Source organism: Dipteris shenzhenensis, chromosome 16, assembly GCF_047967505.1.
Source record: "Dipteris shenzhenensis isolate YYH24624 ecotype China chromosome 16, Dip_SZ_1.0, whole genome shotgun sequence".
Classification (NCBI taxonomy): Eukaryota; Viridiplantae; Streptophyta; class Polypodiopsida; order Gleicheniales; family Dipteridaceae; genus Dipteris; species Dipteris shenzhenensis.
The window spans coordinates 49,097,625-49,241,803 of record NC_141611.1 but is presented as its reverse complement, the minus strand read 5'-3'; the positions used below and the strand labels follow the sequence as shown (position 1 = coordinate 49,241,803).

Here is a 144,179-nt window from a genome sequence, read left to right as displayed (position 1 = left end):
ATTGGGCCCTTACTCATGGCCTCCTTAAGTTGCTGAAAAGACTCCTATTGCTCCACACCCCATTGAAAAGAAACTCCTTTTCTTGTGAACAAGTTCATGGGATGCACTATCTCTATAAAATCATCACAGAAGCATTGATAATACCTGATTTTTCCTAGAATTCTATGAACACCAGTGACACTCTCAGGACTTGGCAATGCAATGATTGCTTGAACCTTGTCAGGATCCATTTGCAAGCCTTCTTCAGACACAATATGCCCCAACAAGACTACTTTTGTTTGAGCCAAATGACACTTGCTAGGATTTAGACACCCTTTTGCTTCATCAATCCTAGCTAAGGCCATCTTTAACTTCTCCCTATGATCTATGCACTGAGAATAAATGCAAAAATCATCCAAAAACACCCTTATGAACTTTCCCAAGTAAGGCTCAAGCACTTGACTCATGAACCTTTGAAATGTAGCTAGTAAATTGGTCAACCCAAAAGGCATCACTTTGTAAGAAAAAACTCCCCAAGGTGTGACAAATGATGTTTTCTTTTCATCTTCCTCCCGAATACAAATTTGAAAGTACCCAGAATACCCATCACATACAGAATACATCTCATGCCCTACTACTTGGTCTAGTATTTCATCTTGGAATGGCAAAGGAAAATGATCCCTCTTAGTGCATGCATTCAAAGGACAAAAGTCCACACAAACCCGCCACTTATTTTCTTTCTTTGGTGTGACAACTACAGGAGATATCCATTCTGAATCATCAACAAGAAAGATGAATCCCGCCTCAAGTAGTTGTGTTACCTCTTTCTTTAGTGCCTTAGCTTGGATCACTTCCAATTGCCTTAATCGTTGCACAACTAGCTTGCTTTCTAGCTTCAAGTCAATCTGTGCTCCACAAGAGAGACTGGTCGAATAGCTTGTTGCAAAGAGATATGGAAAATCATCTAACATATCCAAGTACTAGAGCTTCTGACTACCTGATTGAGAATCACCAAGAAGCTCTTCATTGTATTGGCGGCGTTTAGTGTGCTCCACATCGTCCACATGAAGTGTCTCTATAGGATCTTCTTGCACCACCACCTTGTTCCCTCGTGACTCATCCCGATCAGCACTAAGACAAAGACCAAAGGCCACTCCTTCCACGTCACCCTCTAAGCTGGACTCCTCAGAGCTACGCCCTGTCTCTTCTTCTTCATCGGTTAAGTCAGAGCTCGAACTCTCTAATGTTGAAGACTCCTCCTTGACAACTTCCTTTTTGCGGCTTCTAATGTTGTAGCGCACTTTCTTATCATTTCCTTGCAAAATCAATTCTCCAATATCCCACTTTTGAACAGCCTTCACCTTGCGTAGCCAAGGCCTTCCCAAAATCAATGGATAGGCACATGCATTTGGCTTGGTAGGGATCACCTGAAAAGTAGTCGGCACAGAAATTCCACACACATCCACTTCTAGATTCTTCACAACTCCCAAGGTCTTTACCCTAGCGTTGTCAACCAATTTGATGTGATAAGGAGAGGTAGTACTAGAGTATTTTAAATTAGCATCTATCATGGTCTTCTCACTCGACATTAATCAATGCACCTCCATCAATGTAAACATTAGAAATCACTTGACCATCAATGATCTTACATCAACCACAGGTAGATCATCACGAACCTCTATATCTACCTTCTGAACAATAGGAATGGTACTTTTCTTCTTTTTCTTCTTTGACACTCTTCTGCTTGCTAGCTTTCCCCATTCCTTTTGTAGTTTCGGAGATAAAGCAAGTAATTAACCAAAGGTGATATGAGCTTCCTTTTCTTTGAGGTCAAACAACAAGTCATAGCTTCCAATGCCTTGTCCTAAAGGAAAGTCTGACTAGCTAATTCTCCTTCTAGATGCCCTCTTTTTCTTAATACGGTGTTCCTCTTCTTTATGTTCCTCATCTACTTCTTCCTTGCTTTCTTCTTCTTCTTTTGCTTTACCACGCCCCCATTTAGCCATCATTACCTCTCTTTCCTCATCCCTTGAAGAAGCTTCTAATAAGGATACTTGTTTTTCTTCTTTCTTTCTCAATCTAGAACACTCGAGGCGATAGTGACCTTTTTCATTACATTCATAGCAAGTGACCCCACTCTTATCTCAAGGCCTATCTTCACTCTTTGGTGCTCTAGGTTGTCGTGCATTAACCAAATGCAATTTCAAATCAGCAAACTCTGCCATCAGTTGGGAGATATTATGATCTCACTCAGAGGACTTTGGTACCTGAGGAGTGCCCATTACCTCCACCTTAGAAGTTGAAGCTGTTGAAGACACAAAAGAGGATTCGATCTTTAGAGAAGCTTCTTTCTTGGTTGCAATGTGAAGTGCCTCCACGTATGTTGTTGGATCTTTACTCAATACGTTTGAGCAAAGACGAGGCTCCAAAGCCATAATAAATTTGCTCATCTTTAAGTGCTCCATCCCTACGAGACTTTGAGGGGTCGACGATGCAGGTGCCATAGCTCGCAAAGCTGCCCTTTCATACTTTGTCCATAAAGTTTCGTATCGGATTGACAACACAGAGACCATCTCACCCTCTCCTTGATAGAACCGGTCCAACTGCAACATCAAAGCATTTGGTGACTCCACTGCCCCAAATCTCTACTTCATTGCAGCCACCACTTGGTCCTAGTCCTCCTTGGTAGAGTTTGTCAGCAAGGCCTCATGCTAACTCAAGGCTACACCTTCAAGAAAATCAGGCAAAATCTCTACCCGATCCTTCATGGACCATCCAGAAAGCCAGCATCCTCGAACAAAATCCTGAAAATAAGACTCTGGGTCTTCGCCTTGGGTCCCTCGAAACACTGAAATCTTCACCATGATGAAACACAAAAAGGAAACACCAAGATTCAAGTAATATCCCAAACAAGATCCAAACAAGATCCCAAAGAGCCTTAGTATACCAAGACCAACTTATTATGCACAACCACTTGTTGAAAACCCTCCACAATGTGATCCTCAACAAAATCTTCAAAAATAAGTGACCAACCAGCACCATGAAAACATTATGTATACATGCATTCAAGAATCACTCTTCTCACAATTGGAAGTGCACATAACAACTTCAAGATATTGTACTCTTCATCATTTGCATAGCAAAAGAAGTTGAAAGCATTGAGAATCACCACTCCACTGTTATAGTCAAAAACTACCCAAAGACAACTCTTCTTCACACCAAGCTGCCAGTGCATGAAACAATCCCCAATCTATCATTGTCCCTTCTGACGGCATTGCCGATTCACCAACATATTCAAGAGTGCAAACATAAAGGATATGATCATGATGACTGTGCGAATAGCTTGAGCATCAGCTTCACAATCTTCTAGTTCTCTTAAACGGGCTACAATCTCTTCTAACGGAGTTCCTCTAGGCATCTTCTTTATCACATCAGAAAACACATGCCTATACTAGGCATCAAATGCTACAAAGCATATGATAAAGCTAACTATTATATGTAAAAGAAAATTAATGATGTATTTACTTGCTCTCCAAGTCACGTTGGAATGCATAGTCTGTGGAATCACCATATTACAATTGGGATATCTGCATACACCACCAATAGAGCATGCAGTTGCAAAGCAAATGGCATGGTACTTGTGTTTGCATGGTAGCATTACCAGCATCAAAGTCTCCTCTACATTGAATGCCTTTTTGCAGCCAACATAGTTTCTTGAATGAATTAGGTTGTCTGCACGACTAGTAACCACAGAAGGAGCAGATGGGAAAAGGCAAGCTTGGCAGCCTACTTGCACTTGGTGGACCATCTCCAAAAGTAATGCATGTTGCCCTTCCAACTCCTTCATGAGGTGAGACTGAAGCTCCACATCATCCTCAAACTCCCATCCATCAAATAATTCTCAAGCCCACACAGCATTTGATTATAGAGATGAAGATTCCAGGGAAATGGATTCGAGGTTTGAAACTAGAAAATGCAAGACACTATTTACAAAAAGAAAGTATGTGAGTGTGAAGAGGCGAAGAATCATGGCATTAATTCCAGAACCAAAGAGACATGTAATGTTATCTGAGGAGAATATGGAAAGGATGCTTAAGCGAGTTTGTTGCAAGAGACTTTGCATTAGAAAAGTTGGGAAAGATGATTGTGCAGCCATACGCCTTAGTATTTAGAGTAAGACAGTGCCTAATAGACATAACTATCTTCTTCAAGAGTTTTCATGCTTTCTTCATCAAAGCACTGATTAAGATTTGGGCACAAGACACTGTAAACCTAGATTGAAACCCATGGTTAATGGGAGACCCATTTGCAATCGAGGATATCAACGGTTAACTGGACTATCACATGGCACATACTGGGTAGAGGTGAAAGAAAAAGTGGTTCATACAATTCATGGAAATACCGACAAGCTTAAATGCCATGGAAGCACTATAAATGCAACCGCAACATTAAAGCAAGTTCTTGAAGACCATGCATTACCACAGCCCTAGGTTGAAATAAATTAGGTCTACCTATATGTGCAAAAATGTACATATGCCAATAAGTGTGTGTGTAACAATCTAGTGCAAACTATATGTGCAAAAACGTGCATATGCCAGTGAGTGCTCATGATATAATTTAAAGCTAATTATGGAAGACTTGGGGCTCCCAAATCTTCATTATTGTCAGGGATGGCTTGCATGTTGATGTAGTAGTGCTTCAATCAGCTCCCATTTATTGTTGTGGTGAATTGAACTCCAGCAGCACAACACTAATGGGATTCATCTTTTTTACTTGATAAGGTCCTTAAACTAGGTATTTCTTCATCATTGAGTTGAGAACTGGCAAAGAAGAATGGGTATTCTTTCTTATGGTCACCAGGTTGGAAAAGCACACTCCCGATGGCATACTTGGAGCCATTAGTATGAAAATGAAAATCAATAACCCAATTGGGAGATATAAGGATGGTGTTGTGATTAGGCACTAGTTTAGAAGCTCAAAGGCTTGGTCGCACTCTTCTATCCGTAATAATTCGATTGACAATTTGTAAAGTGGTCTGGCTATCATGGTATACTACAAGATAAATCTTCTATAGTGGCCGGCATGTCCCATAAATCTTCTATAGTAGCTAGCATGTCCCATAAATCTTCTATAGTGGTCGGATTGAGATTAATGCTATGATTCAATTAATGGAATAGGGAACACATGGGAAAACACACGAGCACAACAAAGAAAATCAAAGGGCAGATGAGTTCAAGCCATTGTAGAACAAGACCGGGGGGTGGTTCTTTGGTAGACACTGGATGGCTAGAACTGAAAGATGTTCAGCAATATGTGGAAGAAGGCATGTTTCCTTGAGGGTTAACTCCACAACAAAAGTAGAGATTGGTAAGGAAGGCTTGTCCCTATACTATTATCGATGACATTCTTTATAAATTGGAAAAAGATAAGGTGCTCCGTCAGGTGGTCCATCCCATGGAGACTAGGAGAATCCTAGAAATGTGTCATGAATGCTCTGGTCATTTTGCTTCAACAAGCACAGCTAGGAGAATTCTTAATGCAAGTTACTTTTGGCCACGTCTCCATAAGGATGTATATGAATGGTGTCAAAGTTGTAAAGTATGCCAAAAGTTTGGAAGGCGACAGTTGATTCCTGGGCCCTTGAAGCCTATTCTAGCATATGGACCATTTGAGAGGTGGGGGTTGGACTTTGTAGGACCACTCCCTCGCTCATCTCAAGGCAAGCATTATTTATTGGTGGCCACAGATTATGCGACTCGGTGGGCAGAGGCCAAGGCCACAGTCAATAGCAAGGCAAGCACAGTTGCAAAATTTCTCTTTGATCAAATTTGTTCGCGCTTTGGTTGTCCTTTGGAAATTCTCACTGATGGAGGAACCTCTTTTAGAAATGAACTGTGGTGCATAAGGTAAAGATAAATCATAGCATGTCCATGCTATACTATCCCCAATGTCATGGCTTGGCTGAGAAAACAAATGGATTGTTGTGCAATTCAATGGGAAAGCTTGTAGACACCAAGAAAAGGCATTGGGATAGGCACTTGGCAGAAGTCTTATGAGCTTACAGAACCACACACAAGCTAGCTATTGAGTTTACACCATTCCAACTAGTGTATGGAATAGAAGCCATTTTGCCCATTGAATTGGAGATACATAGTCTTCGCACTGCTATTGCAAGAATACAAGGACAGGAGGATGCCTATGCTCAATGCTTGGTATAGCTAGAAGCCTTGGATGAATGCAAATTACAGGCCTTACAAAACTTGCAAGCTTCTCCAAAAAGGTGCAAGGCCTGTTTTGACACTATATTATGCAAGAAGAAAGATATTGCAGAAGGAGATTTGGTCATGAGATTTGATAGCCATCTAGACAAGCGGCTAGACAAAAAGTTTATTGGCCGATGGGAGGAACCATATCGAGTCAAAAAGAAGTTCGTGAATGGAACCTATCAGCTTGAGGATGTTGATGGCATGGTGATACCCGGATGCACCAATGAGTATCGCCTTAAGTTCTTCTATGCTCGACCACCTTGAGGGCTAGCAGACCCTCTCCATCACTAGAGAGGATCTGCTGGGGGGGAAAGATGTGACACCAAAAATTGATCTTTTTTATTTGGCATTGATATTGTTTTCTTCTATGTTTGATAAGAGTTTGAGTATCAAGTGATAGCCTAGCGGCTCTCACTTATTTCTATTTTCTAAGATATTGTATGGGATTGAGAGGATGAGTGGAATGGATCATTGTCAAAACCATACGTATGAATTATAAATACCTTGGTATGGGGTGAGAGTTATTTGTGTATGGGATATCATGGGGTTTTTAGAAAATAGGAAGAGTGAGTCATATAAAGAGGTGGGCTCATGTCCATGTGTTCCAATAATATAAGAGAGGCCACATGCCAAGCGTGTGGAAGGCATGTGGAGGCGTGTGAAGTCAAGAGGAATCCTTCTAGAATTCCCATGTGGAATAAGGAGGATGTGGACATATGGAAAAGAGGGGGTCCCTATGGGCTCCATGTGGGGAGACTCTTAACGTTCTCAATATTTTAAGAGTCTTGAGCATCTTTTGATGGGACACATGGCAAGAGTAGCCAAAAAGGACATGCATGGTAACATATGGGCTTAGGTGATTGATGGGCAAAGGAATCTATAGGCAGCAATTGTAAATGGGTGAAGGAGGGTGACAAAATCTCTATAAAAGGAGCCCTCCTCTCCCTTGTTCATCATCTCTCCCACCATTAGGCCTCATGTTGATGTAGCTCTAGTCTCCTCAAGCCTCTTCCATGAGCCTTCTCTCCCTCTTGTAGATATTATCTTATGTAGAGTTGAGTCCATCTCTCTATGAGTAGTCTTGGAGCTTCCGCTCTCTCTTGTATGTATGAAACCTTTCCTCCTCGCTTGTCTTTCTAGTATATTAAGTGTATTTGAGTGGAGTCTTAATCTCATGGCAATGAAAGTAACTTCTTATCATTTTCCTTGAGTCTCCATTCCTTCTCTACCTCTGAATCATCATTCCTTGAGCCCTCTCCGCCAAACATCCAACTTAGTGGGGGGTCATTGTTTTCTTAAGTGAGGTTAGTGATTTTTTTGTATATAGGTATCTTGCATGAACCATAACTTATGCATTGCTCAACCGAATTTGGCAAACTTTGTCTTCAAGTTGTAGTACAAATTCCAAACTTGAACATGAGACCAAAAAATTATGGAATAATGATCTGTAACAAGACCAATAAAGCATTACAAGTGCTATTTTACATGTGAAGCATGTATAGGAAGTGGCAATTTATTCAAAAACATCAAATTTTTATTATGTAGATACATGGAACGAAGTAATCATTCAAAAGTACACTATGTGAGCTTCTCCTCAACCCAAGGACACACCTAAATGAGAAATGAGGTATGGGGGACTATTTGCATGGCTATCTTAAAACATTGATAGTTATTGATATTGGCATCTAGGTTCAACCTAGAATGGAAGAAGTTAAAAATGTGCAATTTGTTTCTCATGCACTTACTTGTTATATGGCTCATAAGCATGCCAAAGGTCATTGCATTTCATAATACATAGCATCAAACACAATAGCACACCCTTTGGCCTATTTGTGTTTTGAAGCATTTTAGTCCACATTTCACTTGTTTGGGATATCCAATTCTGCTAATGCATATCACCAAAGGTGGAAACCCGGTGGCTGAAAATTTTTCTATTGCTATAAATTTTAAATTTTCACACCTCCCACCCATCGAATCTTGGAATATTAAGTACCTGCCCCTGCCTTGCAACCTGCATGCACCTCAACATGACCTTGCGTAGACTTTGGTTTGCCATTGTTGTCTTTCAGGTAAGTTGTCTTTTTTTCTTTACTTGCCTCACAAGCTAGCTTCTCTCTATTGTAGAGAGTCTATTCTGGCAATTCACTAACCACCATCACCATGGTGTCAATCGAAACATGCAGCTCACCATGGCTTGCAACAGAACTAGACAGAGGTTGCAAGATAGGAAACATGCAACTCGCCATGGCTTGCAAGAGAACTAGATAGAGGTTGCAAGATAGGAGAGTTGAAAATCTTGGTCAAGGCACAAGAAACAAATTTCGGGTCGAGGAAAGTAATGGCACGGTATCGAAACAACAACCAAAGACACTTTTACAATGTTTGTGAAGGGATAAACAATGAGCTGTGGTGTCACGATTGGCGGGAGGATTTGAGGCAGCAACATCAAGCCATTCAGGGAAAATTTGGACCTCCAAACTCCTCTCAACCTCCTCTCCTCTCCATCGCTTTCTCCCCACTCCTAGGTGGGCTGAACTGCATGGCCTAGCCTGTGAGATTAGACCTTATCTTAGAGTTCTTTATGAGTTGATCTCACTTAGTTTGATCTCTAGGAAGCTTCTCTCTAGTCATCATTTTGCTCCAAGTCAAAGTTTCTGCTACTATAGACTAGTTTCTACATAGTTAAAGAATCAACCATAACTTTTCAAGGTTAACTCACATCACTTCAAGTAAAAATATGGCTTATTATTTAGACGAGTAACCTGACCCATCTATGACAGGCTAGAGACCCACTCCGTTGGGTCTCAAGATTGTGATCATAGATTGCATTTAATAAAATTTAAGGTTTCATTTATAAATCTAAAACTTTGAGGAATTTTAAGATAATTTGCGAAAAAGATATATGTACATACCAACACGCACACACACACACACAAATAATTAAGAATTTTCTCAAGTGTTTCATTAAACCAAACTTCTAAAAACACACACACACACAAAACACTATATATTAAAATATTAATAAATATCTATCTATGATGGGTTAGAGACTCAGTCCAATGGGTCTCAAGGTTTGGATCCTAGGGTGCCTTTAATTTCAAGGGAAAAAAGTACAGCTTTTATTTAAAAATATCAATATATGAATGCTTTTAAATGAAATTTCAAACTGGATATTTAGAACAGATTGTGGCAAGCAACGATTGCATGAAAATTCATGATAGTTGCGTAAGTTAGAGACGTAGTCATGAACCTTCCATTCCATGTGAGTTAGGAGGTCTGAAAGATCACATGTAACGATGAGGGGACAACGGAAAATGTTTGAGCTGCATTTTGTGAAGGTTGCACGTAGTCTATTGAGCCATTTCGTGACAGTTAGACAATAAAGCAAAACTCTTGGGTATTCGGACATGGATCCAAGAGCATATTGAACAAGGAGCAATAATTAGCATTCATGCAATGTGGAGCTCTGAACGTTAATCATACACTGTCGTCAGCTCAGCATGTATGTGAATCCATTCTAAAGTTTCGTCCATATAGGCTCAAGACATAGTTACTCCTCTATGATAAGACAAGAACTGAAGTATGTTACATATTACAGTGAGCTTGCCCATAATAGGGGTTTGTTCTTAGTCCCCATTGTGTCTCAATATCTCAACATAGGAGAGCTGGGCGGTGACTACACCACTAGCTACCAAAGTTATGTTGAAAGCTAGAAATGTAGTGCTAATGTAGCCACAGCATATGATCTCGCTAGCTCCTACTCTCATACTCCTATTATCCCAACCCTATAGTGCCTGAGCTATCGAGGTTGTGTTGCTAAGTTAGACAATCAAATAAGCTGAAAGGATTAAGCGTGTGGATGGAAGAGAAACTCACAAAAACTCAGCTAAAGACTAAGACCTTGGAGCTTGCAAAGGTAAAGATGGCCAGAAAATAAGGAAAATGGGCTATCTTTCAAGATGGCAAGGCTTTGATAAGAGACTTCAAAGCCAAGATCAAAGACCCTCAGTCTATAACTAATGTATGATTCACTTTTCTTTCTATCACAGTTTCCTTTTGTTCATCTTTATTAGTTGAACAAGTTGTATATGATGGAAGAAATATAAAACCCTCTTTCTTTTTGAAAAAAATACTAGTTTTGAGTCTTCACAAGCTTTAGCTTGCCCCTAAAGTTCATAGAGTAACAACCCTACCAACACCTCGGGAGATGCATGCCTGAGAGGTGATGCTCTCTAACCTGAGAAATGGCCTACGGAAATTGAAAGGGGTGCACAACTTAGATTAACTAGTTACAAAGAGGGCGACATGAGCTATGTTGGTGTCTCCTAAAACAAGGGAGAAACAACTTGGGTGCACAATGTTATAGATCTTTTCGCTCAAAAAAATCTTGGCTCCACAACAGCGGTTGAACATAGAGCGGAAGCAATGCATGATCATCCCGATCTAAGAAGTATGTGGGCTTCAATAGAACACAAGAAAAGGAGAGACAGTCTAAGTGCGAAAGTCATTGCTAGAGTGATGACATTTTGGCATTAAAAAATGAGAGTTTCTCTAAATAGAAATGACATCTGTAAAAAGCAGATGGGTTGCAAGGTGTTTGATGAGCACATAGTACACATGCCTGATACAAAGGTAAGTGGTTGTCTTAAACTAGGCCGGTGGTTGTTTGTGATTGAGGTTTGGGATAGTTTACTTGTTTCATTTCTAAACCAAGATTGCTTGGACTTAATGTGATTGTCCTAAACTATCCCGGTGGTTGGAACATCATGCAACCATGGGTGGTTCATCTCAAACACCAGTTATGTGATTATCATAAATCAGCGTGGTTGAACAAAAATTAACAACAATATATTTTGTAATAGAAATGTATTGTTATTGTCCTAAACTAGCCCGGTGATTGGCCTTTATGTATATGAGTTTGATTTTATACTTAAAGGGTGTAAATGAAAGTCCTTTCCATGTTTTTTTGTTAGCTTAAATGTATCTTGATGAGAACATAATAATTATATCAATGATCCAAACTCCAAGAACTTTATTTCAATTTTTCCACTCCACTTTATTAGTCATGACGAGAATATAATAATTTTATCAATCCTATTTCCCATCACTTTATTCAAAAAAATTCACATCCTTGCAAAAGCACTTACTTTCTCTCATCCTCTTCTCCTCCTCTTTTTGCTTCTTCTTTTTTCTTTTGGGGAAAATTTCACTTACTCTATTAGGCGTGATGAGAATATATTTATTTCAAAGTTTTCATTGGACACTTTATTAGTCATGCGAGGATAAATTTATTTTGAAAATTTCACTGCAGTTTATTAGTCGTGAAGAGGATATATTAATTATATCAATCCTATCCTACCCCCCCCTCTCTCCCCCTCTACTCTACCTCTGCTAGAGTTGTTCTCTCCCTCCAAGCTAAAGAAAATGGAATCAAAACACATTGAACACATCATAAGAAGATGTTTGTAATAGATTACGGACTTGAATCACATTTACAAGAGGTCCTTTAGAGGGATGTATATTATCACACTATATCCAAAGGTGAGTGTCCCTATGCAATAGCCATGGTAAGGGGAAACATGATGGATGTGGTGCTGCTATTAAGCAAGCTCTATTCAAACACCAACTAGCATGCCCTCAAGAAAAGCTCAATGATGCCCATGATGCTATAACATGGCTCACAACCAACCTCTCAATAGGGGCACAATCAACATATAGTAAACAAAGCCTTAGGAATAGTGTCATGAATAGTGTTCCATTAAGTGAAAGTGAATGAAGTGTAAAGGAGAGATAGACAATTTTGAGGCAATTAAAGGAACTTTTAATTTGCAAAGTGAGAGTGCTCTCAACGGAAGCAAGAATGAAAGAAGGAGAGAGAGAGAGAGACAGAGAGAGAGAGACAGAGAGCCACAAGTTTTGGTGGGTGCAGAACCACCCTAATCTTCTTTTTCATTCATTTATATATGTGTTTGAGTATTGTACATAACCGGGGTAAAGGCACAGTGACCTTTAACCCCCACAACCTCCTACTTAAAGGACAATGTGCCTTTAAGGGAGAACAACCAGTGAGCATACTATCCAATGCCCATCAATACACGACAATACTCAAACCGCTGACTAGGTAGACTCTTCGTCAGCATATCTGCAGGGTTATCATCTGTATGAACCTTGACAAGCTCTATGCGCTTGTCCTCAAGTACATCCCTGATGAAATGGTACCTGACCTCAATGTGTTTGGTCTTTGCATGAAAGACGGATTCTGTGCTAGCTGAATAGCACTAATGGAATCCCTATGCAATGTCGGTACACCTGTATGAATCCCCAAATCTCCCACTAGCCGATCAAGCCATATAGCCTCCTTGCAACCCTCTATGGCTGCAACATACTCAGCCTCTGTGGTAGACAAAGCAATGCACTTCTGTGCACGAGACATCCACGACACTGCGCCACCTGCAAAGTTGAACACATAACCAGAAGTGGATCTCCTACTATCCACATGCCCTGCATAGTCTGAATCTGTGTACCCAAGTACACGCATGTCTTCTTTACCAAAGCAGATGCACATCTCCTTAGTACCCTTCATGTACCTCATGATGCACTTAACTGCCTCCCAATGCCTCTTTCCTGAATTAGCCATATACCGGCTAACAACTCCCACTGCAAATGCAATGTCTGGTCTAGTAGCTATCATAGCATACATAAGACTCCCAACCGCTGATGCATAAGGAACCTTGGCCATCATGGCCCTTTCCTCATCTGATTTGGGACTATCTGTATGACTCAGTTTCACATATGGAGGCAATGGAGTACTCACTGCCTTCCCCCCCTCCATATTGAAACGCTGCAATACTTTTGTAACATACTCTTTTTGTGAAAGCCAAAGGAGTTTCCTACTCCGATCATGCGTGATGCGCATACCAAGAATATGACCTTTAAATCCCAAATCCTTCATATCAAAGGCCTCATGCAACTTGGCCTTTAATGCATCTAGCTCATAAGTATTCTTGCTAGCCAATAGCATATCATCCACATATAGTGCCAAGATTATCAGGCTATTATCCTTAGCCCTTTTAGTGTAGAGGCAGTGATCAATTTCACTCCTTCTAAAACCTTGGGACCGAATGAAAGCATCAAACTTCTGATACCATTCTCTAGGCGCTTGCTTAAGACCATAGAGACTCTTCTTCAGCTTGCAAACTAAATGCTCTTTGCCCTTTTCTTCAAAGCCTTCCGGCTGCACCATGTAAATTTCCTCATGCAAATCCCCATGCAAGAAAGCTGTCTTGACATCCATCTACATAAGCTCCATATCCTCTAATGCCACTAGTCCAAGCATGCATCTAAGTGTGGTCATCTTCACAACCGGAGAGAATATTTCATCAAAGTCCACACCCTTCTCTTGCTTGAACCCATTAGCAACCAAACGGGCCTTGTACCTAGGCACATCATCACCTGTGACCTTCATTTTGTAGACCCATTTACATGGTAATGCTTTCTTTCCATGTGGCAAAGAAACCAAGTCCCAAGTCTTATTCTTCATAAGTGAACTCATCTCTGATTGCATAGCATACTCCCACTTGCATTGATCCTCACGCATCATAGCCTCTCTATAGCAAGAAGGCTCCCCGCAATCAGTAAGCATCACATAGTCTACCCCTGGAACAAACTTATCAGGCGGTCTAGACACTCTAGATGATCTTCTCAAGGGCATTTCAGCTTGCTGTCCCACCTGCATATCAACCACATTTGGCTCATCATTTCCACCAATAGATGATCCATCATCTACCCTTGATTGTATACCTGTGGGAGTACTTGGTGGTACCATTTCTTGCACATTTGGTGCATGGACAGCTTGTTGTCTATCAACATACACAGGTGGATTCACATCCTGGAAAGTGATTCTCCTCATTTCCACATCCCTCATGGGTGCCTTATGCATCTTCTTCTCATTGAAGACCACATCATGGCTACGTATGATCTTCTTTACTTCTGGATCCCAGAGACGATAGCCCATCTCTCCACTTTTACCATAACCCAGAAAGATGCATTTCCTACACTTAGGATCTAGCTTCTTTCGAGGCTCTTTTGGCACATGTGCATATGCCTCACACCCAAATATACGCAAATGAGAGTAAGAGGGCTTCTTGCCACTCCATGCCTCTTCAAGAATACCACCATCCAAACTCTTACTAGGTGATCTATTGATCACATGCACTGCAGTCTTCATTGCCTCAGCCCAAAAACCACCAGAAAGACTTGCATTGGAAAGCATGCATTGCAACCTTTCTTGAATGGTATGGTTCATCTTTTTTGCAACTGGATTTTGCTCTCGAGTACGAGGGGATGTGAGCTCCCTCTTAATCCCACGTGTATCACAGAAATGCTGAAAGTCATGAATGAGAGAGATACTCTCCACCATTGTCAGTCCGTAGGCATTTAAGAGTTCTACCTGACTGATTCTCAACCAAGGCCAGCCATTTCTGAAATGGATGGAACACATCACTCTTCCGAGCTATAGCATAAGCCCACACTTTCCTAGTTGCATCATCAATGAATGTCACATAGTATTCAGCCCCACCTAATGACCGTGTAGGCATGGGACCACATACATCTGAATGCACCAAATCAAGCATTTCAAACTCTTTCTTTCCCCTTCTTTTATGGGCTGATTTAGTCTGCTTCCCATAGAGACAATGCTCACAAAATTCAAAATCAGAGAAACTCAAATGCGGTACATAACCCAAATGGCATAAGAGTTTCATTCCATTCTTGCTCATGTGCCCCAACCTGCAATGCCACAAAGAAGTGCTTGGTTGCTCGGTTATTGCAACAACATGATCAAATACCCCTGATACATGTAAGGGATACAAAGTCCCACACTTGGCACCCCTGGCCAAAAGCATAGAGCCCTTCTAAATTTTCCAACTCTGAAAGCCAAAAGTGGTGTGAAAACCAGCATCATCTAGCTGACCCACTGAAATAAGACTCTTGGTCAGCTTAGGCACATGTCTCACATGTTTTAAAACAAATGCAAACCCATTTGCAAAAGAAAACTTTATGTCACCTGCTCCCACTATGTCACATGCATAGTCATTTCCAAGATGCACACAACCTGTCTTTCCACTGTTATAAGTGGATAACCATTCCTATGGGGAGTAACATGGAATGAAGCACCAGAATCCAAAATCCAATCCTGGGAATATGCATCATCTGAAGTGGTAAGCAACTTTGCAGATAAACTAGACATGAAGAGAACGTCATTGTCACTATCATGTGTGACTGCATTGATCTCCTCGATCTTCACTTTTCCTTTGTCCTCCCTTGGACTCTCTTCCTTTTGATTTGCACCCCAATTTGCATTCTTTTTCTTATTTTTTTGCTCTCTTTTTAGCTTGTAGCAATCCTTTTTCATATGGCCCTTCTTGCCACAGTGGTAACACTCAATGTTTCGTGCCCTGGATTTGCTACGAGACTTCCCTCTTTCTTGGGACTTCCCCCTAAACTGTGATCTGCCCCTTTGCACATTTAAGGCTACATCCTGCTTGTTGCCATCCATAGACTTCCATCTAATCTCCTCGGCCAACAAACTACCCACAACATCATCAAATTTCAGTACTCCACCAAGTGCAGAGTTACTGACAGCTGTACGGAAGGTATCCCATGAGGATGGCAATGAACATAAGAGAAATATTGCCTTAGTCTCCGCCTCGTCTCCACATCAAAATTCATTTTCTGAGCCTGAAGCTAGTTGAAAATAATATTGAATTCATTCAAGTGAGAAGCAATGGAGACCCCTTCTTTCATCTGCAGCTCAAACAACCTCTTCATGAGGTAAACTTTATTAGAGGCAGTTTCCTTCTCATAAGTGGCACACAGTTTCTTCCACAAATCTTTCGTAGTCTGCTCATTTTACTACTGTGAAATAAACTGACTCTGCAAGATGAAGTCTAATAGTAGACTTTGCTAATGCATCCAACTCATTCCAATCATCCTCAGACATATTTGCAGGCTTAGCTTCAATCCCTGCCAAGGGTTTAATCTGCTTCTTTTGAATAAGCACATCCCTTATTTGTTCTTTCCACAAAGAAAAGTTTGTCCCATCAAACTTTTTAATGCTGAAAAACTCCTTTCAGACATGGAAGAGGATGCCATGATGCAAATGAAACAAAATCCCAAATGCTAGTGCCTGCAAGAGAGAATCACACCAAATACCAGGTGCACCCAAATGTGTATGCCACAATAGAGTGAAATATCACCAAAAACTCAAAGCTCAAAGCATCAAAAGATGCACCTGACTCATGTGCATATACTATGCATCCATATGAGCAAATTTGGCCCAAAAGAAAATGCTAATAAGTGCCAAATGACTCAAGCATAAACACCGTCCACTGGCATATGCATCAATAATATCTCATCCAAGAGAGCATAGCACTATCAGTGCATCACTGCAATGTGTCAAAGTTGTCCCTCAGCATAAAATAGCATCCATGTGCAAAGCGTCCATAAAAAATAGCATCCCACAAGGCAATTTGGGCCTATCAGTGCATCCAATAAGGACTGCAATGCATCCAAATGGCCTATAAATCATCCATTGTAACCCAATGCATACCACGAATGAGTGCACACTGCTCAAACTGCAACCAGAGTGATCTGCATAAGGCATACTCAAGAAATCATGGTCCCACGGTAATGAGCACTACTGAAAAGAGAACCTGAGATGCCTCAAAACATGGGCGCCATTGCATAATCGGACTCAGCAAGAAAATCTGCAAATATCTCTCTTCTGCCGGAACTCCAAAATCCCAACCGATGAGTGAGAAATGGGAGTCAACACTTAGCCACTGCCATGTGGCATAAATCTAAGGTTTCAAAACCTTAGAATGAAAAAATGCATAACAGAGAGACGAAATCGAATACACAGAGATCTATAACTCTGAAAATCCTCCACCGAATCGCACAAGAACTGACAGGTAGGGGTTTTTGGGCGTCCGGAACGCAATGGGACAGACAGTTTTAGAAACCGTGGTCTCAATCACTGGGTCCAATACACGGACTGAAAAAAGTTTTTGGAAACAGAGCTATTTGTAAACTCCACCAGAGTGCGAATGATGAGCAACATAGAATTTTTAGGACCTCCTGAGTCCACCGGAAATGGTTGCTCCAAACTTGAGTTCCAACACCTGGGAAAAAAACGCAGAAACTGACACATTGAGTCAGAAATCCAATGAAATGATCCCAGATTCAAGAATGAAGGTGTTTCCAAGCTCCTGAAGTGAAGTGGACACCAAAAGCAAGCAATAGTTGCCTCTACAAGTTAATACGGAGTCTCTGTCATCGAACGGAACAGGGAAAAGCTCAAAAAACGACTTTTTCTTTGAAATCACTTAACAGGCTCTCAAAACCACTTTGCAAAGCCAAAGTGACTTTTCCAAAGGTTCCTCCAAGGTCTCTGCACACTCGAATGCAAGTAAAGTCACCCATAAAGCTTCCCACAGAGCTTCTTCTTCCTCCCACAGAGCTACTGAGCTTTAAGCATTCACGCACGCTCAGCTAGATCACCCGGGCTCTGATACCAGTAGAGAGTGCTCTCAACGGAAGCAAGAACGGAAGAAGAAGAGAGAGAGACAGAGAGACAGAGAGCCACAAGTTTTGGTGGGTGCAGAACCATCCTAATCTTCTTTTTCATTCATTTATATATGTGTTTGAGTATTGTACATAACCGGGGTAAAGGCACAGTGACCTTTAACCCCCACACAAAGTATATGGGGCTTCTCAAACCAAATGCTTAAAACAAGAAACCTTTCTTGTTTCTGTAGTGCATGCATCACAGCAAATCATAACAATTGTGAGGACATTGCAACTATGAAGAGATGGAAGATAGTTCAAGTTCTCCCTCTATGTGAAGATGGATTAGTCATCATGCTCTTGGAGATTGCCTTTGAGAAATAGACCGTACATCCACTCAATTTCTCTACTATCGCTTGAACATGCCAAAACTTCATAGTTCCTCTTCTATTAGGAAAGTACTACCTTTTCTGTTTTAATACATCATGAACATGAGTTGGCAAGCTCAAAACCTTGACTCCACCATTTGCACTAGTCTAAGTGTTTGGGTATAAATCTAAAACATATGATCTCTTCCATGACTTCTTTAAGAATTGTGCTTGCAAATTACCTTCATGAATACCTAGCACCTTTTCAATCATGCTTCATTGATGTGAATCTTCTGGATTCGATAAACAATGTATCCATCCTTCACGTTCGCTTCATCTATTAGCTTGATGAAGTTGGAGAGAGAATCTAAATTGGGCTTTCAAAGATTGTTTGAGGCAATATATCTCACAATTTGAAGATTAGGGGAGGAACAATTGTGTGAGAAGCTCTCACATGTCATGATTTCAAGACTGGGGGAGGAAATATATATGAGACGCTATTTGAGAGTGAAAAGATGGAGAAGCGGGATGACACATTTGGGAGGGGATCCATTGTTAGAGGGGATAGAGGTTGCATGAGGAGTAAAATAGAGAAAGGTTGAGAGGTAACGATGAAGGGAGTTGGAAATGGTGAAGGACTAAATAGACAAAGGAGTCATAAAAGGGGAATGAAATGGAATAATGGAGGCTTAAGTATAGTGAAGGCCATCGTGGTGGTCTACTGTTATGAGATAATGGAGCAACAATGCGAGAAGCAAAATGCATAAAATAAACAATACATAAAGCTCACACAATGGAAGAGACAAAGAGACACTGATATACGTGGTTCACCTGTTATAGGCTACATCCACAGAGAAACAGCTAGCCCTACATCTTTCTTATCTAGCCAGTGAGAAGATACAAGATACAAGCAATATAGCCACTTGTCTCTTGCTATGTGAGCCACACCATTTTCTTATAATTTTGACCACACAACTTGTAAGCAACTCATGCATCAATTTTCATGTATTTTTGGCTTTGGGGATGCTGCCCCTGAAGCCTCGCCAAGGGGGATGTTGCCAGCCCCCCTTGGAAACCCCTAGTGACTTCCTAAGGGGGGCATTTCCCCCCCCCCCTACCCCCCTTCATGGAATCCGTATAAGCACGTCTGGGTCCAAATCATAGACAAAAAACAATCTCTGAAAAAATGATCAGGCTCCACATACAACAATCTCCCACTTGGAGACTAATCATAGTAACTCTACTATTACTACACTCAATGAAATTCTTTGGATCTGGTTGTCCCTGGTATTGTTCCCCATTCTTGAAGATGAATCGAAATCATGACAAGAGCTAAATTTCTCCCTAGTTACCACCTTAGTCAACATGTCAGTAGGATTCTGGCTAGTGTGTATCTTTTTCGCTTCAACTGTCCAACCTCTAAAATAGATCAAATGAGATGATATTTGATATATATATGTTTAGTTCTTAAACAGAAGGATGAATTCTATGCAATGTGAATAGAACTTTGGCTATCATTGTACAAGCTACAATTTTCTAACTTTTTTCTAAGCTCCTCCATAAACATCTGCAACAAAAATCATATCTTTCCTAGCCTTTGTAACTGCACCATATTTTGGTTCTAATGTAGAAAGTGCAACAACCTTTTGCAACTTTGAAGCCCAGCTTACTATTGTTTCACCTATAGTAAAAGCATACCCGGTAGTGCTCCTTCCTCCATCTTTATCAGCTACCATATCTAAATCAACATATCCTTGTAGAGAAATGTTTGAACCTTTAAAACATACTGCATGAGTAGTTGCACCTCGCAAATATCTGAGAATCTACTTTACATTTATCCAATGTCCTTTACCTAGATTATTCATAAACCTGCTCACAAAACTCCCACTCCATGTGCAATATCGGACCTAGTTCATGCCATTGCATACATCAAGCTACCAATTGTTGATGCATATGGACTCTTTATTAGAACATGAAGTCAAGTGTGAGGGTGTCCTACAGTTGTGTGGGTGTGAATGCGTCTAGAGTCCTACAGTTAGGTGAGCTAGGTGTGTGAGGTGGAGGTCTAGTGACCTCACCCATGATGTCAAAAGAGAAGGTTGCCCAGCCTATATATGAGGCCCTATGTACTTGCTAAAGAATGAATCATTCCATATTGTGCTTCGTGCCCTTGTGATTGTTGTCTCACTCTCTATTCTCTCCACCATGCTCCAACAATTGGTATTAGAGCAGTTGTTTTCAAGGCAATGCTGCATTATGTATATAGGGATTCTCTACCTGATGATAGTAGAGTTTCAAGGTCAGCCTCATCATAGGTAATATGGGCTCAACATTTGCTAGCTGTAGTAGATCGGTACAGGTTGCAACGACTAAGGTTGCTCTGTGAAGCAAAACTATGTGAGCAAGTGTGGAAACTATGGCCACCACTCTTGCCTTGGCAGAGCAGCATAATTCAAAAGATGTGAAAGCGGTGTGTTTAAGGTCTGCGTTGCCTTGCCCCACGCTGCTCTGTGCATTGCTTCTCCTCTGTGCACTGCTCTGCCCATTATCTCCTGCCCATGCCCTCGAGATGGCTGCTACCTGCAGCTGAAGCTCGTCCTATCCATCTACCCAGTATATTGGTTCCAATGCCGGGATAGAAGTTCCCTGCATGTAGACACTTGGGGATTTCATCAAATTTTTGTAATTTCATCACTATTTTTCACTTCATTTGGGAATTTTGCCCCTCTTGGGCCCAATTGCTCAAACTTGCGATTCTTCTCCGACATTTGGTGACTGTCACTCTATTTACTTTGAGAGTCATGGGTTGATTGCCCCATGTAGCTGCACCCATGGTCGACATCGACATATCTTCCATTTCATTAATGAAGGGCTAAGGATTTTTAGGGAAGAATTTTCTTATGTTGTTCGGGGAGGGGTGGATTTTGAGTCTTGCATTTGTACACGGTCTTTAGCCTCTCCATTACAATAATTAGTTGTACAAATATCCTCTTTCCAAATTTTTCTCAACGAGGCTCATAACCACTTAGGAATGGCTTAGTGGTTATCCTCACCATATGTAATCCTTTGGCCTCTAAGGCTCTCAATAGTTGCTGAGTTTTTATAAATGTAATTTCTTTTGTTCAATTTTAGCTCCATGAGGCTCTTAGCAATTTTTTGACTTTCTGGTTTTTACAAATTATGTTTGATTATCGATGTAATCTCTTTTGTTCAATTTTTGCTCGATGAAGATCTTAGCAATTACTGAGTTGTCATAAATTGTCTTTGGATGTAATATCTTTGTTCAACTTTTTCTCTAGCAGTGGCTGAGCTATTATACTCGTCGGGTGTAATATCTTTTAAGTTTCCACTTTACTGGGTGCAGTCATTGCATAATTAGTGCACAAAGAAACACATTTTCCTTGGTTTTAGGAGTAATTGGAAGTAGCACTTAAATGGTACCAAGAAACAGTGTGGTGTTTGCAAGAAAATACATTTTCCTTCATTTAGGATTACCTACAACCCACACTAAAATAGAACTTAGGAGAATGCAAGGCATCACCTATATATGGATACTTTGCGAAATTTGGCACTTCCTGCAAGAAGTAATTTTTAGAGTTTGTCATCACAGATGGCTATCATGAAGTACCCGTGTGGAAACACATCTAACTTCAAGATAGCTCCAGCACTTCCAATTGCTTGGCTATAAAAATTTGGGACTTGTCATGTTCACTAAAGTGATAACAAGGTGGCAACTCTTTGGATTCTCCATCATAAACCAAGCATGATCAATGAATTTCTCATGAATAGGGGGTACGACCATTTTTTGAGCAAAATCTTCCGAGCATCTGAGCGAAGGAAAAAGAAAAGCTTCCAACTATGTAAAAATGTGGCAAAAATGGATCAAAAGAAAACATAGTTTCACTTAGAAACATGCAAAGTATTCTAGTAATGACTATTTTATACACAAATCTTTACATGAATCTTTGGGAATGGTGAGTAACATAATGGGATGGCTTTTAAAGAAACCCACATGTAGAGTAGACTTCTCTATGAAAATTCCCTTATGATCCTTCTTACAACTTTTACTTAATAGGGGGTGACATTGAAAAACCTCTCTCAACCTATCTTCATGAAAGAAAAGAAACCTCATTGAAGCAAGCCATCGAGGTAGTTTCGTTAGCAAAACCCATTTGAAGTAGGTCTTCCAAGGTAGTTTCACTAGCGAAACTACCTTGGATAACACTTTTAAAAGTGACATAACTTTTACATCCAATGTCCAAATATAGTCATTCAACCACTCAAATTGATTGGAAAGCCCCATTTGAACACATCCATGGGGTTATATTTTGGAAAATCTTGCATATATAGCCCCATTTGAGCACATCTATGGGGTTATATTTTGGAAAATCTTGCATATATAGTATCAAATATTACATGTATTTTATGAGAGTGATATCTAAGCCAAAGTTAATGCTTAATTATAGTAATTTAAACTTCTTTAGAAACATATCCATAAATATCTTGTTATTTATGCTATAAAAACACTAGAAAGCTCTTATCATAATGATATAAATGTGTTTAATAAGTAATTATATATGTATAATATAGTAATTTAAACTTCATTAGAAACATATCCATAAATATCTTGTTATTTATGCTATAAAAACACTAGAAAGCTCTTTTCATATTGATCTAAATGTGTTTAATAGGTAATTATATATGTATAATATTATTACATTGAGAGTGATTATGAGGGATGTTTCTTAAAGGAATTATTTTTCAACACTTTTTGAAGGTAATAACAGGGGTATAAAGGGATGTCTACGAATAAGAAAATTTATGTTATGTAAAAATGAATGAGTGACTAGTCTTAAGGTTTGTAGACTGCCCTCCTTAACCAAAGAATGAAAACAAGAAAAGGGCATTACTAACAAGGTGAATGATGATAAATCATTCATAAGGCCTCCCCTAGGTTCAAAATAGCGAGGAAGGTGTGCAGTGCAAAAAAGAGGGGGGATATGATGAATTGAGAGAGGGAGAGAAGGGGGGGGGGAGAGAGGGGGCCTTAAAATGTGGAGGATTTCTAGAGGGAAAAATAGCATGTGGAGAGGGAAGAATAGCAAGTGAATAGTAAAATCATTGGAGATTTTTGAAAAATTGAAAATGCATTTTCCTTGGTTTAGGATTAAATGCAAACCGCACTAAAATGGAACCAGCAATGTGGTTGCACAAGGAATTACATTTTCCTTTGTTTAGGATTAACTTCTTACCACATGTTTTAAACTCGATTCAAAATATATGAACAATTGTGGGAGTCCAACACAGGTCTCGCATTACCTAGCCAATTAACCTAAATACATTTTCTTTGGTTTAATTAGGAGTAGCAAGAGCCACCTCCAAGAACTAGCGCAGTGGTCACACCAAGCCAATGTTAGCATTGTGATCAAAAATCTAGATCACCATGGGAGATTTGCGCATAGATGATAGGTGGTGAGCTACAGGTAGATGGTAGGTGGCAAGCTATGGGGGTAGATGATATGATGATAAATAGTGAATAGTTTGATGTACAAAGATGCAAAACAGAGACTGTGTGAAGGAGGGCAAAACAGGAACAAAATTGCTCGTGGAGTGACATGTATCAAGCTTTGCGGTGTCCAGAACATCAATTTTTACGATTTGTCTCATTAATATGCCAATAAGGCAATCATTATGCCAAGAAAAATTTCGGCAAGTTTGCGAGTCTAACTGAATTAAAAATATCACCTACCTGCACATCGCATTGTGGCCCCAAAATTGCCCTTAAAATAGTTTCACGATTGGCTACACCTAATCGTGCATTAACTCCAGATATTTTCATAGCACATAGAAAAGCCACCACAATGCCAGGCTTTAGCTTCTAAGTCCCAGATCTCAATTTGCTTCAGTTTTTATTTGATTTTTCTTGAGCTCTTGAGCTCATTAGCTTAGCATAGCTTAGTATTCAGTAAGGGCCATAGCCCTTTGTTCCAACCCATTGAGGTGGTTGCTTTTTTGTTTACTTTGTCCCATAGACCAACGAGGCCTCTCGCATGTGGATATTAATACATCTCTCTCTCTCTCTCTCTCTCTCTCTCTCTCTCTCTCTCTCTCTCTCTCTCTCTCTATGTCATGAAATGAAATGAAAGGAAAGGAAATCAAATAAAATGAGATGAACCTCACAAGGAGTCTCTCTCAAAAGCTTACAAAAACTCCATGAAATGAAGCTTAGTAAGGAACATAAACCCGCGCCGCCTTAATAAGGAACATAAACCTTGGGGGGGATCACTCATAAATATGTAAGCCCTGGGAGTCAACTCAATATGTATCGAGTTACTACCCTCATCCAAAATCTAGGGTACGAGGGGACAAGGTCTAGATGTATTATATTCATGGATTTTCTACAAAAGTTTTAAATAGAAGGAAAAATATGATAATGTCCAGTCCTTCCTACCATAAAGCATAAGGTTTATACTTCAAAAAACAAAGATTTTAAGATTTGTACATATTTTTCATAATATGTGAGACCCAAGGCGGAGGTCTTTTGGACGAGGGTGGTTAAAACAAAAAAAGGCACTAAAATATAAAAACTCAAGTCCTTTCAAAATCATGTAACCTTTTCATGTGTTATCCAAATTTCAAGGTGTAAATGCATATTTGAAGCTCTTTGAGTGTAGAACAAAATCATGCTAATCTGACTAACTTTTACTCATGGCATATTGTTAAATTCATCTCATACTCAAAATTTTCATAGATGTTCTTACTAAAGGGATATGGCACCCCAGGATGTAAGCATAGCATGTGGGTTCAATAGAAGGGGTTTTAAAGTCTCTGCCTTTCACATTTTTTACATATGGAAGGGTACCATTTAGAGGGGGTATTCACGGATTGAATAAAAAATGCCCACCACTCCCACCCATTTTTGAATTATGAAGAAGCTTTTGAGAAATTAAGGAGAAGGTGGAATAGTGACACAAGAAGTGCACACGGGTTTTGTTGCTACCTCCAGGTTCTAGGAACTAGGTAGAATTATGTTGTGCTATAGAGCAATGTGTGGGTCCCCTACTATTTTTTTGCCATATGAAGGGTTCATGGAAAGATGGGATTTTTTTCCTGCTAATTCGTACAGATGTTTGAAACATAGTTCAAATGGTCAAGGTGACTTTCTAAATCTTAGTTTAGTATTATGTTAGAGTTAGTTGAGTGTTTGTGAATTCTTGGCTATTGGCCCTGCACACTCGAGATATTAGGGTCTTAGCTTCTTTTTCGTCTCTTAGATTGTATGACACCAAAAGCATTTGATGTTATTTAAATGTATAAGAAGGGTCATTGCTCATATGTAATTGTCCATCCCCTCCCCCCCCCCTCCTCTCTCTCTCTCTCTCTCTCTCTTACGGTCAAAAATGAAATTGTATCAAAAGGAGCAAAATTTTAAGTACAGCAAAGAAAGGTAGGCAAGTACAACTGATTTGGACCTCAACATTGGCTCCTTGCGTCCATTTCAACACAACCCTCCAAATCACTCGAGATTCAAAACAGTCCCATAATAGATGATAGTGACCCATAATAGATGATAGTGAGATTCCATTGTCCTTCCACACAATGTGCACATTGGATTGATGCCAAGCGAGATTAGCAAGCATCCTGCAGCTTGTTGCGTAGGCCTAGGACACGGTGCCCCTGCGTGAGAAGGTGGGTGAGTTTTTTTCCCTTGAAAAAAAGAAGAAGGTGGCAAACCACTATGGGCTTGCTTTTATTGAAAGTAAGACTTGTTGAGGTTACCATCAATTAAATGCTTAACAATTATATACTAATATAACACTGCCACAACCACTAAGTCCCCATTTAGAAAAAAATGTAAAGTAGCTCCGATGAATATTACAATAAAGTTTCCCAATAACTTGTAGAGCGAAAAGGAAAGGTGTAAATTGAAAGGAGAGGGAAAGTTAAAAAGCAAATGGAGTGGGAAAAGGCACAAGTAACAAGAGAGGAGAGGAGAAGAGCTAAATTTTGTACTTGCCTACCTTTGACTTGACAGCATCAGATCATTCCTACCTCCAAGTGCTTGCACCACTCCTCAAACTCACTCCCTTATCATTTGGATCAAATGCCTCCTAAAAGGGACATTTCTGAAGGCTTTGTTATTTCCGACATTCCAAATGACCAATAAAGTAACACCTCTAATGATCTGAAAAATTTCATACTGAACATTAGTGAGCTTTTTACAATCTCCTGATAAAGCCTTGGAAATCTTTATGAGATAGTTTTTGTAATTACTTCCCTTTTTAATTTGATTAATGTCCAGTACCCTCTCGTCAAGGGCCGCAGAGTCGGATGAAAAATCATATTAACCGTCCGATCCGCGGCTATTCTTACAAGGAAGATTGAATCCATGGCCTCGCACGTCAAAATCAAGGTCTCATCTAGTCTCACGTGGACATCAAACCTAGAAAAACGAGATGCACGGAAAGCAGAGATGGCATAAAATGATTCGCAATAGGTGAAAAAAAATCTGACAATTATTTTGACACCTCCTGCGGGCCCTTGGCATACAGGAAAAATGTTGGAGGTTGGCATATTGACACGATGCGAGCCACTTGATTTTTTGGAAATGACTCCCTGAGTTGCATGACTCGAGAATGTCGGCGGCCATGCTCGGGTAGGCAGGCGCCCTATGATGGGCCTCCTTCCGCAGGCAATGTCCCCAATGAGAAGCTGGAGGACGCAAATGGGGGTGGCCGCGGTCAAGGAGGCGCCTGGTGGGCGCGGGACGATGATGGGAGTGTGGTGGTGCCACGTGGTTTCCCCCTCTTTTTTTTTTAATAAACGAAAAAGGGGGGTTATAATTATGGCTGAGCATTTTTTGAAGCAGCACGGGGCTTGTGCCCCGTTATATATAAAATCCTGTTTTTGTGATTGTGTCTCGGGAGATCAGCAATGTCTGTTGTGCAGATTTAGGTCATCCATGGTGGATTCATCCTTCATCGTCTCGGATTTGCGCTCGATTTCTCAAATCACCGCACCGTTTTTGCCTCAATCGCTTCTTACCTCAGGTTCTCCCTCTCTCCCCATCAATTTTGAGATGTTTCTGCAGTGGCATTGCCTCTGAGAAGTCTCCGGTTTCCCAGAATCTCCATCGATGTCGCAAATTTGAGGAAGATTATATCTCACCATGGGGGACTTCAATTTAATCTTGCTGGTCATCGTAATCGTGGTGTGCGTTCTGTCGCTCATCTTCAACACGTACCTTTTAATCAATTACCAGCATCCTGATGACAAGAATCAAGCGTACTTTCCAAAAATCGTAGTTATCTTCGGGCTTTCGATCGCGGAGATATCTATTTTAATGCTGCCAGCGGACATTGCAAATCAGCATGCCTGCCAGCATGCAATATACAATGGGGCTTGTAACTTGACTCTGCCGATGAAACAACTTTGGCTGGCAGTATATATTATCAACGCTATCCTTGTGTTTTTCGTCATCCCGTTCACCATGTTCTACTACGAAGCTGATCAAGATAAGTACGTTGCATTCTTACTTTTCCATCTTATCTCTGCTAGTTTTCAGCCTCGTATGAGCGGGCACACGTATGCGACGTTCTGATGATCAAGGTCTAGCTATTTGTTTTTTAAACTGTGCTGGGGAACAGAATGAATGCATTATTACTGAAAAGTTGTTTTCAAGTTGTTTCGTCCAACATATTACTATTTCTTCAGTGCTCACTGGTTGGCAGTGCTTTTATCTCTTTGTGATATTGTGAAGTGGGTCTTCTTGTTGGCTAGATATCGTGCCTTGAATCATCTTGTTTACAATGAAGATAGGAACACACACCCCCCCACCATATACCCACATCCATCACCATACCCCTACCCACATAACCAATATGGATCCTAAATCCACCTTCCATATGAAAATGGAAAGTGGGGGCTCTCGAGAGACCCTAATTCCATTACCATATAGCCACACACCCACCACCACAGCCACACACATACCCACCCCCATCTATCATATCCTTACCCAAACACCTCACACCCAACACAACTAGCCACACCCACCCACACCAGCCGACACATGGCACGTTGATTTGAGGGTTTTGTGGCAAGGCACAATGTGGATTTGCTCCTTGCAGTAGACTGTGCTAAAACGCCGTTTTAGATGCCAGGACTGCTTTTCGAAGAGTTTGCAGTGCACTAATGTGGGTTGCCTTCTGTTTTAAATGTCCGAAGTGCATTTCGAAGGATTTGCAGTGCCCTAATGTGGGTTGCCTTCTGTTTTAAATGGCAGGACTGCATTTCGAAGAGTTTGCAGTGCGCTAATGTGGGTTGCCTTAACAGCAGTGGTGGTGGGCCTTACTGTGGGTATTTTATATGGTGAGTGGTAATTTCTTTGTGAAATGGAGCTGCATCAGAAGGTGCCTTAAATAGAGTGCAAAGGTCGATGTTATCTTTTCAATGTGTGGAATTTGTTTCTGGTCAGTTTTACTTTTCTTGTTTATACTGAGTATATTGATATAGCCAAGCAAATTCCTAATGTTATTGTAAGGAGTGGTATTAGATTAGTGTGATGAACTAAGAGATTTGCTACTTTACTATGCTTGTAGATGCTTTTACGTTAGCAATCTGCTTTTATTGGTAATTACTCAAATTACTGTTCTTTTAAGGAATGTTTTCAAAGTCTCAACTTCTTTTAAATTGTATTCTCATTCTTGTTAGCTGTGAGAAGCAGTACAGCGGTCTTATCTTTAGTATCAAATCTGATGTTTTTGGACATTTTTCTTTGTATCCCTTTTCATGACCATGACGTTGGTGCTTTGATGAGGCTATTTGACTAGAAAATCCTGATTGAGCTGCCAAAACATAGAATCACAACAGGCTTGTGACCCACGTCCCAGCCATATGACCTAACTCACAAGCCTGTGGGTGAGATTGGTATATGGAGCGTCTCTTAACACCACAAGTCATTGTTTGGGAGTGCTTAGGCTGGTTTGGACCATCCTTAGGGCTAATATTACTTCTAGCAGCTCTCAATAGCACACACTTGGTTCGTGCTCATAGAGTTTTAGCCCAAAGCCATGCCTTTGCACACTTTTCTAGCCTCGGGTTCTTTATCCCATCCTAGTGATGTACAATATTGCTCCCATGGCATGCTGTTCTTCAACATGCTTCGACGCTCTTAGTCTTAAACTGTGGCCATGGCATAACTTCTTCCTGACTGCCCCAATACGCTACCCTTGAAAAAAGTCCTAAATGATTTTAGAATGGTCCTTGCATTAACATTCTATATAATGGATATTAGTAAAGTATGGTCATATACATTATCTTCGACCCTTAGGAATATAATGGTCGTAATATCTTTGATTAACAATTGCAACAAGGGTGTTACATATGCTTATTATGACTATATGGAGTGGAAGATATTATGACTATATGGAGTGGAAGATACATCGTGTGATTTGTAATTTTGAGGTCCTTATGCATGAAGCAGCCTTTGCCCATGCGTAAACACATCATCCAACATTATGGCTCACATGGGGTTCTAAATTTAAACTAGTATTTCATGGCTCTTCATCATTTTGGTTTGTCATTCTAGAGGCATCATTGGCAAAATATTTCAAAGTCATTACAAGATCATTCATGTATGCTCCCAAATTTTCAACCCTAAAGTTAAAGTTAGATTGCTTTAGATTGTTCTTGATTGCATTAGGTTTGCATGACATGACCAAAAATTGAAAATTTTGATGGCAATAATCCTCATTTTTAAGGTAGTAATGGCATTGACTTCACCATGTTAGTATCCTATTATATAGGTACTATTCAATGAAATATGCTTGAGAATGACAAGGGTTAAAACTAATTGCTCCAAATTGAGTAGTGTATTCCATGCATTTACCCTAAAAGTGGACAATTCAAGAATGCAATGGTTTTCCTCCAAAATCAGTTGTAGACTGCACCCCTAAGGTACCATCTCTTCAACACGCTTGCATCAAGTTGAGGGTGCAATGGCATTGAATACCATGTGGGTTAGGACATGAAATTGCACATTGATTAAAATAATCGGTCTATGCCAATTATCTGGAAGAAGAGTGTTCACATTTTGTGCAATTGTGCAAATGGTTCACACTAGCTCAAAGCTATGTTTGACAAATGCTAAGAGGTTTTGCGCAATTGTGTAAATGGGTTCAAACTAGCTCGAAATTATGTTTTGACAAATATTGAGAAAAAGAAGGGGAGGAGAGCTAGTTGTAAGATGACAAGAGTGGGTGCGCTAGTGTTTAATACTGACTCTTATTGCGATAATAGATAATAAATTTAACTCGAGTGCTAGTGGATTGACCTAGAATTTGAATCAACCTACATGTGGTATTTGCTACTATAGGACTTCCACAACTTTATAGTCTAGGGTGACCTTGAGAGTATTTTACATCCAAGCGTTGTCTCTTGCTGCCAGTGTCATTAGGATACATTGGCGGATGCCGTCTTGTGGGAGTGCCTTTACTAGATTGCATCATTCTATGGTACCTACACATAAATTGGCACAAATGAATGCTCACTTTTCTCTTTGTATAGCCTTAACCTTTGGACTTACTAAGAGAAGAGCCTAAGGACGAGACCGGTTCTTAGCCTAAGATAAAAGTCCCCTTACACCTACATATGTATGATTTTAATTACTACCTTTTTTGACTGGTCAGAGCCTTTGAAGCTCTAGCTCTCTTAAGCCTAGTTCTCTATGTGTCAGCTACTTGAAGAGAGTATTTCCACATTGCTCAAGCGCAAAGCCAAAAAGGTTCAAGAGCTGAATGGAGCTGTAACATGCGGGGACTAGCTGTGCAGAAAATAGATGAACATACAAGGAAGAACTCAAGCATGGGATACACCAGATAACTTCCTAACTATAGTACACTGCTTATGTATACTGATGGCATAAATGTACATGATTGCCAAATCGGCATACAAAACTGCGCTGAGACCACTTCCTTAATGATGACATGTGGGAGATGGAGCTATGCTGCTGAAAGCTGACCCCAATCCTCACCCATAGGATGGCTGAAATGCGCTGTTGAAGGCTGGGAGCTGAGTCCTGAAATGAGGGGCCAGCCCTCCTTGTATAGGGGCTGGAAGGGCCTGTTTTGGCAGAACCAACCAGCCCTAACTGGCTGACCAGCTGGTTGGATGGTTGGCTGGGCTGGTTTGGTTGTTTGCTCAGCCCTAGGGGCTGACCTGTAGGGGGTTGAGGATGCCTATAAAAGGAGCCTCCCCCAGCCCACTTTTGATGCTTGTTGCTGCCCTTTGGAAGCCCCAAAACCTGCCATATATGCGGCGTAGGGAGCTGCGATTGGCTTACAAGGCAGCCAGTTGTCATTGCCACCTAGGCTTGATCCTGCTGCATGTGACATGAGCTTACCAAGGCTCCAATCATGGCCAAAAGCTATACAGCAGGGCTCTTCACTATAGGTGAAGTGTTAAGTGTAGGGCAGCAAGCCTTTGCCTAACCCTGTCAGCGGAAACTGATGGGTAAAGGTTATGGGTAAAGGATCTCATTACTTTGTCCTCTTGGAATAGCTTCGTGATGAAGTGACACTGACCCTCCATATGCTACATGAAAGATGATGTGCACCAGGATTACCAGCATCCTGACTCGTCCACAATCATCTGAGCTTGACAGAATTATTGGTTGATGACCACGTCGCTTTGAACTTACTTGACATGCATTCTAGTTCTTAGACTATTTCTAGTTCCTTGTGGGCGTCCCCACAGTTCTCTTTAACTAATGCAACGCAAAAGTAAAACAATAATACTTATTCTTGGCTAACCACTTTAACTTTCTTTGGCCAAAATCAATTCGTGTTTAAGAATTATTCCTTTAATTTCGTAGGAGAAGTCCCAAATGGGTCCCAAATGGTGACATCCCCTCAGCTTCTAAATAGTTGTCCTCAACTGAAAAGCTTCTTGATACAATTGTAGAACTTGAGGATATTTTGTAAAGAATTCCTCATCAACCCACTTGGCATCAAGTGTCGAATAATTCTTAAACTTGACAAGGTATCTACGGATAACCCTGCCTCTTGGTCCTTTCTTCTCTGTATGGTAACACAATCTGTTCTGGTTTGAGGATCTCCTCCATCTCTTCCACCTCTCGTGGCTCTTCTTAAACTGGTTCTATAGGTTCTGGTCCTTGATACTTCTTGAGAAGACTCACATGAAAAGCATTGTGAATCTTCCAAGTCTCGGGCAACTCAAGTCAAAAGGCGACTTCTTTTATGGGCTCACTAACTCGGAAAGGCCCATAATATCTAGGAGATAGCTTTGGGTATACCTTCTCTTTTCCTTTCATCTTTCTGAGTCGTGCTTTCTCAAACTTTAACAATACCCAGTCTCCTTCTTGGAGATTCTCTTAGATGTTTATCTGCAGCCTTCTTTTGCTTCTGTTGAGATCTCTTAATGGCTGTCCAGACTTGGGAAAAAGCTGTGTCCAAATCTCGAACATACTAGTCGGCTGCAAATATCTTGTCCTTTGTTCTGAGGATGGGTGGCAAGACCACCTTTCCATAAATGACTTCGAATGGAGCTTTTGCTGTGGAACTATGAACACTTTTGGCACGTAAGACATTCAGTTACAAACTTGTGAATGTCTTTCCGCATCCCTGGCCAAAAGAAATCTCTCAATGGCCTGTGTAGTAGACAAAATCCTTTGATGCCCTGCATAAGGAAGAGCATGACATTCTTCCAAAACTTTGGCTCGCATATCTTGGGTCACACACAAATGATCATCTTTCATGAAAACCATCCTTCAAAGAATATTGCCTAGATGATTTCCCCTACAAGATGTTCCTCATAACTTCTCCGAAATCTGGATCGTGTAAATATAGTTCTTTCATAGCCTCTAGATCTTGATGATATGCTATGGTAACATTATTCACTTTGGGCCTTCTGGATAAGGCATCTGCTACCCTGTTCTGAGCTCCTGGAGTGTAGACAAATCTGAAAGTGAAACATGGACAAGAAATTTGCCCATTTCATCTGTTTTTCGGTGATCTTTGTCTGTGTCGAGAAATATCTGAGGCTTTGATGGTGTGTCTTGACTGTAAAATCAGCTCCAATAAGATAATGCTTCCAGATAGCTAAGGCATGGATAACCGCTAGCATCTCTTTTTCATAAACTCCCAAACAGCCTCGTGCTTTCATAAGCTATGACTCATCCTTCTGGGTGGAGGACAGCTCCCACACACTGTCCACATGCATCGCAGTCCACATTGAACTGTTTGTGCAGATCTGGAACAAATAAGAATCGGCTCAGTCATTAACTTTTCTTTGAGAGTGTTGAAGGCTGTCCTTTGCCATTCTCCCCACTTGAAGACTCTCAATTTCTTGGTCAAATCATGCAAGGGGGCTGCTATATCAGCAAAGTGTCTGATAAAGCGTTTGTAGTAGGAGCAAAGCCCAGGAAAACTGCGTACTTCATGTACTGAGGTGAGTTCTGGTCATTCTTGAATAGCTTTTGTCTTGGTTGGATCCATCCGAATCCCTTCCTTGGAAATTATGTAGAGCTTATGATTTCTGAGTTCTTGGAACAGGGTGGCCAGATGCTTTTTATGTTCTTCCTCTATCTTTGAAAAGACTAGGATGTCATCAAAGAAAGTACCTATAAAGTGCCTGTAAGGTTTGAAAATCCGGTCCATAATACGATTAACAGTGGCTGGGGCATTGGTTAACCCAAAGGGCATCACCAAAAACTCATAAAGCCCAAAAGTGGTCCAGAAAGCTGTCTTGTGCACATCTTGAGGATGAATCCTTATCTGGTGGTACCCACTCTTCAAGTCAATACGGCTGAAAATCGTGGCCCTTTTTAATCTGTCCAAAAAATCACATATGCATGGGATTGGAAATCTGTTCTTGATTGTCATCTTGTTAAGAGCTTTGTAAGCCACACACATACAGTAGGAGCCATCCTTCTTCTGGACCAAGAGTACAAGAGAACAGAAGGGTGAGGAACTGGGCCTAATAAGTCCTTTAGAGAGCAAATCTTGTACCTGTTGGAATTCTTCAAATGTGATACCATAAAACTCAACCATTCTCCTTTCTACTTGTTGAATATCGACAAAAATGTATTAAAAGGATTACATGTAGTGAAACACAGAAGAGCCAAGGATGGCATGGAAAAGCAGTTCCATCAATGTTGTCATAAGGAAGCAGCTTCTGGGATGCATGGACAGGCAATGTTTTCAGTGCGGGGACAAAGCACTATGGAAGATGAAAACCACAGAGACATGCAAGTGATGAAGATTTTAGATGACAGTCATGGTGAGACAGGTGAAGGGCCAGCAGAGAGAGCTTTTCATGTCTCAGCCATTAGGTGTTCTGGGCAGGATGGTTATAATAGGCAAACTTCTGGATTTACAGCTACAAGTAGGATTTTTAGTGCTGCATCAAAAACATTCTGCCATAGGCTTCAAAAATCCAGGAGTCCTCGTGACTTTTTTGCCTGTGTATGTGAGGGTGGGCTCCCTGTGCCACTTTTGATCTATGCGTGGGCAGATTTCATGAATTAGGCTGACATAAATGACTGACATGCTTTGTGATGCATAAACTGAAAGGTAATTTCTCGCTCTAGCTGCTAGTAGTTTGTGCAGCGGATACGATGGTTGGCAATTTGTGCGACTGGTCTCTGGTGCCCCATTAACACTAATTCCCGTTTTTCAGGTCTGGTGGGCAAAGTGGATTTCACAGTGCAGCGTCTTTCGTCTGTGGCTACACCTTTCACCACCGATTTTTCCAGTCTGTCACAATCGCATCCCTGCCTGGGTAACACTCCTAGTGAGAAAATCTCGGTATGTATTGCAGGGTTGGTGCTTCCATTCTTGTTTGTGAAAGCTATATGGCAGGGAGAAATGAGTTTCTGTATATTTCCAAGTGGATGTGCTTGGTCGTCCTATGGTTGAGGTTTTGGCTAAGAAGCGTTATGTCAATGAAACAGTGCTATGCTTATTTGGCTCCAAATTCAAAGGCAACGTGGACCTTTGCCGTATCATTTCCGGAATATGTGGTTGCTTTAATGACAATCGTGGGCTCAGTGCTTTTTTCGGTATGCTACACTTTTGGGATTCACTAGATAATCAAAGCTGAGCGTTTATGGAGTCATATTTTTAATGTTTCGTCATAGCTTTACGTAAGGTGCATTTTTCCTGTGTCACCTTACCGTCCACTTAACTGTTGACTTTTCAGAAATGAGTATTGACTTAGAAACTGCTTCCACTGCAGATTTTTGGTGGAGTTGGAATAGCTTGCTTACCATTAAGTATGATATATAGTTTTCTTCGACGTCCAAAGGCTATCATTACTCGATCACAATATATAAAGGTATGTGCTTGTTTGTACGTGCGTATATCGAGTCATGTGATTGTATATACACCTCACATGGTTGTATACACACACACACGTATATGCAGACATAAGATGCATGGATATATGGTTGGACATGTACAGATGCACACATGCATTCATTCATTCATTCAGATCTACAGCCTTCTTGTGCTGTACTCCTAAAGCATGTAAAAGCATGTCTTCTTGCAGGAGGCAACAGAGTTGGGCAAGCGGGCAAGAGATATTCGAGAAGTGGCATCAGCCCTTCAGCGAGAAGAGCGAAGTGGTAACAGAGGCCGTAAATGGAGGAAAAATGTGAAAATGATTCAGCAGGTTAGTTAAGTTGATATATTTTTGTTTGGGGAACCACTAGGCTGTGTCCAATAGAACTAATCAATGGTACCTATTTGCTATAAAATTGAACACTTAGTGGGTCTTTGTCACTAAAGCAGATCAATGGTCACCTATTTTCTATAACATGAATAGTTAAGTGGATCTCCTTGCATGCCTTATACATGGAAGAAGTCATGTTAATGATTTGATATTGTAATAAATTCTGTCTGTCTTAAGTGATGCATCACTGTGTTGCCCTATTGACTAGACTTTCTAAGCATTTTTTGCTTAGATTTTTTTGTTTGTGAGAGAAACTGTGTAGTCTTCACAAGAAATTATAGCTCAAACGAAGAGAATGTGGAGTATTTGATTAGCCTTCTCCTATAGTGCTAGCCTTTATTATGGCTTTGTTGCCTTCACCTCCCCTTCACCTCTGGGCTGTTGACACAAACTTGGTACCACGATTTTTGTATAAATGGATGCTCAAGTAAGTGTGGGTTTGTGGATATGTACGTGTGAGAGCATATGTTCATACTATGGTCTACACCGACCGGTCGGTGGGGATGTCATAGTAGCTAGTCCTTGGTATATGGATGGATGACATTGAAATTGCACTGTCTTGTGTTTTCAGAGGATGAGTTTGACAAAACATGCGTGCCTTAGGATCGATGGAGCGCTCTAAGGTGAATGGAACCTATATGGAGACATGATGAAGAGAGTCGATGGAGCGCTCTAAGGTGGATGGAACTTATGTGGAGACATGATGAACAGAGTGCTCATGACATGTACCTCAAGTTAATTAGGTTTCAAGATAGATTAGCTTGGACTCATAAACATAATCTCGAGTGAATGTGCATTTCTTATACTCAACAATACATGATAGGCCTCTTATATAGAGAGTGCCTTTAGAATAGTCAACACTCGTGGGATCCTTTGATCCACATCTCTCATTGTGGATATTCTTCATCCACATCTCCACATCATGTAGTCTACATCTTAGGGTGGCTACTTTAATTCTTTCTTATACCATATCTTAGCCTTTAATCTATGTGCACATGGCACCATATCTCAACACCTCCCCTTGGTGCCATGATCCATTGGCTACTGCAAGGTGGTCAGATGTGAGTTTACATTCCATTACCTCCCCTTAGTACACACCTTGCTACATAAGGTGGTCAAGTGTGGCTTTTACATGTCAATACTTCCCTTGGGTGCTTTCATAGCTACTCTCAGGCGGTCAGGCTTGATTTACAAATGTGTGGGCTAAAGGTGGCAAGGTTTTTGCTTCTCAATGCTTGATGTCGATGGCGTTCTCTTCTTTGCTTGATGTAGCTTGATGCATGATGCTTTGTTCTTCTTGTGCCTTTAATGTTTTATGTGTGGATGCCATGCTCTGTGCTATGGTCATCTCATGCACTTGTGCTTTTGGCATGCGTTGTGCTGCGTGCATTCATGCATTGATTTGTCATTTGTTGCAAAGGTCTTACCAATTGATTTCTTTTAATATTGGCAGTGTCTAATTGCTAACAATGATTTTGACTTCATAGGCGTGTAGAGCTCGAAAAGACGACCACTTTTTCTTTTTGGAGCGTGTGCAAATTCTTTCTGGATTGCAAGTTACACCTTGTGGAAGTTTTTTTGTTTTTGTGAAGAAGAGAAGGCCTTTGCTAATGTGGCACAGGGATTCACATGTAGAATTCCATGCTGTACGAAGCAACGCTTTCTCCCAGCATAGCAGCAATGGTCCTCACTTCGGCTTCACGCACTCAGGCCCAAAGTAAGCGACCGTTGCATCAAAACTGCAATAGCTATCGCTCCAAACGAGCCTCCTAACGGCTCACAAGACTCGCCATCCAGACTGTAACGCTAGCTCTGGAGGCTCAGACGACAGCCCTGACACAAAAGCCTCCAGTCTCCAGACCTACCTACTGCTTCTCTAGCTCGTAGCTCTCAGCGCCTTGACCCAACGAGCGGTTCTTCAAAGACAGACGCCCTCAACGGCCAGCCTCTACAACGTAAGAATCCACGACTCCAGAGCTTCACGTGACATTGAAAAATGACGCATACACTTTGCAGCAAGCCTCACCGACGGAACGACGACAGTTCAAAGCTTCAGAGTTTTTTCAAGGTTCCTAAGATCTCCACAAAAAGCCACATGGCATATAGGATATAACTAGGGTCAGGTGAAAATCACCCTAGGTTAAGTAGTTGGTCTAGAAGTAGACACGTGGCACCTTATCCCAATTGCCAAGGTTAAGTCACATTGGCCCTAGGTTTGGTCAATGGTCAAGTAACTCACACTAAACCATGGTTAGGTTTAGGTTCAAGATTGGTCAATATGCCACATCACCTAGAATGCCACATAAGCGCAGTGCATGGAGACGGAGAGCTGCTAGAGAAGGAGTTGTGTGAGGAGCCGCTGCTCATGTAGGTTCTTTGGCTTTTGGAGCTATTGCTCTGGTGCAATCCCATTCGTGGGCGCTCAGGCTGAGGAAGCGGCTAGGTTGCAGATATGGAGCTGTGGGGCGGCACACGTTGGGAGCCAGATATGGCAGTCGAGCTTGGTTGTAGACAGAGAGGCCTGTGTTGCATGGATTCACAGATTGGATAAGCTGTGATCGCCTTTACAGAGCCCTTCAGAATCCTTGCGAAGTGGCAAATAAAAACCAGGAACCTTATTTTAAGAGACAAGGCTGCTGATATATGACCCAAGAAATATGCGTAGCTGTTGACGATCAGTAAATGAAGCAACGATAATCTTTAGCAAGAGTGTGTGTGACTCCTCATTGTTTAGGAATGACGAGCAACTTCTTGGCAATGAAAGCCTTTTTGTAAAAATATGCTAAGCTACTAGTGGTTCTGGTCACAAGGGAACATCAAATATGATAGCTTGGTAACCAAAAGAGTTGCGATGTCGCCCAAGAGAGAATCTTGAAAAAGAGTTCATGGATACCAAAAAATGTTGCAAGATTGGTCGTAATGAAGCCATGAAGGTAAAGACATGACAACAAGCCTCATGGTTGTGGATATCGGGAGCTGGATGCATTAGATAAATAGAGAGATGCAGCCACAAAACCCTCACAGCATTCTTTTAAGAGATTGACGTGCCCAGCAGACCAAAACACTTCCTCAAGACAAGCCAAATGCAACCTTCACAAAACCTCTTGAAGACATGTGAAGTTGAGAAGAGCTACCATGAGAAGAAGGGACCAACTTGGCTTTGATACCATGACAAAACATGCGTGCCTCAGGATCGATGGAGCGCTCTAAGGTGGATGGATCATGAAACCTATGTGGAGACATGATGAAGAGAGTGCTCATGACATGTACCTCAAGTCAATTAAGCTCCAAGATAGATTAGCTTGGACTCATAAACAGAATCTTGAGTGAATGTGCATTTCTTGTACTCAACAATATATGATAGGCCTCTTATATAGAGAGTGCCCTTAGAAAAGTCAACACTTGTGGGATCCTGTGATCCACATCTCTCCTTGTGGATATCCTTGATCCACATCTCTACATCATGTAGTCCACATCTTAGGGTGGCTACTTCAATTCTTTCCTATACCATACCTTAGCCTTTAATCTATGTGCACATGGCACCATATCTCAACAGAGTTTGCACATGTTCCTAGGTTCACCTCAATATATGTTTCCATTGTATGAACAGACATGTGAATTTTTACCTTTATCCATGTTGCGTCTTGCTGATATTGTGATAAATTCTTTCCATCTTAAGTCGTGCGTTACTTTATCAGCTATGTTGTCTAAGCATGTTTTGCTTCGACATATTACTCCAGCTGCTTGCCGTCGCTGTTTGGCCTCACGGGAGACTATATCTCACATCTTCGACGGTGGATTACTGCCGGGAATAAGTTCGATTGGGTGATCCACTGGTCGTCGAGGTGGTAACTACTTTGGCAATTCCTGTGGAAAAAGGTCCAGGTAGGGCTGGAAATAAGGTTGGTTGAGGTATTCAGGAGGAGTCAACTGTTCGGCGATTGCGTTGACCAGTGTAGGCTTCCGGAAGTTTGATGTCAATTCTTTTTGTTTTGGAAGCTTGAAGTAAACGGTAGAGGGCACGTAGTTCAGTGTTTTCTACCTCTGGTGGGAATGAATCTGCATAGTCGTCTGGTTGCGTCACGTCATCCTCTGTATGTGTGGTACTGCGAGAATCTTGAAGTTGTTGAACTTTCTGGACCAAGTCGGAGATGCTGTCCTGAAGTTGGGATATTTGAAGTTGCAATAGTGATTCGCCGTGTACGTTGACTTCAAGGGTCTTTTTTAGACTTGAGTCTTTGATCTCTGGAGAGGCTTCACGCGAGCGTTGCGACATATCGGAGATCCCTGTGAGAAAAGCGCGAACTTGCGCTCTAGTTTGTACCATTCCTGGAAGAGGATTCGGGCTGCTCCCTGAGGTTGCTCATGTTGGAGGGGGCAGGCCCGTGGAAGTCTGGTAAAGGAGGTCCTGTCTGAGGTAACACTGGAGATACCGAAAGTGGTGTTACTGCTCGTGAGAGGACAGGGGTAGGTAGCAGAGTCCGGATCTGAGAAGGGATAAGGAGCTGCTGTTGGAAGTGGAGGATATCCAGGAGAGGGAGTGCCGTCAGAGTGTAAATACTGACTTGGAGAAGGTACAACTTGTAGAGGAGGATGTCTCGGAGCTGAAGGAGGTGGAGAGTACCCTGGAGATGCCGAAGGTGAGGGGTAAAATTCTCTCCAAAAATGGACAGCAAACTCTTGAGGAATATCGTGTTCGGGGTATCTTCGTGTCTCGTGGAACACAACTTGTACTGTGCTGAGGAAGTAATGTAACTGAGGTGCCTCACGCAGAAGATATAGGATGTGGTCCAAATCACTAGGAGGGCACGTGACACAGAAGACCCAAGATGCAAAGGCTCCGAAATGGGCTGGCTGTGCAATTTGAACACGATATTGTGTGGTAGCTGATGCTTGAGGTGTCCTTGAAATGCTGGGTGAATTACCAGGGGTTTCCATGCTTTAAGGTGGATTCTTTCATTTGCTGTAATTTGTTAAAAGGAAGAGAATCCTTAAAAGCAGATTGGAAGGACTCCACCTGGCAATAATTTAATCTGCCAAATTGTTGCGTAGAAGAAGGCTGCAAATCGCTGTCCGGAGATCCATGTTGTAGTGTTTTGCGAGGAGAGATCGAGGCTTGTCTGGTCCGGGCTGTCAACAGGCGGTCTTCATTGTGCGAGGAACTTCAACTGGTGCTGATTTGGCAGGACCAAAAAATTGCGAACAAGGGGCTGCAGGCTGTCAATGGCGAGGCTCTTAGCATTTCCCAAGGCTGGACTGCGCAGGAAAGGCAGGAGCGAAAGGTCTGGCTGGTCAAGGACTGCGCAGGAGGGGGGGGGGCTGGCGAGGCCAACGATGTGTGCAGGGCTGGTCGTGCAGTATGGCGCAGGGCTGCGGGCAGGACAGCGCAGGCTGGCTGACTGTACGGCATAGGCTCTACGGCAAGGACAAGGCAGGGCTGTACGGCGAGGGCAAGGGCTGGCTGCAGGGCTGTACGGCAAGGGCAGCACAGAACTGTATGGCGAGGGCAACGGCTGGCTGCAGGGCTTGCGCAGGGCTGTACGGCAAGGACGATGGCTGGCGCAGGCTGCAGGTAAGTCCGTACGTGCAGGGCTGCTGCTGCGCAGGCTGTCAGGAATTCCGTACAAAATCCAGGCCGTACGGGATAGAAAAGAAGGGCTGGCGATTTTTTGTTCAGGCTGCCTAGGTGGTTAGTTGCCCCAAAAATTAAATGGGGGGTTTAGTTAACCCTAGGTAGCGAGGGTAATCCTAGGGGTAGGGGATGGGTTTATTTTTTTTCCTTTTTAGCCCTCTAGGTACCCTTTTGTAGGTACTTGGGAGCTAAAAGGTGTGCCTATTTGAAGGGGTGTGACCCTTGGAATAGGTGCACCTTTTCATGAAGGGGTGTGTCCCTGTTTTTAAAAGGGGTGTCCCTACATGAATAGGTATGTCCTTTTGTCCACGATGGGGTGTGTCATGTGAGTGAGGAGTCGCGACTCGTCACCAAAAGGTGTGTCCCATGTGGCATGGTGGAAAAGGTGCGTCCCTTGGTTTTGGGACAGCCCAAGCACCTAAAAAGACACGATTTTTGTCGTGTCCATTCACATCAACTTGTGATGTGAGGGAGATGGAGAGGCCATAGATGACTTTAGGCAGGGTTGGCGCTTAAAATTTTTACGCTCATCCTCTCCATCTCTTCCATGCACAATGTGCACAGATAACCTTCTAGCGGAAAAGATGTATCAGATCGGCGCTAGAAGGTGGGGGGCATTTCCTACAGGCAGGAGCGAATTTTGCTCTGATACCACTGTAAGAAATCCTAGATTTACTATATTTAGAAATGTGCTAAGGAACAGAAAGGAGACTGAGATAGCAGAGAACAAGGAATAACTGTATTGCTTGAATGTCTGTAGGGTGGATGTTGTGTGTCATCCATACAATTGGGCCTCTCTTATATAGAGAGTGAAGAGTCACACATGAAAAGGTGTGTACTCCAAAGGGTATGTGCATGAAGAGGTGTGTACCCCTTGTGAAGGGTGTGACCCTTGATGAGAGGGTACATTACAATAGGAATGTCTCTTCAATAGAGTGTCTCTTGTGAAGGGTTGTGCCTCATTAGGAAGTGTCCCGTCGAAAGGGCATACCCTTCCACAAGTGTCCATTCATCAAACCATCCATAAGTCTAGAAATAGAGAAAGGAATACGTCACAGAGAAAGGAATACGTCATAGATCGTGACAAAGGCGGACCTCAAGGAGTCCAAGTCCAAGGAGGAGCCAAAGACCGAATCAGCAAACGTCTCTTCATCATCATCGAGTATTGCTCCGCTTATGCAGTTAGTGAAGGAGAGGAAGGTTGGTATGTGGACAGTGGAGCTTCAAAGCACATGTCCAACCAAAAAGAGTGCTTCAAAACCATGGAAGGTACGCATCCTGATTCCAAGGTCACTGCTGGGGATAACCAGTCATGCCTTGTGAAGGGTGTCGGTAGTATTCCGTTCATCACGACTGCAAGAAACAAGGAGTTGATTTTTAGTACCGAATTTGTGCAAGGGGACAAGTGGTGGCTCAAGGTGTCGAGGAGCATGGGCTATATCGGCTCAACGCTCTGTTGGTGCACGGGAACCATGGCAGATCCAAATTATGGCATGAGCGGTTCAGTCACGTCAACTATGGCACTCTCCTCGAGATGGACTTCCACCGATTGCAGGCAATGATCGTGTCCGTAGGGCTTGTGTGGAAGGCAAGCAACATAGGGACAAGTTCCCACAGGAGGCCTCATCACGGGCCAAGAAGCCGCTCGAGTTGGTTCACGCCGACATCTGCGGCCCAATGTCGATAAATTCATTTGCAAGTTTGCGGTATTCTCTCTTATTAGTGGATAATTTCAGTCGCATGACATGGGTATTCTGCCTGGCCAAGAAATCTCAGGCTTTCGAGAAATGCAAAGACTGGAAGGCCTAGGTAGAGAAGGAGAGCGGGGAGGTAATCAAAGCCTTCTGCACCGATAGAGCGGGAGAGTTTACTTCTACTGAGCTCAATGGATTCTGCAAGAAGCACGAGATTAAGAGACAGCTCACTACAGCTCGCACATCTCAGCAGAATGGAGTTGTTGAGAGGAAGCACAAGACGGTCACAGAGACAGGGTTGACCATGTTGCGAGGGAGAAATCTCTCAAAAGCCATACTGGGGTGAAGCCGTGAACACTGCCGTTCACATCCTCAAGAGAACCAAGACCAAGGCTGTTGATGACAAGACTCCATACGAAGCTTATTATGGTAAGAAGCCCATCATATCTCATCTAAGGGTTTTCGGTTCTAAAGCATTTGTGCATGTACGTAAAGATGAGCGGACAAAGCTGGATCCCCATAGTCGAAGTTGTATCTTTGTGGGATACTACGAAGAGTCCAAGGCCTATTGCCTATTCGACCCAGACAAGAAGAAGATCCTTATCAGTAGGGATGCGATCTTTGAAGAGACTGAGCCACAGTCTGCAAAAGAGTTTTGAGAACTTTCAGTGTTACCCCCATCCCAAAGTCACCATCCGAGAGGTGGAGCTGACTGAAGACCCTGAGGAGCATGCCATTCCAGAGCGAGCTCCCAAGTCAACTCCATCAAAAGCACCTCCATCTGAGAAGAAGCTACCTCAATGGTATTTGAAGATGTTAGCAGACTCACGGGTCATGGACATTCCCGAGAGCAGTTCCGAAGCGCGGCGGTCTCAAAGAAACATGAAGACTCCCTTCGTGAACTATGCTTTGGTGGCTCAACTTGCGGAGCCCCGTTCCTTCCAGGAAGCGAAGGATATACCAGAATAACAGGAAGCCACGCAGGCAGAGATGGATGCCATTTTGAAAAATGACACTTGGGATTTAGTGCCCAAACCAACCAAGCGGAAGGTCATTGGGACTAAATGGGTGTACAAGCTTAAGTTCAAGTCAGATGGGAGCTTGGACAAGTACAAAGCAAGATTGGTGGTGAAAGGCTATGCACAGTCAGAAGGACTTGACTTCGACGAGACCTTCGCCCCCACAACAAGGATGGTGACTATTCGGACAGTCATTGCCTTGGCTGCTCATCACAGTTGGCCTATTTTTCAGATGGACGTCAAGTCTGGACTCTGCATCTTTGAATGGTAACCTGGAGGAGGAGGTATATGTGGCACAACCACTAGGATTTCAGATTCTAGGATTCCCTTCAAAAGTTTGCAAACTGAAGAAGGCCTTATACGGGCTAAAACATGCCCCCAGAGCTTGGTACCAGCGGTTAGATGTTTTCTTTCAGACGATCGGGCTTCAATAGAGTCCATCAGAGGCAAATCTTTATCTCGACACAGAGGGGGATTTGCGGTTGGTATTGATTCTATATGTGGATGACCTGGTCATTACTGGGGATCATACGAAGAAGGTTGCTCAGGTCAAGAGACTTCTTATGGAGGAGTTCGAAATGACTGACTTAGGCATACTTCACTACTTTCTTGGGATTGAGGTGACGCAGGGAAAGAGCAATATCTTTATTTCATAGGAAAAATATTGCAGGGAACTGCTCAAACGCTTTGAGATGGAAAATTGCAAAGCTGCAGTGACTCCCATGGAAATTGGTCTGAAGTTGAGTGTGTGTGATCCATCTCAGCCTGTTGATTCATCACTATATCGACGCCTGGTGGGGAGGAGTTAAAAAATACCCAACAGAGGGTACGCACAACGGAAGACTTATAGTAATGCCCAGGAGCTCACACAGTGTGGTGTGGGTGTGGAATCATAAACTTCTTTACTTATGTGCGTCACATAGATGTGCAGACTCATCAATAGACAATGAACCAGCCAGATAGAGAAACCACCAAAATAAATATTTCCGTCCAAAACTATGGACACAATACAAGAGAGTTAGATCCAAAGTCCCACCAATGGTGTGGTCCTCTAATCTTACCACAAGGTCTTTCTCCTATCAGCTGGCTATCTCTAGACTCGAGCCCGCGTGCTCCACCTCGAGCGTCTGTACACTTTCTGTCCAGAACGATCCTCTCCACCTTGCTGTCTGAAAACCAGCCTAGGTGGGCTGCCACTCAAGCTCAGTCTGCAGCTCCTTCAGGATCACCTGCACCTCCTGTGTATAGGCTCAAGGCTTGCCTTCTTGCTGCTCCTGTCTGCTGTCAGAGGGCTGCTCTAGAGAATGTGATCACAACACCTTGCTGCCCTAGAAGACAGCCAAGGTCCAGCCTCTAGGAACTCAGTCTGCAGCTCACCTTCAACTCTCCTTCACCCCCAGTGTGAGGCCCAAGGGAGTGGCTCCTGGCTGCTCCTGTCTGCTCCTGCTTTTGCTGAACTGTTGGATGATGAAATGAGGTCTGAGGCCTCTCCTTTTATAGGGCTCAAGGCCCCCTTGAACTAACCGACCAGCCAGCCCTAAATGGGCCGACTGGCTGGTCTGTAGCAGCCCTAACCAACCGACCAGTTGGTTGGTTGGTTGGCTGCCTATCCAGCCCTATTTAGGGCCCTTTGCTGGCCCTTTGTTCCATGCAGGGTCCAGCCCCTTTGCTGCTGCTGTCCTGCCACCTGCCAGCCCTGCTTGCAGGCCATAGACCTGCCCATATACTTTGCCAAGGACCCCGTCATGCAAGCGCGTCTGCCAGGCCCTTCTCCAGCGCTGTACAGTTCCGTACACCCTGCTGATGTTAATGCCTCTCATAGGGTCCTGCTGCAGTCCACTGAGTGCCTCATGCGAGGCCTGATCCAAGACACTGTGTCCCCGACATCTTCCTGCACATGAGCTGCTCCTGATGCAGCCTTTCATCCTTGGGATACCCCACCAACCATGAATGCTCCAGATCTGTCTGGCTGTCATGTGGGCAGCACATCTAGAGCTGTTATGAGCAGATCAGAGGGTCAGAATAGTGCAGAAGCATGGCAGATCTGTACGGATTACAGACGCCTGCTGTACGGCTGGTTTCAGGGACATGTATGGAGCTCGGGCAAGAGCCCTAGAGCTGGAGAAGGGCCTGGCAGAGGCGCAATGATGGCAGGATGTGCAGGATGGATAAGCGCAGATATGGAGCAGGTTTTGGGCCTGTTTGGAGGCCTTGGTTTAGGGCTGGAGAGTGGGCACCCAGGTGTCCAGAAGCAGCAGCAAGGAGGGCTGCAAGGGACTGACCCTGGGGGGTGTGAAGATCCACACTTTTCGAAAATGCAAATGTGTGCAATGCATGCAGAATTTGAATGCCGATTGGCCCTCCAATGGGGAAGAGCGCCCTCGTGAGAGTACTTGTTTCTTTTTCGACCTACATGCAAGGTGGGAGAGAGATGACAGATGAATGCAATGTGGTAGAGAAAAATGCAACGTGAGATTCACAATGAAAGGGTGATACCCTTTCATTAATGTCCCTTGAGATCACTCAAGTTCCATCTTCCCATTTACACCTACCCTTAGCCTATGACCCATGCACCTACCATTCAATGCACTCTAATGCACCCTTTCCCTTTCCTATTGCCCCTAGGACCTAGACACGTGTGTGCACATCTTTATTACTAATCATTGGCCAATGTTACATAGTTTTGGCGGTACTATTTACACCGCTTGAGCGATCATAAATACAAACATATAACCGCACCATCAAATTGGTGCCTAACAATAATAAAGTTCTAATGACTATTAATTAACTAAATAATCATTTCTCTTGTCATGACACTCCCTCCTGCTTGAATGAGAAGAAGTCCTCTTCTGGATTATTGCTTGTCTCTTCCTCTTACGTGCACTTTCTCTTGTTACTTCTGCCATTGCATCGCCTCTTTGTAATCTGCGAGTATCTGTGGAAAATCTGTAAAGAACTCTTCTTCCATCCATTGTGCATCACTAGCTGGCTGGTTTTTAAATTTCAGTAAATACATATATCTCTTCTTTCCACGAGTACTCTCTTCTTTATGGTACACGATCTGTTCCGGAGTAAGAACTTCAGTCCCATCTTCAAGTTCAGGTTCTTCTTGATGCTGAGTCTCCAAAAACGCAGAAGTATCGCCATGGTATCTCTTCAAATTGCTCACATGAAAGATGTTCTTCATACGCCAGTGGGCTGGTAACTTCAGCTCATACGCTCTGGATCCTTCTTCTGGATATAAAGCTGCTGAAATCTGAAATGGACCATAAAACTTTGGTGCTAGCTTGACATGTTTGGTACTTCCTCTCACTGACTTGATTCTTCTTTTATCAATCTTCAATAAAACCCAATCATCCTCCTTGTAATAAACTTCTTTTCTTTTTTTATTGGCTGCATTGGATTGTTGAACCTGGGCCTTCTTAATATGTTCTTTTACCTGCTCAATAACCTGTGACATCCTCAGCAAACTGGTCAGCAGCAAAAATTCGCTCCCCCAAGTGTGTTATTGGAGTGGGTAAACATTGCCCATAGATGATTTCAAATGGGGCTTTCTTGGTGGAAGTATGTACAGTGTTATTATAAGAAAACTCTAACATGGGTAAGAACTCTGGCCACCTTCTAGGTTGGTCATGGACATAAGCTCGAAGTAAAGTAATTATGGTTTGATTGGCATTCTCACTTTGTCCATCTCCTTGAGGATGGAAGGCTGTAGTAAATTTCAGTTTGGTTCCGAGATTCTCTAATAGGGCTGTCCAGAAGTTGCTAATGAAACGGCCATCATTATCGGATACAATGGATTTTGGTAACCCATGTAACCTGAAGATTTCCCTAATGAATAACCTTGCTGTTTCTGGGGCAGACAACTCTTTTTTACAGGGAATAAAATGAGCTTGTTTACTCAGCCTATCTATAACAGTGAAAATCTGCTCAAACTGACCAACCTTGGGGAAACCAGACACACAATCCATTGTAATGTGCTCCCACCTTTCCGAAGGAATAGGCAAAGGCTGCAAAAGACCAGCAGTCTTACTTGTGTCAGATTTAATGCGCTGACATACGTTACATTGTTGAACAAAGGTCGAAACTTCTTTGCGAAGTTTAGGCCAATGGAAGTATCTCTCAATATTGTCAATGGTCCCTCTAATGCCTCTATGTCCAGAATATGGACTTGCATGTAACTCACTCACGACTAGATACCGAAATGTTTTGGGTACACATATGGCACGTCCCAAAAATAAGTATCCATCCACGATGGAATAAGCCTCTAAATCCCCGACCTCATTACGCTGAATCTTCCCATAAATGTCAGCGAAGTCCTCATCTAAAGGATAAGCTTCAACCATTGCTCCTAATGATTTCTCCTTAATCACAGAAACGTGATTAACTTGGGGCCGTCTACTCAAAGCATCAGCTACTAAATTCTCCTTTCCTGGCTGATATTCGATATTTGGTTGCCCAAAGGATTCAATATATTCAGCCCATTTGATTTGCCTTGAAGAGACAATGGGTTGAGAAAACAAGTGCTTGATACTTTGATGGTCAGTCTTAATCTTGAAAGCAGAACCATATAAATAATGCTTCCATAACTTTAGAGCATGAATGACTGCCAATAACTCCTTCTCATACGTGATATATTTCAATTCAGCCCCTTGAAGTTTTCTACTCTCATAAGCAATGGGATGCCCTCCTTGCATCAACATTGCCCCAATCGAGGTACCACTTGCATCCGTACATACAACAAAGAACTCTTTGTCCATGTCCGGAAGTGTTAACACTGGTGCAGTCACCAATGTTCTCTTAAGCTCCTCAAAAGCTACTTGGTGAACCTCTCCCCACTCATACAAGGAATGCTTCTTCAGTAAATCTGTTAGTGGGGAAGCAAGACGTGCAAAATTCTTAATGAATCAGCGATAATAACTACACATCCGTAGGAAGGATCTCAGCTCATGTATGTTTTTGGGTATTGGCCATTCAATTATGGCCTTGACCTTTTCAGGGTCAACCCGAATTCCCTCGGCAGACACAATGTGTCCCAAATACTCTATTTCTGTCTTGAAGAACTCACTCTTCATGGTATTTAGGAACAATCGATCCTTCCTTAGGAGCTCCATCACCTTAGCAAGGTGATCCTTATGCTCTTCCTCATTCTGGCTGAACACTAAAATGTCATCAAAAAAGACTATGACAAATTTTCCCAAGTAGGGTCGCAAAACCCTTCTCATCAGCCTACTAAAAGTGGCTGGAGCATTAGTTAGGCCAAAAGGCATGACCAAAAACTCATAATGTCCAGTGAGAGTGCGAAAAGCAGTCTTATGTTCATCCCCAGCTTTCATACGAAGTTGATGATAACCAGATTTCAAATCCAATTTGCTAAAAACTTTAGCACCTTTAAGCATATCCAATAAATCATCCACTCTTGGAATCGGATACCGGTTCTTAATCGTACGTTTATTCAAAGCACGGTAATCTATACACATACGATATGATTCATCCTTCTTCTTAACCAATAATACAGGTGCTCCAAATGGAGAACTGCTTGGTCAAATCTGGCCTTTTTGCAACAGATCTTCAATTTGTTTTTCTACCTCCTCCATTTCTATCCTGTTCATCCTATATGGGGCTCTACATGGAGGAGAAGCTCCTGGCTCTAAGTCTATGGCATGATCATCTTCTCTCTCCATAGGCAATTCGAATGAGTCATCTCTTGAAAATCGATCCTCATAAGCTCTAAGGAACTTATTTCTCTTCCGATCTTCTTTTGAGATATGAAGATCTCGTGAATCCCGTATATACACAAGATTACAATCTAACCCTCTTTTTACCAATCTTTTCGCTTGGGTAGGAGTAATCAATGGAATTGTATACACGTCCCGATCCCCTACGATCCTTATGTTTTCATCCTTATGTACAAAGCAACAATGATGAGTATGAGGATGAATAGCAGGGTTAAAATCATACCGCCATGGTTTACCTAGAATCATGTCAACGTCTTGTAAAGGGGCTACTAGAAAATCCCTTCGATCTCTATATTTTTGTATACGAAAAGGAATATTCCGTACTATGGATGTGTCTTCTTCATTGTGTCCCCTAAAAGCTCATGAAAGCGACATGTTTTTTATAGGTTCTGGTTTAAGATGGAGTAATTTTGCCAATCTATCACTTACTAAGTCATAATTACATCCATCGTCTAGGAGAACCACTATTCTCTGTCCATTCACGAATCCATACACCTTAAAAAGATCATGAGGCCCAAAGGTATTGGCTGAATGGACAGCATTCACTATTGGCTCAATAGTCATAGTAGATTTCGAGGGTGACAAGGTAGAAGCCTCACCCTCCTGCTTTTTTGCCGAAAAAACAGTGGTAATTATATTACTTCGAGAACAAGATACAAGAGGTCAGCTTATAGCTGACGGGCTGCGTTCACAAATCGGACACAGCCCTAAAAGGTAGCATAATAAATCATACTCTCACGGAGGGATATGACGAGTGTGAATGAACAGCCATCGGGGTGGTGAGTAGTGCCACCGAAGGCCTTGCGTAGTCTGCTCGAAGAAGAGGCCATGTGTGTCCCAAGTAAGGAGCAAGGGGGCAGCCCTGACGCACTGATCTCTCCAAGCTAAAGCGCTCACCCATCCTGCCTCCAATGATGACCCTGCTAGACGCTGTCCTGTACAAAGCTGAGATACCCTGAATCCAACCTGTCGGGAAACCTAGCCGCTCCAGAGTCCCCTCCAAAAAGGACCAGTCCACGCGATCGTAGGCCTTCTCGAAGTCGAGAAGTAGAATGGCAAGGTGTGATCCGCTGTGCTGAGCCCACTCCGCCGCCTCTGAAAAGGTGAAGACATTATCCAGGATACTACGATCCTGGACAAAGCCTGTCTGAGTGTCATGGATGAGGTTTGGGAGTAGAGGCCGAACTCTGGCACTGATCATCTTGGCGAGGATTTTGTAGGCAGTGGTAAGGAGAGTGATCGGACGCCACTGGCGGATCTCTTGTCTATCTCCTCCCTTCGGGATGAGGCAAATCAGTCCCGAGGAAAGGCTCTCTGGCATCTGACCGCTACTGAAAATCCCCTGCAGAGCTGCAAGGAGGGGCTGATGGATCTGGTCCCAGAAGGAGGTGAAGAATGCTCGGGATAGCCCATCCTCACCTGGGCATTTCTGTCCGTCGATAGCCATCAAGGCCTCCAACATCTCATCCAAGGTGAACGGTGCCAACAACGTCGCCTGCATGCTAGGCTGGACCAGGGATGGAATGTGCCTCCACACCTCCTCACGGGCACGACTAGCACGAGGGGCAAGCGGCTCCTGCTGGAAGAGGGTCCTGTAGAAGTCAGTGGCCAACCCCAGGACCTCCCCCGGATCCGTAACGATGTGACCATCCGCTGTCATGAGACTCCGAAGCTGATCACCTGCAGCTCTCTGGCCATGCGTCCTGAAGAACTCCCTGCACATCCGGTCACCCTTCCGGGCCCAGAAGGAGAGAGAGGCGTGATAGGAAAACTCTGAGCGACGCTGGAGTGTCTCCTCCAGGAGGGCTCTGGCTCGAAGGGCCTGGATCCGAAGCTCCTCTGAGCCCGGGGAAGCCTGCTGGAGTCGCTGAATGGAGGCGAGGTCCCTCCGAAGAGCTCTCTCTCTGCCCCACCAATCCTGTCGAACCTGTAGGGCTGCTAGTTGGCAGATCTGGCTGGACTCCTGCAGAGCCTGCGCAACTGAGTCTACCAGATCCACGCACTCCCCCCAGTCTCTGTCCCAAAGACTGCAAATACTGCTGCGCACGTCCACCCTCGAGAAAATGGAGTCGGGGATCCTGCATGACCGGGGGGGAAGGGTCTGGGCTGCCGAATCTAATGATAGGAGCACAGGCGCATGGTCAGAAAGTGTCGTCCCTGGAACTATACCCGCCTGACCGCCTCTGCTGATGGCCCAATCACTGACATAAAATCTATCAAGCCTCTCCAGGAGTCTGCCTCCTTCCCTGCGGAAGCCCCAAGAGAAGTCCAGGCTCCCGTGCCAACGCCGGAAGGACGGGTCTCTCCAACTGTCCCTCCCTCCTGTCGCGAAGATGAAAGAGTCCCAAGCTGACTGCTCTGCCTGAGCCATACCTGTGAACTCCGGACCTCTGCCCTGCTGGTCCTCCAAGGTCTCCAGATTGTTGAAGTCACCTCCAACAATCCAGGAATCCATGTCTGGAAGAATCCCTGTAAGTGTCCTCCAGAAGGTGGCTCTGCACCGGAGGTCTGTGGGAGCATAAATGTTGAGGATTCCAATTTTGGATCCCTCCAAATCCAGGCCTACCCAAAGGGCTCGGCCTGGGATCAACGTGCCATGACCGAAAACTCCCTGGGCTAACTGCTCGCACACGGAGGTACAGACAACCCACCTCCTCCCCTGTGCGCCGATCGAGGGCTCCCAGTAAGTGTAGGAACGTCCAGGGAGAACCTTCCCGCAGCTACGGAATGAGCCGCAGAAAGCTTGTGCTCCTAGATCAGAAGTACATCCAAACGACCAATCACTGCCGGCTGAAGTTCCTGTCGCAAAATGAGCTTCCTGGGACCACGGGTGCCAGAAGAGTGAAACCCGTTCACATTCCAGGATACGAGGTGTAGGCTCATGGAGAGGGATGGGGGGTTGCGAACAACTGTCTGCTCGCGGTCGAAGTCGATGAAGAATCAGACATGTCGGAGTGGAGGCGCTGCCGCTTATGAGAAGGTTTGGAGGGCGAGACGGGGTCGTCCTGCCCGTTCTTCAACACCTTCAGCAAAGGCGAGAGGCCTTTGGTGCCATGAACAAATGCTTTCTCGAGCCAGCTCGAGATCTCTGAAGTGGTCATCCCATAGAAGGTTCGGAGTTTCTGATGGGACCAAGCTCTGACATCCTGGGGGAGAGGCCATGACAGGGGAGGTCTAAGGATCACAATCAGTCGGAAGCGTTTGGCGGCGCAACGCCACCGCAGGCGCACATCGCCCTCGGACCACTGAGTCTCGAGAAGCTGCCCACCGGACGGGCCTATCCAGGAGCAAACCTGGGCGTGTGTCTGCTCTCTGAGAGCCTCCCAAACCGAGTCGTCTGTCCAGGTCTCGGTGCCATCGCTGAGGAACGTGAAGGCGAAGCTAGGGCCATCCCTAGGAGCCAAGGCGACAATCTTCCCATCCGCCCCTTTGCGGAGCAGGAAGATACTGATGTCGAGACAAGCCGGGAAGGTCCCAAGGTCGGCCACATCCAAGTAGTCCCAGGGGCCAGATCTGTAGAAGTCTCGAGGAAGCTCTCTCTCCTGAAGCTGAGACCCATCAGAGTCTGCCACTGAGGGGCTAGCGGCCAGGGAAGCCTGCTCCAGTGGTGGTGTTGACTCCGGGTGTCCTGCCAGCGGGGGGGGAGGGGGAGGAGGCTGAGGGATAGGCGACTCGGACTCCACGGAGGCGACTGGCGGAGGAGGTGGAGGAGACGGAGCGGGGGCTGCCCTCGGTTGGGGAGCCAACGGTGCAGCTAGCTCTGTAGGAGAGTCGAGGGGGACGGGGGGAGGGGGAGGATGGGGATGCATCTGGAACTGGGGCTGAGAGGGAGGAGGAGGAGACTGAGGAAGAAGAGGCGGGGGCTGAAGCTGCGGGTCGGGCGAAGGGGGGGGAACTGGGGAAGGGGCTGGGACTGAGTGAAAAGGGGCGGGGGAGCGGGAGAGAGGGGGATCTGAGGCTGTGAAGGGCGGGCTGCCGTCGAAGAAGAAGCTCTCCCAGGTCCCTAGGGCGGCTGCCTGTCAGGTCTCTGGGGTGCTACTGCAGGAAGGGTAACCTCTGCCTCCTTGCCTTTATCCGAAATCTTCTTGTTCTTTCCTCTTTTCCTTCTAACCTCGGTCCAACCACCCACTAACTCTGGACCGGGCTCCGACTGCCTCGGCTCCTCCTGACGTGGCTGTCCGGGGGGGGCGGGGGCGGAGGGGTCGGGGCGGGGGGGGTCGAGACGAGCTGGCGAAACGTGGACAAGCAGCCGCCAAGTGCCCAAAGCCGTGGCACCTCAGGCACTGACCTGGCTGTCCGGTGACTATCATGCTCTGGGTGATGCTGCCGGCATCTGTCACAATCTCGATCACTGCAGGGAGAGTCGCAGGATCTGCCACAGCCACACGGACTCGGGGGGCTCCTGCCGTGGTCACCGCGTCGGCGAAAGTGTCGTGCATAACCCAGCCAAAGTGGGAGCCCAAGTCCCTGACAATCGGCCGCAGCTCAGCAGCAAGACCTAGAAAAACTAGTGTCACTGGTGGCGAGGTATACGGAACCGAACATCAAAATCTGCTGCGCTGAATCCACGGTACCACGGGACTATCATGATAATCTTTCCATCCACCGATGTGGGGGAACCGGCAATCAGGTTGCTCGCATCTTTCTCATTGGAGAGTTTGAGTCAGAAGATGCCCCTTCCCATAAGGGCCACCTCCTCAATATGGCCATCCTCTAGCAGGAGAGTGGACTGGAGCCAGTCCCTGATGGCTGATCTGGAGGGAGAGTGTCCAATGACTCTACCGTAAACAGAGGTACGGGCAAAGTCAATGGCAACCTCCTGAACACGAGATGATTGTTGCTCTGTCAGGATAACGCGGTAGGCATCTGGAGAGGGAGGGTCCGACTGGGCCTCCGGATCCGGGCAGGGGGCCGCCATACCGCCAAGACTAACTGCAAGCTTCCGATGAGGAACAGGCTGCCACCCAAAAAGAGGGGGCGAAGCGGGAGGGTGGAGCCTGGGTGTGGAGAGGACGGTTGCGGAGGCGGAGGGTGGAGGCGGGGTGGAGGAGTGGAGCGGAAGGGCGGGCGAGGCGAAGTGAGGGGGCGGGGGGGTCGGGGCGGGGGGCGGGGTGAAGGGTGCGGGGTGCGGGGAAGGCGGGGGGCGCGGAGGGGCGGGGGGGGCGGGGTTGGTGTGGCGGGGGCAGAGAGGTGAAGTGGGGGGCGGGGGGGAGCGGAATGGAGGCGGGGGGCGGGTGAAGCGAGGGGGTCGGGCGGGAGAGGCGGAGCGGCGAGAGGGGGGGGGTGAGGTGAAGCGAGGGGGGGTGGGGTGAGACGAGGGAAGGGGGGGGGAGTGGAGGCGAGGGGGCGGTGATGGAGAGGCGAGGTGGAGAGGCGATGGAGAGGCGAGGTGGAGAGGCGAGGGGCGGCGATGGAGAGGCGGCGGGTGAGGGGGAGGGCGGGCGGGGGGCGAGGGCGGAGAGGCAGGGGCGGGGGTGGTCACGGCGAGGGGGGAGCTAGGGAGGGGAGGTAGAGCTAGCGGTGGGGGGGGAGGGAAGCTCGCAGGAGCCCTCACCCTCCTGCTTGGATGCCTTGGCTTTTCCTTTTACTGAATTTGTCTTGGCAATCTTAGCCAAGAGAACGGGACACTTATGCCATACGTGCCCTAGCTTATGTTTCTTACACCCGAAACATTTTCCTTCCTTAATCAACTTCCTCTTCTCTTCGTCAGTCATAGAAGGAAATGGTACCCATCCAGGACGTGATTGGCTGTTCACATTCCTTACAAGAGCTTTACCCTTCCCTTTATTATTCTTAAACCGGTTTGGTTTCCTAAAAGTGGGTATATTATTGGTCTTAGATGATGACCCATACTCCTTATTGAAGGGTTTACGAGGATTCAATTTTCTCTCGGCTATTTCAGCCCGCTTAGTGAGGTCGTTAAGCGTGGTCGGGTTAAACATTTCAACCTCGTACCTTACTTTTGGGCTTAAAGCTGCTAAATACTTCTTTCTCCTATCTTCCTTAGTCTTTTCGGGTACCTCTAGAGAGAGTTTCCAAAATCTGGCTGTAAAATCTTGACACATCCCAGCACTCCTGAAACCCCTGATCTGCAAAATAACCACACACAACATCAGAATTGAGCAGGCTGCTCACCACCCAACCGTGACATCTACGGGATGTGATCCCGAATCAGAAGATGTCCCCCCGAGCCACGAGCTGAGCTACTGGCACGAACTCCCAATCAGATCCCAACCAGCTTGGTGTCCCATACCACCAGGTGGCGCTGTGAAGCCCTGGATCTGCCACTGGGCCTTGGGCTACGCTAAGATGCAGGCGCGCGTCCGCGACACAACCAGGATCAGACCTAGTACCTGGGAACGAGACTTGCTCCCAACTGCACCCTGAGAACTGAACCCCCTGGGCCTCTTTTATAGACTCGGGCCCCGGCGCCAAAAATAGCGAAGACCTATAAATAGTTCGTACCCTTGCCACTCAACCCGAGAATCAAGCCTGCCTAGCTCTAAGCCTCCCCAGGCTAACCTGAGCTAGTTCTGTGTAACTAGTACATGTCAGATACCAATCCGTGCACATGACATGCTCCCCCTCCTCTAAGAACTCACTCCTGAGTTCGGTAAGAAATCGGGAAATGTTCTTTGGAGGTTTTGTAATGTCTCCCATGTTGCATCCTCCTCAACACGATCCTTCCACTTAATCTTGTATTCCGTGATAGTACGATTTCGAATCTGTCTTTCACGAAATTCAAGAATAGATTCAGGTTCGTGAGGAATAAAAGTCAAATCTGTAACTTCTATAATCTCATGAGGAGAAACAATTTGATCATCTGCACCCAATACTTCTTTCAGTCTACTGACATGAAAGACTGGATGTACTTTAACATCAGGAAGTAATTCTAGTCGATATGCAACTGGTCCAATTCTTTTAATGACCTTGAATGGGCCACAGTATCTGGGGGATAATTTCGGAACCAAACCAGTACTTAGGCTCTTGGATTCCTTAGGAATTCTCAAATATACCATCGTTCCTTCAGAGAACTCTCTAGGTGAACGATGTCTATTAGCATAAAATCTGTCCCGATCTTGGGCACTTCTAATAGACTCCTTGGCAAACTGCAACATTTCCTGCATGTCTTGCAAGAAGTTCTTAGCAGCATCATTGTGAATCCCTTTTAATCCAACCATAACTGGTGACTTAGGTTGAAACCCGTACATAAGCATAAAAGGACTATAACCTGTACTAGAATGCTTTGCACTGTTGTAAGCAAATTCAATCATGGGTAGATAATCTTCCCACGAAGACTGTCTCTTAGATACATATGCCCGAAGCATGTCTTCAACCAACTGGTTGACCTTCTCTGTACTGCCATCGGATTGTGCATGATCCGAGGAACTCATACTTAGAGTAGTTTCCAACTTCTCAAATACAAGTGTCCAAAAGTTACTTGTAAACTTTGAGTCCCTGTCACTGACTATGTCAGATGGCAAACCATACAGCTTGAACAAGTGGTCCACAAACTCGTGAGCCAGCTGAACAGCTGAAATAGTTGTTCTTGTAGGTAAGAATCTAGCCATTTTTGTCAAACGGTCGACTATGACCCAAATAGAGTCATGACCCTTGCGCGTTCGAGGCAAACCAGTAATAAAATCCATGGAAATACTTTCCCACTTATTACCTGGAATCTGTAATGGCTGTAATAAGCCCGCGCTCCTAAGGCGTTCAGCCTTAGTAACCTGACAAACTCGGCAACCTACCACATAGTTCTCTACGAATGCACACATCTTAGGCCAATAAAAGGTATGCTTCACAAGAGACAGAGTCCTATGTATACCTGGATGTCCCGCACTAGGAGCATCATGACACTCCCAGAGAATCTTGGATTTAAGGTCCAGAACATCAGGCACACAAATCTTTTCATTCTGGAACAGCAAGCCGTTCCTAATCATTAACTGACCTCCTAGGTGGCACAATCCCGGAGTCCTGGTCAACCATGGAGCTCCCATCCTGGACTCTCTGCCAATAAGAACTGAAATGACTATCAGTTGCGTATAGCCCTCTCAAGGATTGAAATAGGTCTGAGGATATTTCCGTAAATGACAAAGCATTTACAAACTTAACTCGACTTAAGGCATCCGCCACACTATTCAACGAACCCTTACGATAACGTATTTCGAAATCAAAATCCTGCATTAGCTCTGCCCATCTAGCTTTCCTTCCTCTCAATTCTGATCCATCACACACATACTTGATTGACTGGTGATCAGTCAATACAAGGAACTTTGAACCATACAAGTAGTGTCTCCAAACCTTGAGAGCATACACTACCGCATAAAGTTCCTTCTCGAGTGTGGGCCAACGATACTGAGTGTCGTCTAGCTTCTTACTCTCAAAAGCTACAGGTCTGCCCTCTTGGAATAGAGCTGCCCCAATCGCATAATCACTCGCATCGGCCTCTAAAACATAAGGCCGGGTAGGATCGGGTAATGCAAGAACGGGTGCTTCCTTGATAGATAACTTCAAGGTTTCAAAAGCCTTGTTCATTGCATCATTCCAAGGGATCGGTTGAGTAGACCTGCGTCCACGACCTTTCAATATGTTGGTCAAGGGTACCGTGATTTGTGAATAATCACGGACTGACTTCCGAAGAAATACCGTAAATCCTAGGAAAGAGCGAAGTTGTTTCACAGTCTGAGGTATAGGCCAATCTAAAACCTTCTGGATACGATCCAGATCAATGCTAATACCTTCAGAAGAAATCTTGTGTCCTAAGTAAATGATCTCCTTCATAAAGAAGTCACATTTACTCATCTTGGCATAAAGCTTATGCTGTCTTAGAACAAGTAAGACAACCCGGAGGTGTCCTATATGATCCTCAAGCGTTTTACTATATACCAAGATATCATCTAAGAACACTACAACAAATTTGCCCAAATAATCTCTGAACAAATCGTTCATCATCTGCTGAAAAGTAGCAGGAGCATTGGTCAAACCAAAAGGTAATACGAGGAACTCGTAATGACCATACCTAGTCCGGAATGCGGTCCTATCTATGTGTTTAGCATAGATACGGATTTGATGATAACCCGTACGCAAATCAATCTTAGTGAAATACTTCGCTCCGGCCAAACGGTCTATCAAATCATCAGAACGAGGTAAAGGATAGCGGTTCTTAATTGTAACTTTATTTAGTCGTTTATAATCTATACACATCCTCCAGGAAGAATCCTTCTTCTTTCTTAAGAGGACAGGTGCACCCCAAGGAGATTTACTTGGGCGGATATAGCCCATATTCAGGTAATCCTGAAGCTGGATAGCTAACTCATCCTCCTCTACCTGGCTCATCCTATACGGTGGTACACTGATAGGTTGAGCCCCTGGGACTAAGTCTATGCGATGATCTACTGCCCTTTCTGGAGGTAAACCTTCCGGCAGTTGAGCTGGAAATACGTCTTTAAAATTATCTAACAACATTCTCAATTCTCGGTGTTCAAACACACTTAATTCATTTTTGTTAATTACCGAAACAACAAATGTAGAAAGTGGAATCAAAACACACTGATAGACATCATAATGAGAAGTGTTCAATATATTCCGAAGCTGCATCGCAGATACAATAGGTCCCTGAGAAGGGGTAATCTTATCACACTGAATACAAAATTGGGTGCCTTTGTCTTCAAAAGAAAGCGTATGCTCCATCCATCCGATCTGGATATTGTGGGTTTTAAACCACTCTATCCCGATCAGCAAATCTACATGCTCTAGATGCAGAACGTAACATGTGAGAGCTCCCGTGTAGGCTTGAATCCGGATGGGAAGCGCTTCAACCTTGCGATCCCAAAACTGCTTCCCGGCTGGAAGCTGCACCTCGTAGGTGTGGTCGCTAGGTACTGTGGACAGCCCCATCTTCTGCACAAATTTGTAATTAACAAAATTGTGAGAGCTGCCCGGATCAAAGAGAATGTGAACCCGTTGGTCCCTAACTTCTCCATAAACTCGGAAAAGATCATGGGAACCAAACAACGAAGTATTAAAGGTACAATTGCAAGAAAGGGGGCAGGTAATGACATTTACTGAAATACCTGTCATCGTAACCTGGTTGGCTCCCTTGGCTGCGGTACGCGGACCTGCCTGGAGCTTCGGTCCTAGCACCAATCTCTGGTTCTTCCGCTTAGGACACTCATTCTTCGTGTGGCCCCGCTCCTCGCAATAAAAACATCGGCCCTCTTTCTTGAGCCGGAGAGTGCGAAGGAAACGGGCCTTACCATTCTTCGCAGGAGTTAAGCTTTTCCTGGAGGCGTTGTCCGTAGACTTCGTCTCCCCAATACCAGTTGCATGCTGAAAGAACTTGCGTTTGTTCTTTCCGCTGGTCTCGGTGACTGTGGTTGCCTTGGTTCCGGCCATGGTATCATCATATATGCGCGCATATGTCATGGCCTCCTGCAATGTTGTGCACTTGTTATTCTTAATCTGTAACTTATAGGAGTCTGGCAAACCATCCACGAAAAAACCTAACAAGGTTACAGGATCCATTTTGGTGGCCCTGGTTTGCAGATCCCAAAATCTCTGAAGATAGACTTCAAAAGTTAAGTTCAATTTTGACATATCGAGGGCTTTGAGCTTGCCGACGATATCGTAGTCATCTTCCTTCTTCAGGAACTCCTTCCTGAAGATACCCTCAAATTCTGTCCAAGTGTCAGGCTTAGGCTGGAGTTCTTTCCACCAAAGCAAGGCTTTACCTGACATAAACCCTGCTGCTAGCTGAATCTTTTTCTCGTCTGGATAGGGGTGAAATTGGAAGTGAACTTGCCACCTGTGCAGCCAAGTGTCAACCACCTCCTTTGTTCTTGATTTCTGGTCACCTGGAAAGGGATCCGGAGTGATATTCGGGCCTAGCACGGAGGCCATGGCATCCACATGCGTGAGTGCCTGAACCGTGCTAGCCAGAAGAGTCAAGGTAGCTTGTATCCCTTGGAGTTGCTGTGTCAACCCCGATTGATTAGCGTTGACCTGCTCAAATTTACCATCTAGAGCAGTCGTGAACTCACTGAAGGCTTTCTTAGTGATCAGGTCGTCATAGAGACCTTGATCATCCTCCCCCACTGGAGTGTAGTCTAATTCCTGCTCCCCCATAGTGAACTCGGGATTCGGAGCATCAGACATGGCTGAATACTGATTCGATTACAAACGGAGAGAAATAAATAACTGAAACAGAGCACGGAGGGAGATGGAGTAGAAGAAAACCGTCCCAGATAAATCTGACAGAAAGGATGCTGAAATCTGGAAGACCACGAGCCCTGGTGCCTCCCCGAATCTGCAACCGGATGCGCAGTCAACGATAGAGGCTGTACGGACTGCTGACGTGGCCTGTACGGCTGCTGATGCAGTCCGTACGGTGGCTGCAGGTGCAGGCGCAGCTGCTGTACGGAGCAGCAGCAGGTACAGAAGCAGACGGTACAGTCCGTACAGGCTGTACGGCTGTCGCTGCAGCTGTACGGGCTGGTACGGAACTTTGGGAGCTGTGCAGGGCTGACGCAAGCAAGGCGGATGCAGGGAAACTGCTCGAACAAGGCGCTGCTGAAGGGCGAGGCGGGCTGGCACAGATCTCGAGGTGACGTCTCGAATCTTGGGCTGCTGGTGGGTTGTCTAGCACCCAGCCCCCCATCTATATAGGGTGCAGGGCTGCCCGATTTGGAAGCTAGGCTTCCAAAGAAGGCTGAGCCCCTCCAGCTTTGGAGGGGTGCTTTTGCGAAAAAAGCACCTGAGCCCCTCCAACTTTGGAGGGGTGCTTTTTTCGCAAAAAAGCACCTTCCTCCTGCCCTTCCTCCTGCGCAGGCTGCACGCAGCCCTAGGCGCAGGCTGTTCGCAGCCTGTTGCGCAGGCTGTGGACAGCCTATTGCGCAGGCTGTGGACAGCCTATTGCGCAGGCTGTCCTGCCGCTACAGCCTCGCCTACTGCGTCCCTTTCTGCTCCCTGCATCCTCTACTCCCTGGCTGCTTATTTCCTGCCCTACTCTCCTCCCTTTCTGCTCTCCTTCTCCTCCCTCAGAACTTCTCTCCGTAGCCTTCAGAAATTTCGATTCAATTTCACTCCTCTTCTTCCTCCTTTTCCAGATATTTCTTCACCCCTACTACCCCAGGTAGACAGCAAAAACGCAGCAGGTAATCTCGAATTTTAGGGCATACCTGGAAGAGAAATCCGTCAAATTTCTCGCATCAGAAGTTCCTACCTCAGGAGTTGGCTCTGATACCAACTGACACATCCCAGCACTCCTGAAACCCCTGATCTGCAAAATAACCACACACAACATCAGAACTGAGCAGGCTGCTCACCACCCAACCGTGACATCTACGGGATGTGATCCCGAATCAGAAGATGTCCCCCCGAGCCACGAGCTGAGCTACTGGCACGAACTCCCAATCAGATCCCAACCAGCCTGGTGTCCCATACCACCAGGTGGCGCTGTGAAGCCCTGGATCTGCCACTGGGCCTTGGGCTACGCTAAGATGCAGGCGCGCGTCCGCGACACAATCCAGGATCAGACCTAGTACCTGGGAACGAGACTTGCTCCCAACTGCACCCTGAGAATTGAACCCCCTGGGCCTCTTTTATAGACTCGGGCCCCGGCGCCAAAAATAGCGAAGACCTATAAATAGTTCGTACCCTTGCCACTCAACCCGAGAATCAAGCCTGCCTAGCTCTAAGCCTCCCCAGGCTAACCTGAGCTAGTTCTGTGTAACTAGTACACGTCAGATACCAATCCGTGCACATGACAAATCTGCATTACTCTCATTATCGAACTGCCTAAACCTCTCCCAACGAAAGGTTAGGTTCTCTTCATGCCTCGGTGGCATGAAAGTGGCTTTCAGTTGCTCCACAAATTTAGCCCATTCATGAATAGGCTCTTTTCCTGTTTGTGACAAGGACCACCACATTAGAGCATCTTTCTGCAGATGCAATGTGGCAAGAGCAAGCTTCTCTTGCTCGGTCTTGTCTTGATGCGCAAAGTATAGCTCAAAATGGCGAATCCAATTGAGGATTTTGTCAGCCTCCCTTGCCCCATCATATTTGGGAATTTGGACCTCTTAGAAGGGTTACTCAACTCTTCATGCCTGAAGTTTAAAGTCCTCTTAGTTCCTAATCTTGTCATAATGGACTGCTCAATCATATTGCTAAGTTGGAAAACCAACTTATCAACAGGAGTCTCCTCTCTTCCTCTTGCACTTGGATTATAATCCATGTGTATTGGGTTTTGGGTTGAAGGCGTGAACTCAGCCCCTTGTTCTTGGTTGGTATCATTTCTTCTTTCATTCCGAAAGGAGAACTCCCTATCAAGAGGTTCTTGAAGGAGAGACTGCTTTAAATCTATTTGTGGGTTATCATACTCAAGATGTGTATAACTCTCACCTAATCCATCCTCTTCAAGAGGGGGTGAAGGTGTTCTTTCTCTCTCTCCTTGGGGTAATGGAGGAAAAGGAATAAGTTCATTGTTATATGTCCCTTCCCCTTCCATTCTTTCCTTTTAGTAATACAAGAGAGAAAATGTCTTGCTGTAATTTCAAAAAAAAAGGTTTATTTTACAGCAAACTTCAAGTGTTGTAGAGTTGGTGGTACTTATCCGACTCCCGCTTCATTTGTGTTGAGAAGACACTTAAAAAGACCTCCTTTCCCTTCTCTTTCAAGCTTTTCTTCTTGCATTTCTGCTGTAAACTGGTACGCTCCGTTTGGGCTACTTGTTTTGAGCGGATTGGAGCTCTAGATACTGTTACAGGGGGTACTTGATGGGTGGATCACTCCCTTAAAATCTTATTCCGATCCGACTTCCCGTTTGGGTAGAACGGGGATCCCCTTTTCTCACGGTTTAAGGGTACATTCACATTTTGGGGGGGGGGGGGGGGGCAATCCACCCCGTGAGGACACCCCGTTCACCGTTGAAGGTTAGAATTTTTTCAGAAAAATCCCTTGTCTCAGAACCTCGAGATCGGTCAGTCGTGATCCTTTTCTGCAACCTCTCTTGCGACTTCCGTCGTTCGCAACTGTCGCCCTCTTCTCGTCTCGCTCGTGGATCGTCGCCACTCTGATATCAAATGTGAAGATCGACACTTTTCGAAAATGCAAATGTGTGCAATGCATGCAGAATTTGAATGCCGATTGGCCCTCCAATGGGGAAGAGCGCCCTCGTGAGAGTACTTGTTTCTTTTTCGACCTACATGCAAGGTGGGAGAGAGATGACGGATGAATGCAATGTGGTAGAGAAAAATGCAACGTGAGATTCACAATGAAAGGGTGATACCCTTTCATTAATGTCCCTTGAGATCACTCAAGTTCCATCTTGCCATTTACACCTACCCTTAGCCTATGACCCATGCACCTACCATTCAATGCACTCTAATGCACCCTTTCCCTTTCCTGTTGCCCCTCAGACCTAGACACGTGTGTGCACATCTTTATTACTAATCATTGGCCAATGTGACATAGTTTTGGCAGTACTATTTACATCGCTTGATCGATCATAAATACAAACATATAACCGCACCATCAAATTGGCGCTTGACAGGGGGCATATTTATAGCCCACACAGGTTGGTCAGGCAGGCTTATATAAGGCTGGGCCCTTGCCTAGATTGGAGGGCCAAAGGCCCTAGAAGTGTGGGGCCAAAAGCTCCGGGTTGTGAGCCCTTATAGGGCTGGACCAGCCACAGACTGGTTGGCCAGTTTGCTGCAGGATGGTCGGTATTTTTGCCAGCCCTTGGGGCCCTATAAAAGGACGTCCTTGTGGCGTCATTTATCATCACTTGGAGCAGCAGTTCAGGGAGCAGAAGGAGCAGCAGATCAGCCACTTGTGGGCCTCTATCTAGAAGGAGACAAGAGAGCTGTAGAGCTGCAGACCTAGCTTAGAGTGCTGCCCACCTAGGCTGGTGCAAAGACAACAAGGTGGAAGGGATCTGGACGGAAAGTCTATAGAAGCTCGAGGTGGAGCACGCGGGCTCGAGTCTAGAGATAACTGGCAGATAGGAGAAGGACCTTGTGGTAAGATCAGAGTACCGCACCATTGGTGCGACTCTGGATCTCTCTCTTTTGTATTGTGTCCATAGTTTTGGACGGAAATATATTATTTTGGTGGTTTCTCTATCTGGCTGGTTCATTGTCTATTGATGAGTCTGCACATCTATTTTATGCACATAAGTAAAGAAGTTTGTGATTCCACACCCCACACGCACACTATGTGAGCTCCTGGGCATTACTATAAGTCTTCCGCTGTGCGTGCCCTGTGTTGGGTAAATTCTAACAGTAGGGGAAGGAAAAAGGCAAAACACCTACCTAGCCTGGAACCCGCGCAATAGGGATTTGATGGCGCGGCATCCTAGGCGCCTCCTGGAGCAGCGCACAGGCGGCATTGGGGACTGCTGAAGCATTGGGCACATGGGCCATTATACAGGCTTGGCCCAAGCGGGCTTGATCAGCCAGGAAAGGCCAACCCAGCCTGGTCGGTTGGGGGCCCTGCAGGTTGGTGCCTAGATCAAGGAGCCGACTTCCTGGTCAGCCTCTTTGAGGGGGCCTAGCCCCTCCTATAAAAAGCCCCCATTCCCCTCTTATTCCTCATCACCTGCACAGACAGCCTTGCACACAGGCAAGCGCGCGTAGAGGGAGAGGAAGAGGCTCAGCAATTGATAGCATCACGGAGCTATTTGTACACGCTCATCCTTGAGCTTTTGTTTGCCCACTTTTGTGGAGGAATATATTTGAGTTTCTGTCCTATCTCTCTTTCTGTCTTTTTGAGTGTTGTATGAGCTAGATCGGGAGTGAGGTGTGAGTGAGTCTATCCTCTATTTCCAACCTAGTGAGATTTTCTCATGATGTAATTGTGTTGCCCTTTTTCCAGTTAGCTTCTCTTTAATATAATCAGTCATAGTTTTCACCCAAAAAAAAAAGCAAGTGTGCTGATATGTATGTGTGAGAGCATATGGTCCACTCTCAGCATTGGGCGTTGATGACGTTGGTGGGGTATATCATAGTAGCTAGTCCTTGCTATGTGTGAGGAGTTTACAATTTTCAATCTTGTGACTGTCATGAGATTGAAATTGCACTATGTGTTGTGTTTTCAGAGGACGAGTTTGTGCATGTCCCTGGATTCTACTAGAATCTGAGCTTGTGAAGTTCTTGTCCATGTTGCAGCTTGCTAATATTGCGATAAGTGGTTTCTCGTAAGTGGTGTGTTGTCATATCAGCTAGATTGTCTAAGCATTTTTTGCTTTGATTTACTCGTTTGGGAGGGACTAAAACGAAATTGTACAAGAAAATGTAGCTTTAATGAAGAGAATGTGGGCTACTTTTTTTAAAGCCTTCTCCTTTAGTGCTAGCCTTTGTCACGGCTGAATTTGCCCTTCACCTCTGGAGTGTTCACAGAAACTCAGTACGGAGATCTTTGTATGAATGGACGATCTTTGTATAAATGGATGCTCAAGTATGTGTGCGTGTGCGGATATGTATGTGTGAAAAACATATGTTTATAGTATGGTCTACACCCACCATTAGGTAGTGATGATGATGGTGGGGATGTCATAGTAGCTAGTTCCTGCTATGTGTTATGGAGTTTATGTTTCAATCTTGTGACTGTCATGAGATTGAAACTGCACGTGTTGTGTTTTCAGAGGATGCGTTTGGCATGTTCTTGTTTATATATTAACGACTTGGCTCTTTCAAAGTCAAGATAGCATATGTTTTGTATGCTCAAGTGTCTAATGATTTGCTATCTCAAAGTTTTCTTTCAAATGCAGGAACTCCTCTATTTGGAAGATGATGTAAAAGCTTTGGAAGAAGTTTATCCTCAAGGCGAGCAGGTATGTTGTTTTGTTATCAAACATTTTGATTGAAGAGATTTGGACTACTTTTTGATTAGCCTTCTCCTTTAGTGCTAGCCTTTGTCATGGCTGAGTTTGCCCTTCACTCCGGAGTGCCGACAGAAACTCAGTACGAAGACTTTGTATAAATGGATGCTCAAGTATGCGTGGGTGTGTGGATTTGTATGTGAGAGCATACTTTTATACTATGGTCTACACCCACTGTTGGGCGTTGATGACGTCAGTGGGGATGTCATAGTAGCTAGTCCCTGCTATGCGTGATGGAGTTTATGGTTTTCAATCTTATGAGTGACTCTTGTGAGATTGAAACTGCACTATGTTGTATTTTTAGAGGATGAGTTTGGGAATGTTCCTGGATTCATCTAGGTATATAAATGCTTCAAGTTTGAAAGAAACAATTTTATCTTAGGAAATGTCGATTCAGGTCATACTTAAGCTTGATATTATAGATAATGCTTCAAGTTTAAAGTAGCAATTTTATCTCAGCAAATATTGATTCATGTCTTATCTCTTGCGCAGGCAGATGCCTCATGGGCTCTAACAGTCTTAGGCTATTTGGCAAGGTTTGTTGTGGGAATCATAGGGTAAGTAATGGATTCTTGTTGGCAGATCTAGGATGCAGTTATCTTTGCATCTTGTCCCTGCTTTAATATGCCACCCCGACTTAACTACGTTGGCAAGCTTTTATGTTGCATGTTGCTTCCTTAATCTTTGCTACACGAAACCATTGCATTTGAATTTGAGCCTTCTCTCTTTGCAGAAAATTTGGTAGGTGTCGTCGAAATAAAGATCCAGTTGCGTTTAGTTTCAAAACTTGATGTATTAATACTAGCATTCAATGGATGATACATTTTGCAGATTATGTGTATCTGTGCTGTGGGTTGTTCACATCATACTGTACATGCTACTTCAGCCTCCAGTGTCTCCGTTTCTGAATGAGGTTTTCATAAAACTGGATAATGTTTGGGGTAATTCTTCTTGAACTGACAATTGTGCTTTTGAGCTGAGGTTTTCTCATAAGACTTTCTAGATTTACTGAATGATGGAAGGCTATCTGTTTGGTGAATTTGCTCCAGATTTTTGTTTTGGCGCATGGGCTATGCTGTTGTCTCTAGATGGGGCAATGACCTTCAAGATATTCATTTTTGCATATGTGAAACTGGCCTCTAGCAAACTAAAGGGCAGTAATAACTTGTCATCCACATTAGTTACAACCATAATGCATCACTTTTTGCCACTTCCTTTAGTTATAACCATTGAGAAATAAACTTTAAAACATTGGAAGGGAGGCTAGAATGCCCTTGCTCAAAGATACCATACACAAAGGACATAGATTGGCCCCAAATGCCTTGGCGCTCTTTTCGGTATTTCTTTATTTTTTCTTTAGTGGAATATGCTCTTTTACAACAAGGTGTGAAGAACTAGTCTTCACAAATGTGTGCAATGCATGCAGAATTTGAATGTCGACTGGCCCTCCAATGGGGAAGAGCGCCCTCGTGAGAGTACTTGTTTCTATTTTGACCTACATGCAAAGTGTGTGAGAGATGGCGGATGAATGCAAGGTGAATGAAGAATGCTACGTGAGATTCACAATGAAAGGGTGATACTTTTCATTAATGTCCCTTGAGATCACTCAAGTTCCATCTTACCCTTAGCCTCATACCCATGCTTCTGCCATTCAATGCACCTTAATGCACCCTTCCCTTCCTATTGCCCCTAGGACCTAGACACGTGTGTGCACATTTTTATTAATAGAATAAGTATCACATGTCCAAATTCAAGCAGTGGCTCCAGCTCGACTAGTCCTATCTACTGAGATGATCCACCGCCCTAACAAATGAGTCGGTGTCCATCATAAATACATATATATGTTACACCATTGGGATATCATATATAATAATGTTTTAATGTCTACTAATGTTTTAACATTATTATATAATATATACTAATGTTTTAATATCTGATTTCTCTTGTCATGACACTCCCTCCTGCTTGAATCGGCAGAAGTCCTCTTTTGGATTCTCTCTTGTCTCTTTCTCTTGTGTACGCTTCTCTTTAACTTCTGCATTTGCATCTCCTCTTCATTATCTGCAAATAGTCTTCTCTTGGTAGTACACGATCTCTTTTGAATCAAAACTTAAATCCCATCTTTAAGTTCTGATTCCTCTTGATGCTGAAATATTCAAAATGCAAAAGTACCACTGCGGTGCCTCTTCAATATCTCTTCATACTCAGAATTCTCTTTTGAATACTAAGTTGTTGAAATCTCTTTATAGTAATTTGCTCAATTGTAGGCCATCTTCTGGTGGTTCTAGTGATGCCCAATAGGCCATGGTATGTGCCTTGTAGGCATAAATATAGGCACTTGTAGAGTTAGTGCCTTTTAGGCCACATAGGACACTTAGTCCTATGTGACACCTAGGACACTTAGTCCTAGGTCTTGGTACTTGTACCTTGTACTTCTCTTTTTCGCTTCGTACTACGTACCTACACCGTATAGCCTACACACAGGACCGGCATCGTCGTACAGTCGTACAATAGGTGCCGTATCCATTTCCTACTGCTCTTCGTACTTGTGTTGTACTTGCGCCGTACATCTTTCGTAAGGTCTTGTAACTGCTTCGTACTACATTCCATACTTGTATCGCCATACAGTCATGTGGGAACGTACCTACATCCGTACAACCGTACATGTTATTCCGTACACTAGGCTTTCGTATAGCAGACGTACTTGCTCCGTAGAGTCTCCATACATTGTACCTGTGTCGTATATTGGATTCCGTACTGCGCTCAGTACTATCTGTACAGTGGTACTTGTCCCAAGAGTACCGTACAAGCTTGGCACGTGTGAAGTCTTTTGCAGGGCATTCTCAAAATCTGGGGCTTTTGTGTTGGGAACTCAATTTCAACTTGTGTTTGGGACAGTAAATCATACTTTTGCAGTTTAAAGCCTTGAGGCTATACATTGGGTCAGATTTGCATACATTGGGTCACATTTGCAAAAAATTCAGCAAAATTTGGGGCTTTTTTGCATTTGCCCTCTTTTGTGAGAATGGGAGAGAGAGTAAAGGTGAGAACAAGAGCAGGAGAGTGTGAGAGCTGAAAACGTAGTTGCAATTAGATGAAAAAAGTACAACTGAATGGAGTGATAGGTTTTGTCTAAGTGACAAAACCTTATCCTTCACTAATCATAGTTAGTGAACTAACTGTGGTTAGGGGGAAAAACCTCTAAGTGAGGGAAAAGTGTCCCTAACCTACTTATTACATTCCATTGGTCACTGCTAAATTATAGCAATAATTTTAACACCCCCGTGCAGTGCCAATGTCATGTACAAGGAAAAGATCAATCACCAAAAGGAGATAAGTTCAGGGCACTGCGAAATGCCTCAAACTTTTCATGTGGAAGTGCTTTGGTGAAAATGTCTGCAACATTGTCATGTGTTGACACATAGATCATGCTGATCTCTCCTGCATGCAACTTCTCTCTGACGTAGTGATAATGAACCTCAATGTGCTTCGTGCGAGCATGAAACACAGGATTCTTTGCTACTGCAATAGCACTCTGACTATCAGTGAGAATTGGAGAAGGACCCTCCAATGAAAGATGAAGATCAGCAAATAAACAACGCAGCCAAACACATTCAACTGTCGCTGTGAAAGCTGCCCTGTACTCAGCTTCACATGAAGAGGTAGCCACTGTAGATTGTTTCTTGCTCAACCAAGAAATACAAGCTTTGCCCAAAAAGAAACAATTGCCACTTGTGGACTGCCTAGTGTCATAATCTTCAGCCCAATCTGAGTCACTGTAGGCATGCATCTGCAAGTCACCCCCCCTGGGAAACATCAAGCCAAAAGACTTGGTACCTTGCAAATAACGGAAGATGCGTTTTACAACCTGCCAATGCATAGTCTTTGGGCTATGCATATATCTGCTCACCTGAGAAACTGCAAACTGGATATCAGGTCGTGTATTGCAGAGATAAATGAGGCATCCAATAGCTTGACTGTAGAGTGTGACATCAAATGATTCACTTGCTTCATGCATTGTAAGCTTCAGCCACGGCTCCATGGGAGTAGCTATGGGCTTACAATCCTGCATGTTGAATCTGTCCAAGAGTTTTTGCACATACTTGGATTGAGACATACCGATGCCACTTTGCTCTTGAGTGAACTGGATCCCCAAATAAAAGTGTAGCAGCCCCAAATCTGACATGTCAAAAGTGGTCTGCAATTCAGCTTTAAAATTTGCAATATTATCTTCATTTGACCCTGTGAGCAGTAAGTCATCTACATAAAGAATGATGACCAAAATATCCCCCCCATCCTTCTTGATGTAGAGGGTGCTTTCAGTTGGACTGTTGTGCAGCTCCTTGCTGGTCAGAAAGGCATGAATCTTTGCATACCATGCACGTGGGGCCTGTTTCAGCCCATACAAAGCTTTATTCAGCTTGCATACCTGAAGTGCATTTCCTGAAATTTCAAAGCGTGGAGGTTGTTTGACATAAACCTCTCCCAACAAGTCTCCATTAAGGAAGGTTGTTTTTATGTCTAACTGATGAACATTCCACTGAAAATTTGCAGCCATTGCTATGACTGACCGGATGGTTGTCATTCTGTATGTAGAAGCAAAAGTCTCCTCATAGTCTATGCCCTTTTTCTGAGCATATCCTTTTGCGACCAGCCTTGCCTTGTACCTGTCAATGGTGCCATCTGGCTTTCTTTTAACTTTGAAAACCCACCGTGTACCTATGGCATGTTTACCTGGTGGCAAATCGACAACTTCCCATGTCTGATTTTTCTTAATGGACTGCAACTCATCGTGCATGGCATTCATCCAATGCTCATTATCCTGTGCCTCTTCAAATGTCTCAGGTTCCTCTTCATCAAGAAGAGTACCTGCATAAGCTGATTCAACTGAAAGAGCACCTTCCCCATGCCTTACTGCACTCCGAGTTCTGCCAGGTAATGGAGCATCAATTTCACTCTCCCTGAGAGTCTGTAACAGCCAATTTGGTACTGTTTTTGCTGCATGTATATCTGCAATTTCTTGCTGAACAACCTCTTCCACGGCTTGTGGAGGTGGTATGGCATCCTGTGGCTGAATCGGAGCATGTGGAGGTATCTGAAAATTCTGATTTTCATCAGATATATCAGCAGGGGAACCCAAGGCAATGGGTAGTAACCCCTCAAAGACATCACCGGAAGAAGAAGGCATATCAAATTCAGCTTGAGTGTGAGCTGAATTTTCTGAAAATATTACATCTCTACTGACAATGATCTTGCGTGTGACAGGATTGTGGAGACGGTAGCCCTTGCTCTCTGCACTGTACCCAACGAAAATGCATTTGATTGCCTTATCAGACAACTTATGCTGAAACTCAACAGGCACATGAGCATATGCAAGGCATCCAAAGACACGGAAATGATCCACAGAAGGCTTTCTCCCTTGCCAAACTTCATAGGGAGTCTTGGTCTTCAAAGCTTTTGTGGGTGCCCGATTTAAAACATAATTGGCACATATGAGACCTTCAAGCCAAAATTTGTGAGGCAATTTTTTGCTTTTCAGCATACATCTGTCCATCTCCATAAGAGTACGATTTTTTCTCTCAGCTTTCCCATTTTGCTGAGGAGTTAGCCTCACTGTAAGCTGATGTACAATGCCCTTGTCTTTCAAAAAAGCATCAAAATCTGCAGACAAGTACTCCCCTCCTCTATCAGTGCGTAATGTCTGTATCTTGAGTCCGAATTCATTCTCAACCATGGTTGCAAAGTGTTTGAAGACCATAAACACTTCTGATTTGCGTTTCAGCCCATAAACCCAAGTGTAGTTGGAGTAGTCATCTATAAAAGTGACAAAGTAAAGATGACCACCCAATGATGGAGTCCTCATGGGACCACAGACATCACTATGTATAAGCTGTAATTTTCGAACAGCTTTAATTGATCCATCATTCTTAAAAGGAGATCTGTGCATTTTACCAAGAATGCACCCTTCACAAGCATGTGGAGGAGGTGTTTCAAGAGAAGGCAATGCATCAACCATGGCATGTTTTTGAAGCGTCATCAAGCTGCCATAATGCATGTGTCCATATCTCGCGTGCCATAACTCCGCATTGTGCATAGCAGCAGTAGGAGTGGAAATTGTAAGAGCATGTGCTGGTCTTTTCTCATACATGTCAAGGTAATGTGTTTACTGTTTATTCGTTCCTCTAACGCAACAGAGTGCCAGACAATCTCAAGGCATAGTCATGCTCTCTATCATGGATTGCACATTTGTCATCTTCAAAAATGACCTCAAATCCAGCTCTGTTAAGAGTGGACACTGAAAGTAGATTTTTTGTGATACCAGGCATATACAAGACATCAGAAATTCTGAATGTTGAGCCATCAATGGCTGTAAGTTCAACTTCTCCTGTACCACGGACTTTTTTACCAACAGGTGGTGGATGTAGAGATGTGAAGAGACACTTCCTGGAAGTGATGCTTTGAGGCACCGCTGTCAAAATACCATGTATTATGTGTCTCATTGACACTGAAAGCTGATGCATCCTTGGAAGAATCATAACTGCATGTCAGAAAAGCATAAGTGTCATCATTACAAGTGGCTGTACTATCCCGAGCAGCCAACTGAGAGTCTGAAATGCAAGACAAGAAGGCATAGTCGTGCTTCACAAAGTTGGCTGTAGCTTGCCCATTGTCAGATGCATGAGGAGCTGAATCTGAGACAGCTCTCCAATGTAGTCTTTTCTTTTGCAAGCCTTTTCTTGCATTCTCCAATGTAGCGACCTGGCTTTTTGCAGTAATGACATATTCCCTTCTTCTTGGGCTTACCTGCATCACCCTTAGCCTTTTGAAAAGGCTATCCTGAACCACTGGAAGGCTGATTTGCTGAAGTCTTTGCCTGTCCTTTTACTTTAGGCTTGAATTTTGATACAGCCATACCGGAGCTGTTTTTCTTTTCTTTTGCAAGCCTTTTCTTGCATTCTCCAATGTAGTGACCTGGCTTTTTGCAGGAATGACATATTCCCTTCTTCTTGGGCTTACCTGCATCACCCTTAGCCTTTTGAGAAGGCTGTCCTGAACCATTGGAAGGCTGATTTGCTGAAGTCTTTGCCTGTCCCTTTACTTTAGGCTTGAATTTTGAGAGCATGGCATGTTCACCTGCTCGTGAAGCCATGTTTTTCCTGGTCTGCTCTTCCTGCAGCAGAAGTACTATCAACTCGTGAAAAGTGAGAGGATTTGCACCCCCCCTCAACGACAAATTCAGCGAGGTATGAAAGCTGAGATAAGACTCAGGAAGAGAATTCAGAGTAGTGGTAATCATCTCTGAATCAGGAATGATCTCATCAATATTCAGCAATTGCTCTCGTAAATCCTGTAGCTTTGTGAGGTGCATTGACATGGAGTCACCCTCTTCCATATGTGTATGAGACAATTCTCTTTTCAAAAAAGACACCCTGGCATCATTCCGAGCTGCATACGTGCTCTCCAAAATATCCCATGCTGCCTTTGAGGTCTTACATGACCGGATATGTGGAATGATGAATCTTTTCATTGAAAGAGAAATACACGACAAAGCTAAAGCATCACGTGAATCCCATCTCTTCTGCTCTGGAGTGGTAGGTATAACTGCACCAAGAACTTGTGTTGCAGCTGTACCCTGTGCACGACCTCTGCCTCCTCCTTGTTGGGGAGGGGTATTAGGTGTCACATTTGCTGGCCGGAACTCATCCCCACTTACATAGTCCCACAAATTACGAGAAATCAGAATATTGCGTACCATAAAACTCCAGAGGAAGTAGTTGGTACCATCCAGCTTTCGATTAGTGGCCATAAGTAATCCAGACCATTATTCTTTTGATCAGCTAGTTACTTTGCTTTTGTAGGAAAAGCAAAGTAGATATGATAGACAAGCCATTATTCCTGATCATGCATTTGCTTCACAGCAGATAGGAAGAGGCAAGGCTTCCAAGCCTATGGGCAAGCCAAATTCTGCGCATAGCAGCTGGAATTCCTCCCATGCATCTAAAAATACAGTAGATAAGTCAAAGAGGAAAAGATGCAACTATTGTCGCAAGCCTGGACATGACATTTCAGAATGCAGGAAGCGCATTGCTTCAGAGAAAAAGAAAGCAGGATTGACAGTTAATGCCTCTCATGCTATTGAATCCCATGAGCTGGAAGATGCTTCACATGCACATGCTCTTCAGGATGGTTGGGCATGGGCTGTCCATTGCTTATTTGATCCCTCCAAAGCTAATGCATTCTTTACTGCTAATGATGCTCAGTCCTGGTACTTTGATAGTGGTTCTTCCAAGCATGTCACATCTTGCAGACAGTTGTTTCATTCTGTGTGCAACTCTGGGTGCCTACCGCTGTTGCTAAGAGCACACAATCCACCAGTGTGGATTTTGCTAGTAGCCAAGCCTAGCGTAGGCAATCATCTACATCATTATCTAGCCATGACGTGCGATTAGATGGTTGCCATGCTAGAATTTCTTGGTCATCGGAGCCAAGATCTTGTGTCAGTCGTGCGACTTTGGATGCCTATCGCTGCTAAAAGCACACAATCCACCAGCTGGATTTTGCTGGTAGACCAGCCTAGCGTAGGCAGTCGTCTACATCATCGTCTAGCCATGACGTGCGATTAGATGGTTGCCATGCTAGAATTTCTTGGTCATCAGAGCCAAGATCATGATAATTCAATAGGATGAGGGGGGAGAAGCAGTGCTTTGTTGGTAGCCTAGCCTGGCATAGGCGGTCATATACATCATCCTATAGCCACCATGACGTGCGATTAGATGGTTGCCATGGGAGAATTTCTTGGTCATCGGAGCCAACATCATAATAATTCAATGGGGGAGGAATGCTTCATATGCTGTAAAAGGAATTGGAGATGTGCAGCTCACATCCATTTCAAGCCATCCTGTTACTCTGACAAATGTTCTTTTTGTGCTTGGAATTGAAGTCAACTTGATTTCAATTTCAGCAATTGCCACTTCAGGTTTCAGAGTTATTTGTGATGGCTACAGATGCCTAGTTTATGATCTTCGTGATGACAATGCCATAGTTCTCACTGGCACTTTGCAAAAAGGGCTTTATCACCTTGATCATCACTCAGCTGCACTTTTTGTTGAAGCATTTGCTATTTCAGATTCACAGCTTGTTGAAACTCATCTTTGGCATGAGAGAATGGGTCATCTCAATTATAGAGCTCTTGCAAAGCTACATTCACAGCAGATGGCAAATGATGTACCTTAAACTCACACAGTTTCCAAACATGTGTGTGAGGGTTGTCTTTTGGGTAAGATGCATCGATTTCCTTTTCAAAAGAATTGTCCAAAACTCTCACAAAGGAAATCGCAGCTAAAGCACAGTGATGTCTTTGGCCCAATCAAGACAAATGCCATTGGGGGATACAAGTATTTCATGACTCTCATTGATGATTTCACAAGATATTGCTGGATATATCCTTTAAAAGCCAAATCTGAAGTTTTCTTATGCTTTCAGAGATGGCTGAATATGGTTGAGAATGAATCAGGATGCAAGCTTGTCACCCTCAACACAGATAGGGGGGGGAGAGTAAATGTCAAAGAAGTTTGATGTATTTTTGTCTTCACGGGGAATTATTCACTCATGTACTACTCCTTACACTCCTGAGCAGAATCCTGTTTCTGAAAGGAAAAACAGGTCCACAATGGAGATGGCCAGATGGATGCTTAAGGCCAAGTCTTTGCCCAATAAGTTTTGGCTTGATGCAGTAATGTGTGCCAACTATGTGCTGAATAGATCACCTACACGGGCATTGAAGACTGTTACACCTTATGAAGCATGGAAAGGCAGGAAGCCTTCACTTTCACACATGAGAGTTTTTGGGTCTCTTGCATATGTTCATGTACCATCTCAGCTGAGACATAAGCTTGATGACAAGGCCATCAAATGCATATTTATCGGTTATATCAACCAAATACTGGGAAGATTATTGTCAGTAGAGATATAATCTTTGCTGAACATTCAGCTTCTCCTCTTGTGGACTGCAAAGCTAAGCCAGATGTTAAGATTTTGACATGACGGCTATTCTACCTCTCCTTCATACTTGCACTCTCTCTCTCTTCTCAACGGACCTTCAGTGGTATCAGAGCAGGTTTTGCTCTTGTCTTCCAGCTCTACTCAGCCCCCGAGTCCTCCATTGCTCTTTGGGAGTCTGCTGCCCTGCTGGTCGACATATCTTCAGCACTTGCAGTTTTTCGAGGTCTCCTTCAGCACCCGTGGCCATCAGAGGCCATTTTTCATGCTGTAGATCCAGACGTCCAGTCTCACCTGTTCCGTACTACATACAGTACCTTAGCCGTACAGCCCGTACGTGAACACGTACATCGTCGTCGTCGTACACCTACGTGTCGCCGTACACCTGCGCGTCGCCGTATTGCATGTCGTCGTACATCTGTAACAATGTACCTGCGCATCGCCGTACAACCGTACACCGTACAGCCGTACAGTTGTACTCGAGCTGACCGTACAGCCGTACACTGTACTTGAGCTGTCCGTACAGCTGGTACTTCCCTCGAGACTGCAGTACAAGTGTTGCAAGTGTGAAGTCTCTCGCAGGACTTTGGCAAAATCTGGGGTTTTTAATACCTTCAGGAGATATTTGGGATTTGGTCTGCAATTTCTTTTTGATTGCAATACATTGAATCACATTTGCAGGACATTGAGTCACTTTTGCAGTACATTGAGTCAGATTGCAAATAAATTGGTCACATTTGCAAAATTTCAGCAAAATTTGGGGCTTTTCTACATTTGCCCTCTTTTTGGTCTATTTGCCCTTGATAAATTTGGGGCTTTTGCCAAATTTGCTGTTTTTACAGTGAACATTGCCTGTCACAGTCACATTTGGGTCAGATCTGCATTTGCCCTTTGATTTGGGTCTGAAATTTGCAGATATTTGCTGTCATTTTTGGGACAGCCAGCTTGTTGCGGTGATAGCCTTGAGGCTTTTGGGTGTTCAGGTCTTTTTCAGGGTATCACAGTTGCTATGGCTGGGAACAATCAAGATTTATTTGGAGTTCTTCGTGAAGATGATAAGTTGGATGGCACCAACTATCCGATGTGGTCTTATCTGATGAAACATATTCTCGTTGCAAAGCATTTGTGGAATATTGTTTTTGGGGCTGATCTGAGGCCGGCCAATGCTACAGTGGTTGTTTCTACTGCTGGTCCTTCTGCAGGGGGTACTCCTCCTGATGCCTCTTCCTCTAGCACTCCTGCTGCTGCTCTTCCAACTCAAGAACAGTCAAGATGGGATGTAAGAGATGCAAATGCACATTCATGCATTGCTTTATCATGTAAGAGAATCATTATTCCACACATCCGGTCTTGTAGGACAGCAAAGGATGCTTGGGATAAATTGGCTTCTCTCTGTCAGATTCGCAATGAAGCTCGTGTTGCATATTTGAGAAGGCAATTACAGGAAGTGAATATGAATGAAGGTGAGTCAATGGATGCATATTTGACAAAGGTCAAGGACCTCATGGAACAGCTTGCCAACATTGATGAGGTGGTACCAAATTCACAGCTTGTCAGTACCACATTGAATGGACTGCCAGATACATATCAAGGGTTTGTTACAACTCTTCGATTAGTGGCCATGGGTAATCCAGACCACTATTCTTTTGACCAGCTAGTTACTTTGCTTTTGTAGGAAGAGCAAAGTAGAGCTAAGAGACAAGCCATTATTCCTGATCATGCATTTGCTTCACAGCAGACAGGAAGAGGCAAGGCTTCCAAGCCTATGGGCAAGCCAAAATCTACGCATAGCAGCTGCAATTCCTCTATGCATAGCAGCTGCAATTCCTCCCATACATCTAAAAATACAGCTGATAAGGGAAAGAAGAAAAGATGCAACTATTGTCGCAAGCCTGGACATGACAATTCAGAATGCAGGAAGCACATTGCTTTGGAGAAAAAGAAAGCAGGATTGACAGTCAATGCCTCACATGCTATTGAATCCCATGAGCCAGCAGATGCTTCACATGCACATGCTCTTCAGGATGATTGGGCATGGGCTGTCCATTGCTCATTTGATCCCTCCAAAGCTGATGCACTCTTTACTGCTAATGATGCTCAGTTCTGGTACTTTAATAGTGGTGCTTCCAAGCATGTCACATCCTGTAGACAGTTGTTTCATTCTCTAGCTGATGCACCTCGAGGGAGGACTGTTACATGTGCTAATAATGCTTCATATGCTGTAAAAGGAGTTGGAGATGTGCAGCTCACATCCATTTCCAGCCATCCTGTCACTCTGACAAATGTTCTTTTTGTGCCTGGCATTGAAGTCAACTTGATTTCAATTTCAGCAATTGCTACTTTAGGTTTCAGAGTAATTTTTGATGGCTACAGATGCCTAGTATATGATCTTCGTGATGATAATGCCATAGTTCTCACTGGCACTTTGCAAAAAGGGCTTTATCACCTTGATCATCATCCAGCTGCACTTTCTATTGAAGCATTGGCTATTACAGATTCACAACTTGCTGAAACTCATCTTTGGCATGAGAGAATGGGCCATCTCGATTATAGAGCTCTTGCAAAGCTACATTCACAGCAGATGGCAAATGATGTACCTCAGACTCACACAGTTTCCAAACATGTGTGTGAGGGTTGTCTTTTGGGTAAAATGCATCGATTTCCTTTTCAAAAGAATTTTCCAAAACTCTCACAAAGGAAATTGCAGCTAGTACACAGTGATGTCTGTGGCCCAATGAGGACAAATGCCATTGGAGGATACAAGTATTTCATGACTCTCATTGATGATTTCACAAGGTATTGCTGGGTATATCCTTTAAAGGCTGAATATGGTTGAGAATGAATCAGGAAACAAGCTTGTCACCCTCAACACAGATAGGGGGGGTGAGTATATGTCAAAGGAGTTTGATGCATTTCTATCCTCATGGGGCATTATTCACTCATGCACTACTCCTTACACTCCTCAACAGAATCCTGTTTCTGAAAGGAAAAACAGGTCCACAATGGAGATGGCCAGATGCATGCTTAAGGCCAAGTCTTTGCCCAATAAATTTTGGCTTGATGCAGTAATGTGTGCCAACTACGTGCTGAATAGATCACCTACACGGGCATTGAAGACTACTACACCTTATGAAGCATGGAAAGACAGGAAGCCTTCACTTTCACACATGAAAGTTTTTGGGTCTCTTGCATATGTTCATGTACCATCTCAGCTGAGACATAAGCTTGATGACAAGGCAATCAAATGCATATTAATTGGTTACAGCTAGGAGAGCAGAGGGTATAGGTTATATTAACCAAATACTGGGAAGATTATTGTTAGTAGAGATGTGATCTTTGCTGAACATTCAGCTTCTCCTCTTGTGGACTGCAAAGCAAAGCTAGATGTTGACATGTTTGATGCCTTTGAATCTTGGTTACCTCTGCCATCCTCTGAAGAGGATTTTGAGCAGCAATATGAGCCCCCTGCAAGCCCTCCACTAAGCAATAATAAGCCTCAACCTCATGCTGATTTGCAGGTTTCTCTTCCGGCACAAAATGATCCCACTACTCATGATGCAGTCATTGAAGAAAGAGCTGTCAATAGACAGCAAAGGCAAGTTCCCAGATGGCTTCTTGATACATTGAGGGACAGCAAACAAGATCAGCCTTTTGCTGCCCGGACAAGATCAGGGAATAGACAGCATGGTCACTTTCTTGAGTTTGCCCTCCTTGTTACAGCTTGCAATGAAGAGCCTTTGTGCCATAAAGATGCTTTTGACAGCAAAGAGTGGATGGATGCAATGAAAGCTGAGTTACAATCTATTGACAAAAATGACAGATGGGAATTAGTAGATCTCCCACCTGGCAAGCATGCCATTGGAACGCGGTGGGTCTACAAATTAAAAAGGAAATCTGATGGCAGCATAGATCGATACAAAGCCCGTCTTGTTGCAAAAAGGTATGCCTAACAACAAGGCATTGACTTTGAGGAGACATTTGCTCCCACATCCATGATTACTACCATTCGATGTGTCATTGCCATTGCAGCCCATCATCATTGGCAAGTGCACCAACTTGACATCAAGACCGCTTTTCTTCATGGGGATCTGCAGGAAGAAGTCTATGTCACACAACCTCCTGGCTTTGAGGTTGTTAATTCTGAAAATAAGATATGCCGGCTTAGAAAAGCCCTTTATGGTTTGAACCAGGCACCCAGGGCATGGTATGCTAAAATTCATGCACACTTACTATCCCTTGGTTTTCAGAATAGTCCCACAGAACCCACTCTTTATGTCCGTGGGAGTGGATCTGTTTTTTTAGTGCTGATTTTATATGTGGATGATATGCTCATCACGGGCCCAGATACTCAGCAAATTGCAGCTTTCAAGACTGATTTGCAGTAGATTTTTGACATGTCAGACATGGGACGGCTTCATTATTATTTGGGCATTCAGTTTGCTCATATTGAGTGGGGTATCATGATGTCTCAGTCCAAGTATATTGGACAGCTCCTTGATTGTTTTCAGTTTGAGGATTGCAAGCCAATCTCTACTCCAGTGGACCCTGGCTTCAAATTCTCAGCTCATGATGGGAGCCCACCATGTGATATCACTCTTTATCAGCAGGCTGTTGGATGCCTTATTTATTTATGTCACACCAGACCTGACTTGCAGTATGCAGTATCTCAGCTCAGCAGATTCATGCACATGCCCAGTTCAGAGCATTGGCAGGTAGTGAAAAGAGTCTTCAGATATCTCAGAGGCACTTAGGATTTAGCCCTCTTCCATGGTGATCAGGGTTCACTTACCATGCATGCTTACACGGATAGTGACTGGGCAGGATGTTCCGATACTAGAGTGTCAGATACTGGCAATTGTTTTTTGCTTGGCAATTCATGTATTTCTTGGCTCAGCAACCGACAGTTGCCACGTCTAGCTGTGAGGCTGAGTACAGGGCAGCTTTCATCGCTACAGTAGAGTGTATTTGGCTTCGACAGTTACTTACAGATCTTGGTATTTGTCAGACATTCTCCACTATTGTCTACATTGACAGCCAGAGTGCTTTGGCTATTGTGCGTAACCTAGTGTTTCATGCGCATACCAAGCATATCGAAGTTCACTATCATTATGTTTGGGAGCGGTTGTCAGCTGTAGACATAGAGTTGTCCTATCTTCCCAGAGAGGACAACATCACAGATATGTTTACAAAGGCACTTCCTCGTCCCAAGTTCGAAGTCTTCCGACAGGCTTTACACTTGGTTCCCTTTGTTACATGATCTGACATTCCCTGTACATTCATAAGTGGCTATATCCTTTTGGATGAACATGTGCCACCATGACCAGAAACTACCAGGTATTCTGAGACGTTTCCAGAGTACTTCAGCCCATCCCATGGAGGGGGGTTTGTAGGCCATCTTCTGATGGTTCTAGTGATGCCCTATAGGCCATGGTATGTGCCATGTAGGCATAAGTGTAGGCACTTATAGTGTTAGTGCCTTTTAGGCCACATAGGACATTTAGTCCTATGTGACACCTAGGACACTTAGTCCTAGGTCTAGGTACAAGTACTATGTACTTGTGTATTTTCCACCTATCTAAGATTTTGACGTGACGGCTATTCTCTCTCTCCTTCGTACGTGCACTCTCTCTCTCTTCTCAACGGACCTTCATTGGCTCAGCAAGAAGCAACCAACAGTTGCCACATCTAGCTGTGAGGCTGAGTACATTGGACAACAAAGGGTTTGTGTAGATCTGGCAAGATAATGACGGGATAGGAGCATAGCTTCTCCTTGGCATCCCATCTGAAGGGTAACTCCTTTCTTCTGTAAAGCATGGAGTTTCAGTAAAATAGCGGATGAATTGTCTGCAATAGGAGCATAAATCCAAAAAGCTACGTACTTCATGAATATTCTTCAATGGTGGCCAATTCCTAATAGCTTAAACTTTGACAGGGTTCGGGATTAGACACTGCCATTATTGGTAAGACCTTCCCTATGGCCACCAAGAAAAAAATAGATAAGTTTGAGGGTGATGGATTTCACACATGGTAGACCAAACTCAAGTTTATTCTCATGAAAAAGGGGATTGGTAATATTGCTAATGGGGAGGAGAAGAAACTTACTACTAGGGAAGGAGAAGCTTTATGGTTGCCTAGGGATGCAAAGGCATTACCTATCATTGTACTTGGATTGAGTGATTCTTTTATTCATCACATTGATGGTTGTCGCCCAACCTCCCCTAAGAGAAATTAGATAGATATTGTTCCAGCAAGTCGCATTTCGTCAAATGGTGCGGATTGAACTTTGTGTCAGCATCGGTAGAGGACGCAAGTATTTCATAATGCCTCCTAGCCAAAGGTTTCGCTTATTCATGAGGATGCTTGGGCTCAGAGTACGTGGAAAATGGCGCAGAGAATAAGGAGAACTTGCTTAAGCAAAAGTTGGGGTGAAGAGGGAAGAATGGAGAAAGAAGGTTGAGGTGAAGAGGAAGACGATCACGTGGCTAAATGGCATGGAGGCTCTAGAAGGATGGAGTGGCTCTGATACCACATGATGGAACAGCAATGGAAACATGGAGAGTACCAATCAATGAAGGAAAAAGATGTATTATCATGAATAGAAGTGTCCTTTTGTAGGCAAGTGATACAATGCATGTGCCCAAGGGAGAGCAACCTCTAGATCCACAAATTCTCCACTGATCTCTCAATCAGACCCATGAATCTCTCAATCACACCTAATAGAACCTTCTACCACCTAACCCGGTCACACTAACCACCATGTGGTGACATACAAACTCACACTGACCTTGTAGCGCTTGGTACAACCCCCATTACATCAATTTATCCCAACACCTGGTTGTTGCTCCTAAATCCCAAAGTCTTTTCTTGCAAGAGGGCATATGCTGTAGTGGCATTCTGTATGAGCTGGGACATGTAAGAGACTTTAGTTTTAGTACAATGGTCTCTTATTGCCTTTAGCAGCCCACATCAATACTTTTCTATCTGACCTGATAGCTTCACACGTCTATTACTTGTATGAACTTATAGGCAGCAATGCTTCCCAGAAGTTCTTGTTGTACTCTTTCAAGTTCTTGTTGACCTCGGATCTCGTAGTACACTGGGCACTTGAAAATAAAATGCTCCTCCGACTCAACCTCCTGACAGTTGCATAATGTGCATATGCGATGCTCCCTAAGGATCCCCTCCTCTGCCGCTCTCTATGCGGGGGAGGTGTGATGATATCCGAAACTGTCTGATGGAGATCCGTAGTGAGTGAGGCATGTGTAGCTCAGTATACCCCGGTGGTGTGATGAATCTCTCCTCCGAAATACGAAGACAGTGATCTCTGTAGAAGCTCAGCTTCACTCGAAGCTCTCTCGGCTCCAACCAGGTCTTAAGGGTGTGTAGCTGTAGGAGATCCTCTCGAATGATCTGGTTGGTGTGTGGCCTGATCGAGATGGTGGGTGGGAGTACCGAGGGGCATCCAAACTGTACTGAAAAGGAGGTATCCTATCGATGTGAAACCCCAGTCTCACAAACCATGTGTGAGTCCGTGCATACCAGCATCGCTTGTCTCCCTCTGTTGCCAACCTCATGGAGGAATCGAGAGCCAACCATGGCAACCTCTGTCTCCCTAGTGTGCAGTCCCCATATGATCTAACCCAGTGTAGATATGTGATGGTCTGAAAGGCTGCATCTAGTTGGAGTGGAGAAGCACCGAACTCGGCCTAGATGATATGATGTGGTACAGATGGTTTTCCCCGGATCATCCGTGAGAGCATAAGGATCTGTAGGCGCTCCACCCGTATCCACTCTATATCTGACATGTCAGGTTCCCAACAAGGGTTGCCATACATACCGGCTGGTCGGACCAAGGAGTCGAAGAGAAGAGCCTTGGTCCGAGGGTCCCGGAAGTGGGAGTGGAAGCACTGTCTCTCTAGCCGAGCCAGTGAGGCGTATCCATTGCTCAGTCTGGCCTGCATCGCTGGTCTCATCGTGAAGACCGGGCCGGAGAAGATGACCCCCAAGTAAGTGTATGAGGATACGATCTCAACTGGTGACCCACGGAAAGTGAACTGCTTCCGGTGCATGTTTGCTCGAGAGGTGTTAAAGATCATGACCTTGGTCTTGCCAAGGTTGACCTCCAAATCATGGGATGAATAAAAAGCTTGCAGTGCATCCAGGTGTCGCTAGAGCCCCTCGGGTGTGGACGACAAGAGTGCCACGTCATCTGCATAAAGAAGAATCCTGATGATCATCCCGGCAAGTGAGCAACCAGTCCCTCCGAAAGCCCTCATGAAAGTCTTAAGCTCGTCGATGTAGAGGCCGAACAGGGTTGGTGATAAGGGACAACCCTGTTTGACCCCTATGGTGATCAAGATCTCATTTGTCCATCCTGTGCTTGTCTGATCTCGGCCTGAGACTCTCTCATAAAGTGCCACAACTGCCCAGATGATCTCCTGGTCAAATCCCAGTGCATGTAGGCGTGTGATGAGTCGAGCTCGAGGTATTGTGTCAAAGGCTTTGCGGAAATCCACAAAGCAACAATATACCTTCTCCTTTCGTGATCTGGCCTCCTCTATGACACTCCTGAGTGTGAGTATGTGATCCAAAATCCCACGGTCTCTCCTGAAACCGGCCTGACCCTCTGCTTTGAGCGCTCTCATCTCTGCAGACAGGCTGACTGACGCATCCAATACTGCTGCATAGATCTTGGACATCACACGTCCAATCATGATAGTCTTGTAGTTACTCAGGTCCATGGGATCCCCCTGCTTTGTGGATGGGGGTGATGGTATTGAGTGTCCAAGTGCGGGGGAAGCGAAGGCAAATAGCGTCATTGAATAGCTTTGCTAGGATCGGGGCTAACGTGTCGATCCCATATGCGATAAACTTAGTGCATAGCCCCTCGTGGTCCTTAGCTCGGCCATTGTGCAGTTTCAATGTCACGTCCTTGACTCCCCCTCTGGTGAACAACGTGCAAGTGGTGGGGCGAGGTGTGTGTATGAGATTTGGAGTAGGCTGGTGTGGGACATCATAAAGATGGCGTGCATACATGTGCCAAACTCTCGTGTCGGTGAGGGGTGATGGAGACCTACGCTCAAGGAATCTCCGCAAAAAACCTTAGAGTTGTTGCTGTACAAGATGTTCAGCAGCTCCTCCTCATTTCGATGAAGAAATGCTTGCTTCTTCCGACGTACGAGACGTCGGTACTTACGTACCGTGTCTGGTGTGTTCGGGAGGTGAGACCTGGTTTCAAGTCGGAGTTGTCGGCGAGAAGCCTTGCACTCTGCATCGTACCCGTTGTTGCAGGGTACAGAACCAAGAGGTGGTGGTCTAGTGGACCGTGTGGTGTGGGGAAAGACTTGGAGGGCAGCCTCGTGGAGTGTGCGACTAAGCAAGGCAGCACGGTCCTCTATGAGTGGTATGTGATCGATGTGGTGCTACGGTTAAGTCGGTGATACATGAGGTGAAGGTAGGGGATCCCATGAGCTAGAGAGAGTCTATTAATGTCCACGGGAAACCAACAGGTCTATGGGACAGCAAGAAAAGCATCTAGTACATCTGCTTTAGGGAGGGCACATGGCAGCTTCCAGGGAGTGCAAAAGTAACCCCAATTATTTAGAGTACCTACATAAAAGTATGAAGAGTAATCAGCCATACATCAGTTTAAGATTGAGAGCCTTTTGGTTTGGATTTAAACTCTTTGATTAGTGCTATGCTGTCACTGTAAACTGCCCATTTTCCATCCTTCCTAGCAGCTCTGACTTTAGCTGATTCCGTTGCCTTATTCTTCAATTGAGCTCGTGTAAGTTCCTCATCTATCCGTATCTTGGTCCCTTTCAATTTGTAAGATTGTCGAAGAAGCTTGGTCTGTAAATCTTGCGACTTAAGTGTACGGATAGCATGTTCTCTGGAGTGCTGAATATTAGTTGCTCCGCCGTCGTCATCATCATCATTATCATCATCAACCTTCCATTCAATTGACATGTGCTAAAGTCTCACTAAAAGAGTCATCATCTTCAGGGAGCCCGCTCCCACTCTAATCTTCAATGCATTATCACGTCTGGCTTTGTGTTCTTTGATCTCTTCTTGGATATCAGTCTTGTTTGCCTTTGTGTCAAACTCCTCAATCACTTCTTTCTTGATTGATTGTACTTTAGTATGAACCATATCTTTGACTGTAGAGACTAGTTGAGGAGAATTCTAACGAGTGCACAACCTCAGCAATTACTGCTTGTTTGCCAGGTCCGCTCTAGAACTTGAAGTCAGGCTTCTACTTCTGCCAGCTCAAGCCTTAACTCTCCGACTGCTTGCTGCAAATAATAAATCTGTTCATGTTGCCCAATGATGGGTCATTTGGACCCATCTTGTTGGTAATTGCGTGCATATGGAGAGTGTGTCATGGCTGCAACTGCAGAGTATCGAGTCCTGATAGTTGAGGCTGATGGAGTTGAGGATTTGGAGGAGAGGGTAGGCCATTCCATATTGGCTATTTCTATAGAATCCCCTGGGTTGGGCTGGGGGTTTAGACCAACTCGGGGTTGGAGAACCTAGGAGCTTGATGCGAGGTGAGTAGGGAGCAGAGAACAAGTGATCAACGAGGGATTGTCAGAGATGTGAAGAAGGAGCTGCTGTTGACGGCGGCGCTGCTGGTGGCGGTTTTGCTGTTGGCTAGCTGTAGCTAAGGCAAAAGACAGAGAGAGAGAGAGAAGGACCAAAATTTGCAGCCAAAGAGGTCACTTAGTAGGGAGAAGTAGCCGCTCCGTCAAGAAGGAACCTCGAAAACTGCGCTACACACACACCTTTTTTTTTGTGTGAAACCAGTAACTATATTATTAACATGAGATCAATGTACATGATATTAGACTCCAAAGAGAGCCTAATGGAAGAATTCAAAAACAGTCAGAAAACACTTCAAGGCTAGTCGCATCCAAGTACCTCGCAGCATAGCTATCATGTAAAGATTGCTTGAGGGACATTCTGAAGAAAACATATGCCTGAGGAAATTGTTGTCCCATCCTAGAATGCAATCTCTGTGTCCAAATAGTCCAGAGTACCCAAAAGCGAGTCCAGTGAAAGAAAAGGAGGAATGGAGACATGTGGGATGAGAAGCATCCAAACATCCAGAAGAGTTTCCCAAATCTGATAGAGGGAAACGGAAGTCGCAGCAAATGAGAGACATGAGTGATCAATAATTGAGAGTGCTGACAAGACCATAACAAATGGGGAACTGTCTCACGGTGATAAGAACTACGGGGGCAGGAAAAGGAAGCAATGCGACGTGCTGCGAGTTTCACCCGAATGGAGAAGGCTCCCACTATACATCTCCAAAAGAAAAGCCTCTGTTTCAATGGCAATTTGGCTTTCCAAATTTTCTTGAGTCGTGATTGCCACCAAGATAGAGGCCTATCCAAATTCCAAAGATTGTTGGCATGCTTATCAATCCATGGAGGTGGAAGAAGAAATTTGTAGACCATCGAGGAGGCCAGATTATGCATTGAGAGCGAACAGGTAGCAGGGGATAAGGAAGTCAGATTCCAGTCCAGCAATTTGTCCTGTACAAACAGTGGAGGAACAGGAACAAATGGCGGCAACATAGTTGTAAGTATTCTCCAAATGGGCCGATGATGCAGACCCAAGGGGAATGTCCTGCAAGCTTGTTGGAATGAAAGCACATAACCATGTTGATCCACAACATCTCCGACAAATCTTATGCCCAGTTTCATAAGATTATATGCTTTGATAGGCTCCTGTAAAGCGAGAGGCGATTCAAACACCTTGCTCCAATGGATACTTTCCAAATGAAAAGAATTACCATGATTGGAAGAAGCACCTATCCATTTAGCATAAGAGAGAATTCTCTTCCAATCATGAATAAAAGCAGTAGAGATAGGACAACCAGGAATTTTCCCCTGAAATGTGGTCATGATTGCTTCCCAGTGATCTGTAATCCAATGCCCATATGCATGGGACATCATGTTTCCACACATAGCTGCTAACATAATAGCCCATGGCTGTTTTTGCTGAAAAAAATCAGCAATCATAGTGCTCTTTCTTGCCAGCACATGAAACTGAAGATTGAGAATATTCAGTCCCCCATGAGTCTTAGGAGAGCAAACAGCCTGCATGGGATGAAGTCGCAATGCCTTTTTGTGAGATTTGCTTTTCCAAAATATCTCCATAGCCTGGGACATATAGGAAGCCAAATGCTTAAAAGACGAGGGAAGAAGAGGCACGCTACACACACACACTTTTTTTTTTTTGGGTAAAATCCAGTATTTATATTATCATAAATTTACAAGATAGAAAGTCTCGCACTCACTGACATGAGACTCAAAAAAAAGAGCCCAATGGAGAAACTCAAAAACAGGTAGAGAACACTTCAAGGCTAGTGGCATCCAAGTCCCTTGCAGCAAAACTGTCATATAAGGATTGCTTGAGGGACATTCTGAAGAAAATATATGCCTGAGGAAACTGTTGACCCATCCTAGAATGCAGTCTCTGCGTCCAAATGGTCCATAGTACCCAAAAGCGAGTCCAGTAAAAGAAGAGGAGGAATGGAGACATCTGAGATGAGAGGCATCCAAACATCCAGAAGAGTTTCCCAAATCTGATAGAGGGAAACCGAAGCTGCAGCAAATGAGAAACATGAGTGATCAGTATGCGGGATTGTGGGCAAGACCATAATAGGTGAGGAACTGTCTCGTACTGTTGAGAGCAACGGGGACAGGAAGGGGAAGCAATGCGGCGTGCTGCCAATTTAACCCCAATGGAAGAGGCTCCCACAATACATCTCCAAAAGAAAAGCCTCTGTTTCAATGGCAATTTGGCTTTCTAGATTTTCATGAGTCGTGATTGCCACCAAGATAAAGGCCTATCCAAATTCCAAAGAGTGTTGGCATGCTTGTCAATCCATGGCGGTGGAAGAAGAAATTTGTAGACCTTCGAAGAGGTCAGATTGTGCATTGAGAGCGTATGGGTAGAAGGGGATAAAGAAGTCAAATTCCAGTCCATTAATCTGTCTTGTGCAAACAGTGGAGGAACTGGAACAAAAGGCTGCAACATAGCTGAAAGTGTTCTCCAAATGGACCTATGATGCAGGCCCAAGGAGAATGTCCTGCAAGCTTGTGGAAATGAAAGCATACAACCTTGTTGATCCACAACATCACCAACAAATCTGACGCCCAATTTCATGAGATTGTATGCTTTAATAGGTGCCTGTAGAGCGAGAGGCAATTCAAACACCTTACTCCAATGGATGCTTTCCAATCGAAAAGAATTACCATGATGAGAAGAAGCACCTGTCCATTTTGCATATGAGAGAATTCTCTTCCAATCATGAATAAAAGCAGAAGAAACAGGGCAACCAGGAATTTTCCCTTGAAATGTGGACATGACTGCTTCCCAGTGATCTGTAATCCAATGCCCATATGCATGAGTCGCCATGTTTCCACACATAGCTGCTAACATAATAGCCCATGGCTGTTTTTGCCGAAGAAAATCAGCAATCATAGTGCTCTTTCGTGCCAACATATGAACCTGGAGATTGAGAATATTCAGCCCCCCATGAGTCTTAGGTGAACAAATGGACTGCATAGGTAGTAGTCGCAAGGCCTTTTTATGAGATTTGCTTTTCCAAAATATCTCCATAGCCTGGGACATATAGGAAGCCAAATGCTTGAAAGACCAGGGAAGAAGGGGCAAATAAAATTGCACATATGCCATAATGATGGACTGTACTATCCGAAGTCGAACATGTAGAGGCCAGGTGGACAAATGCCAATAATCCAGCTTCTTGTTAATCTTTTGAAGCACCCATTTGAGCTGTTGATGCGGGGTAATATTCCAGCCAATGGGGTAACCTAGATGCCTGACAATAGTATGGGAAGAGATAATGTGGCCTGGCCAGAGAAGTGAATGCCAATCAGCTTCTTTCAAAGCTAGAAGTTTTGATTTCTGGAAATTGATGTGCAGTCCAGCAGCTATGCCAAAGTCGTTCAGCGTGTGCATTAAAAGAGAAAGGTCACTTTGAGAATTCCTGGGCATAAAGTATGAATCATCAGCATATGCCTGTGCAAGAAATGACTGTGCCCCTGGGATTTGCAAGCCATGAAGCTGTCCTGTGTCTGCAAGATAGTCCATATGCAACAGTAACGGATGGGTAGAAATGGCATACAGTAAGAAACTGAGAGGGCAACCCTGTCTCACTGAGCGGGTCATAGTCCAGGTTCTTGACAACCCACCACCAAGCAAGCATTGCGCCGTGGCTTGAGAATAGAGCCAGTAGATGATGTGGACAAGCCGAGGGCCAAATCCCAATTTATGCATAGTCTGAGAGATAAAATCCCAATGGACTGTATCAAATGCTTTCGCAATGTCTACTTGCAGAATGAGAACATCTTGTTTGGAGTATTTGGCATACTCAATCGCAAGTAGGGCATTGGAGATATTGTCTGTGATTTGCCTTCTAGGGACAAACCCATACTGCCTAGGATGAAGTCCTGCTTGCAAAAAGAAGCGAACCCTGAGGACAATCATTTTAGCAATGAGTTTGTAAATGACAGGCATGAGAGATATAGGCCGCCAATCAGCCATCGTTTCACATAACCTTTTTTTGGGAATCAATTTTACTAGGCCATGTTTCCAGGATGGAGGAAGAGATTGTTCTACCCAAGCATGATTGATCATGAGAAGAAGAGTGTTCTTGAGATCACCCCAAAATGCACGGAAGAATTCAACAGTCAATCCATCCCAACCAGGAGAGCTGTTTTTGCGTAGATGACTCAAGGCATCATCCAGTTCACTAAGCATAAAAGGCTGCTCCAATGCATAGGCCTGTTCCCGAGACAATATGGGCTGGACATGCATGAGAAATTGAGATCTAGCTGCATTCACTTGCATCAAATGATCAGGCTGAAGAGAGAGGAGATGCTGAAAATGACTAGAGCATTGCAATTCCAATTCTGATTTGGAAGTGGTCCAGGTACCATCATCTTTCTTGACCCTGCAAATATCCTCCTTTCTCCTATCAGCATGGAGACTTTTGAAAAAAGCTTTGGAGGAGCAGCCCTTATCTAAAAGGGGTTTCATGCGAGCTCGGATTTGCCACTTCTTTAATTTGCGAAGATCATTTTGGTGGATGATATGAACCGCATAGGCGCAAGAATCCTGTTCAGAAGGGGTAAGCTGCCTATGAGAACTGATTGCATCCATTTGCTGCTTGTGAGATTGAGCCCATTTCAACTTAAGCCTGAGGTTTCCCATGTAACTCTGTCCATAGTCTTGAATAATAGTCTGTAAGCGGAGAGCAAAACTGATCCATGCAAAATCCATATCTTCCTGAGCATGCAAGAGGAGGGGACAGACAGCCACTCTCACCATGTTCTGAAATTGTTGATGAAGCAAATAGGCACTATTAACATGGAGCAGGCGACGACCAAAAAAAGGCATATCATCTGTCAGACGTGCTATTGATAGTGTCAAGCATACTGGAAAGTGATCAGATAGCAAGAGTGAGTGATCAACCCGTAATGTACATGTAAAATCAGCATACTGCTGAGCATGGAGCAAGTACCATCTGTCAAGTCGAGCCCAGTAATGAGTAAAGGCATTGTGATGATATGTATAACCCATATCTGTGTCTCTTGTTGAGAGCCATAGATCTTCTGCATGCAGAGATGAGAGCATATCTTCCCAATGTCGAAGCTCAGTGGGGATCATGTGAGAGCGATGAGTAGTATTGTCTTGAGTGGCAGGCGAGTTGTTAAAGTCTCCACACAAGAAAGCATTGGACAGCCATGGATATTGTTGGAGAGAGGCCCACATTTGAGCTCTAGTCGCAGAAGTTTGTGAGGCATAAACAGATGCAATTTCATAGAGATTAGCCTGCCAGGTGCACCTGATCACCATCCAGCGACCCTGAGGGTCATTGTAAGCAACCATGGGCTGTAAATCATGTCTTACCAGCATGCAAACCCCCGAAAAGTGCATTGTGCCAGCATAAAAAATATCATAAATAGCATAGTGGCCTTGCTGGCCAGCCAAGAAGTGTTGGTTGTGTTCCTGTAAAGAGATCACATCGGGATGCATTCTATGTACATAATGCCAAAAGAGTCTCCACTTATTGACATTGCAAAGACCCTGAACATTGTATGTGATGCAAGTAATTGAAGTAGACATAGAAGATATGTACAGTCAAACCAAAAGGCAGAGTAAAGTATAAGCTGTCAGGCCTCAGCCATGACATCAACATCCACCTGTGCTCCTGGATCATTAGCTCTATGATCCTCATCATTGTCACATACAGGAATGCCTCTTTTTAACACATCAACCCACAGTTGAGAAGCAAGGCTGTCAGTGGGGGTAGAGGTCTGACCAGGGGTAGAAGTTGAAGCATCCCAATGGCGAGACTGTAATGGACGTGGTTTAAGAGCAAATACCTTTTTGGGTTGCTGCCAGACAGCCTGGGGAGAGGCATGAGATTCTGAAATTTTGCCCTTCCCCTTATCCTTCTGCTTAGCTAGAACCTGAACCATATTTTCTTTGGAAGGGACAGATTTGGGAGCCACATCACCCAGTTTGGAAGGCATTACCTTGGACCCCGGGGCATAAGTTGGGGGGGGAGTATTTTCTGGGGCAATAGCTGTGGGAGGGAGCTGATGCAGTACTGCAGGACACTGTGAGGCTAAGTGGCCAAACTTATGGCATGTGAAGCAAGCACCTGCAAAAACTCCCCATTTCAGATCAAAATATTTTTCACCAAGGGGAACATCCTCCACTTCTACCGCAATGGAAGGAGGGGTTGGGTGATCTGTGTTCCAAAGAATACAAAAGCGATTGCGATTACCCGAAGGACGGGGAGGGCATACAACTTGCCCCAAGGTGGCTGCCAAACTTGGTAACTCAGCCCTCATATAGTCCGGAAAATCCACTACCTCAACCCATACGGGGCAGTGATGTCGAATGAGGCTGTGGTAATCCTTATTTGGCGACCATGGCATGACATGCACCATTTGTCTGCCATAGAATAAAGGTGACATCTCCAATATCTGCTGACGATATGAGGCATCCGAAAAGTGCACTTCATAAAAACCCCTTGAAGCATAGTATACTCCTTCAACAAAGCAGCCTCCCAACAATGCCTGAACCCACTGGGCCACATCATTTGCTGAAGGTAACTTGCCTGGGAAAAAAATGATAACTGCTTGTTGAGAGAACTTTCGAAGAGGAGCAACCAAAGAAGGCAGCTTCAACTTGTATTTGATGGCCGGGGGAGGTTTGGCCCACTCCTTCCGGCTGTGATGAAATTCATCTTTGAGCATGTCAAAAACATAGTGGGCATCTACAGAATCTGCAACAGAGACATCAACTTGCTGTCTTTTGGAGTCCCGGGTCGACTCCTTGCGAGAATAACTTTTGAACTGGTCCTCCATGAAGAGAAACAGGGCGGGATAGATGAAGTGAAGGAATAAAAGCAGAACTGTACGGACAAGGAGCAGGCTGAAAGTACAAGCTGTACGGAATGTACAAGTTATACAGATATACGGAAGAAAGGCTGAAGGGGTTGAGTCGTACGAAAGGAAACAAGGAGCGCAGAGGTTGTACGGAGCGACAATGAAAGAGATGGCTGACGCAAAAGGATAAGGCTGAGTGTACGGAAAAGGACGAGGGGTACGGCGATACAACGAAGATGCAGGTCGACGGACAGGCAGGTAAGACGAAATTGGGCAGGGACGTGGCTGTACAACGTCCGTACAGTTTAGCGGACAGATCACGGGGCTGAACGAAAGTGTAACGCAAACGTGTCTCTCTCTCGTCTCGACGCTCGCTCTCTACGCCCAGACCTGCGCAGCACGCTTCTCGTCGTCACGCTCACACACACACACCACGCTACACACACACACACACACACACACACACACATACACACACACACACACAGAGCATAGACTACCACATGGCAAATTGACTTGCCACATCATCAATACCTCTAACCCACTCTTTGGTCACTTGTCTCTTTGCATTCGGCCTAGTAAATGTGTTGAGCACTATACCTTGGGCCTAGTAAATGTACCTCACTTTTTACATTTTTTACATTGTTTCCTAGGGACTTTTTGGAGTTTTTACTTCCTCCAGGCTAGTCTCCCAAAGCCAAAGTAGTCACGGTTTATTTGCATACAAAAATCACGTCTTCGTGACACATGAGTTAATGGGATTGATTATTGCTACATTGGATTTGTGTTAACAACTGGGTGTTAGAAATCACGGTACAACGGAAGCAAAAGAGATGAATACTTGCTGGAAAACCACACAACAAAAGTGCAGCAACAAAGTAACAAAGGAGATGGCAAAACTGAACAAGTTCTTCCTTTTAGGATGAAGGGCAAAAGGTTGCAAGAGGAGCAGCTATGAAGGGCAGCAGTTGCTGCAATCTTGTTCCACCAACGGTGGGCTAGACAAGTCGCCTTCTCCCTAGCTTCAATGCTGAGAGGTTGAAGGCTTGAGTGCTATTTGATAGTGAGGGGGAAGGGGGCTTTATATAATAGGGAGAGAGGCCACAAAGGGATGGTGGATTGACCACCGACCATTGACCATCGGCCATTGATCTTGACCACCGACCATTGACTTTGACCTTGGCCACCGACCATTGACTTTGACCAGTCGGCGACCCCCTCTCAATCACTCCCCCTTCTAACCGCCTAAGCCCCTTGCCCTTCTCCTCATAAATGGGGGGGCAAAACATGTGGGGCATTAACTAACACCCCCTCTTAATGACCCAATGGTGGGCTGATACCCATGCATGCTCCAGTTGCTCTCGAGGGAGAGCCTGGTTGTGGCGTGAAACATTGGGTTCTTCGCAATTGCCATGCGACTCTGGTTGTCACATAGGATCACGGTCGCCTCCGTCTGTGTCTGGTCTAGATCCTCCAAGATCCATTTGAGCCATAAAGATTCGCATGTTGCGGTGCATGCAGCCTTGTACTCCGGGTAATGGAAGGTTGCTTCTTGTTGAGCCATGAGATAGCTCTTGAAGAAAGCACAAAACAATAGCTTGTAGTGGATCTCCGAGTGTCTAAGTCCCCGGCCCAGTCGGAATCATGGAAACCCCCAAGGTCCAAGCTTGAGGTGTAGGTAATGCCATAGGTACTAGTACCCTGTAGGTACCGTAGTACTCTTAATCCTGCTCTCTAGTAGTGCCTCCGTGGGTTTGGCAGAGAACTTGCATAAGACTCCAACAGAGAGAGAGATGTCGGGTTGAGTGTTGGTAAGGTACAGAAGACTCCCTACCAATTGCCGGTAACGTCCAGCATCCACCAATGTTGATGAATCATGGATGCTGAATTTCAGCCCAACCTCCATTGGTGTAACTGCAGGCTTGCAGTTCTCCATCTGGAACCTCCTAAGCAACTCATGACAATATTTCTCCTGACAAATGAAAATACCATCATTGCTCTACCGTACCTCAATACCAAGAAAGTAGTGGAGCAGCCCCAAGTTTGACATCTCAAACTCTGTCATAAGCAGCTTCTTGACTTGGGCTATTCTGTCCTTGTGATTCCCTGTAAGCACGAGATCATCCGCATACAAAATGATAACCAGCATCATCCCTCCCTCAATGAAGAAGTAGAGGTTGGGATCAGAAGGACTCCTCTCGAGCGCAATCCTATCAAAGAACTCATCTATCCACTGGTACCATGCTCTGGGGGCCTGTTTCAGCCCGTATAGTGCCTTCCTCAATCTGCAGACCTGTGATGTGGACCCTGGAACATGAAATCTTGGGGGTTTCTCAACATAAACCTCCTCCTCCAGGGTCCCATTAAGGAATGTCATTCGAGTAGTTGGGGTAAAGGTCTCATCAAAGTCAAGACCCTCTGACTGAGTATATCCCTTCACCACCAATCTAGCTTTGTATTTGTCCAAGATCCCGTCGGACTTGAACTTCTGCTTGTAGACCCACTTGGTTCCGATGATCTTCCTCTTGCGAGGTCGATTCACCAAGGCCCATGTGTGGTTCTTTTGGATGGCATCCATCTCTGTCTGCATGGCCGCCTACCACTTTGGGATGTCCTTGGCCTCCTCAAAGGACCTGGGTTTTGTGAACTGAGTCACCAACGCATAGTGAGCAGATGAAGCGGAAGCATGCCGCTGGGACCTCTGAAGGCTAGAACTGCTCTCAGGTATATCGTCACTCGGGACTCCTGTAAAGTCCTGAGATACCACTTTGGGAGTTTCCTCACTGGCTGAGGATCCTTTGAAGTGGGTATTGGAGCTGGTTGCTCCTCCTCCTCGTCTTCGGCTTCTAGGGCCTCCTGGGGGACCTCCTCAATGACAACTTTGGGTGGGAGAGGGGGAAGGGCTCTGTCAGGTGGTCTCACTCATATCCATGTTGTGAAGTTGATACTAGAGAGTGAGGATGCAGGCCATGTTGTCCGTCTCGTAGAGGTCTTTCAAAATGGCCCATGCCTCCACGGAAGTCTCTGCCATCTAGATATGCGGGATGGCCGTGTCTGCCGTTCCAATAAGCATGGCAAGAGCTTGAGCATCTCGGTCCTCCCAGTACTCGAGATCCTCCGGATCTGCTGGGGTAAGTATGTTTTCTTTGCTGTCCGGCTTTGGATCACCTCCCGCGACGAGCCTCCATAGTTTCCAGGCCATGAGGTGACTCCGGATCTTCACCTTCCATATCAGGTAGTTGGTACCATTGAGCTTCCCGCTTTCTCCGAAGTTGGGGATGAAGGAAGAAGGAAGATGAGAAGAAGAGGGAGAGCGGGTTGTCGTGGATGAGGCTTTTGTCGACATGTTTGGAAACAGATCTCTTCTTCCTTACTGTTCGGACAGCAAAGGCAGCAAGTAATACTTGAACCGAGACCGTCTTCGGCAAAGATTCGACTTCCTTGAAGCTCCTAGGTGAGCCCTAGAACATGGGCTTTGATACCATGTTAGAAATCACGGTACAGCGGAAGCAAAAGAGATGAATACTTGGTGGAAAACAACTCAACAAAAGTGCAGCAACAAAGTAACAAAGGAGATGGCAAAACCGAACAAGTTCTTCCTTCTAGAATGAAGGGCAAAAGGCTGCAAGAGGAGCAGCTACAAAGGGCAGTAATTGCTGCAATCTTCTTCCACCAACGGTGGGCTAGACAAGTTGCCTTTTCCCTACTAAGTGCATGCTGCTGGATCAGCTTCAGTGCTGAGAGGTTGAAGGCTTGAGTGCTATTTGATAGCGAGGGGGAAGGGGGCTGAAGTTGATCCAGCAGCGCACACTTAGTAGGAAGAAGGCGACTTGTCTAGCCCACCGTTGGTGGAAGAAGATTGCAGCAGCTGCTGCCCTTTGTAGCTGCTCCTCTTGCAGCCTTTTGCCCTTCATTCTAGAAGGAAGAACTTGTGAAAGTTAACAAGTCGCCTTCTCCCTAAGTGCGCGCTGTTGGATCAGCTTCAGTGCTGAGAGGCTGAAGGCTTGAGTGCTATTTGATAGTGAGGGGGAAGGGGGCTTTATATAATAGAACAAAGGGATGGTGGATTGACCACCGACCATTGACTTTGGCCACTGACCGTTGACCTTGACCACCGACCATTGACTTTGACCCTTGCCACCGACCATTGACTTTGACTGGTCGGTGACCCCCTCTCAATCACTCCCCCTTCTAACCGCCTAAGCCCCTTGCCCTTCTCATAAATGGGGGGGCAAAACATGTGGGGCATTAACCACAAATTCTAACACGGGTTTAAAGGCGTTCCAAATTTCATGGCAAAACTGAAGGGTACAATTGCAACTCACCTTTCGGTGAAAATCCATGCTCTCAGCTCGCCAACTTAGCCACTCCCAAGCTTTGTGCCTCTAGAATAACTATAGGGTTATGTTTCTAGTTGTCACTGCTTATTGACAATTAGCTTTTGCGTGCAGGAATAACTTCAGCCTGTCTTGCCTCCAAGCATGAACACTTGTAATTACTCCCTCTCATATAGAGTTTGGTGGTTGGTTATGATGGAAGTGCATCTCCTTGCTTTACTTGCCAGCCAAACTTAGTAACTATCTCTTTAGATGACATATGCATTTGTCCATTGGACCTTCGTGATCCACTTCTATGGAAATGGTTTGTATTTTTTTGGAGAGTATTTGAATACCATGCTTAGTCTGTCTCATGGCCCTTTAAAGCAATATATCAGAATGACAGAACTTGACCACAGAGTATTCCACCAAGGGCTTTCTAAGTTAATTTCAATGTTAACAAGGAAAGATGCAGTGTAAATGGGAAGAAATTATTCTTTTTGCTAATCATGCTCGTTTTCCAGGTCTTTTTGGAACTGTTGCTTTTGCTTTCTTTTGTTTCTACCTATTGCTGGCTGTTATGGCTGGGGAGATGCAGCTTGGATTGAGGCTTGTATTCGTCACAATTCATCCAATGAAGTAAGTACTTGTATCCCTCTCTGTTGTGTATCTTCAAGTATGAGTAAATTGTTTTTATCCTTTAAAATGTGAATTCAAGCTAGCTTGATGCCTGACTTGCATGTTTGAGGGTGAAACTAAGTAGGGTTGTTGGAAAAGGGCACAAATAAGGCTGCATATAACAGATTTATTCTGACTAGGAGGATGGATGTTGCAATTGTTTTCTCTAGCTTGCTCTTTATGTTTTGCTAAGCGCTGCATCAGTGCGGTTATAAATATACAGCCAGGTTGTGTGAAATTCACATATTGTGGAGTGTCTCTAGATGCAACAACAATAGGCAATTTTAGAAAACATATCTACCTAGACTGAAGGGGAGAAGAAGCTCAGACACTATGGCAAGTTGAGAAGGTACATGCTTCTCTTGTGGAGGTTTAAGAGTGTAAAAACCTATCCCTTGTCTTTCCTACCTTGTCATATGTTAGCTTACATGTGCAGGTAGCTATTGAACCAAGCTATCTTATAGGCAAGACAAAGTGACATGGGTCATAATGCTACATGTACGTGCAAAAAAATCAGGGGACCCAAGATACCTTGGCAAAATTGGAGTTAGATTCTAGATCTAACCTCCAAAAACATACTACAATCCTAAACATGGGGTATGATAGTCGTAACCTAGTGTTGAGTATTACAACCCGTGAAGGTATTATTCAAACCAATGTGGGCATTATCCCCACACTCCGTCCCATAATGGGAACTATTGAAGCCAAATTGCTTGACAAAGTACTACAATGGCAGTTGTCTTACTGCTGAGGGTACAGTTGTAGCCTATGTAAACCTATTCTAACTGTGTGCCCAAGGCATTGTTAGACATTGAAATCCCACCAGAGGGTATCCTGCAGTGGAAGACTGATAGATTAGCCCATGAATTACAGGCGGAAGTGTTTCATCATGGAATCTAGCTTCATCAACATCTGTGTACTTCACAACCATTCATGTGTATGCAGACTAGCAAATAGACTGTGCTCAAAGACAATATAGAAGCAACACTTATATATTTCCGTCTGTCCACAAACTGGGCAAGATACAATACCAAAATGTTCTCCTACTATATGCCTGGCACCTCTGCTTGCTCCACTGAGCTTATGGGCTCAAGGCCCAGCCAAATGGACTGACCCAACAGCCTCTCCCTGGTGGACTCAATCTGCCCCTACCAGCCGACTGGCTTGGGGAGGCTATAAATAGACCCTCAGGGCTCATTTCTTGGCTCTTGCTGGCCCTGCCTGGCCACGGCCGGCTGCCACTGGCCCAGGCAGGCCTGTTCATGTTCCAGCCTGTTTTGCATGCCCTTTAAATAGCCTTATGATTCTGTGTTCTGGAGCAGGGTTGTAGAGCAGTTGATCCACCCCTTTGTGCTCTCAGTTGGAGAGGTTGTTGAGCTGTCCATAGTTGAAAGCAAATCTTTGCATGGTGAAAACGTTTGCAGTTTGCAAACATTTGTATCAGAGGGGTGGCTCAAAAAAATGTGGACCCTATAAAATACGTGCTATTTTCCTGGCTGCTGGTTTTCCCAGAAGTAGCACTTCAGAAATACATCTAAAATACAAACTATTTATCTGACTACCTCCTATTTTGCTGCTGTTACATACCTACTGTTTTTAGCAGAAATAACACTTCAGAAATATACCAGAAATGCTATTCAAATACATGCACATGAGCAATACATATCAGAAATACTACTGCAGGAATATACCAGAAGTACTACTTCAGATTCCAGAAATACTTAAGAAATATATCAGAAATGCTGCTTTATATTTCAGAAATACAAGATCACAAAGCACATCAGAGATACAAACTCAGAAATACATCAGAAATAAATTTTCAGAAATAACCAGGAAATTGCAGGCTTCTGAAATCAGAGAAAAAAGAGAAGTTCTGGCGATGGAAAGAGAAAAAGTTTTGAGAAACAAACACAAAAACAGCATACAAAGAGAAAGGAGAGAAATTGATAGCAAGAGCAAGCAGGATATGAATTCGAACGAGAAGAAGGTCCTCCCACAACGTGTAAGTCCCAGCAGCGTCAGCAACAGCAGTCCGTACAGCCGTATGGTTCCGTACTGACTGTACGAAAACTGTACGGGCAGGAAGGGGGTCAAAGCTGAACGTGACAAAATATGAAGAGGGGAGAGGAGAAGAGTGGAGATGAGGAGAGAGGGCACAGCTAGAGAGCACACCACAAATGACTAATTGTACACTAGATTTAGTTGAAAAAATATAATATATACAAACCCTTTTAGGGTTAGGGTTAGGGGATCTAACCCTTTCCTTTATAGCACTCTATAAGGTTAGTGCTATGCACATATGATCACGTGGTGCTATGCACACATGATCACATGATGTTGAGCGTGAACTCTCAACACCTTCCCTCAAGATCAACATCATGAAGTAGGCCTTCCCTCAAGATGATGATTCTGGGGAATCGAAGAAGGAGTGAGCATTACATTTCATCACACCCCTTTAATGGGAATGTCCTTCCTCTGTGTCAAACCAAGAGCTAGTCGGTGTTTCTCGAATAGCTCTTTACCGAGTGGTTTGGTAAAGATGTCTGCAACATTCTCTTTGCTATCACAATGCTGCAGTGTGATGTCACCAAGTAACACTCTTTCTCTGATGAAGTGCTCTCTGACATCAATGTGCTTTGTCCTGGAGTGATATACTGGATTCTTGGCCAATGCTTGAGCCGATTGATTATCACAGTAATACTTGTAGTGAGTGCCCTATATTCTGCTTCAGTCGAAGACAAAGAAACAGTTGGTTGTTTGTTTGACAACCATGATATAGCACCTTGACCAAGGAAAAATGCATATCCCTGTGTCGATCTCTTGGTCTCATGATCTCCGGCATAGTCACTGTCACAGTATCCATGCAACCGTAGATGACTTCCTCTGTATTCTATCCCAAACTGTCTTGTACCTTTGATGTATCTCAAGAGTCTTTTGGCTGCATTCCAATGAGACTGTTTTGGATTTGCCATAAACTGTGCTAGTGAGCTTATTGCATAACAAATATCTGGCCGTGTGATTGTTAGATATATAAGAGATCCAATGGGCTGCCTGTAGTATCTGTCATTGACTGTAGGCTTTTCTGAATCTTTAGTAAGTTTCAAACTCTGTTCCATGGGAGTGGCTGCAATCTTGCAATCTGCCATATGAAACTTCTTCAGGAGATTGTCAACATACTTGAGCTGACTCATGAATGTACTATCTGAATCTCTCCAAAACTCAATTCCAAGACAATAGTGCATAAGTCCAAGATCTTTCATGTCGAACTCTGCAGATAAGTCTTGTTTCAATTTTCTGATGAAGCTATCCTTGCTTTCTGTCACAATCAGATCATCTACGTACAAAAGTGCAATGGTAATGTCTTCCCCTTGAACTTTGTAGTAGAGAGTATGATCTGCATTGGACTTCATGTATCCCAGATCAGCAAAATACTTGTCAATTCTAATGTACCAACTTCTGGGTGCTTGAATACTGCCATCTGGATTTTACTTCACTTTGTATACCCATTTGTTTGCTATGGCCTTCTTTCCTGGTGGAAGGTCGCATAATTGCCAAGTATTATTTTTATACAAAGCATCCATTTCTTTATTCATAGCAGTTTGCCATTCTAGCTTGTCTACTGCGTCTTCGAAGTACACTGGCTCTTCTGTAGCCATGATGCTTTCCCTAGTAGACCGTCTGAGCTGCTGTGGCTTTGTTTGGGGTGTTGCTGGCAATTCTTGCTCTTCTTCATCAACCTGTTCTGTAGATGACTGTGAAGTCGATGCTTCTATCTCCTGTGTAGGTGAGGTTTTCCATTCTGATTCCTCATCAAAGATTACATCTCTGGAGATAATGACTTTGCGGTTGATGGGATCATACAATTTGTATGCTTTGCTTTCTTCACTGTAGCCAACCATGATGCATATGGTGACTTTGCATCCAATTTCTTGCGATGATCATCATGTATGTGGGCATATGCTATGCAACCAAATATGCGGAGATGCCCAATGCGTGGCTTGTGTCCAGTGAATGCTTCATAAGGAGTCATGCCCTGTATCGGTTCGGTAGGAAGCCGATTAAGCAAGTAGTTAGCTGTAGCTATTGCTTTTGCCCAATACTGATTCGGAAGATGCTTTTCACTAAGCATTGCTCTAGCACTGTCTGCTAAAGTCCCATTCTTCCTTTCAGCTCTTGCATTCTGCGGAGGAGTATCTGCACATGTGAATTGTCTTCGTATGCCGTGATTTCTGCAAAAGTTCATGAATGCTGAAGACATGTATTCACCTCCTCTGTTTGATCTCATGACCTTGATTTTTCTTCCTGTCTGGTTTTCTACCATGGCTTTGAATTCTTGAAATCTGGAAAACACTTCAGATTTCTCTTTCAGAAAGTAGACCCAACAATATCTGCTGTAGTCGTCGATGAAGGTCAAGTAGTAAAGTGAACCATTGATGTTGTGGATTTGGGCATAACCCCATACATTTGTATGTATCAAATCAAGAATACCTCGTGCACGAGAGGTACTTCTAACAAAGGTGGTTTGCTTTTGTTTGCCGAAGCAGCATGCTTCACAAACTTTTTCAAGAAACTGTAGCTTTGGAATCCCAATTGCCATATTCTGATTCCTGAGATCTAACAAGTACTTGAAGTTGACATGACCATATCTCTTGTGCCATTTTGCAGATAGTGGCATCTGTTGCATTTGAGCTGACATGGTATGCTTATCTGATACTGTAGCTAGCATTCTGTATAAGCGTCCTTCCTTGACACCTTTTGCTACTAGCTGACATCTTTTGGATTTATCTCTGATAGTGCATTCATCACTGTCGAAGATGACTTTGTAGTTGTGTTCCGTCATTTGACCTACTGACAAAAGGTTCTTGTTGAGCTTCGGAACATAGAGCACATCTTTGACTAATCCTTTTGTACCAATGAAATTGTTCATAGGGATAACACCTGTCCCTTGAACTGGAGTCGGTGTATTGTTTGCTGTGTAGATGACATTTTTTTGTCCTTCTAATGGTTTCATCTCTGTGAACCATTCCTGATGATTTGTCATATGAGATGATGCACCGCTGTCGATGTACCAAGGATCCTATTCCACTTGGTCGACTTGATAGCTGTAATCCTCTTTGGGATTGAAATCAGTGTCTAGGTACTCTGTATCAAACTGATGCAATTCCTCGCTTGTAAGAAACATATTTCCATGTTCATTTGTAAAGTGACTGTGACTAGAATGTCCACCTCGATGATTTCCTCTGCCTCGGGAATTCCCTCGATTACTGTTGGATTGATCGCCTTGGTCGTACTGCTTCTTGCGGCAATCTCTTTCATAGTGTCCAAACTTGTGACAGTAGTTGCACTGAATGTTTGACACATTGGTGGATGTATTCCCTCGTCCTTGGAATCTTCCTCGATTGGAATGATTTCCTCTTTGCTGATTCTGATGTTGCTGAGGATGATGTTGATGCTGATGTTGATTCTGACTTTGATTTTGTTGATGATGACCACTTTTCTGGTATGATCTACCTCTGCCTCTGCCTTTGCCTTTGCCTCTGCTTCTGTCTGAAGCTGTGAATGCCTGATCATTAGAATGACCTTTACGTACTTGAATTGCCTGAGTCCTAAGTTCTTCACCAAGTAGAATTGACTGAAGTTCTTCCAGTATCGGAGTTTGCCGTTGGATGGCAATACTCTGGACTAGATTCTCGTATCCCTCTCCTAGTCCATTCAAGATTACTTGAACCATTTCTGCGGGGTTCATAGTCTCTCCTGCTGCTGCAAGTTGATTGTTGTAGTCTTTGATGCGGAGTACATAAGCATGACCGGTTTCACTGCTGTTGCGGAAACTCTGGTTGATCTGGTTTCTCAGGGTGAGAATCCTGGATGTGTTCTTGGATTCGTAGAGAGCTGCGAACACATCCCATGCTTCTTTTGATGTCTTAACTGTGTTGAGTTGTCCTAGCATGACATCTTGCACATTCTTCTTGATCAGGTGATAGGCATACTTGTCTTTCTTATCCCATTCTGCTTGAGCTCGGGCAATGGCAGGATCTGCTACTGGTGCGGAAACTGTTTGTGTAGATGTAGATCCTGAAAGGGGGAGAGAAAGAGGAAGAAGAGCAAGAGAGTGACACTCTAGTGCGGGTGTGAAGAATGATGAGCCACACCACAAACTCACTTATGTTTTATTAGGATTAGGTTTACCCTATGACTGTCTTAAGACAGTCATAGGTGTCCTATCTTTTAATGAAGGGTTGGCAATGTGCCTTTACCCCAACAACCTCCCACCTAAAGGCCAATGTGCCTAAAGGGGAGAAAAGAATAAAAAATTACAGCAATATACAGTTACTGTATACAAGACCATAAAGTAAGAATGGTCTCATCCTAATCCCATGATGTGGTGGCAATGTGCAAACCGCTCTGTAGGCAAGCTCTTAGTGAGCAAATCTGCAGGATTATCATCAGTATGTACTTTCACAAGCTCAAGTCGCTTGTCTTCCAGTACCTCCCTGATGAAATGATATTTCACTTCTATGTGCTTGGTCTTCTAATGAAAGACCGGATTCTTTGCCAACATGATAGCACTCTGACTATCACAATGCAAAACTGGCATATCTCCTGTAATGCCCAAATCTCCCACCAGCCGAGTAAGCCATATTGCTTCCTTGCAAGCCTCAGTGGCTGCAACATATTCAGCTTCTGTGGTTGACAGTGCAACGCATTTCTGCAACCGAGACACCCATGATATAGCACCTCCTGCAAATGTGAAAATATAACCGGTAGTAGACTTCCGGTTATCTGCATTCCCTGCATAGTCTGAATCTGTAAAACCATGCACCAATGCATCCTGCCTACCATAGCATATGCACAAGTCTTTGGTACCTTTGAGATACCTCAAGGCACCTTTCACTGCTTCCCAATGCCGCTTGCCTGGATTTGCCATATACCTGCTGATGACTCCCACCGCAAAAGCAATATCCGGACGAGTGGCAACCATGGCATACATCAAAGATCCAACTGCAGATGCATATGGAACCTTGGCCATTTCAGCCTTATCATCATCTGATCTGGGGCTGTCCTTACTGCTGAGTTTTAAATGTGGAGGCAACGGGGTACTAATAGACTTCCCCCCCTCCATTTTAAACCTCTGCAGTACTTTGTCAATATACTCTTTCTGTGACAGAAACAAAAGTCCCTTGGACCTGTTACGAGTAATACGCATGCCAAGAATATGATTTGCATCACCCAAGTCTTTCATGTCAAAAGACTTATGCAGTTGTTTCTTTAAAGCACTAATCTCATGCTGAGATTTACTGGCAATAAGCATGTCATCCACATATAGAATGAGTAGCATCAAACTGCCATCCTTTGCCCGTTTGGTGTACAAGCAATGATCGGTCTCACACCGATGATACCCTTGGGACTGCATGAAGGCATCAAACTTCTTGTACCATTCCCTTGGCGCCTGCTTGAGTCCATACAAGCTCCTCTTGAGCTTACACACAAGCTGTTCTTTCCCTTTAACAGCATATCCCTCTGGCTGACTCATATAGATCTCATCATGAAGATCTCCGTGAAGAAAAGCTGTCTTCACATCCATCTGACATAAATCCATGTCGTCATGAGCAACAAGAGCTAACACTGCTCTCAAAGTAGTCATCTTGACTATAGGGGAAAAAATCTCATCAAAGTCAATGCCCTTTTCCTGCTTAAATCCCTTGGCAACCAATCTGGCCTTATACCGAGGTAAAGCATTTGAATCCACTTTGACTTTGTAAACCCACTTGCATGGCAAAACCTTTCTGCCTGCAGGTAACTGCACCAAGTCCCATGTATCATTCTGAAGTAGGGAGTCCATTTCTGACTGCATGGCTTTCTCCCACTTCTTTTTCTCTGTTCTTCCCATAGCTTCCTTGAAGCTGGAAGGCTCACAACAAGTCTATCTCCAACTCTATGCCGAGTTGATCTCCTATATCATTATCATACTTTGGCATCGTACGTTTACCTATGCCTTTGAATCTTGGCTACCTCTGCCATCCTCAGAAGAGGATTTTGACCAGCAACACGAACCTCCTGTAGGCCCTCCACAAAGCAATAATCAGCCACTACCTCATGCCGATTTGCAGGTTTCTCTTCCGGCACATAATGATCCCACTATTCATGATGCAGTCATTGAAGAAAGAGCTGTCAATAGACAGCAAAGGCAAGTTCCCAGATGGCTTCTTGATACATTGAGGGACAGCAAACAAGATCAGCCTTTTGCTGCCCGGACAAGATCAGGGAATAGACAGCATGGTCACTTTCTTGAGTTTGCACTCCTTGCTATAGCTTGCAATGAAGAGCCTCTATGCCATAAAGATGCTTTTGACAGCAAAGAGTGGATGGATGCAATGAGAGATGAGTTACATTCCATTGCTAAAAATGACACATGGGAATTAGTAGATCTCCCTCCCAGCAAGCATGCCATTGGAACCTGGTGGGTCTACAAATTAAAAAGGAAATCTGATGGCAGCATAGATCGATACAAAGCCCATCTTGTTGCAAAAGGGTATGCTCAACAACAAGGCATTGACTTTGAGGAGACATTTGCTACCACATCCAGGATTACTACCATTAGATGTGTCATTGCCATTGCAGTCCATCATCATTGGCAAGTGCACAAACTTGACATCAAGACTGCTTTTCTTCATGGGGATCTGCAGGAAGAAGTATATGTCACACAACCTCCTGTGGCATGGTATGCCAAAATTCATGCACACTATCCCTTGGTTTTTAGAATAGTCCCACAGAACCCACTCTTGCAGCCCGTCATCATTGGCAAGTGCACCAACTTGACATCAAGACTGCTTTTCTTCATGGGGATGTGGAGGAAGAAGTATATGTCACACAACCTCCTGGTTTTGAGGTTGTTAATTCTGAAAATAAGGTATGCCGGCTCAGAAAAGCCCTTTATGGTTTGAAGTAGGCACGCAGGGCATGGTATGCCAAAATTCATGCACACTATCCCTTGGTTTTCAGAATAGTCCCACAGAACCCACTCTTTATGTCTGTGGGAGTGGATCTGATTTTATATGTGGATGATATGCTCATCACGGGCCCAGATACTCAGCAAATTGCAGCTTTCAAGGCTGATTTGCAGCAGATTTTTGACATGTCAGACATGGGACAGCTCCATTATTATTTGGGCAATCAGTTTGCTCATGTTGAGGGGGGTATCATGATGTCTCAGTCCAAGTATATTGGACAGCTCCTTGATCGTTTTCAGTTTGAGGATTGCAAGCCAATCTCTACTCCAGTGGACCCTGGCTTAAAATTCTCAGCTCATGATGGGAGCCCACCATGTGATATCACTCTTTATCAGTAGGTTGTTGGATGCCTTATTTATTTATGTCACAGCAGACCTGGCTTACAATATGCAGTATCTCAGCTTAGCAGATTCATGCACATGCACAGTTCACAGCATTGGCAGGCAGTAAAGAGAGTCTTCAGATATGTTAGAGGCACTTAGGATTTAGTTCTCTTCTATGGTGATCTGGGTTCACTTACCATGCATGCTTACACAGATAGTGATTGGGCTGGGTGTTCCGACACCAGAGTGTCACATACTAGAAATTGTTTTTTGATTGGCAATTCATGTTTCTCTTGGCTGTAGGTCATCTTCTGATGGTTCTAGTGATGCCCTATAGGCCATGGTATGTGCCTTGTAGGCATAAGTGTAGGCACTTATAGTGTTATTGCCTTTTAGGCCACATAGGACATTTAGTCCTATGTGACACCTAGGACCTTAGTCCTAGGTCTAGGTACAAGTACTATGTACTTGTTTATTTTCCACCTCCTCTTCCTCCTTCCTCCTCCTCCCTCCTCTCTCTTCTTTCCCCCATGCTCTTACACCTTCTTCCTCTCCCACTCCTATGCTCCCCCTAAACCCTTTGTTCCTCAACCCTTAAGCTCCATGATCTACGAGGGAGATGAGTTCTCCACCATGTACTCTATCTTGGACCTTGGATCCTCCTTCTAACCCTGGACTCCTTCTGAACCTTGGATCCTCCTTCTAACCTGGTGCGTAGATCTTTGCGTACATGAGCAAAACACTCGCAGCCAAATACACGTAAGTGCTTATATGAGGGTGGCTTGCCAGACCACACCTCCTCTGGCACTTTCAACTCCAAAGCCTTATTTGGTGACCTGTTAATAATGTGAACTGCTGTTTGCACGGCTTCTGCCCAAAAGCCATGGGGTAATGCAGCATAAGACAACATACATCGAACCTTCTCCTGAATAGTTCGATTCATCCGCTCACTTGCACCATTTTGAGATGCATTATGAGGGGCTGTGAGTTCCTGTTTGATGCCCTTAGCTTGGCAAAACTGCACAAAAGCATGTGACACATACTCACCCCCATTATCGGATCTGAGGCATTTCAGCCTACGACCTGTCCGATTCTCAACCTGAGCGACAAACTTCTTGAAAGCATCTAAGGCATCTCCCTTATGCTTCAAGAATTAGACCCACACCTTACGTGTGGCATCATTAATGAAAGTAATAAAATATTTTGCACCCCCTAGTGATAGCTGTGGCATCTCGGTGCTCTATTCTGAGGAGTTCTCCTCTTATGAGGAGTGACAGAGTGCTTGCCAAAAATACAATGATCACAAGTAGGCAAATCTGAAAAAGAGAGAGGCGGCAGATAACCCAAACGTGACAGTTCTTGCATTCCTTTAACAGACATGTGTCCCAACCGGCTATGCCACAATGAAACCTTTGGCAGCTCGGTTATGGCAACAACATGATTACCCACACTGGATACATAAAGAGGGTACAAGGTATCACTCTTAAAACCCTCAGCCACTACAGTCTGGCCATCAGTAATCACCCATTTGGAATCCCCAAATGTGGTGTGGTAACCACTGTCATCCAATAAGCCAGTGCTAATCAGATTTTTCTTGATTTGCGGCACATGGCGAACACCATCAAGCATAAATGACTGTCCATCAGGAAATACTATCTGTATACTGCCAATCCCTGCAATCTGACATGCATAGTTGTTCCCAAGATGAACAACTCCATGAGTACCTGTGTAGGAAGTAAACCACTCCCTATGAGGAGTAACATGAAAAGAGGCACCTGAATCCAAGAGCCAGGTGTGCATGTCATGGCCATCAATAACCAAAGCATGTGCTATTACAGCAGAAGAGCATAAAACATCATGTATGTCACTGTCACTGTCCTCTGCTGCAACATTCACTGCATCCAAGTCATCTGCCTTGGCCTTGCCTTTGCCTTTGCTTGCATTTTCTGCATCCTTTGTTTCAGCCTTCTTGGCTTTCTGATCCCGTATGAACTTGAAGCACTTCGACTTCACATGTCCCTTCTTGCCACAATAAAAGCATTCAATGTCCTTTTTGCCACGGGACTGACTGTGGGATTTGGACTTACTAGCAGATCTCCCCTTCTGCTGAGTCCTGCCTCTGTCCTGTACCTGCAAAGCATTTGAAGACTTGCTGCCCGCATTATTCTTCCTGCTCATCTCCTCCATAAGGAGAGAGCTCTCTACATCAGCATAAATAAGAGTGTTGACAGGGTGGTCTTGAAAGTGTCCCAACTCTCGGGGAGGGTACACAGCAAGAAAGTAGCCTTGAACTCCTCATCAAGGTTCAACCCCTGTGCAATCAGCTGTGTAAAGATAGCATTGAACTCACTCAAGTGTGAGGTCATAGCTGTACCTTCCTTCATGCGAAGATCGACCAGCTTCTTCAGCCAATAAACCTTACTGGCTGAGCTCTTTTGGGCATACAATTCTTCTAGTCTTTGCCATAGACCATAAGAGGTCTTTTCAGCCTGTACATTGAACACAAGAGTGTCTGAAATAGTGAGCATGATAGCTGCCCTTGCGGACAAATCAAGCTCTTCCCAGTCATCAGCTGCCATGTCAGATGGCTTGACACCCTTCACCCTTATGGGCTTAGCAATCTTCTTTAACAGAAGTACATTCAAGCACTGTTCTGCCCATAATGCATAGTTGTGTGCTCCTTCCAGTTTCTTTATGTTCAGAATTGAAGAATCACCTCCCCCTGATGCCATATCAGATGAGGAATGTGCCTGACTCCCTGGAAGTAAAAAAGACTGAATAAAAATTCTGATTTCTCAGAAAAAACCTGCTCTATTCAAGAGCCAGAAGCACTCTCAATGGTGCTGTTTTTACTGTCAGTAAAATCTGCAGCAAAACAGTAAATGACCCTGCAAATACTGTACCTTCTGACACACTGTTCTGAGCTCAAAGAGGCATAAAAACAGTAATTTCAGACTGCTGCAGCTGCTCAACAAGTGCTTAACAGTGCACAATCATCTGACAAAACCACCAACACTGCTGTAAACACTGCTGTACTGACTGTACTGACTGCACTGATCACTTCTCCCACCTCAGATGAGGTATGCACTGAGTTAAATTGCAGAAACCACTTGACAAACACCCCAAAAACAGTAAATGACCCTTCAGCCTGTCACAAAACCTGCAACAGTAAATGGGATAAATCCCAAGCAATCACCCTTATACCAAGGGGAGAAAATGCATCTGAAGATCTCTGTCGGTAACCCAAGTGCTATCAAACAAAGTCTGGGCAAAAGCCCCTTGATCTGACACCTGAATCAAGTGGAGAACACCTCAACACTGAGGTAGCATGCAATATGAAATCTCTCCGACATTTGTACCTGACAATGTGCAATGCATAGACTGCCCCTGTGTACTCAGTAACAACACAAATCACAAAGTACAAACACCAAGAAGAAAATCTTTTGAGCACTGTCAACGATGGGCAGTTAGGGACCGAGTAAACTCGATGCGCCCTGACCAAGCGTGGCTCAACTGAGATTTTCAAAGTGCGTACAAAGAATGTGACCTGCAACAAATGTCACCAAATGCACTGCGGAAACAAAGCAAATGTGTGCTCCCTGGCTGCACACTGCCTCAAGGCATATACTGCAAACACATCCAGGCAAAAGCCCTTTGAAATGGTCACCCAAAACTGAGAATTGCACTCAGTAAATGCATAGAAGCTTCTGCAAAACAAGCATCTGACCTTCCTGAAAGACAAGTAACTGCGCAAACACCACCACTGTGGTACAAGTCACCTCAAGCGTGAGTGACACGAGAGTATCTGCTGTACCTCAACAAATGCACAGTATACAGCTGAAATGCTTCAGGAATGCATCAGGAATGCTTCATGTACTGCGCGTACATGCACAAAACAGAGTGCTTCAGCACTATTCCTCTTCCAACAAAAATGTGTGTCTGCTGTACTTTTCAGTACTTGCAGAGTACCTGTGTACTTCTGTCCCTGCAGAGTACCTGCTGTACTTTTGTCCCTGCAGAGTACCTGCTGTACTTTTGTCCCTGCAGAGTACCTGCTGTACTTCTGTCCCTGCAGCAGGCACACTTCCCAAAAAAAAAAATCAAGTCTTTGCAGCAAAAGACAAACGAGTCTTGCAGGTGAGTGAAGGAGACGCCCGTACACAGTTGTACGGCAGTCCGTACGGCTGCCGTGTGAGTAGCTGCGCCGAGCAGCTATGCAGCTGCCTGATGCAGCGTCGCAATGCTGCGTACAGCAGCTGCTGTACAGCTGCAACCCGACGACGCCCGCGCCCGCGCCGTCGCCCTGCAGCCCGCGCCTTCACCCTGCAGCCCGCGCCCGCGCTGTCGCCCTGCAGGCGGAATGCGCCGCCGTCCCGTTCGCTGCCCTGCGCAGATCCGTCGAGGTTTGTCCGTACGGTTGTACGGACGGCGTACGGCCGTACGGATCTGTCCGTACGTCCGTACGGAAAGGGTAGGCTAGGGAGAGGAGGCTGGGTAGGCAAGGGGAAAGCTAGGTAGGCTCTGATACCAGTTGAAAGGGGGAGAGAAAGAGGAAGAAGAGCAAGAGAGTGACACTCTAGTGCGGGTGTGAAGAATGATGAGCCACACCACAAACTCACTTATGTTTTATTAGGATTAGGTTTACCCTATGACTGTCTTAAGACAGTCATAGGTGTCCTATCTTTTAATGAAGGGTTGGCAATGTGCCTTTACCCCAACAGATCCCGATGTAGATTCGGTTGCTAGTGCTGTGACAACAGATGGAGTAGAGCTATTGGTGGCTGGATCATCCAATGGTCTAGGTGTAGACCCATCGACATACTCCCATTTGTTCTGAAGCACAAGAATGGTCTCCATTCGGTATTTCCATGTACCGTAATTGGAGTTGTCTAACTTAGCAGATGCCTCCAGATTGAGGTTGCTAGTTGACATGGTGCAAGAAATGTACTCAAAAGTGTCGTGAAGATCTCTGTATGAATCAACTGCAAATACACTGAATATGTCAAGTGAAATCCCTATATCGTCGGTGAAGATAGAACTGCAGTATATAAAATCTGATCTGTATTACAAGGCTTGTGGCAATGATGCCGGGAATAGCCAAGAGGCTTTACAAGGTTGAAATGATGTGCACGATGCCGTGAGATAGCCGAATAGGCTTTACAATGTTGGCATGTGTGTGTGAAATCAAATGCTATCTGCCCACTGAATCAATCTGCAATGCCTCTGAACTCTGAAGTTTGCTCACTGAATTGATGAACGTAAGGTTTGAGGTAATGTAATGATGTGAAATCGTATGTGAGCGTATGGACGAGTCAGTAGGTACTAGTCGGGAATTTCGGGCATGGCTTAGATTGGCAACTTGGGGAAATTCAAAGCGTCCCCTCCATGGTGATTTAGTCTACTCTGATCTAGATCTAAACCAACTGTCGATCGATGAAAGAACATCAAATAATTCCTTTTCTTTTGTTCTTTCTAAGTGCTGGGTCAGATGCATTGATGTAGAGACAAATGTGCGTGAAGGAAGTGGTTTTGTCGGCAAGGCTCAAATGTGAGTGTAACTTGCGCCGAAATGTGCGCGTGATGTGATGAGCGCGTAGAGCACGAAAAAACGAGCGACTTTTCTTTTTTGAGCGTCCTCAAATTCTTCCTGGATCAAGAGATACGACTTGATCTAGGTGGAGGGGCAAAAGGAGTGCAAATGTGCTCAATGATGATGTGTCACTGTGAGTCACATGCAGTGATGATGTGGCACTGTGCCTAGCAAGAGGTGTGCCAGTGAAGCTTGTGCTGAGGTGGCAACTGTGTGCACATGCAGTGTGTGCACAGTGTGCTTGACAAGGGACTGTGCCTGCAGAGGGTCAGTGTTGACTAGATTGTTGAGGTGGCAGAGGTGACGTGGCAATGATGATGTGTGATGTGGCACTGATGACGTGGATTGATGATGTGGCAGCGGTGATGTGGATTGTTGACGTGATTGATGACGTAGCCAAATGACGTGGCAGAATGACATGGTCTGCTTACGTGGCCGATGACGTGGGTAAGCTGACGTGGCATTGCTTAGGTGGCAGATAAGGATTGCCACGTGGCAAAATTTTAACCAAAGACCAAATCCAGGGTCCACTGACCTAACCCGAGTCAAAGCCTATCTGCCACGTGTCACAACTGTGATCAAACCACCTAACTAGGGGTTGACTGAACCTAACCATGGTTAGGTCCTATCTGCCATGTGTCAAGTGACTGACCACTGGTGGCTAACCAAACCTAGGGTTGCTGACCAACCCTATCTGTTACGTGGCTTTTCCACGTGTCAGAAGAGCTTGGCTATGGTTGCAGAGGTAGGCTCTGTGGAGAAGGGCGACATAATCGATTACGGAGATCGGGGTCGTCTGAGGAGCTTTGAGCAGCCTGTGCTATGAAGCGCTGTGAGGATGTTCCTGCGGAATTTTGGACCGCCTTGCTCAGGACGCTCACAGGATCGGCAATATGGGAGAAGCTCGTTGTAGTACCTAGGTTGCGAAGCTATAGTGGCGTCGCTGCTGTAGTCTTGGAAGAGCCGCGTAGGAGCTCGGAGCTAGGCGAAGGAGAGGTAGTGTGAGGCTACCTATACCAATCGGCCGAGATCGACCCTGCAGTTGGAGGAGTCGGCTGAGAGTCTGAGACTCTGGTTGGAAGAGCATTGGAGTCGCGGGACTTGCTGTGAGCTTCCATTGAATAGCACTTTGGCGTCACTACGAGTTGTTGGAGCGGCTTGGCGGCTAAGGAATTGAAGGTGCAAGAGGTCGCCGTTGAGGTGGCGTCGTCGTGCATGGAAGGCACCTTTCCTTGTTGTTGTTGGAGTCAAACCACGAGAGATCGACATAGTTGATGGCTAGGCATTCGGTGGAGGATTTGACTGTCACAGAGGGCCGTTGTAGGTAATGAGCGGGCTGTGTAATGAGCACTGGCTCCATGCTAGCTGAAGCTAATTGTAGGAGGTGCCGGCTCGTTGGTGAGGGAGTCGTTGCTGGAGAGGCTCTCTTGGTGTTGCTTGGAGCCGAAAGGTGAGTTGAAGGGGCACTTTATTGGAGACAGTCGAGAGCTTTGGAGCTAGCCATGTAGAGAAGCCGTATTTGCAGAGAACTCTTTCTCCCTCTCTTTCACTCACAAAAGTTCTCAGAGAACTTCACACATCTCAAGGAAACCTTTCTTTCTCATAAATCACAAAGTCACACAAATATAAAACAGATCTATCTAAATATCTCTCTTCGGAAGAGAAGAACAACTCTCACTCTCACGGAAGAATGAACGGAATAGAGAGTCGAATGAATCTCTCAATGAAACTCTCACAAAATGAATGGACGGAAATTTCCTTCAATGGACGGAAATCTTTCATCAACGGAATGAAAGATAGAAACCTCTCAATCTCTCAATCTCTCTCACACTCTCAAGAATCACAATGCCTCAGCGGAAGGCAAGGGGGCTCTGATACCATGACAAAATATGAAGAGAGGAGAGGAGAAGAGTGGAGATGAGGAGAGAGGGCACAGCTAGAGAGCACACCACAAATGACTAACTGTACACTAGATTAAGTTGAAAAAATAGAATATATACAAACCCTTTTAGGGTTAGGGTTAGGGGATCTAACCCTTTCCTTTATAGCACTCTACAAGGTTAGTGCTATGCACATATGATCACGTGATGGTGCTATGCACACATGATCACATGATGTTGAGCGTGAACTCTCAACAGAACGTTGGCGGGTTTGTAGGGCGAGCAAGAGGCGGGCAGAATGGTGCTGGCTGTACTGTACGGCAAGTAGGGGCTAAGGCCTCTCTCTCAATCTCACCCTCTCTCTCTCACACTCTCTCACACACACACACACACACACACACACTCACACACACATGACACACACACACACACACACACACACACACACACACACACATATATATGCCCAGGCATTGGTCTGCCCCATACCTTGTGGCATACCTTGTGGGTGTGTGGGTGCCGTGTTGCCTTTTTCTCTGCTGCTCTCTTTTTCTTTTCTTTTCTTAAATCTTAAATTTTTTGGATTGGTATTTTCCTTAGAATCCATATATTTATTGAGTTGAAAAGTCTTACATGGTGCATAAATGGACATTCTATCTTTTACGGAGAGAAAAAGCTTTAGTATACCCAAGACTCCTCGAATGCTTACACAGGTGGAAATGTACAAGTCACAATTTTAAGGTGAAATGGACTTTAAATAGGTTGTAATGCAAGCTCTACCACGTGCATCCTTGCTGCAGGTCTATGACCCCCATTATCTGATATGCTAATGCAGAGCCAGCCCCTGTAGAATGAACATTGGCAGCAGCAGTTCATGCGCAGTGTATCTTAGTCAAGCCTAGGACAACTTCTGTAAACCTTTTCTTATTTTGTGCAATTATTCATTCAAAGCCATCCAGTGTGCAGCCTAAGAGCCTCAGCATAGCCTTCCCTGTGGTATGCTATACATTCACATTATAGATCAGTGAAAGCTTATTTTTTTGTGATTAGTTCAATGTATGTGACCATCTATAAGATTCCTAAGCTAGTTTAAACTTGGTTGAATTCTGATAAGAGCTTCTTATAGTATCAATATATACTGCTACTTGCCAAGTATGTTTAAGCTGATTAATTCTGGTGTCTTGACTCTTCAATGCAGATGGGGTGGAACACTGATGAATTCATTCCTTTTCAACGTTGGACTTATTTTACTCTGCACAATCAGGTGCTTCTGTTCACGCTTCATAGTGAATGTTTCCTCAGGTTGGAGATAGGCATTTGCTCATCCGTGCACGTGTGGATGCATGCATGCCCTCTCTTACTCTCAGCACGTGTGGATGCATGCATGCCCTCTCTTACTCTCACTCATTGACACTCTCAAATCATTTTAATTGACCTCGCATTGGAATGTCAAATGCCGAAATTTCAAATATCCATCTTGACCTAGAAAAAGATTGTGAGAGAATGAAGTAGTATCCTGTTTTTAAAAACAATTTGTGAACTTCTTCCATTAGCATACTATGTGGTTTGGTTCTTCAAGTTGAGGTTCAAGGTTTTTTGATCATGGAAGTTGGAGGTTCTGGCTTCTATGTTATTATAGACCATGGTTTGGTTAGGCTTGAGATTTGTTCCAGAACAAAGGTAATATCTGGTGTCTGAAGGTTGTTTGCTGTGTCTACATGGCAGTGTCATCCAGTTTACCGCCACAGCATTTGCTGTATATGCTCAGGCAACAGCTGTTCAAGAAATTTTTGGACACACTCTGGAATCTTTAAGAGGCATTAAATATCTTTTCAGGTTTGTAAAAAAACATTTGGTGTTCCTGTTATCATAATTAACAGTTTAGCTCTTAATGCTTGTGATGTTTCCTGTCTCATGGTCTGAGTTTTTTCTTACCACGGCAAGGCATAACGACTACCATGCACAGATCCAAACGATTCATGTGTGATCTAATGGTCTGAAAGTTTCTTGAAAAGCCCTCTGCACTGCTGGGCCAAACCTCCCATGAATGGTGCACAAGAGATGCTACAACGAGTGAGGAGGGGGGTCTATGTATAGGCACTCCCCCCCCCCCCCCCCCCCAAAGTCGGCTGGTACAACAGGCCAACCAGCAGCTCTATATGGCATGCCCTAGGTGGGCCAACTCTTCCCCTAGATGAGACGACCCCCTCCTGCCATATGAAGGGCTGCACAAAGCCATGTAAGTGGCTGACCCCTCCTTCCTATAGGGCCAACCAGGAAGCCTAGATGGCCGACCAGCAGGTCGGCCCACCTCTGCCTATAAACAGACTGCTAGGGCCTGGTAGCCCATGGGTCTGCTGTCCCAAAGGGAGGTCTAACTGGCCCCCCGTACAGGTCTACAAAAGGCGTAGCAAAGGGATGCCATAGCAGCATGCCAACAGGCCCTTTGCCAGGCTTGAACACCTGCGATCTGACCTGCAACCGCCTTGGTACACCTGCCGCCAAAGTGGCCTGTGAGCATGCACTCAAGTCCCCGATCCATGCTGTGAACTGAGCCACAGTGGCCTGCACAGATCTGGTCCCTCTCTTGCAATGCACAACACTTGGAAGAGCCTCCAGATGGGCAGGTCTGCCCTAGAGATGGCTGGATCCATCTGGCATAGGCACATGCCCCAACCCTACCCTACACTATGCTAACCTCATAGGAGGGCTTGCACACCCAAAACAAAGGCCCTTATTAATGACCTAACCTAACGATGGTACATTAGGAGATGCTGCCCCCCGAGCTAGTGAGGCGGGTAGAGTTGGATCATCCATGAGAGTAGGAGAATGTGTAATCTCTGCACTCGAGTCCTTTAGGTGTCGAAGAGGTCTCTGGTCCCCAACAACTGCTACCATACATGCCTGCAGGTCGAACCAAGGAGTGGAAAAGGAGAACCTTGGTCCACGGGTCTTGAAAGCATGAGTGGAAGCACTGTCTCTCCAGTTGGACCAAGGAGGCGTAGCCTCTACTCAGGTGGGCCTGCATCGCCGGTCTCATTGTGAAGATAGGTTGACAGAACAGAACTCCGTATGATGAAACGATCTCAACTGGTGTCCCATCAAAAGTAAACTGGTCTCTGTGCACAGTTGCTCTGGAGGTGTTGAAGTTCATAACCTTGGTTTTACCCAGGTTGACCTTCAAGTCATGGGACTCGCAAAAAGCCTGTAGTGCATCTAGATGTCTCTGGAGCCCCTCAGCGGACAAGGATAAGAGCACCTCATCATAAGCATACAAAAGAATCTGGAGCAAGTTACCGGCAAGAGAACAACCAGCTCCTCCTAGTGTCCTCATAAAAGACTCAAGCTCGCCTATGTGGAGGCCAAACAAGGTCGGTGAGAGTGGACAACCTTGTTTGACCCCAATGGTGCTCATGATCTCATCTCTCTATCTGCCCCCCATCCAAACCCTGCCGAAAACCGTCTTATAAAGTGCCATAATATCCCAAACTATCTTTGGCCCATATCCCAACTCCTGTAACCACCTGATGAGGTGCACTCGAGTTATTGTATTGAAGGCTTTGCGGAAATCTACAAAGCAGCAATATACCCTTTGTCTCCGTGTCTTGGCTTCCATGGTCCCGTGGTCACGTCAAAAGCTTGCCTGCCCATCTACTATGAGTCCCTACATTGCTGTTTCACAGGTAAGGTCTACTTCCATCTTGGTAAAGAGGGCTTAGGTATCTGCCATAGGGGTCTCACCAACTGTGAAACCTCTAACCAGCTCATTTAATGCTTTGCTGTTTGGCCTCTTTTCCTCTTCTAGAGTTTCAGATATGAGCTATTTCTTGGGTACAATTGTACCCTTTTTGACCACTGTTTGCAGACCTGCCGTTTCTTTCTTAAGCTTCTCATTCTCAGATTTTAGCTCTTCAATGATCTTGCATCCCCCTTCCGGTGTCCCTTTGGTGTCTTTGAGTTGCTGTATTTTAGTGGACATGGCTTGTATTGTGTCTTTGAGCAAGTTCTCTCTGCATCCAAGGCTGTTTTCTCCTTTTCCCACTTTGCCTTCTCCTTCCTCCATTCTTCTTGTAGCTTTCCTCCCTGCCTCTTCACTTCAGATAATGCTTTGTGTACTTGAGATTTTTCAGCTAGTAGGTCTCTGCGTCCCTCTATCAACAGTGTTGTGTCTGCTCTCTCCGCTGATCCAGGCTGCTCTCATATCGGCTAGCTCCTCCTCCTCTACTCAGCTGTGTCTTGGAGCTGACTCAAATGGATAGAAGTTTGTGACGTGTTGTGCTCGGTTTGTCTCTGTGTCATGTGGCCTGGTTGCCTCCTGTTGCTCTCTGATTTGTTGCAATCATAGTTTTTTCCATACGTTGATAGGACAAAATCTGTATCAAGTTTTTGAGCACTGTATATAGCTGTGGGTAGGCACATAGTTATACACATCTAGGGTAGGTGTGGGCTTTTGGCATTTGTGGATTTTTCTTTCACAAGCATGATGGACTAATATATAGTTTTTTGAGACAATAAAGTATGTTTTGCAGGGACTTCATGGGAAATGATGAAATGCAATGTGGTTGTACCAGACTTCCAGAGCAAGGGTGTCCAGTGTGTGGTCAAGTGAAATTTTTATTTTATTTTCCTGAGTCAATGTGCACTTGCATGTTACAGGAATTTGATATGTTCTGGTGCCCATGTCAAGGGGCTTTCCATGTGTGTGTACGGGGGTGCATGCAAGTCTTAATGTGCATGCTAATGTGTGTGGGAATTGTGTGACCAAAGGTCCAAAATGTGCATTTAATGTGCCTTGGGGGATATTTGCATTTTTTAAATGGGAGTGGTAAAATGTCACTGATGAGGTGGCAAATTAGGCTGAGGTGGCTGGACTGATTGGGAAGGCGTCCTGCTCATGCAAAGGTGGCTACGTAGCAAGGAATGTAGAGCGTCTGGATTGCGATCGATGTAGAGAAATCTAGAATTTTTGAAGAAAAGAGGAAGCGACACACGTACCTAGGGGTCTCGTAGATGAAAGCGAAGGGCTAAGCACCCATCACAAAAAGGCCTACGTACGTGATGGGATGGGGATTTCCAACTGCATGCTTGGCACAAATGGACACTAGGTGCTTGGTGATGATGAGCTCGGTGGTGTAAGTGGCACCTACTAAAGTCCTGTAGAATTTTGGCCGTGTGTTGACAGTGCGGTTGAAGGAGAGGATCTTGGGCGATTGAGTCTGTGAGCTCCACGAAATCTAAGAGCATGCGCTGACTGTTATTCGCGGTACACGTTCGCTTCAAGGCTGACAGCAGGGAGGCTTGGCCAAGCAAGTGCTCGGTGATGCTGAGGAGACCTTGGCGCTGAAGATCTCCAGAGATAGCGATCTGTTCGTAGTTGGCTGAGCAAGGCTACCTTACAGGCAGGACCATTGTCGTTTGCACATAAGCCCGCTGGTTTAAATCCTCTGAAGGACTGTTGGCGACGTGAAGTATGAGCGTGGAGTACTCTGTGGGCAGGAGAAGAATACATACGCTGGAAGTGGGTTTGTAATGCAGAGATGGTTGATGCGACCTGATTTGCCAGTCCCTTTCACTCTTGGATCGTTGACTGCAGCTTTGGGGAGAGTTACGTGCTGTTGTCCTTGATGGAAGCTTAGGAGTGTGGGCTGTGGGTTCATAGTATTCTGAGGCTGACTGTTCTCTAAGTTTTGGAGGGAAGTTCAGTTCTAAGTTTATTTGTTTTGGGCTCTGTAGTCTTTTGGCTCTCTTTGAGTCTGTGTGATCCATGTTCAGTTAGTTTTTGTGGGGGTTCGTCTCGGTGCCTAATACAAAGACACATGCTCTGGAATCTGGTTCATAAGCTCATCATCTACGAGCCCACATTGCAGCTGATCCCGATGAAGTCTCAACTATCTGACGTGGTGAAGTAAATAATTCATGGTTGTTTTTCCTTTTTTTTCCTTATCATCTTTTTGGCGATCCTACTGGGGATAGGAGTCTTGAATTGAGATTGGATACTCAAGACAGAACGGCCCAGAAGATTGGCTAGGGAATGCTGCTTGAATTTCTGTGTGGTTAGGGATTGAAACTATGAAGACAAAGCCTCGCATGAGAGTGGTTCATTGTGAGTTATGTGGGGAGTGTGGACACAGGAGAGATAGATGCCTTGATGTTGAATTTCCGGTGATACGTCTCCGTGCTAAGGTTCAAAAGGCTTTGAAAGTGATGGGTCTTAGGAAGAAGAATGCCAGTCAGATGCATGGTAAGTTTTCTTCAATAGAGTGATTATTTTTGTTTTCTTCCCAGGTGGTATTTCTGGTTGGAAGTCTGTTTGAGATAAGTTAGACAAGAGGAGAGATGGCTCATGAATTTCCTCGACGGGTTGCCCAATGAAGACCCAGAGAGGTGTTTAGAGTGCTTGGAGTTCACAGCTCTTATTAAAGACAGGATTGCTCCAGAAGTCCTTCTTCAGATTCTATCCTTTTGTCTGTTGGGAGAAGTGAGAACTTGGCTGCAGACTTTCTCTGCAAGGATGCGAGATGATCAGGGTGCTCACAGAAACCCCACTTATCCAGAGGTGAGGACAGCTTTTCTGGACAGGTTTATGTGTGTTAGAGATCCTGATGTCATGCCATTAAAGAAGAGAAATAGAGAAGAGGAGGTTGGTCCGAGTGCAAAGAAGGGGAAGTTGTCTGAGGAGATGATGACCTACCAAAAGAAGAAGAGCAGTAAGCCCAGAAGAAAGTACAGAACTGCATATTATCCCATGGGGAAGGAGCAGGGAGATTATGAGTTGCGATATGGTAAGCAGGGCTGAAGTTTCAGATTCAGCAAGTGAAGAGGAAGAGAGAAGTGAAACCAGCAGTGAGGATGAGAGCTCGGTGACTTTAGAAAGTGATGAAGGAACAATAGCATTGGTGGATTTGGTAGATGAGGATTCACAGGTAGATTTTGTGGGGGCAGCAGGGTTCAGTGAGGAAGAGGTGGATAGGTTTGAGGTTATCGAGGATTTAATGCAGCCCAAATGTTCTCAAGAATCAACCCAGGTGTTGATTGAGCAATCATTGAATCCCGATCTCAATGTTGAGGAGAAAGAACAATATTTGAAGATGTTGCAGAAATTCCCCAATTTGTTTATCACCTCTTATGAGGAGATCAGGGGATTTAAAGGGAAGCCTCTGAGGATTGAGCTAAAGGAAGGTGCCAAACCTGTTTTTCAGAAAATAAGGAGATAAAGCCCGGAACAGAGAGATGTGCTGAAGGAAGAGGTAGATAAGCTTCTCAAGGCAGGAATAATTTATCTTGTAGTTCACTCTGATTGGATAAGTCCTGTTGTCATAGTGCCAAAAGGTGTGGACAAATGGAGAGTTTGTGTTGATTACAAACCTCTGAATGCAGTGACAAAGAGAAACCACTATCCTCTGCCTTTTCTGGATGATATTCTTGATAAAGTGGTGGGTCATGAAATGTTCAGCTTGTGTGACGGATATTCAGGGTACTTCCAGATAGCCATAGCCCAGGAAGATCAAATCAAGACTGCTTTCATTACCCCCTGGGGCTGTTTTTGTTACAGGAAAATGCCTTTTGGAGTTACCAACGGCCCCTCGCACTATCAGGAGAATTCAGATCTGATTTTATCACCTTTCTTGGATAAATTTTGTAAAGTGTTTATTGATGACATCTGTGTCTACAGTGGAAGAAGGGAGCACTGTGGCAAGTTGGATCAGGTATTCTATGAGATTGATAATAATGGTGGTCAATTAAATCCTAAGAAGACTCAGTTAGCTCAGACCAGCATTAAAATATTGGGGCATATTGTATCTGAGAATTGGATTGAGCTGGATCCAAGTAAAGTGAAAGCTTTAGTTATGCTGTCCTCTCCTGAGAATACCAAGCAGTTGCATACCTTTCTCCAGAAGGTGAAGTATCTGTCGAGATTTATTCATATGTTATCTCAGATTTTGTATCCTCTTCAGCAGGTGGTAAAATCTGAGCCTCTGAAATGGACGACAAAGAGTGAAGAGGTGTTTGAGGGAGTTAAGGAATCCTTGACTCATATTTCAAGTGTAAAGCCACCAGATTATTCCAGGACTTTTTATGTGAATCCGTCTGTAGGACCAGATGCTATTGGTGCTATTCTTTTGCAGTAGGGAGAGGGTTCCAGATATATGAGGCCAGTCTATTATGCGAGTAGGGTGAAGTGTGAAGTAGAGAGGAAGTATTCAGCGGCTGAATTGGTCCTGGCTAGCCTCTTGTATGCTTGTAGGAGATTTCGGTCTTATCTATTGTCCAGACCTTTTGTGGTTCTCACCTCATGTTCACTACTGCCTCATATGTTGAATAGTACAAACATCTCCAGGAGCATGATTAAATGGATAGTAGAGTTTTTTATGCAAAAAGTAATGCTAGTTATATTACTTGAAAGCGAGAGTACAAGAAGGTCTTAAGGCCAGCGGGCTGTAATCACAAAACGGATTCAGCCCGAGAAGTCAAAATGCTAAATACAAGCCTCTTAGGGCATAATCATCGGAGAGTGGACAAACAGCCACGGTGGAGGGGCGTAATGCCACTGAAGACTCTGAGTGGAGTGCTGGAAGAATAACTCCCGGTGGTCCCAGTCGCGAAGGAAACGTCGTCTCTTTTCCTTCCCTGCCCGGGACTCTCCCTGAATCTGATCCCACTGACCCTTGAGCGTGTGAATGATCGTGCTCCAGATATCTGCGAGGGTCTGGGTAGTAGAAGAAGTCTGAGCTCCTACAGTCTGCGCGCATCTGGAAGTCCAAATATGCCAGCCTGTGATGCTCCCTATGATCTCCCAAACTGGGTGCCGAGGCATCGCTCCTACATCTGTCTCTGTCAAATGCCATGGGAAGTTGTCCATGTATGCCCAAGTGGCCTGCATGATGAAAAAGACGGGATCCTGTCTAGAGAACTCATAGGCCAAGTGGTGTCCCGGCTCAGTGCTGCACCAACAAACGGCTCCCCAAGTGATCGGTCCTAGCTCGGGTGTAGCCCTAGCTAAGATCCCCATGAGTCCCTTCCAAACCGTCTGCGCATGCGAGCAGCTCCAAAGGCAATGCTTCAGGGACGACTCCTCCTGAAAACACATCTGGCAATGCCCCTCCTGCCCCATCTGTCTCAGCTAGCTGCCAACTGGAAGCCCCTTGTGTGCCACCATCCAAAGGAAGTAGGAGATCTTCCTCGGACGCCAGCTAGCCCAAAGAGTCTTCCAGAAAGTGCGAAGAAAGACCAAGGATATCCCCTGGGCATACCATCTATGTGCTTGTGTGGGTAGCCCACGCTGGAGAGCCCCAAGAGCACGCCGACCCGTGCGTGCACTGTAAGAAAAGAAGGGGGTAGGGTTCTCTGAGGTCTCCGATGGTGGCCAACGCCACTCCCCTGGGTCCCACTCCACCTCTGACAAGGAGCGGCCCTCCCAAATCCAGAGTCTCCAATCCTGGTCCTGCATAATCAGGGGGTCTATATGCCACGTCTTCCCTTGCAGCCCTACAATGCGAAGGCGCTGCCAGGGAAGCTGGGGGTCGATCATGGCCTCTCTGCTCTGTAGGCGACTGTCATCAGTGATGGAGAAGAAGTGTACCGAAGAGTCCGAGAAGAGGCCGGCCACCACCAAAGGAATGCCTCGTGGAGTGAACTGTCCAAGCCACCTCTCATCTCCCGGGAAGAGCTGTCTAGTGTCTGCGGGGATCCTCCAACCTGCAAGGATGGCAGCATCAATCTCCGCTCGCCGAGCCTGGATCCCACGTGCCGTAATGGATAGTAGAGTTACAAGAGTACTCTTTTACCTTTTTGGTTGAGAACTCTACTAGAGCTTCCTTGGCTGATCTCCTCACCTATAAGGAAGTACCTATTTTAGTTGAAGATGTGGAGAAGAACACTGACATGAATGAAGAAAAAGTACTAGAGGATGCATTTGTTTTACACTTTGATGGATCTTACAAAAAAAGTTTACATATAAGTACAGGAGGAATTGTCATTTATGATCCTGGAGGAAAGGAGATTCGGAAAATGGGAATTCAGCTTGAAGCCAGCAGTAATAATGAAGCTGAATATGCAGCCCTCTTCGAAGGTTTGAAAGTATGCATTAGTCTGGGTATAAAGAGACTCATGATTAAGGGAGATGCTCTGTTGGTTGTGAAGCAAAATTTAGGTGTCTGGAAGGTTAAGCATGTTCATTTGAAGAGATGGATAAGTGCGGTGAAGAAACTGTTAAATCAATTGGATGCCTAGACACTCCAGCATATTGAAAGAGGTAAGAATGTAAATGCACATGATGCTGCGCAGGACATTACAGCAGCTTATGTTGATGCAATAGGAGTGCAGGAGCCCTTATACAAAGGAAGGGAGACATTGCCTTGTGAGGAAAGCTTCTTGTTAACTGGTAAAGTGCCTGAAGACAAGCCGGAAGACCTCATGGATGAGGATATTTCTGAAGAAATGCAAATCTTATATACCCCTATCTGCAAGACATGAATGTCTACAGATTGGGGGATGGGCAAAATGTCAAGACAAAATCTGTATCAAGTTTTTGAGCACTATATATAGCTGGGGGTAGGCACATAGTTGTACACATCTAGGGTAGGTGTGGGCTTTTGGCATTTGTGGATTTTTCTTTCACAAGCATGATGGACTAATGTATAGTTTTTTGAGACAATAAAGTATGTTTTGCAGGGACTTCATGGGAAATAATGAAATGCAATGTGGTTGTACCAGACTTCCAGAGCAAGGGTGTCCAGTGTGTGGTCATGTTTTTGGGGTCATGAAGGGTTCTTATATTTTATTTTCCCGAGTCAATGTGCACTTGCATGTTACAGGAATTTGATATGGTCAGGTGTCCATGTCAAGGGGCTTTTCATGTGTGTGTACGGGGGTGCATGCAAGTCTTAATGTGCATGCTAATGTGTGGGAATTGTGTGACCAAAGGTCCAAAATGTGCAATTAATGTGCCTTGGGGGATATTTGCATTTTTTAAATGGGAGTGGTAAAATGTCACTGATGAGGTGGCAAATTAGGCTGAGGTGGCTGGACTGATTGGGAAGGCATCCTGCTCATGCAAAGGTGGCTACGTAGCAAGGAATGTAGAGCGTCTGGATTGCGATCGATCACGTGTAGAGAAATCTAGAATTTCTGAAGAAAAGAGGAAGTGACGCACGTAACTAGGGGTCTCATAGATGAAAGCGAAGGGCTAAGCGCCCGTCCAAAAAAGGCCTATGTACGTGATGGGATGGGGATTTCTGACTGCATGCTTGGCACAAATGGGCACTAGGTGCTTGGTGATGATGAGCTCGGTGGTGTAAGTGGCACTTACTGAAGTCCTGTAGAATTTTGGCCATGTGTTGATAGTGTGGTTGAAGGAGAGGATCTTGGGCGATTGAGTTTGTGAGCTCCACGAAATCTAAGAGCATGGGCTGACTGTTATTCGGGGTACACGTTTGCTTCAAGGCTGACAGCAGGGAGGCTTTGGCCAAGCAAGTGCCCGGTGATGCTGAGGAGACCTTGGCGCTGAAGATCTCCAGAGATAGCGATCTGTTCGTAGTTGGCTGAGCAAGGCTACCTTACAGGCAGGACCATAGTCGTTTGCACGTGAGCTGATACGAGGAATGTATGGGCTGGTTTAAATCATCTGAAGGACTGTTGGTGACGTGAAGTATGAGCGTGGAGTACTCTGTGGGCAGGAGAAGAATACATAGGCTGGAAGTGGGTTTGTAATGCAGAGATGGTTGATGCGACCTGATTTGCCAGTCCCTTTCACTCTTGGGTCGTTGACTTCAGCTTTGGGGAGAGTTACGTGCTGTTGTCCTTGATGGAAGCTTAGGAGTGTGGGCTGTGGGTTCATAGTATTCTGAGGCTGACTGTTCTCTGAGTTTTGGAGGGAAGTTCAGTTCTAAGTTTATTTGTTTCGGGCTGTGTAGTCTTTTGGCTCTCTTTGAGTCTGTGTGATCCATGTTCAGTCAGTTTTTGTGGGGGTTTGTCTCGGTGCCTAATACATAGACACATGCTCTGGAACCTGGTTCATCATCTACGAGCCCACATTGCAGCTGATCCCTATGAAGTCTCAACTATCTGACGTGGTGAAGTACATAATTCCTGGTTGTTTTTCCTTTTTTTTCCCAACGTTACGATACACATACGACATGCGGGTACGGAAGTATGATTGGAGTATGGATCAGCCCTTGGGGCTGAATCATACGTGAACCTAATTTTACTTTTTAAAAATACATTGTATGCATTTAATTGACAAAGAGCTACAAAATTTTCAACTCCAAACTTGTATTAATTTTGAAGTGAAGAAATTGATACAAAAACGTTTTCATAAAGGTTTGGGTTTGTTCAGCCAACCATAGGAGTACGAAACCAACTATGGTTGCAATAATTGTCTTGGTATGTCGACACAGCTGAATTGGCGGATAGAGCCCAATGCAGTCCTGGTCGTGGAAGTGGATCAGTCGTGAGAGTGGACCAAAGCTGCTCCCCTCATGATAAAGGTAGTGGTATCACCACGGATCTCGTAGTAGGCTGGGCAAGCACATAGGAAATTCTCCTCTGTCTCAATCACCCCCAACGTGCATAACATATAGATCCACTGCTATTTGGGTATACATGTCGCTCTCCTTGCCTCAATCCTCAGCTGATGGGACAAGACCCGCATCTGTCCAATGGCGATCCTCAGTGCATGTGAGACTCCTTTGTCCTCAAGGTACGGGGGTCTGATGATGAATCCCTTGTCCGATACTCTCAAGAAGTGGTCTCGATAGAACTAGATCTTGGTGGGGGACTCCTAGTCCCCATCTCTCCCTCCCCCTCCCAAGTCTGAGATGTGTGAAGATGGAGGAGATCTAAACGTATGATACGGTTAATCTCGTCTTGTGGGATCGACTAAGGTGGCATGTATGTAGCACCCTTCTGGGTGAGTGACCTCCCGGCGGTGTCATAGTGGAGGAGATTTGAGAGACTACAAGTGACCATGGGGTCTAGGATGATTCGGAGTATGCCCTCAGTCCTTTCAGATGGACATGGTTTTCGCCCTTTTAGTATAGCATGGATGCACTGTCGGCCGCACTAAAGTATCGAAAAGCCAGCCCTTCGTCGGTGGATCTTGAAGGTGTGCTTGGAAACACGGTCTCTCTAGCTAGGCCAAGGCACTCTGCCCCGCGTGAGCCATGCTCTGGCTGCTTGAGTCATCGTGAAGATGGGCCCTGTGAAGATTTCTCCCAAGCATGCGTAGGACTGTACTATCTCCATTGGTACACCTTGGTAAGTGAAGCTAGTCGGTGCAGCACTGTGTGTGAGGTTGAAGATCATAACCTTGATCTTCCAATTATCGAATTGACGGTTTTCCTTGGGTGACCATCACGAGGGTAAAATATGCAGAGGAGCTGGCGACATTTAATGCCCTTGCTTTTCGCAGGGGTATATTCTCTTGAAGTGTGAACTTCTTCTCAGCTTTGGCTAATTTCTCCTTGTATTTTGCTGCTCTAGTTATGAAATTCGTAGTATTCTTGTTGAGCATACTATAACATGTCAAGGCCCATACGTAGCTCAATGGGGTGTAGTCCATGTCCAGAGGTATGTTTGAAAGAGGTGCACGTACACCGGTTGTCTTGATTTCTCGTGTGACAATGCGGGGTTTCTTTCTTGTGCTAAACCTAAAAGATCCCTTCTCTTGGTCAAAAATTGGTGGTTGTGTGTGTGCGCGCGCGGGCGCTCGCATGTGTTGGTCCCCTTGTGAATCAATAGAAAACATTGTATTTTTTTTCTCCCCAAAGCTTGTCCGATTTTGTATGCGATTTTGTGTGTGTGTGTGTGTGTGTGTGTGTGTGTGTGTGTGTTTATGTGTTGGTCACACCTTGTGAATCAATAAAAAACATTGTGTTATTCCCCTCCCAAAGCTCGTCTGATTTTGTGTATGCTTTTAAAATTGTGAAGAGTTCTTGACTCTGTTCTGGCTGTTGGTGGTGAAAAAAACTTGCAGGTACAACGTATTCCAAATTGTGTTTGTCCTGTTAGCAATTGCAACTCTCATCTATTACCTTGCTTTTGTGAGTATTCCAATAAGATTTTCGGTTCATGAGCTCAATTTGCAATGCTTATCATTGTGGATGCTACCATGTGCGTGGTACCATGATTTTTTGTTTTGATTTCTCTTGCCTGATTGCTGAGCGATGATGATCATTTTTGTACAACTGATAGGTTTGTGCTTCTTACAATTGCAGGGGTGGAAAAAGCGTAAACCCAGAGGAAAGATGCAGCTAATAAAATAAAATAAAATTTGACATTCCGGTATCTGCAAGATTTTAGCTTGGTTGCGTATTGGAAATGCTAGATCTTTCAGAGGTCTGCTTTTTTGTTGGTCACATTCTTTAATTTTTGCCACTTTCATCCTACATCCTGCTAAGAGGCATGAAGACTGGAGACTATGCCCCTAGTTCATTGGGTTTTGGTAACACCTAAATTTGGCCAGGGGTGTGCAGGATGGTATGTGAATATTTCACATTGTATTATATGATTTTCTGTAGTGTTAGTATCGGCGCTTGACTTGTGGAGGCAATTGAAGTGGCTTCAATGTAGAGTGACACTAAATGGGTTGTACGAAGCTTCCTCCCGTGGGCAAGACGTTTGGAAACCTCTTTTATTTTCTGATGTGCAGAGTGGTCAGTTAACTCAAAGCTTAGCTTAAACAAAATATTTGCTCACCTGGGTGAAGTGAAGCAGCAGAAGAAATAGACCTGCTTTGAGCATTTGACCAGCCACCCTAAAATCCTCTTGAGACCGCAATTGGGAGATCTCGTATCATGCAAATGACAGCCATAATTTTGCACTTTCTTCGTTGCATGTAAATTATAGATTGCAGTTGTTTTCTTAGGTTGGTGTAGCATTTTCAGTATCTGTGAACAGTATCAAGGATTTCATAGCTTTTGGGAAGCCCTTGAATTTTTGGTTGGAGTGCTTTTGATGTTTATTTCAAGGTTCAACAAAACTATGAGAATGCTCATGCTATGCATGCTGTAAATTAGTAATTCTAAATGCAAAGAACCACTTGTGCTTGAATAGGTCATCATCTGTGGATTTGAAATATTTAAGGCAGGTCACATACCAGTTATTTGTTACAGTGAAGCTTCCCAATTTGGATGTGTTCATTACGTATTAAGAGGAGAATTGTAGTGGACTGGGACAGTTTTATGGCTGCTTCAGCATGATGGTGACATAAAGATTCACTATTATGACTTGAGTGGGAAGAGCCTGTGTGTGTGTGTGTGAGCGAATGCGCACTTTCTAAAATATTTAATGAGGTAGATTGTGAAGGGGTAGACCCAAATTGTAACAATTCATCGAAGTTTGCAATGCATGGCAGTGCCATTTTATATTATCAACAAAGACCAAAGAGAGCTAGGGATTGACAATGGCCCACAAGCAAAAGTCTATTACCCTTGGCTTGTTGGGTAGTTTTTTTTTCAAAATAATTGATTTTAGGAGAATCTTAATTTGCATTCCTACTTGGCATAGGTACAAATTCAAAATTCACCAAAGACAATTCACTTGTTGGCTTAGTGCTTGCCTCTTAGATTTGTGCAGATCTAAGGTCACATCGTCTTGATTGAAGAGTATCCCTTCATGACTTGACAAATTTTCAAGGTGAAGTCTCATCTCAACCTAAACTACTCAGATTGAAGAAATTACAATTTTAATTTGAGCTCAAACATGAGAGTGGCCCTTTTAGCAAAAGCTCAAGTTGAATAAGTGGCATTTGAAATTGTTATCTTAACAGAGGTTTAGAATAGAGGTTGATACTAAGCAAAAACACAGCCGTAACATACCACTCGCATGACTATAGGCAAAACTGTACCATTAGCATGAGTATAAGTAATGCTTATCCACTTAGATATGCAAATATTCGAGTGGTTTAAAAAATTTAAGTTTGCATCCATAAATAACGAAAAAGTAGTTGCTTAAATGGGCAAAGAAGCCTCACAAGTAGACTACTTTGTTGTGGCACGTTATGGAGGTTTGGATTCAAAGGAGGAGTTTTTTTGGCCATGAACCCCTCTTCATATCAATAAAAAAATAGGTTTATTTCTTTTGGGGTTTAATGCAGTCGTTCTTTTCATATGTTTTTGTTGCATTTGTGTAAATATCCATTGTGGTTAATGCATCAAACATGTGGACAACATTGAACTTCATTTTGGGTATAAAACATTAGTGACTTTTTTAAATCTCTTCATCCACTTGTCTCGATGCCATCAAACAAATAACTTTGCATGACTTATCAAGTTAGATGAAACATTGTTTTTGTTTGTGTGTGTGTGTGTGGGTGAGTGATGATTTCCCTTTGGCTAAATATAAGTTCTTTTGTGCCTCACTACGACAATCGTTTTATGATTTTTTGCATGGATGGGGCAGAGATCATCCTTCCTTCTTGTCATATAATGATGCCTTTTGATGTTTATTATTTTTGGTCCCTTTCGTTGGGACTATTTTTTGTAATGTAATGACATAATTTCTCCCAGAAAAAGAAGTGTAGGTTTGTGTATGTGTGTGTGTGCGCATTTGTATTTGTATCTAGTTATCTATCTGGGTGGATACTCTCAGCAAATGTTGGCTACTTGGAAAAAAGGGTGTGATCAAATTGTTCCCCAAGAGCTTGAGTGAATCTTTTGTTGACTAGAGACCCACTATACTTATGCTAGATCTATAAGTTGATTGCTAAGATGGTGGTTAATTGTAATAAAGGTTTCCTACATGGTGGTTTGCATCCTTTTGAGTATGGGTTCATTCCTCAAAGACATTATGGATAATATTGCAAATGCTTATGTTGGGTTAGATATGTCACATACACTCAACAAGATGTTCTTTTGCTACAAGTGGACATTGCTAAAGCGACGGGATCTCATCTCACAAACTATGCAATCACTTGGGTTTGGCAACAAGTATAGTACATGTATTGGATGCATTAGAATAGTAGAGCTGCATGCATTTTGTTTGGAGAGCTATCTGTCGAATGGGCTCTTCGTTATTTAGTAAGCCAAAATGCCATCGAAGTGCGTTGTTATATGTATTGCTACAAACTCAACGCTTTCATACATCCTTGAGTACCTCTAGTAAGATTCAACCTAGGAGGAAAAACTTGTAGGTAATTCCAAGGGAGATGTTGATCCTAAAGATATCAAGAGGATCTCGACACCCATGGCAAGAACTAGAGTGATACAATGTGGATGTAATGGTGGACTCCTCATGTGCCCAAGGGACTAAGTCATAATTAGAAATCCACCTTATATCTTTCTTGAATCTACCAAAACAAAACTTGGATTGAAACCTCTGTAAGATTAAAGAGCCAAAAGTAATCATGTATATAGACTTTTTGGTAGTCTAGTCTTTCGTTGAATATGCTCTCTCTAGCTTTGGAAATGAAATCCAAATACATCAATGATGCATCTCATTGTGAGGCATTGAGTATTTGCAATATTTTTCTTATTTTGTTCTTGCCTCTATGAACTAGAAAAAGGTTTGGCCATTGAATGTTACTAAAACTCAATGTAAGAAGATAGGTATTAAAACACAATGTAAGAAGATAGCTATTAGGATTCTATTTTAAAAATGCTGGAGTGCTACTAAAGTTGTTGATTAAAGATCTTCACGGAAACTTCTTTCCCAAACTCCATGAAAATCATGTCAAAGGATGTCTTGACTTAGGAGGATCATCCTTCTTGCGCAATGCAAGAATTACAAGATTGATGACATAAATCTCCTTGAGTTTTGATAAATTCTTATAGCTTCTTGTTGGTTATGACGTTCTTTAGTTGAAATCCCATGTACCGTTAAAATGTATGTTGATGTATATTCCATATTAGTAAAGATATTTTAACAATATTTTTAAATTAAAAATCACATTTTGGCTTCGAGGTAGATACTTATGAGCACTTTTCCTTTCGTAAAATCATAAAAGAAACTGAGAAACAATAATTTTTAGATGAATTAAAATATAGGAATTTCTTTGGATAGCTTTAACATAGTCTTTGATGCAATAGGATATGGGTAAAAAGCAGGGGTGTGGGTGCATATGCATGTATGCACATGTGTGTGTGCTTATGCATGTGCACAAGTGTTGACAGTTCGGTCCACTCACTCGTGGCTAGCTTAAAGTGCTTTGTGTTAACCTAACCTTGTGCAATGCTCGGTGAAGATGCTTTCTTGCAGTCTTAAAGTACAACGCGCTCAGATGATAGAATAGACGACAACATTAACACTTAGAGTTTAAGGTTAGTTGTTCATAGGAGAACCGTATGATGACAGGAGAATTCTGAATTTATGCACACTTAAGGAAATAATACTAAGTGCAATACACCATAAAGGACAAGAGTATAAGTAACATGAATCAACTTATATTGATTTATTATTTACAACCAAGTCACCTCGGCTTGTGTGGGAAGAAGAGAACTCAACACACTACTCTCTTGTTCTCCTCTTTGCTCTCCCTGTTACAACCACATCTTTATTAACTAAGCAAAACTTTCGATCTAAGAGCATGTAACACATCTTTATTAACTAAGCAAAACTTTCGATCTAAGAGCAGTAGCGCTCAATGCGTCATGCCGCTACTTGCAATTGGTGGATCCGCTGCAATATCTTGCACCTTTACTACAATACGGGACTCGGTCTACAACGTTCCACCACATTCGAGTAAGTCGATAGTTGGTAACTGCACGTGACCCCTACCCATGTTAGCCTGACTTGAGGGCTAGCATTTTGCCTTGGCTTTAAGTGAGCTGTGTCCTCACGGACTAGCAAGAACCAACCGTTGCTCGAACGCTAAGGCTCCTGGGTTGAAACGACGGGGGTGCCATGAAGGATGGAATCTTCGTCAGGGTGGTGGATTGGGACGAGCTGGCTGATTGAAAGGGCCAGCTTCATCTCGTGGTGAGGCTCAGGGAGGAGAGGTTGGAGGCTTGACGTCAAAACTTCGTTGCCCTTGGGGAGGCCACTGATGTGACGAGTTGATGTCGATGGGGGCCACTCGAGATTAGTGAGCTAGTCCACATTTCAGCCAGCGGCACTCACCCTCTTCTTCCACTTAGCTATGAGGAATAATGTTCGTGATTTATGTAAAGATCTCCTCACCGCTCCTTCGGTAACATGACTACTTATTAATTTCTTGAGCTCCTGCAAAATCTTTGAATAGTAGGAAGGAAGCTCGGGCATTGTCGGTTTGGGTTGTTGGCGACTCCCAGCAGCGATCAACTAGCGCTCAGCCTTGAAAATATTATGCTGGCGTAAGGCACGCTCTTCCATGAAATGCTTAAAGGATTTTATATCCCGGTCATATAGAGATATAACTTCCGGGTAGGTAATGGACATGGCTTCCCGATATCTGATGGTTATCTCTTCCGGATCCGGTACTCGGTGCAAAACTTCAAGAACTGGCACAGCCTCAAGGAGATCTTCCCTTGGCGAAATTGATTAGTATCCAAAACCTGCTCGGTGGTCTGAACTCCCACATCGCATGTGTTTGTCAAAATTGTGACTTGAATTGCGGCGTCTACAAAATCGCAGCAAGTCTGCCACCATAATCCTACTTGCAACACTTTTCTAGCAATTAAATCCCACCATAATCCTACAAGGTTTCCCACCATAATCCTACTTGCAACACTTTTCTAGCAATTAAATCCCCTTGGAAATGTCCTCCTCAAGGATTTGAGTTAGCTTCCTACAATAAAATTTCTTGCTTGTGTGGCATAACCCATCTGCGAAGAACTTTATCTGCACACTGAAGATTGAGGCGTCCACTAATCAAAGTGTATTTACAAGACTTCAAGGCTAGTTGTTTGCATTTTATCACGAGGCGTTGTATCAAGAAATGTACCCTTAGCCAAATAATCAATCAATTCGCCATATTTGTGCTCACAATAATCAACTACAAAGAGTTCAGCATCCGAAATTTTAATAGTGTCTCATTGGGTATCGTCGGGGGTGCAGGAAGTCTGGATAAATAGTCAGCTTCTACATGGGTTTTGCCGAGTTTATGAAGGATTTTAAAGTTGAACTCTTGAAGAAGAAGCATCCAACGCACAAGGCGCACTTGAATAACAATCTTATTGATCAAATAAAGTAATGCTTGATGGTCCATGTAGAACACAAAAGGGTTGATGAGTAAATAATGACTTAGATTTGCACATTGAATATCATTCCCAAAGCTTCTCGCTCAGTTGTACTATAGTTGGACTCAATAGGCGTCAACAATTGACTAGAGGAATGTACTGGTGGATAATCTCACTGACCATCCAACTGAGCCAAAATAATGCATACGGCATACCCGGAAGCATCTACATAGAGTCTACATGCACATGGAAGATAACATCCCACCTTGGTTGCCTTAAAATAGGTGTAGTCATTGCTCGGCTCTTAAGATATGGAAAATCGTAGTCAATTCAGTAGTCCATTCGAATATGACATCTTTCTTTGTTAACTCATACAATGGAGTTGTAATCTTGGCAAAATCTGCGATAAAGCATCTATATATAGAAGTTGATAAACCCTACAAAAAGAACACAATTGATTTAGATTTTGAGGATCAAACATTTGTTGTATGGCTCTAATCTTACCTGGCTTGGCTAGAAGGTTGATGGGGCATTCCTTAATCCAAAGGGCACTACTCGGGTTGTGTAAGCACCCCATTCAGTGATGAAGGTAGTTTTAGACTTAAGTTCTGGAGCCATAGTGATTTGATTATAACCACTATAACCACCATAAGTGAGTACATCTCATGTCATGCAACTTTGTCCCAAATTCCATCAGTGATGATGAAGCATATTGTGTAAGAAAATAGTACGCAGCGGAAGATAACAACAAAACGCAAGTACACGATGGAAAGCTGGAGAGAATACAAAAATTCTGATATACCAAACTGCTGATACAACTGATGGTTGGCTGTCCACCCGTGCGCTCTACAGACAGAGCTTCGATGGTGATCTAGACAGATGCTGGACGGAGGACTATGAGCGTGAAGAACTGGTGATATGATGATAGGGGGTGGCCACTTATATAGTGTGAGTGGTTGACGGTCGGCCTTGTAATAGGCAGTCGGCCTAATAGACAGTCGGCCTGAAAGACCAACCGACCCTTCAGAAAACATGCCGTCGGGCAGATGAAGCTGCTGGGGGCTTTGCCCCCAGACCCCCACCGGGGGCCTGCGCCCCCCAGACCCCCTGCTATCGGGGGGGCTATCGCCCCCCCGAACCCCCCCTTTGTGCAGACGGGTATCTACTCTTGGCCCCTAAGCCGTCTCATAACCATCTGGTCTACTCTAAGACCCCTTCCAGTGTCTAAACTGGGGATCCCTCCCAATATCCGATACCCATCATGGCTTCTCCTCATATGGGGGCCTTACAACATTGGGTACACAGAATATTGGTGGGTTACATGAGAGGTGGACATTTGAGCTAACTCTAACATATTGGAAATGGATCAAGGATTGTCTGTGCATTCAACTTCCTATAATTGACACAAACTTGGAGTTTACCATTTTTCTTAGGCACAACCATAATAGAAATAGCCAATCACTACCATCACTAGCATATATAAAACCATCACGCAAATGTTGATCCAACTCAACTTTTTACCTCCTTAGCATAGTTGGGATTCATTCTATACCTCTATTGTCAAATTAGTTTGGCATCTAGCACCAAATGTATCTTATGTTGACACAACTCAAGAGGAACTCCTCGTAGATTAGTGTAACTCTAGGAAAAAACATACTTACACTTGACAAATAAATCTCTTGTAACCCTTAGTCGCTCGGAAGAGAGATTGCCACCAAGGATGTTTTTATCGAAGCTATGCTTATATATTAATATAAAATCTTGGCGAAAGTTTTCAAGCTCATTCTTTTACTTTCACAATATTGGTAGAATGTAGTACTTTTTTTAATGTTTTCTTTGGAATTTTGAAGGGAAAAGTGTAGATCCTGGTGAAACTTTAATTTTTTTTGCATAAAAGTTTCAAATCCTGGCGAATGTTTCACACTTTTATTTTTATTAGGGCATACAACTTTCAATGGCAATGTAAAAGTTTAGCTTCTTAACGAAACTGGCTTGAAAAAATCATCCATGATTGCCACTTACCACTACCATAGCCTATTATCTTCTGTTCCAAGATTCAGTTCTTGTTTTGGCTCTAGTACTAACTGCTCAATATCAAGTCTTGTAATAGTCATCAGCATTTTAGCTATCTCTCGTTCCTCTTCAATCCCTTCTTTGAAGTTATTGAGAAGAGATATTTTTTCTTAGCAATCTGCTTGGCTCTCAGCTTCTGTTTGATATCTATAGCCACTTGAAAAATATCAATCTCACCCACAGGTAGGATTTGTAACTCCATCAGTCTTATCATTCAACATCTTGAGGGAATGGATCTGTGACCTCCAAATTCCTTGGTCGGCAACTACTCAAAACCTTCCGAGGATTTGTTGGAATGCATACATATTGACTATCTATTTTAATGATCATATCTTTTGAACCCCAATCATGGAGTACTTGCACTTTTAAGCCAAGGTCATCCCAATAGTATTAGATAGGCATACTGCTCCATACCAATCATAATAAATCCAATTGTATAATAGATTACACCTATAGAGATACAACATCCTGTAACATACCTTTGGGTTAATTGGTCATTGATCTGCCAAACATACTAAAAAAGGTAATGGTTTGTTGGACTTAAACTTCATCCTCTTAGCAATTTCTTTAGAAATGATGCTCACCCCAGAACCTCCATCTACTATCACTCCCGATATAGTTTGTTTCTTGACTTTGATGGTAATTACTAGCACTTCCTCATCAACTACTATAGTGTCAATAACAAGTACAGTGGCTAGAGAATCTACCTCTTTTGGTTGCTCGGATGACTCTTTGATTTGTTGGGCAAAGAAATTTTGACAATATGGAGCTATCTGTTACTCAACGAATGTCAGACTAACTTGCATGCTCTTGAATATTTCCATGCTCAGGATAGCTTTGTACTAGGTTCTATTGAGACACTCAATTTTGATGCATTTTCCTTAGCTTTTGAGGATTCTCCTTGCTCGATAATGGACTGCTAGATTTGATCAGGCATTTGCATTGTTGCTTGAGTGTTTTCCCTTGCAATTTCAAAAGTCAACACATTTTGAGCCTTCCTATCAATATCTTTACTTGAAGAATCCATGTCTGAAGTGGTTGTAACTGATCCTTTTGATTGAGTAAGCACTTGGGCATCAATTACATCTAGTAGCTCAGCCACAACTACTGGGAATTTTGGATCCACTTCCTTTCTTTCCATGTTAGTTTTGAGAAATTTCAAATGTTCAGTCCATATTGGACAATTAGAAGGTAGATGATATTCTCCACAACAAAAATACTTGATCTTAGATGGATCTATTTTCTCCTTGTCATTTTTACCTTTGTCCTTCTACTCGAGATGTGGTGGCTTACCATTCGGTGGTCGAGCATCATCACCTAGTTTGTTGACACTTGGCACTTTTTACCATTGAACCAATAGTCCGAGTCCTCATGCCCAAACTTGGTACAAGTATTGCAATAATTAGTTTTGCATTCCTCTTCTAAGTCTCCACCCCTAGAACACTTATTACACCATTTCTCATTGTTGCATGGTTTCCCTTGAATTCCCAATTCTTTTAAGGACTTCTTCAGCTCGGTTTTGAGCTTATCTTTCTTTGCTGGCATGTCCTCAATGTTGTTGTTAGCATATTTCTTCTTTGTCTTATTCTTGAAGCCTTCCCTCTTCTCTAGAGTGACAACTCAATCTAGCAATTCTTCATAAGTCCTAGTTAAATTGACAATCTTTGGCTTGCACAAATCTACCTGAGTGCAGCCTGTGGGTGATCAACTAGGCTTGCATAGACTTGTCATCTGGAATAGTGCTCAATTGATTGATAAGGGCTCACATCCTAAGTGCAAAGTCTTGGACAAACTCTCCTTTGTTTTTCTTTAGCTCACTTAGCTTTGTTCAAACATATTCTTCGTTGATCTCCTGCCTAAACCTTCATTAGAATGCTTTAGAAATTGTATACTAATCAGGAAAATATCCAATTCGAAACTCTTTGAACCATCTCTGTGCATTTTTTATATTCCATGTATTCCTCATCTGGCAAACTCACTGGAAACTCTGCAGGTGATTGTTTGCATCTTCATCTTCAATGCCTTTGAAAATTTGAAAATCTACCTTGATATTGGTGCTGGACTTAGATTTTTCTGCTCCATAGCTCGAGTACCCATGTCTTCCACTCAGAAGGACCAAGTCACTAGTTCTCCACATGCATTCATGTGTATGAGGTCGATGCTGACTATCCTGTAGTCTCAGTTTGTATGATCTTTAGGTCTTAGAGGTATAGGTCGTTGTACGTCTGTAAGCTAAGTAGAACTTTTGTCTCCTGTAAGAGGAACTCGAGGAAATTTCCTAAGCTGCTCCGCCTTCACTTTAGGTTTTTGGTGGCATCTATCTCCATCAGAAGCACACCGCTTTTCCTCTAGATTGATTCTTGGGCCATCTACTGTAGGTGGCCTTCTTTCTTCATATCATTCTTGACGTAATTCCTCTGGAGAATAGTGGATTACTATCAAAATAGTTTTCTTTGTTATCTAATTTGATCTTCACAATCATTTTGATGTTCCATAGTGGAAATTACCATCCACTCGAAATCCAAGATTTTCGTAGATGAATGCTCAGACTCCACTTTGCCATGATGAACCTTTATTTGCCAATCTTCTGGGATGCCTCAACCCAAGACCACTGTCTCATCCTTCTAACTCTACATAGTAATCAACTTCCACCCATGGGGTAGTGTGGACGAGACTCTCTGCTCGTGCTCCTTGATCCTGTTGGATAGTTGATGCTTTTGCCAATCTCTTTTGGACATTGAACTCCTTTTCTGAGACTGCTCTTATTCTCATGGTATGATGTAGCTAATTCCTTTGGCTCAGGAACTCTTCATGCCTAGCCACACATCTTCATCTTCTTTCCAAGCATGTGTCATCCATTGACTAAGGTAGAAAGTATCCAAGTAGCTATATGAATACTTTGTGTATCCCACACGCCGGTCTTCAAGCATGCCACTAGGCTATGTCACTCATTTGGAGTTACTTCGATAAATTTCTTGTAGTAGCCCACACTTCCCAACAATTGTTTCACCTCATCATTAGACAACATGAACCTTATTGACTTTAGCGCACTAAGCTTGCTACCACGGTTCTCTGGTCCCCTGAACTAACAACTCATCAACTTGCAATTCGATTGACCCTTCCTCAATAGGATTAATGAAATGTTGATGCTTTAGTTCACTCACCCCCCATGGCCAACACAAAGTGCTTGATGTTAACCCGCCCCTATGTAGTGCTCAACGAAGATGCTTTCTTGCAATCTTAAAGTACAATGTGCTCGGATGATAGAACATATGACAACATTAACACTCAAAGTTTAGGTTTACTTGTTCACAGGAGAACCGTGCGATGATGGGAGAATCCTGAGTTTATACACAATTAAGGGAATAATATTGAGCATAATACACCATAAAGGACAAGAGTATAAGAAACAAGAATTAACTTATATTGATCTACTATTTACAACCAAGCTGCCTCGGCTTGTAATGAACACTTAGTAAGCTTCCTATCCTAGCAAGCTCAGGTGAGAGAAAGAGAACTCGACACACTACTCTCTTGCTCTCTTCTCTACTCTCCCTATTACAAATGCATCTTTTCTAACTAATCAAAACTACCTTCTAAGAGCAGTAACACTCGATATGTCATGCCGCTACTTGGAATTGGTGGATTTGCCACAATCTCCTGTACCTTTACTACAAAATGGTGCTCAGTCCAAAATGTTCCACTGCTTCCGAGTAAGTCGGCACTCGGTGATCGTATTTTTACCCTGGCCCATGTTAGTGTAAAGAAAGAGGGAGAGAGATAGGAGACTCAAGTTCAGCTTTCTTCACAACACACAAAAGAGAGAGGACACAAGGTTGGAGGGTGAAGCCTTTCTTCACTTTTGCACACAACAACAATACAATAGAACAGGGATATACCCTATATGTCAAAACCTAGAATACGTGGTTCATATGTGAACCCAAACCAAAACATACGTGGTAGTCTAACTACACCACGAGTACAACTAACATAGGCAGTGACATAAATGATAGTCATCCAGGAGATATGTCGAGGATAGAGCTTGATATCTCAACACTCCCCCTCAAGCTCAAATCCATCTCACGTACACCAAGCAAGCTCCTAAATCTGCGAAGCTTCTCGGTACCCAATGCCTTCGTAAAGATATCAGCCACCTGCTCCTCAGTGCTGACATAGACAAGATCAATCTCACCAGCTAGAACCTTCTCTCTCACAAAGTGATAATGCACCTCAATGTGCTTCGTTCTAGCATGATAAACTGGGTTATTAGCAAGCATGATGCTGCTAATGTTGTCACAATGAATGACAACTGCTGCATGAACTGACTGTCCCATATCTGCAAGTAGCTTCCGTAACCAAGCTACCTCACATGCAGCCATTGCTGCACCCCTGTACTCAGCCTCTGTGCTCGACAAGGCAACTGTTGGCTGCTTCTTGCTGCTCCAACTGATGGCACCACTCCTAAGGGAAAACATAAAACCACTAGTAGATCTCCTGTCTGAGACACTACCAGCCCAGTCAGCATCTGTGTATCCATGTACCTGTAATGCACACCCAGCTTCATAGAACAGTCCATAATGCAATGTGGACTTCACATACCGCAGTATGCGCCTAGCCGCATCCAAATGTGGCTTCCTCGGTGCCTGCATAAACTGACTCACCAGCCCCACAGCATAGCTCAAATCTGGTCTGGTTATAGTCATGTAAATCAAGCTACCTACTATGCGCCTGTACATAGTAATATCTTCAAGAAGCTCACCTGACTCTGCATTGAGCTTCACATTCTGCTCCAATGGAACAGAAATAGGCTTACAGCCTATCATCCCATATTTGGACAGCATGTCCAAACCGTATTGCCTTTGCAACAGCCATATCCCACTCGGGGATCTAATAACCTCAATACCCAAGAAGTAACGCAGCTCTCCCAAATCCTTCATCTCAAATTTCTGCTTCAATAGCAGCTTCACTTCATTAATGTCTGCATCACTATCACCTGTAATAATCAAGTCATCAACATAGATGATTATAAGCACAATCCCTCTGTTTGTCCTTTTCACATAAAGTGAAAAATCTGAATTGGAAATCTGAAATCCAATAGTGACAAGATATTGTCCTATCTTGTCTGACCATGCCCTCGGCGCCTGTTTTAAGCCATACAAGGCTTTGCGCAACCTGCATACAAAATCAGGGTGTGCTTTATCCTCATAACCTTCTGGCTGCATCATATAAACCTCTTCCTGCAAGTCACCATGCAAGAAGGCATTTTTCACATCCATCTGATGCAAAGACCATCCCTTTGCAGCAGCCATACTCTTCTCATCAGGAACATGAACATAAGCTATGCAACCAAATACCTTCAAGTGAGAAATATCTGGTTTTTGGCCTGTATACATTTCTTCAGGCGTCATGCCATGGACAGCTGCAGTGGGGGTTCTGTTCATAATATAAACAGCAGTTGCTACTGCTTCAGTCCAAAAATAATCAGGCATGTTTTTCTCATTTAGGATCGCCCGTCCTACTTCTGCAATATGCGTGTTCTTCCTTTCTGCAACCCCATTCTGCTGAGGGGTAGACCTGCATGAGTACTTCCTTTGAATTCCCTGTTCTTTCAGATATTCACAAAATTCTTCTGAAAAGTACTCTCCCCCTCCATCAGATCTTAGCACTTTAATATGCACACCTTTCTCTTTTTCAACCATGGCCTTAAAAGCCTTGAAATGGCTGAACACTTCACTTTTGTGCTTCATAAAATAAATCCACACCTTCCTAGTGTAGTCATCAATAAACGTCACATAATAATGGCATCCACCAATAGAAGCAGCTTTGGTTGTCCAAACATCTGAATGGATCACTTCCAAAGGTCTTCTGCTCACCTTAGCATTTCTGGGAAATG

At 44.1% G+C, this 144,179-nt stretch overlaps 1 protein-coding gene across 1 annotated transcript; it reads left to right on the top strand.

Annotated features, from left to right (window-relative positions):
• The first annotated feature begins 27,070 nt into the window (after positions 1 to 27,070).
• LOC147893072 (LIMR family protein At5g01460-like) lies at positions 27,071 to 130,690 on the top strand. The gene is made up of 15 exons (XM_087387446.1): positions 27,071 to 27,228; positions 27,304 to 27,697; positions 28,461 to 28,546; positions 34,874 to 35,001; positions 35,148 to 35,255; positions 35,432 to 35,530; positions 35,744 to 35,866; positions 66,781 to 66,843; positions 67,384 to 67,448; positions 67,723 to 67,832; positions 99,166 to 99,280; positions 117,322 to 117,387; positions 117,849 to 117,959; positions 130,096 to 130,162; positions 130,337 to 130,690. The coding sequence occupies exons 2-15, from the start codon at positions 27,348 to 27,350 to the stop codon at positions 130,382 to 130,384; spliced, it is 1,539 nt and encodes a 512-aa protein (XP_087243572.1). The 5' UTR covers positions 27,071 to 27,228; positions 27,304 to 27,347; the 3' UTR covers positions 130,385 to 130,690.
• The last annotated feature ends 13,489 nt before the right edge of the window (positions 130,691 to 144,179 follow it).

What these genes read in the sequence shown, in the direction of transcription:
- LOC147893072 (XM_087387446.1), top strand. Translation starts at nt 27,348, where the DNA reads ATGGGGGACTTCAATTTAATCTTGCTGGTCATCGTAATCGTGGTGTGC. An exon ending in TACGAAGCTGATCAAGATAA is followed by an intron (nt 27,698 to 28,460) that starts GTACGTTGCATT and finishes TTTAAATGGCAG; the next exon opens with GACTGCATTTCGAAGAGTTT. An exon ending in AAAACTGGATAATGTTTGGG is followed by an intron (nt 67,833 to 99,165) that starts GTAATTCTTCTT and finishes CTCGTTTTCCAG; the next exon opens with GTCTTTTTGGAACTGTTGCT.